Source organism: Erpetoichthys calabaricus, chromosome 1 (assembly GCF_900747795.2).
Source record: "Erpetoichthys calabaricus chromosome 1, fErpCal1.3, whole genome shotgun sequence".
Classification (NCBI taxonomy): domain Eukaryota; kingdom Metazoa; phylum Chordata; class Cladistia; order Polypteriformes; family Polypteridae; genus Erpetoichthys; species Erpetoichthys calabaricus.
In genome coordinates, this window is record NC_041394.2 from 315,845,075 (window position 1) to 315,989,253 (window position 144,179).

At 39.1% G+C, this 144,179-nt stretch overlaps 2 protein-coding genes and 1 long non-coding RNA gene across 5 annotated transcripts in view; 1 reads left to right on the forward strand and 2 right to left on the reverse strand.

The window, feature by feature from the left end:
* Positions 1-204: 204 nt before the first annotated feature.
* sult4a1 (sulfotransferase family 4A, member 1) lies at positions 205-79,271 on the reverse strand. Of its 2 annotated transcripts, XR_007935312.1 has the most exons (8): positions 78,841-79,271; positions 38,982-39,112; positions 30,866-30,946; positions 26,177-26,303; positions 25,568-25,662; positions 21,215-21,353; positions 16,618-16,717; positions 2,341-2,426 (listed from the first exon to the last, which is right to left on the reverse strand). XR_007935312.1 is itself a non-coding variant. In XM_028817730.2 (7 exons), the coding sequence occupies exons 1-7, from the start codon at positions 79,007-79,009 to the stop codon at positions 2,314-2,316; spliced, it is 855 nt and encodes a 284-aa protein (XP_028673563.2). In that variant the 5' UTR covers positions 79,010-79,270; the 3' UTR covers positions 205-2,313. The 2 variants fall into 2 exon arrangements, 1 of the variants encoding a protein (XP_028673563.2); XM_028817730.2 differs by lacking the exon at positions 16,618-16,717 and having other exon boundaries at positions 205-2,426; positions 78,841-79,270.
* A 39,326-nt stretch (positions 79,272-118,597) lies between these two features.
* The window catches only part of LOC114663838 (uncharacterized), a 76,770-nt gene continuing 51,188 nt past the window's right edge, over positions 118,598-144,179 (reverse strand). The window contains exons 2-4 of the long non-coding RNA XR_007935334.1: positions 141,729-141,875; positions 120,791-120,860; positions 118,598-118,871 (exon numbers count right to left, since the gene is read on the reverse strand). This is a non-coding gene — a long non-coding RNA (uncharacterized LOC114663838). The remainder of the gene's footprint in view (positions 118,872-120,790; positions 120,861-141,728; positions 141,876-144,179) is intronic.
* The window catches only part of pnpla3 (patatin-like phospholipase domain containing 3), a 50,948-nt gene continuing 31,511 nt past the window's right edge, over positions 124,743-144,179 (forward strand). The window contains exons 1-3 of one of the 2 annotated variants that reach the window (XM_028817749.2): positions 124,745-125,194; positions 132,898-133,130; positions 138,200-138,265. In XM_028817749.2, the coding sequence (XP_028673582.1) occupies positions 125,008-125,194; positions 132,898-133,130; positions 138,200-138,265 (486 nt within the window). In that variant the 5' untranslated portion in view covers positions 124,745-125,007. Of the gene's footprint in view, positions 125,195-132,897; positions 133,131-138,199; positions 138,266-144,179 lie in introns of both variants that reach the window. The other variant, XM_051929073.1, reaches the window with a different exon arrangement.

Here is a 144,179-nt window from a genome sequence, read left to right on the forward strand (position 1 = left end):
CCTATATGGGCATCAAATGGGTCAAAATATGGTAGCCCATATGGGACAAATCAAATTATACACCCAAAGATCACAGGAGGCCTATATGGGTTAGAACAATGTTACAGCCTGCCTGGTACAGATGCGCTCAGAGCAAGCAACAACTTGGACAGTTTGGCGGTCCCTGGTGACTGCCTACGGGAGACCCATTGTTTGCATCAGTGGTTCTAAATGTTCAGTCCTCAGGGCACCCTGTGGTTGCAGGTTTTTGTTCCAACCAATTTCTCAATCAGTTGTCATTTTTACTTTTAATTAATCGCAATGTTTAAATAGTTGGTCAGTGTTTTTTTCCTTTTATTTGCATTTAGAAAAGTCCAGTAGTGTGTCAGATTTACACTTACAGCACATTAAAACAGTAAGGTTGGGACAAAAACCTGCAGCCATAGGGGGCCACCAGGACTGAACGTTGAGAACCACTGGTCTGGATAACATGCCCCTAAGCCTGAAGCAATCATTTAAAAAATGAAAGATTTATTAAATTACATATTATTAATCTGATGCATTTATCTAAGGCAACTTACAGTATTTGAGACATGCAGTTGGTTACATTTCATTTTTGGATTTTTCCCAGTTGAACCACAGATAGGTGAAGTGACTTGAAGTCCAAAGCCTAAAGTGTGTGTTCATCTCTGTAATGTGACTTCCTAGCAAAACTTCACTTTGGAGTGGTCTGAGGTGGCTTCAAAGAGAGACATTGCTCTTGATGTTCCATATTTAGTATAAGACCTGTGAATCCTTCAAATTAACAAGTCATTTTACCACCATGTCATGATGCCACACTCTACAGAGATGAGTAACCTATTAAGTGATGCTTTTTAAGTGTCATGAAGACCCAAAGAAGTGTTTGTTAAGGTCTTGTTATATAAGTGTAAATGAGTAATAGATGCATTTTTGCAGTACCTAAACTACAATGTTACCAAATCTTGGTTTCCCTCCTATCTTTGAAATGTGGGCAAACTGTAAAGTGTCCAGAAAAAAAAAACACACAAAGACACAAAGAGAATATGAAAACAACACCCAGACAGTGGCTGGACTTCAGTTTGACCCCAGGAGTCTGGAGGAGTGAGGCCGCAGTGCTGACCACTTCAACCACATACCACCTACAATTAGGTTTAAATTAGTATGAAAAAGTTTAGAATGTCCCATATATATATATATTGTCACAAAGGGTGATTCGAAATGTCTGATGAATAAACTGGCCTTATGGTGATGATGACTTAAATGGTTGTTTTTTATATCAACCCTCTCTGTTATGCAAACGCCATGTCTTGTACAGTAAGCTTCTTTTGCGTATAAATGTCCAATCTTGGCACATTTTGAGCAACATGTAAAACTGTAAAGTTTGTAATGCAGCTACAGAAAGTTTTACACTTTTGGCAAAAAGAAGAAGATCACCATCATGATGCATCTTCCTTTTCACTCTGTTTATTAGTGTGTGATTTCTGGCAACTAATTTAAAATTAAGCACATCATTACAGTCCATGATGACAGATTGTCTGCAGACAATTCTGCTTTAGGAGTGACATAAATGTACTACTGATGGGGATGTTGAAGGAGTTGAGCAGATTTTAATAAAACAGCATATAGTCATAAGCTGTTAACCATCTTGCCACATACTGTAGATAAGAGGTTAGTGGATACAAATAGAAAAAATGTATAATACAAACCTCTGAAAATGAACAGTAATCCTAAGGCATGGTGCAGAATTTCAGAACAACTAACACCCAGAATTTCTGTACCCATCCTAAAATGGTAAGGCTGCTTTCATATTATATAATAGTTTCTCACCTCCATGTTGACATGTGCCAACCACTCAGGTGGGTTTACAAAGAGGAGCACGGACCATCCAGATATACCCCTTTCTACACCAACAAAGGAAGCTTTCATCTCTTTCTGCCACCCGCAATTTTGGGGGCATGGGTGAAAATCAGTGGTCAATTTACGGCAAGTGGCCATAGGCCACTTCCGGAAAACAAGTTGAAAAACTGCATTACCATCTAAAAGGCGCCTTCACAGGAAAGACACATATAAAATACATAAGCTTATTAAGCAGAAACTAATCTGCAGATGGCACGGATGTGAGGCATCATACTGATATACATACAGTACATATATTTTGTATATAAACTGAAACATTATACAGTATAATGAAACAACAACTCGACTCAGAAGTCCTGGTGCTTTTACAGTACATATAATAAAGGCGCCAAAAGATCCAGTAGGTTTACAAAGCTTATGAAAAATTAACAGCCCAAAAATGCATGCAGTAGAATTTTACAGACAAAAATCAAATGTAAGGTCTGACTTTCCCATCTTCTGTTTGTAAATTGCATCAAACTTCTCATTCATCGACACAGTGAAGATGTCCTTCCACAAGCCAACCCGTCCTAAATAGTAAAAGAAAAAGAAAAGAAGGTGTCCTTCATAAATGATGTTTAAGGTGCAGTACCAAAGCGGCTAATGATAAACTATAAAAGAAGAAGTGCTTCAGGGGTAAGGTTTATGAAACAGGTTAATCTGACTCAGAGAAAAGCATAGTGTACCATGATTAGAGGGTTATTACCAAAAGAGATATGCTTTTGCATATTACCCACCCATGTTCTCACTTTCTTTTTCCTATGACAGGTTAATTGGAAGCCACAGCCTATCTTAGCAGCAATGGGACCAGGATGTCAGCTAATCTTTCCTAGGGCACACCGAAACACTCACAATTTAAATAATCAGCATAAGAGTAATTCTATTGACTTTGAGAGGAAATCCATTTAAATATAAACTGCATACTGACGGAACTTCTGAAAATTTTAAACCTGGTTTAGAGTGCTATAAGTTGGTTAAACCACTGTAGTACAAATCAAAATGGCATGTAGAATGGCTCATATGTGCTATAGCCAGCAGTTATGTTTCATTATTAAAGATACATTATGAGAGTAGAGGACTGCTGCATTACATTATTAAAATGGTTATTTTGCAGACATGTACAGTACATTCTTATAGCTTAGGATCAATCTTGGTCACTTGTTTTTTTTGGAAACAATCCTTCAATAAGAGGCAAAAGACTGCCATCAATTACACTTCAAACTTAAATAAGTGAGCAGCATAAGAAAGATACCCTACATTTTAGTGATCAGTAGTCAATTTATTCTCTTCATCATACTTTTAAAAGGATGCAGTCATTTGGGTGCATTAGTGGTTCGGTGTTTTTGGCTGTAAACTGTTTTCTTAAAATTTTTCATATTGGGTTTTTGGCTGGAGGTACGTTATTCCATAAATACAAGATGGTCACTATGCTGTAACATCACAGAGCATGTGATGTCAAAAGGGTTTGGAAATATCTCTTTGGTTTTAAATTTGCATATACTAGAAGATGCCCTAGGCTTTGCAAAGTGGTAACATCATTGGCTCTTCTAGTATTTTTTACAAAAGCCAACTATTTTAGTAGATTTTGCTGTTCTACCTTTGGTTTGTTTTGCACAATACTAAATTCTGCTCATGTGTTTGTTTTTTGTTCTAAGTCCATTTTTCGATTCCCTTTATCAGCTCAATTGTGTTTTGTTTTGCATTTCAGGAGCTAGTTTATTGTTAGTTAAGTACTCACATCTGTCAATATTGGGAAAGGGGAGTAAAGCAAATCCTTGAGTAGTTTTTCAGAATGCTTTCTTAATGCAGTTCCTTTATTCAGACTAGTGATAGGATCAATTTTTTTTTGTTTGTCTGCCTATGGCTGCTATAAACCCTTTGTGACACAGTGTCACATTTCCTTTTTTATGTCACTGTTGAGACACTTTGGGATCCCTCTTTCTTTCTTTCACAATTTATGCATATCTTACAAACTCTTGACTTCATCATAACCATAGACTACCCTATTACATACCTCTTAGAAAAGAGCCAATTTAATTTCAAACCATTACGTGAAAATTTAGCCTCTTGCATTTTTGTGTAAATGAAAGATCAAACATGAAGACAGAAAGAAGAAATCAGGAAACAGGAGATAAGGTGAAGGAGTAGAGGTGATCCCTTTCTGTTTGACATCCCCAGAGCCCATGATAAACATGTTAAGCAGAATGAACTGAGGTTAGCTTTATACTGAACATCTGGATATATCAAGAAACATTCGGACTAAGAAAGATATCCATACATCACCTGTCATGTCCATACGAATCAATCTATTGGTCAAGGTTAACGAGACCAAAATCCACCTTCAAAGCTGACTCTGCTTATGAATGTTAGTACATCCACCCATTTTCCAACCCGCTGAATCCGAACACAGGGTCACGGGGGTCTGCTGGGACCAATCCCAGCCAACACAGGGCACAAGGCAGGAAACAATCCTGGGCAGGGTGCCAACCCACCGCAGGATGAATGTTAGTACAGTATATGTTAATTTATTTAGTAATGATTTTCTAATACTAACCTGTACTATATTGAAGAACAACAAAAAATCTTGCATTTCCTCCCAGCTGCCATCTGTGACATTGACATACTATGTATGCTGGAGGGGGCATTACCTCACCTTATCCATAATTCCACCTATCCATATACAGTACATAAGCAGCCAAAAAACTATGTCATACATATCACCAAAATAACATGTTTTGTTAGGGGTAGTCATACGAGACTACATGGTGAATATTTATTGTCACCTCCATTACCAGTACTAATTTTGATGTGTGCATACTAGGTGGTGTGACGTTTTGATCGCATGACCTCACCAAAAGTTAATATGTAATGATATTAATCTTGCAAGTTCAAATAATAAAACAGCTACACTACAGAAGTCTCTTTTTGCTGGAATCGTTACCTACTTCTTCTGTTTTTGTGAATTTTTAATTGTCTACATTTTGTGGTGCCCGGCGGGTGTCCATGCCCGGCCGGGACGCCTAGGAGGAGTGGAGGAGGGCTTGTGCATCCTCCAGGACACGAGAGGGCGTCCTCCCTGGTGGCTTTGGGGACCACGGGTACGGAGCTTAGAAGCTCAACCCTGTAGGGGCCCGTGGTCACCACCAGGGGGCGCCCCGATGCCTTAGGAACATTGGCCCTCAGTACTTCCGCCACACCGGGAAGTGCTGGGGGGAAGAGACTTGAGGGCACCTGGTGGACTTCCGGCTTCTCCTTGGGAGCTTCCGCCACACAGGGGTGTGGCTACGGAGGTCCTGAGGATGCACCTGGAGCCCATCCGGGGCACATAAAAGGGGCCGCCTCCCTCCAGTCAGGAGCGAGAGTCGGGAGGAAGAAGACGAAGCGTGTTGGAGAGGAGTGGAGGCGGACCAGAGACTGTGAAAGGCATTATTGTGGCCAGGACTTGTGAAAGGGTGATTGGTGCTTTGTGCACTGGGTTTGTGCACTTTATTGGATTTATAATGTTTAATAAACGTGTGGTGGACTATAATATGGTGTCCGTCTGTCTGTGTCCGGGCAGCTTATCACAGTGGCGTAGTCGGCAGGAGGCTGCACCTGGTACAAGGTGCGGACCTGTATTTAACAAACATTCTGTGAGCAGCCCGGCTCAGCAGCGGCACCCCCACACGCGCCGCGGGAGCGACGCATGCACAACCCCGCATGAGCGATTCACCTCACGGTTCGCTACCGGTTCCTTAAATGGCCATGTTCTCCTGGTGCGGGGAGAAGAACAAGGACGTTGCCGGAGTGCAGCGGGCTCCAGCAGGCACACTGTCACCGAAGACGTCCGGTTCGGCAGCGCAGCGAGGACGTTGATACAAGAAGGCGAGTCCCAGGAGGTGAGTGCCCTGCCCAATGGTGACAGGCCCCGAGGGGGCAAGTTTACCTTTTCTGTTGCAGGCAGGGACTACCTGGGACTGCGTCAGTGGCAACGGGAAGCCGTGCCTCAGGCTGTCGACGGCGCCGAGGTGGCAGTAAGCAGTGCCACGAGAGAGGAGCCGCTGCAGCTCGATAAGCAGCAACCGCTGCTGGAAACCAGGAAGGCACGTCGCCGCATCAGGAGACAAGGAAACAGAGCCAAAATGACCGCGGACCGGAAGCCGCTCCCAGAGATTGGCTCGGGATTGGGCGGTGTGTCTGACGTGTCCGCCGCTAATTGGATGGAGGCGGGCACAAGGAATGTCAATCCCGGGCTGAAAAAGGACCCGACGGGGCCGGTTGGAAGGACCCCCAGAGAGCAGTCGGCGGATTTGCCTGAAAAAAAGGTAAGGCAACCGCCGACTGGCAATCTGTCTTTGCTCGCGGCGCTGTGTGAGTTGGAGGAATGCCTCCAGCCCGCGGCGTCGTTATTCCAGGTGTTACGCGTCCTCCGAGGCCAATTGCAGGGGCTGGAGATGAAGGCGGCCGCGACCCTGATGTCGCTGCGACAGTGGACGGATCGGCACGGCGCTGGAGGCTTCAGCCGGAGGGACGCTGCGGGAACGGTAAGCCAGACCGCCCCCGTACAAAGAAAGGGAGATTCTACCGATGGGGACCGTGATATTAGTGATCGGGACTGTGTCGGTAGGTCTCCGACAGTGGATGCCGCGGGGCAGGCTGCGCGCGTGGTGAGGGGAGTAACAGTGAGAGAACAGGGCGGACAGGGGCTGACAAGTGCCCTGGGTCCTAGTGCCCAACGCTCCGAGCCCGCGGCAGTCTCCCGTCGCTCTGCATGGACGCAGACGGGAACGAGGCTGCATGTTTGTCATGCGCAGACTCAAACCGTCAGGGCGTCCAAGAGGGAAAGGAGGGATAGAGGGCTGAGTGCCGATTCCTCCAACAGGAAAGGATGTGCTGCTGGGTGCGCACGTCCTGTGAAGAGCCACTCCCCTGAGCCATTGGAAGGGAGAGAAAAGCAGGCAGTCCCGTCAGCCAGAGGGACACGCAACCCGCGGAAAAGGTTCCGAACAGGCAAGTTCCGGGGTCCTTGTAAAAGGGGGGAGCGCTGCCAGTGCGTGGCACAGAGGGACACCAGGGAAGGGTGTCCAGGCAGTGGCTCTGCCCCTGTGTTTCTGTGTGTTGCAGGATTGGGCCTGGGACGAGCAGTAGGACCTGCTTCGTGGGAAGCCGTCCCTCATCAGATGGACCGTCTGGCCAGACGACACTTCGCTGGCAATGGGGCAGCCTCTCAACCAGCGGAGGCTGCGAAGGCACGAGCGGCACTGAGCAGAGGGGCGAGGAGATCTCGGAGGGGGTGCCGAAAAAGAGAGTTCTAGGGTGCCGGATGGGATCCTGGACAGAGAGTAGGACCCACTTCGGGGTTGAGCCGCCCTAACGGGGTGTGTCGCTCGAACCAACGGGTCTTCGCTGGCGATGGGGCGCTGTGGTGCCTGGCGGGCGTCCATGCCGGGACGCCTAGGAGGAGTGGAGGAGGGCTTGTGCCTCCTCGAGGACACGAGAGGGCGTCCTCCCTGGTGGCTTTGGGGACCACGGGTACGGAGCTTAGAAGCTCAACCCTGTAGGGGCCCGTGGTCACCGCGAGGGGGCGCCCCGATGCCTTGGGAACATTGGCCCTCAGCACTTCCGCCACACCGGGAAGTGCTGGGGGGAAGAGACTTGAGGGCACCTGGTGGACTTCCGGCTTCTCCTTGGGAGCTTCCACCACACAGGGGTGTGGCTACGGAGGTCCTGAGGATGCAGCTGGAGCCCATCCGGGGCACATAAAAGGGGCCGCCTCCCTCCAGTCAGGAGCGAGAGTCGGGAGGAAGAAGACGAAGCGTGTTGGAGAGGAGTGGAGGCGGACCAGAGACTGTGAAAGGCATTATCGTGGCCAGGACTTGTGAAAGGGTGATTGGTGCTTTGTGCACTTTATTGGATTTATAATGTTTAATCAACGTGTGGTGGACTATAATATGGTGTCCGTCTGTCTGTGTCCGGGCAGCTTATCACAATTTAATATATATTTGTTTAACAGCCAAATGAAACACAGGTAATGTTTCTAAGTTATCATTTAACCAATAACAACCTTTGAAGAAAATTGGGTACATTTCTTGAATTACATCATCCTGCCCATCCATATTCTGAAACAACTATTTTCCGATTCATTGTTTGAAGAGCCATATTCCAGATTCTGGCAGCATTGGGCACAGAAGAGAACAGCCAGCATGTGAAACAAAGAATTATAAGAAACTGTAATGAAACCAAGCAAAAGCAGATCACATTTATAACTATTACCTAATATTACAATAAAATATATGAAATTAGATATTAGAACAGAATAAATGTTGATGAAATCAGAACAATAATAATAAAAATAGATTACAATGTTTTGAATAAAGTAAATGTATGGTTTTGCTACAAAAAAACATGCCTTGGACAAAGATATATATAATAAATTGGCAGGATATAAATACATCATATGACTTGATGATATTAAACCAGTGCGTTGTTGTCAGAATATGAAATTACAAATCATACACAGTGCAAGTAAGCTGAAAATATAAATAAATTTAGAAGAAATATGGCTTCTAATGAATGTGGCCTCCTAAAACTAAAGAGGGCAAGTCCGCCACCATAACTTATACCACGTGGTAAGAACATCTATAATCACAACACATGACAAACTGAGGGTACACCAAACTGTTTTGATGTTGCAATTTTAATTTTTGCTGGTGTATACTGGTATGCAATTTCACCCATTTTGTGCACAGTTTCAAATCTGAATAGCTTCTGCTTGATGTAGCATTTGGCAGAAGAACTCTGAATGGACACATTAACATAACGATCCACATTCACAAATACCAGTCAAATTTACAGACCCCAAACAACCAAACCTGCAAGTCTTTGGAATGCGGTAGGAAACCAAAGTACTTTTGAAAAGCCAAAACAGGCACAAGGACAAACACACAGATCAAACCCAGTGTACAGAAACTGTAAGGCAACCATTGTGCAGCCCAGCCATGTATTACATATCATAACAGTCCATTTAATTCAATTCAGAGTTGATACTTCTTGCAGCATTGAGTGTAAGGCAGGAACCTGCCCTGGAGAGGATTCCAATCTATCGCAAGGCCAGTCTGCATGTTGTCATGTGCATGTGCTTGGGAGGCAGGTGAAGGGCTCTAGCAATAGTAATTACCCACCGAACCAAGGGTTGGCTCTATGCGCTAATGCCTTCTCTTTTCCTCCTTCTGCAGAACGGAACATTGATGGCCGTTCCACCTTTGACGTCACTTCCATTGTCCACCATCCTGGACTCACGCCTTCCTGCTTGGAATGCATATGACCAGCAGTTTGGCCATCTTTGGGTCCGTTCACTATCGGACTCCCATCTCAAAAGAAAACTACTTTATCTTTGTAAAAACAGATTCATGTTTGACTTATGTTCATTATTCAGGGTCACAGACGTGCCCCAAAACTTTTTCTGTGTCTGCTTTTTGTTTTACAATGCACACACTCATACTGCGCCAGCTTGTAATCATCAATTAAACTACTACACATCTTAGGGGTCATAGGTGGAAAATGAAAGTATCCAGTGAAAATCACCCACAGATAACAGCCACATTTGAGATTGGAACTCACCATGCTGGATCCATGAGACCATAATGCTAAACACTATGACACTGCTTAATTTAAATGTTAAACACAAATTTAATTTTCTAAGCACCATTCTTTTGTGTGCATAATGTAGGAAAATTTCCTCAAAACTTATTTTTTCCTAACTTTTGTTATATTTTATAGTAGGTTTAGTTATAAATGGATATACAGATATATTTTAGGCATACTATTGACTGGTATAATCTTAAATTAAAACTGCATAAACCTACAGGCTAGTTTCTAGAAATTTCTTAATTTTTTCTCTCCACCTCCCTCCCATTTTTAGCTAGTATCTAATTATCAGGCATAGCAGCAAATAACAAGGCAAGCAACAACGGAGCAGTACTTCATTGAGTGCCATTTGTACAAGGACATGTTAATCATCAAGCACCTGGATTAAAAAATGTTTTAAAAATGACAAGGCCACAGTCAGATGAACAAATGACTTTGAGATGCACTCTATGCATCATAATTATTGAATATTTTTAATATAGAAATTTTATCAATTGCACAAATTTTTATGTTGCATCTTGCCTTGTACCAACCATCATATTGTATTCAATCCCCTTCAACCTTTAGTATTGCCTATTCCTCCTCTGAGTTTCATAGTGTACATACGATCAGTATGTATTCAACACTCTCATTGTTCAAATGTATCTTCCAATAGACAGTGAGTTCTTGTTATTTACCCAGAGATTTACTTCTCTTGGCCAGTTCTTTATTATTCACATTATTCCCTGTGGCTGTCAACTTGCTGAGCTCAAAATCCAAGCACCAGGCCACCTTTTTCACATCACCTTAAAATCACCCTAGGGTACTCTGTAACAATCTCAGGTCTATCATGTTTATAATGTTTGTACTATTGTTACCTCAGGACTACTAGGGCTCTGCTGTACAACTATGCAACTGTCTGCATGCTATTGTTTCTATTATTTGAACTGTTTATCTTATTTACTGTACTTGTTCAATCTATGCATACTGCACTTTCTGTATTCTTCTTTTTTTTCTTTCGGCTGTTCCTGTTTGGGGTTATCACAGCAGATCATCTTGTTCCATATCTTTCTGTCCTCTGCATCTTGCTCTGTTACACAGATCACCTGCATGTCCTCTCTCACCACATCCATAAACCTCCTCTTAGGCCTTCCTCTTTTCCTCTTCCCTGGCAGCTCTATCCTTAGCATCCTTCTCCCAATATACTCAGCATCTCTCCTCTGCACATGTCCAAACCAACGCAATCTCGCCTCTCTGACTTTGTCTCCCAATCATCCAACCTGAGCTGACCCTCTAACGTACTCGTTTCTAATCCAATCCATCCTCGTCATACCCGATGCAAATCTTAACATCTTTAACTCTGCTACCTCCAGCTCTGTCTCTTGTTCTTTGGTCAGTGCCATCGCCTCCAACCCGTATAACATAGCTGATCTCACTACTGTCCTGTAGACCTTCCCTTTCACTCTTGCTGGTTACCCGTCTGTCACAAATCATTCCTGACACTCTTTTCCATCCACTCCACCCTGCCTGCACTCTCTTCTTCACCTCTCTTCCACACTCCCCATTACTCTTTACTGTTGATCCCAGGTATTTAAACTCATCCGCCTTCACCAACTCTACTCCCTGCATCCTCATCATTCCTCTGACCTTCCCCTCATTCATGCACATGTATTCCATCTTCTTCCTACTGACCTTCATTCCTTTCCTCTCTACAGCATATCTCCATTTCTCCAGGCCCTATTCTCGCTACAGATCACAATATCATCCGAAAACATCATAGTCCACGGGGACTCCTGTCTAGTCTCGTCTGTCAACCTGTCCATCACCATTGCAAATAAGAAAGGGCTCAGAGCTGATCCCTGATGCAATCTCACCTCTACCTTGAATTCATCCATCACTCTTACCACAGACCTCACCCCTGTAACACTTTCCTCATACATATCCTGTACCACTCTTACATACTTCTCTGCCACTCCCCACTCCCTCATACAATTTCACAACTCCTTTCTGGACACTCTGTAGTATGCTTCTGTAGGTCCACAAAGACACAGTGCAACTCCTTTTGGCCTTCTCTATACTTCTCCATCAACACCCTCAGAGAAAACATTGCATCTGTAGTGCTCTTTCCTGACATGAAACCATACTGCTGCTCACTAATCACATTTCTTCTTAACCTAGCTTCTACTACTCTTTCCCATAACTTCATGCTGTGGTTGATTGATTTTATTCCTATGTAGTTACTAAAGTTCTGCACATCCCCCCTTATTCTTAAAAATCTGTACCAGTACACTCCTTAGGCAACCTCCCACTTTCCAAGATTGCATTAAATCTGGTTAACAATTCCACTGCCATCTCTCCTAAATACATCCATACTTCCACAGGTATGTCATCTTGACCAACAGTCTTCCCATTCTTCATCCTCTTCATAGCTGTCCTTACTTCATCCTTGCTAATCCGTTTCACTTCCTGATTCACTATCTCCACATCATCCAACCTTCACTCTCTCTCATTCTTTTCATTCATCGGCACCTCAAAGTACCCTTTCCATCTGCTCAACACACTCTCCTCGCTTGTGAATACATTTCCATCTTTATCCTTGATCACCCTAACCTGTTTCACATCTTTCCCAGCTCTGTTCCTCTGTCTAGCCAATTGGTACAGGTCATTTTCTCCCTCCTTAATGTCTAACCTTTCATACAATTCAACATATGCCTTTTCTTTAGCCTTTGCCACCCTTCTCTTTACCTTATGCTTTATTCCCTTGTACTGCTGTTTTCTTTCTGTATCTCTCTGACTATCCCACTTCTTCTTCGCCAACCTCTTCCTCTATCCAGATATCACACCAAGCATCCTTCTAGCTGTTTCCCTTACCACTTCTGCTGTAGTTGCTCAGCTATCTGGTAACTCTTCACTGCCACCCATTGCCTGTCTTATCGACTTCCTTCTCCCTGAACTCCACCTTATAATCTTTCTTTTTCAACTTCCACCATTTGATCCTAGGCTCTGCTCTCACTCTCCTCCTCTTCTTGACATCTAACATCATCCTATGCTGCCTAATAAAGATTTCCCCTGCCATCACTTTGCAATCTGCAATCTCCTTCAGACTAACACTCCTGCATAGAATATAATCTACCTGTGTGCATCATCTTCCACTCTTGTACAGTATGTCACCTTGTGTTCCTCTCCCTCTTCTTAAAATACGTATTCTTCACAGCCATGATCATCCATTTCACAAAATCCACTATCATCTGATTTTCTTCATTCCTCTCCATGAAACCATATCTAACAATCACCTCCTCATTCCATCTGTTCCCTTCACCAACATGTCCATTGAAATCCAATCCATATACCACTCTCTCTCTCTTAGATACACTCTCCACGACTTCATCCAGCTCACTCCAGAAATCTTCTTTCTAACAACACTAACATGAACTAATAACATTTATCATCACACCTTCAATTTCCAGCTTCACAATCATCACTCTGTGCAACACTTTTTCACCTCCAAAAAACTCTTACTGTTACTTCAGGACAGTGGTGGGCCATCAGGGCCTGCAAGGCCTTCTCTCCTGGCCTAAAAAATATATCTGAATCACAAACTGATGTTAATTATATTTTGTCCATGAATACTTATTAAATAATTCCAAATAGTCTGTCCGCTTCCTTTCATAGCTTTTCCGATGGTTGTGCTGCTTCCAGACATGTTTTTTCATATTAAAGCATTTAACCAATCACATTTCAGCCATCATTTGTTGCCAGGCAGGGTCAAAGTCAAAGAAATCTGCCAGGAGGCCTTCACAATCCATTCTGCAGGCCCTCTAACACAAAATAAATGTCGATTAAACTGTTGCTTCAACCAATGAGATTTTGAGTTGGTGTCACTAGGGCCCTTTAGCAGGCGTACGGCAACGTCACCGTATTCAGACCCGTTGATTGGATAGGATGGTGTAATAGAAAAATCTGAATGAGAGCATGGGGCAGCCGTACACATTGGTATGTTTGGCGGTGACCATTCCTGTTTCCACTGCTTCTGTCGAGCAGACATTTTCAGCCCTAAAGCGAATTAAAATTTATGCCAGAAATATGACAGGGCAGGTTCGACTTTCAGCATTAGCTTCGATGGCGATAGAAAGGGACTTCGTGATGGAACTGAAGCGCACGGATAATCTGTACGACAGAGTAATTGAACTGTTTTTGAGGAAAGAGAGGAAGATGGATTTTGTTTACAAATAATCCAAATTTTTGGTGAGTAAAATGTTGCGATTTTCCGAAATAATATTGCAAGTTTATGAGTTATTATTGATGTTTTTTATGTGTGTCGCGGCTGTAGCTGCAGTAGAAAGGAACTTGTTCACCCCTGGTTTGTCTATTCAATAAAGGCATTTATTGTGGCTACAGGAGTTATCTATCTGCGATGCAACGGCTCTTTATACTGTATTTCTGTATATTAAGATGGTTTTTATAACCATAAATTAGTTTTTGAGGGGCGGGTTGATTCAGACGGAGCACTACTGAAGGCCTAGGTCTGAAATGCACGGTCCGCCACTGCTTCAGGATAACACCTACCCCATTTCTCCTCTGATCCACACCATGGTAGAACAATTTGAACCTGCCTCCGATACACCTGGCCTTACTCCCCTTCCATTTGGCACACACAATATATCAACCTTCCCTCTTTTCATCATATCAGCTAACTTTCTCCCTTTACCAGTCCTACTGCCAACATTCAAATTTGCTATCCTCAGTTAAACTCTCTTTACCTTCTTCTTTTCCCCCTGTCTCCGGACAGCCCCCCTTCTTCTTCGGCCAACATTAGCCAAATTGCTACCAGCACCAGTGCTGGTGGTGGGCATTATTAACCCAGCCCTCGACCGATCTGGTGTGGAAATCTGTATTGTTGTCCATATATTGATCTGCTAAAATTTTACACCAGATGCCCTTCTGATGTCATCCTGTACTTACTGTATACACTGTCCATATTGTATCTCAACTCTCACTGGTCATTCTGTATATATTCTTCACTTAATATTGTCTGTACAATCCATCATTGCTGTATAAATTTATATTAATCTGATTACTTACAATTAACTATTTGCCCTTCTGGTTAGCTGGAAAACTGCATTCTACTCTTATTGCAACTGGCAATAAAGTTGAATCTAATGTAATCTAATCTAAAGAAATTAGCACATGTACACACAAACATGCATACAATCAACTGTTCCTTCATTTTGACAATTACAGCTTGCAAAATTACATAGTAAAAATCATAAAAAATGTAATGAAAATTAAAGTAATAAAATGATATTTGGAGAAATTATAAAGGAAGGCAGAAGTGTCACACTGTCTAAAGTTATGTTCATGTTCTCTTGAAATTTTTACTTACCACGCATGACATTACACTTGCTCACTTTGTTCTGCTAATGTGTGTTTCAGGTCGGAGTTTTGGGGAAGATGTGAATTCAGTGTATATTTGCTGCTCAAGCCAAACCAAAAACAATTAAAGATCAGCTGTATTTTTAAAATATGGGTAGATCCCACATCTCTGCAAATACAGTACAACAGCAAAATGATATTTCCAGCTATGCTGATTGTTATTTTAGTGTTGCAACTCAATGAATTTGGGTAATAAAGTAACCTCAAAATTGTCCTATTTGAGCTACAACTTGGAAAGGCACTTTTATGAAATCTCCTGCTGTCAAAATTGCATGTCCTGTACTTGTCATAGCAAGTGAATGCAGTCTTAGAACATGAAGTAAAGTCAGTTATGACCTTGCCCATTCCTCTTTAAGTAAGAAGAGATTTTGTAAGAAAGGAAAGATCAAACAAGGCAGAACATGAAAAATCTAGCTGTAGCCTTTACAACCATCTTCTCTGAGCATCCATCACTCCACTGTTTCAATGTGTCTGGTTGGTTTATACTCTGTAGTGCAGGTATGATACAGCAAATTATAAAGTACATATATGATCTATTTGTTTTTCACATTTGATTTGTTGCATGTAAGGCTTTCTTTCAAATTACCAGTTGTCTTAATTTGTACAGGAAGGTACCAAACTACCCATAGGGTATCCAGTGAAAACACATAAAGAAAACAGGAAGCAGAGAGAAGTATCTGGCACAATGGTCTACACCAGGGGTAGGCAACGTCGGTCCTGGAGTGCCACAGTATGTGCAGGTTTTTGTTCCAACCCAGTTCCTTAACGAGAACTCAATTATTGCTGATGAAGCACATATTGCTTAAGTGACATTTTAATGCTTCATTTTAGTGGTCTCGCTTGTTAAGGTTCTCCAACCTTAATTGCTTATTTCAATCTTAAACTGCTGCATTCAGTGTTTTAATTGCTCCTTATTAGCAATAAGATGTAAAAGACAAAGCAGCCAGCAGTTCTCCAGCTAGCTTTTTTCCAATTACATCTGTGTGTGTTCATCATGCACAGTTTGATTTAATAAAACACTTAATAGAAAAATGTGACAGACTGAAAATGGTCTGTTTTAGGCTTCAAATCATTTGGATGATATCCTTGGAAAGGAAAAAAATCTACGATATAAAAGCCTTACATTGCACAGACTAACAAGCCATAAAATTAAATAAGGTCTGAGATTGGCAATGATTGGTTTCTAATTAAGCAATTGGGTTGAATGAAAACCTGTAGCCACTGCGGCTCACCAGGACCGACATTGCCTACCCCTGTTTTACATCTTATTGCTAATAAGGAGCAATTAAAACACTGAATGCAGCAGTTTAAGATTGAAATAAGCAATTAAGGTTGGAGAACCTTAACAAGCGAGACCACTAAAATGAAGCATTAAAATGTCACTTAAGCAATATGTGCTTCATCAGCAATAATTGAGTTCTCGTTAAGGAACTGGGTTGGAACAAAAACCTGCACATACTGTGGCACTCCAGGACCGACGTTGCCTACCCCTGGTCTACACACTTAACAGTGATAAATCAATCACTCTTTAGATTATGACAACCCTATCTAATCTCATTCATTCCATTGATTCAGACCTCACTGAACAGAATTCCGTTCCAAAATGTTTAATAAAAGTTGGATCTTATTGCTCCAACTTTGATTTCTACGAAGTCTTGGCTGCAGTATACAATTTCAACTCACCTTGTAAAAATATTTGGTCATGGCATTGAACGTACCGGAGACATACTGTACATTAATGTTCCTAATGATTATCACAGCAACATATCTTCAAGTCCGTGTACTATAAGAAAAACAAAATTGAGAAAGAAACAAAGCAAACGAAACAAAAAACAAATTGGTATCTATATATAAATCTATAAAATGAAAATGGTGATAAAAAAAGCAAAAAAAAAAAAAAAAAAAAGCTGGAAAATTGAGATGATTAACTTTTACTTCAAGCAGATCTTCCTTGACATTTTAAGGCATCCATACATACATCCATCTATGTATTTCTATCAGTGAACAGGAGCCTGTCCCAAACCACACTGTACACCTACACTGGATAGCATGCCAGTCCATTGTAGAGCTCACTCATGCACACTGTACGAATGTAGACTTGTGACCAGTTCAACACTCTTTAACAGTTGTGTAACCACCATGTGGTTACTTCCATGAAGCCTAGACTCCACAGTGATGACTTGTTGCATGTTGGTCGGACATTCAAGTAAGAATTTCTCAGGACTTTGTACATTTGACAATGCTACTACTAGTACAAAGGCAGGTTGTAGGGGGATTATGCACAGCAGAACACTCAAAAAAACAAATCTGTCCCTTTCTATTGTCAATATGATGTGGCTGCACAAATGAGTAAATTAAACTGTCTTCCATCCATCCATCTGTTCATTGAAGCTACTTATTTCAATTTTAGGGTTGTGAAGAGACTTAACATCTTCTAGCAACACCGAACACAAGGCAGGAATATGTTCATTCCTGGCAGTCACTATCATACCAGGCCAATTAAACCAATTAAACAAAGAAGTCATGTCATTTGGAATGTGAAATGAAGGAAAAAGCCAAAACTGACCAAGGACGAACATCCAAACTCTTCTCACACTGGGATTCAAATTTGATTTCTAGGAACACTGACGCAGCACTGCTTAAATTTTATAGAAATACAAAATGTTTTTGGGTCGTGGAGTCAAACTGACATTTGTAACATTTGAATTTTTTCAGCTTGAGGGTGGAGATTTCACCAATGGCCTAGGGAACTAATCATGCTTACCTTGTTTGCAAACTTTGTTGTCCTAGAACACCAACTACTGCCATCATTATATACTTTCATAGGTCACTACTTCAGTGTTCACAAAACCTTAACCTGTTAGTTTAACAGTTCAACAGCTGTGAAAGTGTGGAATGGTCTGCCTGCTACTATAAGATGTGTCCTTCCAGTTTTGAAATCCTGGCTGAAGATTTACTACTTCAATGTAGCATACCCTGAGTAGAGCTGCTGAATAGATGTATATACTGCATCTTTTTGGTTAGTCATTAGTACTACAAAATAATTAATATAATATTTACCAGTAACCCTGCGATTCTCGAAAGAATCACAAATCCAAGAATGGCAATCACTTTCTGTTCCCTCCGATATTTGGAGGGATGAAATATCATGGAGGGTGGGTGCATCCTGGGAAATGTTCATTTAATTAAATAAACATATTTGTAGTAAAGCGGTTTCTTTTTGGAGCTGTGACTCATCTGGTTCTGGTGTTTCAGAAGCGCGTTGTAGGCGCCTTCGTTTATTGTTTTTATCCATGCAGTCTCCTTTTTGTTTTTCTATGGCTGTGTCTTCAGCTAGAAGTCATTTGCTGACGGAGGCGGATTCGCGTGCTGAAGTGACCATGGTGGCAGATCCGAGCATGGAGGGCTACATTACAATTACCGTTATGTGATTCACATATGCCACACTGACTGCTGGCACAGTGGATTAGAACAAGTGTAGTTTACACGTTGTGTTGTTTGTGCACCACGTCCTGACTCTGGGAAGTATGGGCTCGGTGTTGTATTACTAATCATTGAGCTCTTTCCATTTGGAGCCATGACTCCTTTACCTCTGCTGTGTCAGTCCGTTAGTTGAGCTCTTTCATTGTGGAGCCGTGACGTCTTTGTCTCTGGTGTTTCTGAAGCGCATTGTAGGAGCCTCCGTGTATTGTTTTTATCCATGCGGTCTCGTGTTTGTTTTTCTATGACTGTGTCGTTAGCTAGACGTTGTTTGCTGACGGCGGCGGATTCGCGTGCTGAAGTGACGATGGCGGCGGACCCAGGCCTGGAGGTGGTATATGTGGTGGTGTGGGCAGTTGCGTTCGGGCAGCGGTGGTGGTGTGTACGGCTTGCCTGTTGCCTCTGGCATCTGTGCATATATACTGTACAACCTGGCGTGCACACTTTATCTGAGGTTTAGTTTACAGTTCGTATCCATACTGTTTCAGAAGCGCGTTGTGGGCGCCTTCGTTCATTGTTTTTATCCAAACGGGCTTGTTCTTGTATTTCCGTTAGTTGAGCTCTTTCTTTTTGGAGCCGTGACTTCTTTGCATCTGGTGTTCCTGAAGCACGTTGTAGGGGCCTTTGTTTATTGTTTTTATCCATGCTGTCTCGTATTTGTTTTTCTGTGTTGTTAGGTAGACGTCGTTTACTGTTACCATTATGTGATTCAAATATGCCACACAGACTGCTGGCACAGTGGATTAGAGCAAGTTTAGTTTACAGGTTGTGTTGTTTGGGCGCCACCTACCGACTCTGGGAAGCCGCTGGGTTTGACTCTGGGGCGCTTCGGTGCAGTGCGCATGCACTTCGGTGCGTCCGCTGTCCGTTCATAAATTAAACTGTCATTTAGTAATATAGATAAACTGTCACTAACCCTCCCCTCTTCTTGGTATCATCATGTGGCACGTGGTGCCACTGCTCTACTGCCAAGTTGTTTGCCTACCTAAGGAAAAGTCATCTCTGATAAAGGAGCACTGGAATCATCAGGTAGAAGGGTCCTTTCATCATTGGCCAGCCCAGCACTGATTCAGCTCTGGAATAGTCAGTAGTGGGGAGGTGGCTTGTTGGCCGAGATATCCAGGACTCTAACAGTGTCTGGCTTGTCTGACTCCTTTTCTACAATCTGGCTGTGGTTCTACAATTAACTGATTGACAGATATTGTTTTTCATTTCTGTTAATTAGTTTCGACTTTGTTTTGATGTATTTTAACAAATCTGTACCCTCATATGTGATAGTTCTGTATTAAGTGAATGGTATAATCTGTTCTTGCATTTTGCAGTGAGAGATGTCGGGGTGCACTGTGCATGCACTTGGTGAGGGGTGCAGAGCAAAAACAATGAAGTTTCTACCATTTTATTTCTGAAATGGCAATAATAGATTGGTTATCTAGTTCTGTGAAGAGGATTATTTATCCTCTGTTTTGTATGTTGTATTTACCCCATTTTGCCTCTAAACAACCTTTCCCAAGATTTCTTTCATTTTATTTTTCCTACAAGTTTTTTGGGGTGTTTTTTCTTGCCTTCTTAGAGGGTCAAAGCTGGGGGGCTGTCAAAAAACTGGCCTTGTTAAAACACAATGAGACATTCTCTTGCTGTTGTTGTGTTAACTTATCCGAAATGTTAATACATGTCCTCATATACCCTAGAAGGAATGCAGGGAAAACATCATTCATTGGAGAGTTAGAGCCAGGACAGAAACCAACCAAAGGACAAGACACCAGTCTAAAACACACATTGAGCCACACTCACTCCTATTGGGCCAATTTAGAGTTGAGAATCAAGCTAACCTGCCTGTCTTTGGGAAGTGGGAGGAAAACAGAAGTACTCTGAGAAAAACCACATGGCACAAGGAGAACTTGCACACTGAATACATTGAGTACCTGATATAGAATTTATACGCAAGACACAACATCTGTGAAGAAGCCACGCCAAGACAGTGCTGCCATGCTGCCTCTAACAAGGTGTGAATACCATTGCAAGAAATCAAAGCACTTATATTCCTATTTTGAGCAGACCTACAATGTCCAATACTGCAGTACTTCAGGCAGGTGAATGATCTGTTTACAGAAGCACTCTGTGCTTAGCTCTGACCTTCAGCTCTCCTTTCCCATTCTGGGTATTGTTCTAAAATGCAACCTTTGTGAAAAGTACCCTCTCCACTTTTTTCCCTCCCCTTTACTGGTAATAAACTACTTAGCAGTGGTAGTGCTGCTGCTTTGCAGTAAGGAGACTGTGGAAGATTGTGGGTTCGCTTCCCGGTTCCTCCCTGTGTGGATAGCGCTTTGAGAACTGAGAAAAGCGCTATATAAATGTAATGAATTATTATTATTGTTATTAGTGTTGGGAAATACATCTGACAGCCTGAGGCTGCTATACAGTGAATTCCATCAGACAGCCCCACCTTACACTGCAGCCTGACAACTCAATCATACAGCAAGTGGGCAGCTATTTAAAATTTTAATGTGTCTATCCATTTATCGTCAATCTAATTCTTTCTGCTAGCAGCATCTTAGAGCATCAGTGTCTTTGCTACATGGTTCTTCTTGCATCCAAACCAATCCCATTGCCTTCATGTCTTGATCACAAGACCAACTGTCTTGATAAAATGGATGGTAATGTATTTTTCATTATCCAGGCAGAAACAGGGGATATCTGGCTTTAAAGATATCACTTCTACAAAAGCAGGTGCCAAGCCCGATAAGGCACTCCTGAAAAATGATTTAGTTCTGTGTCCCTCAAGTGGACGTACTGTACATACCCCTGCAAATGGAGAGCGCTTCTGAATTGCAGCACTGCTCAATGAGTTGGTGGCAGTTCTCAATCATGGTTTCTAGCTGGACCTTGTCACATGCTACTTCAAAAAACCGGGCTAGCTGCTCCACCAAAGTGGCAAGATCCTGAAAGAAAAAGAACAACATTAGGAACAATAAGAAAATAATAAATTATAAATTAAGGGTCAGGCTCATGAGTATATCAGTATGATAACAGAAAGAACAATGGATGTAATATCAAAGTAATATCAATTGTTAATATTTTGATGGGGTTTGGTGAATGGAAACAGAATGTCTAGCAGAAAACATCCAGAGGACAGTAGAACATTAGAAAATTAGAATAAGCTAGACGAGAACAGGCCATTCAGCCCAACAAAGCTCGCCAGTACCATCCACTTATTTCTTCCAAAAAAACATCGTCAAGTTTTGAAAGTCCCTAACGTCTTACTGTCAACTACACTACTTGGTTGCTTATTCCAAGTGTCTATCGTTCTTTGTGTAAAGCAAAATTTCCTAATGTTTGTGCAAAATTTATCCTTAACAAGTTTCCAACTGTGTCCCCGTGTTCTTGATGAACTCATTTTAAAATAACAGTCTCGATCCACTGTATTAATCCCCTTCATAATTTTAAACACCTTCAATGTTGTTTTAATCTTTCCTCATAATTTAACCCCTGTAGCCCTGGAATCAGCCTCGTCACTCTTCTCTGGACGTTTCTAGTGCTGTTATGTCATTTTTGTAGCCTGGAGACCAAAATTGCACACAGTAGCAGATGATGCCTCACCAATGCATTATAAAGGTTGAGCAGAACCTCCTTGGACTTGTACTTCACATATTGTGCTATATAACCTAATATTCTGCCTTCTTAATGGCTTCTGAACACTGTCAGGAAGTCGATAGCTTAGAGTTCACTGTGACTCCTAAATCCTTCTCGTAAGGGTGTACTCTCGATTTTCCAACTGCCCATTATGTATTCAAACCTAACATTTTTACTTCCTACATAGAGGACTACACTAGGCTGCCATCATAAGACAACAATGGTAATAGTAGCAGCCCAAGAGCTGAAACCTCCCAGAGAGACACTTTGAGAATAAGAGGGTTAAAATGCTTGAGAGGAGCCTGAGCCTGGCACTGTGCTACCTCATTGCAGTAATAGATGGCACACATGTTGACTTTAAAGCTCAGATGTTCTGGAACACTAGGGACTGTTAGTTCAAGCTTTTGGAAGGGGCACTAAAAAGCTTAATAGATACCACCTCACCAAGGATTAACAAGTCGCAAATCAGAGCTTTGATAGGAAATGCACAGGAGAAAGGAAGATGGGACTGGGTTGTAAGGAAAAAAGGCAGGAGATGAGAGGAGAGGCTCCTTTAATGGAACTGGAGAGGCCTGTTGTGAGCAGTAAATATAATAAATAATCAATATGTTACTGTGTCATATGCTTTAATAGTACTAGAATTGTCACATGTATAGTACAGTGAAATTGTTCTTTGCTTGTACAAATAACACTCAATATACTGTGACATGTTGCCACTTACCATGATAAACCAGAATATTAAAATACAGAACTTCATGTTGTTTTAATCAGCTTAACTGATTTGCTCCTTACAACTGTTTTGATCCCACTTGTTCATTTAAGGCCCAGTTCCCAAAACAGCTTGTCGGGTGCAATGAAGTAGAATAGCAGAGCGGTAGTTAGCACTACTGCCTCATGGAACCAACGACCTATGTTCTAACCCCACAACTCACTGCTTTCTCAAAGACCTACCTATTAGATTAACTGGCCACACTGACTAACTAGCACCCCATCCACCACACAGCACTGTCTGGAGAGACTCTGGCTCCCCAAGACCCTGACCTGGACTAAGGGAGTTTGGCAATGTTATGTTTTATGTTATGTCATTATAAATTACTATAAAAGTTCAAGAAAAATGTAAGAGATCACAGGACGTTGGAGTGATACACACTGAGAGATTTGTTTCGAGCACAAGGCTTGAATTTGTAATGTGCAGGACATATATTTTCAGAAAGTATGTAGGGTGTGCTTTGTTCCTGTCATGCCTATTATTAGAATTTGAAATAACCTCAGCATTTTACAAACTCTTTGTATATTTATGTAACACATCTGGAAAGAAATTAAACATGCATTATTTATGTCATTCACATATGGCAATTTTCCCTAAATTATTTATTTAATTCATTTCCTAACCTGCCTGTTCAGTTCACAGTCACACTGAGCTGGTGTCTGTCTATCCTAAAAGTGACAGATGGAAAACAGGCAACAACCCTGAAAGGGATGGCACTCCATGGCAGAGTAATGATATACTCATTAAATAAAAAAAGAAGGATAAAAGAGCCCTGGTAGCTTACTAAAGCAAGTATTATTTTTCTATTAAAATCACTTCAGTGTGGGGCTATTGAGCTATGCAGGAGGAGTAGAGGCGGCCCCATCATGCAGCGTCTCCCAGGTATATGCTGAAGGACTGGCTAAGGAAGATGTGAGTGGGGCTCAGGGGCTGTCCTACAGATGCCAAGGGAGTGGCAGTTGGAAAACAAACCAAGGAAACATGGATGACTGCACTGGAGACAGAAGATTTTAGAAAGGAAATTGGGGCTCATGACTGTTTTAAAAGAAGAATCTGCCCGGGATTTTAACCATAATTAATTTTTATTGGATTATTTATCGATTTTAACCTCCACCTTGCACATCATTTTATTAAATTATTTATTTCATTATTTGGAATGCACTGCACTTTGGAATACTGTTTGTTTGTTGATTTAAACTAAAGGCACTTAACCACATTGCAGCAACCCTTTGCTGACTGTGTGTGTGTCCTCATTTGCCCAGCTCATCCTCAGGTACGTTATCAACAGTTCTGGGTTCAAGAAGCTCCCGGACGTAACCAGGGAGCGTGGAGCTAACCTGGAGTGTCACTGGTGCCAGTCCTTCACAGACTACATACACACACTCTAGGGGCATCACAAGTTAACCTAACATGCATGACCTTTTGGAAGTGGAAGGAAACCTGGAGTATCCTCACCAAAATTCAAAAAGTCACGTTGAGAAAGTGCAAACTGCAAACAAGCAACAGTAAGGTGTGCAATACAAACCCATGGTGCTAGTTCAAGTGTACCAGTGACACTAACCACTGTGCCACACTGCCACCCAAAATTATTATTGTTATTAAATATTAAGTTGAAGCCTTTATCCAAGATTAGGACATGATAGATAGATAGATAGATAGATAGATAGATAGATAGATAGATAGATAGATAGATAGATAGATAGATAGATAGATAGATAGATAGATACTTTATTAATCCCAAGGGGAAATTCACATTACAATATAATTGTTTACTGATACTTTTCATAATTAGATCATAGAGAGGTTAAGTGGCTTGCTCAGGGTCATACAATGTGACAGAGGAGGGAATTTAAGTGTGGTTTTATAACTCATAACCTTGGACTTGTATAGCATATATTAATAGAGGAGATAAAAATTCTTTTGTTACTTTCAAACTTAAATAATAACTAGGAGAGAAAAGACCTGAAGCCATAATTAATATTTCCTTTAACTTGGTGATGATGGTAATGATTCAGCAAACTTAGGTCTTTCCTGGGAACCTCTGACTACCAAGAGGGGTATAAAAGGCCACCTCAACAAAGGAAAGGCAAGTTTAAAAATCCGTTAGGAGATGAAGGCCCATTGTCACAGATGAATGGTGGCAAGACAATCAATAAGCTGTGAGATAAAAGAATACGAAGCTGTAGGCAGAGATGTTAAATAGTGATGGGATGGTATCATATTCTCATTCATTTCAATACATTGTGATGGACAGCACGCATGTGTGGGCATCCCAGTCAGGATGAGTTCTGATCCTTGAGCCAGCCTGGAGGCCAGTAGGATGGAAGAACAAGGGGAGACAACCTGGCAAGGCTACTGGCTCCCCTGAAACGATTGATTGCAGCCTCCCTGGGAGACAATACCAGTGCATACACCCACTGGGCACCCACAGTGTCCTGTGGGTGACACCAGGGGATGCTACAGGAATATGTGATCCCTACTCTTTGGAACTTCTGTTTGACTTGGAAGTGCTTCCTATGGGACACAGGAAGTTATTCCAGGTCGAAGATAAAAGGAACTGCTCTGCCACATCCAGGCGGGTTAGAGTTGGGAGGTAAGGTAATTATTAATAATAAATCACTTATTTGAACTTGGGACTTTTGTTTGTGGGGTGGTGTCTGAAGTTGGCCATGCTGCAATGCCCCTTATTGGTCACAATAAGCTGTTACCACTCTTGAAATAAACAAATTATATTTGAATGGGTCGTTAACATACCTTGAACATGTCCTCATACTTCAGGAAAAGGACATTGGAATCCATACGGTGCTCCCAGAATTCTTGCACATGCTCAAACCAGGAACCATATCCCACTGAAAGAATAATCCATAACAGATAAGTTGCTTACTGACCTCTCCATCTACAGCTACACCATTGCTGTTCTTCTCCATCAGACGCCCCCTGGCTCCAATTCTTCCAGTTCTTCCCCAAAAGTAAAAAATATAGTGTTGTTCCCCTGAAAATCTCCCATACATGCAGGACACCATGTTCCTAGTCTTATGGTGTCCCCTGCAGGAGTTACTAAATTTGGAAAATTTCTAATTTGGGAAAAGACATTCATATATTGTCCTAACTTGTTCCTTTCAGTATAGGACTACAGGGAGCCATAATCATGTCCTAACAGAAGTGAGTACAACCTTGGACTGAATGCCAGTCCATCATAAGTCAAACTCATGCATGTCCATGAAGGAGCCTTTACTCTACCCACATGAACTCGACATAGAAGACCATCCATCCAGGGACTGAACTGTGATATTGGGGTCATGTAAACAATTAGTTACAAATGTAATACATACCTAGTAATAAAAGGTGTATAATCTTACTTACACTTGTCATTCATAAACCTCCTGCAGAATTCCTGAAACGTTCCTCTATAACTCATTGTCCGCAAAGAGCGATGAAACTGGTAATACGATACCACAAGGTCTTTGGGATTCCTAGCCATATATATCACCTGTATAAAAAAAGAAGAAAAAATAACTGGAAAACAAATTGGGAAAGTATTTGTGGTTATTTTGTATGTTCTTTTAGAGTCAGTATATTGGTTAGGAATTAAACTTTCCTATTTTTTCAAGTATTTTTTTTGTATCTAATCTTCTTTCCACTTGTCAGTTTGCTTGTTTGTTTGCTCTTTATGCTCAGCTTTGTTTTTAAAGGCAAAGAGCTGAAATTTATAGCATGATCTATAGACAAGAGAAAGAGCACCATATGTGCTGTGATGGTTAGCATGCTTGCCTTTTAACCAATAAATCAGAGATTCCCACCCACTGCATTTCATTATTTTTCTGTAATCAAAGATTTCTCTCACTACATTTGTCATTACACCAAGATGCTCAGGGCAGAGCCATGTTGATTCCTGAGATATGTATTGCAATTTGGGGTCACAAGTTTAATCTCCCACCACTTCACCATTGATCCACCATTACAACTTGCCTGGCACTGTTTCTCTGATTTATCTGTGGTTGTTGTACTGCTGTATATCACTGTCAGTAGACTGTGGGAGACATGTAAGCATGAAATACCGTGATGTACATTGTACTTTAATAATAATAATACATTTTATTTATATGCACCTTTCTTAATGCTCATGGCACTTATCTATAATAATAAAAGGCAAAGCCCTCACTGACTGACTGACTGACTGACTCACTCACTCACTGACTGACTGACTCACTCATCACTAATTCTCCAACTTCCCGTGTAGGTGGAAGGCTGAAATTTGGCAGGCTCATTCCTTACAGCTTACTTACAAAAGTTAGGCAGTTTTCATTTCAAAATTATACGCGTAATGGTCATAACTGGAACCTCTTTTTTGTCCATACTCTGTAATGGTAGGCAGCAAGATGGCCGTAGGAGACTGAGTTGCGTGTCGCGTCATCACGCCTCCCACGTAATCACGTGAACTGACTGTGAACTCAGTACGTGGAAAAGAAGGAGGAGCCCCAAAGAGCGCAGAAGAAAACATTCATTACACAATTGACAAGGCAGCGAAACAATAAGAAGCAAGTGAGTGACGCATACAAGCATCTTCATAAGACACGAGGTATAAAAAAGCACGGTGTAAACCGTAACCTTAACTTTATAGAAACGCTCCCGCTGCCGTTTGCAATGCCATATTCGCGAGATACAAGTTTAATGAGAAGACACGAGGTATAAACGAGAGTTTGCATCACTTTGTAACAGAGTTAAAATTGCTGTAGCGAGAAACTTTTAACTGCCGGGTCTTAGCTAACATTAAATAAACCCGTGGACATCGCAACATCACACAAGACAGTGGCTCACGTGAAGTGACTGAACGCAGCAGGAGTGATCACTTCCATGAATCAAACCTCTTCAAAAAACACATTACACAATTGATAAGGTAGGAAAAGAATATGAAACAAGGCACGGTATAAACCGTAACTTTAAGTTTATAGAAACGCTGCCGTTTGCAATACCATATTCGCCCCTGCGAAGCGCGGTGATTTTGCTATATATATTAAACTATTTCAACCATTGTATGATCTGCTTCTCGCAACTGAAAGAGGGCACCGTGGCAGAAGTTAGCCGACTTGCTCACCAACCACAAGCGTTACCTGGTAGGTAACCACCCATACAATCAGATTGTGAATCAGACTACGAATGCCTGCAATGTAATTACCCCGATCTACATGCTGTCAAATGAACGAACCTCACGCCGTGGCACAACGTTAGGGGCTTCGCCTCTACGTCCGAGGATCGATTCCCGTAAGGGAGTGCAGTGACTGTGTACTCCTAATGAGCCCACAATTACGGCGAAACACGTGTCGCATACTATGCATCTTCAAAGCACGGTGTAAACAGTAAGTTTAAATTGAGTTTATAGAAACGCTCCCGCTGCCGTTTGCAATACCATATTAGATGACTTTGTAACACAGTTAAAATTGCTGGAGCGATACATTTTTAACTGCCGGGTCATGTCGCGTGTTCTTGGGTAGGTACACCAAAAAATGTATACATTTATGCATGTAATGGGCAAACAAAAAATGTACTATACCCGAAAGCACTACAGTAGTACTCAATGTATCTTTACTTCTTAAATGTTAATGTTTTACTGTTTAATGATTTATACGCTTCTTATATGTTATTCAGATTCTTTTATCAAAATACCAGTAACAGCGCACTGCACGATAACGTGGAGTGAATACACTTGACATGACCATTCATAGTATTTATCCTCTTTCTCTGTACGTTTACCATTCGTTTGCTCAGAGGTTGGTGCGCTTGCTGCTTAATGAGCAGCTCTTGACCCTAGCGTCCCGCTGCTTCTCTTCTTTCGTCGGCATCTTTTCCCGTTAAAACTCATTTTTTTTAAAACTTAGTATGTTTTCTTTAATTTTTCAGTTAAGCTGGCACTTAAGTCTTCAATCTGCCTCAAGAATGATTAGCGAAGGTGGTAGACAATGAAAACGTCAGCCGTACGCATCCGCCATGCACGCACTGGTGCGCGCAGCTGTGAGTTGATTCTACAATAAAATAAAATAAAGATAAAAAGAGTAATAACTTGCAGCACCGCTATTCAATTACACTTGCCTAACGCCTCTCCTAAGGGGAAATACTGTGGGATCTGGGCATCCGTCAAAGCAGCAATCACAAGCCCGATTAGAAAGCAGGAAGCTGTGATTTGTCGTCTCCCTCTCATGTAACAATCACAGCCCGTGTTGCAACGCACTATGTATGCATATGTATATATGTGTATGTGTGTGTATATGTATGTGTGTATATATATATATATATATATATGTGTTCATATGTGTGGGAAAGCGAATAGTAGACGTGACGTAGTATCTGTGTACCAAATTTCAAGTCAATAGGTGAAACGGTTTGCGAGCTACAGCTGATTTAAAATCCTGGACAGACAAGCGAATAGCCACGGTAGTGTTTTATAGAAGAACATTTTAATGTTTAATAATTTATATTTATATGCAATGTGCTTCTTATATATTACTTCATATTCTCAAATGATAATGATGTTAATGTTGTTTATATTGATTTCTATGTTATTGTAAGTGCTCTTTATTTGTGGAAAAATAAATTTGGCAATTAAACTTATTTTATACATACATTTTATTTTTTTCTCTTGCACTCAGTGAGTGAATCCACTGGGTAATCAGCTATATATATATATATATATATATATATATATATGTGTGTATGTATGTAGATATACAAATATGTATATATATATATGTATATATGTTTATATATATGTAGATATACAAATATGTATATGTATATATATGTATATATGTGTATATATATGTAGATATACAAATATGTATATGTATATATATGTATATGTGTCTGCATGTGTGTGTATATATATATATATATATATATATATATATATGTATGTGTATATATATGTTGATATATGTATATATATGTGGATGTGTATATGTATATATTTATGTATATACAGTATGTTTATGTATATATATGTTTACATAACCTCTTTAACACAGTACTTCTCCGCTGCGAAGCGCGGGTATTTTGCTAGTATAACAATAAATTGGATCTTCAGCTTAACAAAGTTACACAACACAGCAAATACAAAACACTAAAAAGTCTGAATTAGCGTAAGTCACTCCAAGTCAGAGTGTTCATAAGAAATACTGTATAATGATTTACTTCATATGTAGAAGTACAAAATAAATAAGAATAGCTTTGTCAGATATTTCAAATATTAAAACATATGCTTCAATTTAAATGTTTAAAGTCTAAATATTATTGATTATAATAGAAATTTGTCATTTTCAACCTCTGACAGAGGTCAATAGAGGGCTAGATCCCTAGTAAAGGAAAAAAAACATATATTTGTTTATCAATATTGAAATAGTCTAAAATGCTTATGTTTGAAATTGATCATTTTAACCTTTTGATAGTGTGTCTATGAGGGGTAGGACAACCAGTAAAAAATCAAATATCAAAAATATTGTGTTCAACAACCTCAAAACAGCATAAAATGACACTCCGCATGCCCCTATTAGTGACCCCCATTTTCTTGTTTGGTGAAAAGGAGTAACTTTGACTGCTTGTGTCCCATTAGCAGGTGAACCTCTGGGATCAGTTAATGTGGCATGCACAACTTCCTTCTCATTTTTGCTGAAGGCACCTATTGTTTTACTATTTATCATAATGGTGTAATTTCCTGCACAAAATATGGTCCAAACATGCTCTAGCATGAGATGAGGGTTTTTGGGAGGGAACCCCCAAGAAGCTGCTGTCTTGCTTAACTAGACATCAAGACGAGTCAAATGGTATGTAAATGTGGGGGTTTTCTCATACAGGTAAGTCAGGATGCACCAGAAATTTAAAAAACTGAAGTGATAACAAAGCATTCATAAGTAATTCTTATAACACAATGATAATGGGGGTTTAGAAAAGATTAACAGGAAGAGGAATAAGAAGACAAAGTAAGAAATGTATTCTTGCTGATGGCTTCCCTTCCCTATGACCTGCCCAGGACAAAGCATGTTTAAAAGTGGACAGACTTACCTTGGATTCCCCATTGTGCATGGCTGTTGGTAGAAACCGATATGGCAAGTGGCTCTTTATTAAACGAGGTGAAGTCAGCTCCTGGAAAGTTAAAAGGAAATAAACAGATAAATAAATAAATAGCTTGCAGAATTTTATCCACTATTTATTACTGCCATTTTTATGGTTAAGTACACTCTTATCACTGGGCTGTCTCAGCTGCTTTTGTGTCACAGCCAGGCCGCTTTAAGGAAGATTTTGAATAGCGTCTAGAGTTGGCATAAAGCAGTCAGTCAGGAACAGGTTTTTCATGTATTTATTTCGCTTTGCATTTGCTTTTGTCAAATTAATATTTATTTTTATTATTTTCATATTCTACCATTATTTTAGTGACATCACTGCAATTCTGTTTCATGTGTTTCCAGCAATGGGGGCCACCATTTTGGAACCACCTTCACATCGCACTGTTGTGTGTGGTATGTGACATCTTGATGCCATCACTATAAAAGATGATCATGTTCTGAACAACACCCAAATGTTAAGCTTATTTTAAAAGCCAAATCTCTTAAGTTAATGTTAATGGTAAATTTACCAAATTTAAATAGAATGTAGGTTTCACATAGATAATGGAAGATTCTGTTCTGTTCTTAATGTTCTGCTATATTTCTGTATATAGACAATAGTATGAGCTCAGGTGGAAGTAAGACAACTAGAAAGAAACATGAACTGTTAGACAGATAGGCATTAAGGGCACATAGTCTTCTGACGGTCATGTATGTTATGTACATAGGTCAAACATAAGTCATGGTGTATGCAATAACAGATAGAAGCTTTAGGAAATGTAACCTGGACACTTAAGCCTTATGCGCTGTATTGTATACAGGAACTTTATTTATTTTTGTGTATTAAAAACTTTCTTCATTTTTTGTGTGAGCTGTTTGCTTTGAAGACACTGTGCAGTTTTTTTTTTGTATAATGAGTCATACTAACTGCTGAAATGAGTTTCTGGTAGATGCATTAGAAATATTTTGAACTATATGAAAAACCCTTGACAAGTGCAGCTACTCTTAGAAAGAGGAATGACTTAATAGAAAAACAAGCTTGGCACAAAAACATTTAATGAAAAATGTCCTGTCTTGGTATTGGCTTTTTTTAGTTCTCTGATGATTGAGTCTCTCTAAGTTCCAACCCTTGGTTGTTAATACAACTACATAGGGTTCAGATTTACAACATAAAAGTCAATCTGTTCTATTCAATGTTTACTTAATTTGGTAGGATTTCAATCCTATCAGCACAATGCCATCAAAGAGACACAGGGCAGAATACATCAAAACAGGGATTTTCTGACTGAGGGAGAAACCCAGACTGGTGCACTGCAGGCCCTTTCATTCCCAGAAATGAAGAGAGAGATAGAGAGAGATTATGGTTGATGATAACTGGTGCTCAACTATATCTCTTTGGCGACAGTAGGTGGCAGTGTGTAGTTTGCTGGAGTGCCCTGCTAAGAAAGCAGAGAAGCTCAGATGCTGCCATGGAGATATGGTCTTTTGAAGGCTCAGATTAATAGGGAGTTACATGGCCATTTAGCTCTTGCAGGAGTTACCCTGGCCCTGGAAGTGATTTCTGAGCTCAGACCACAGATAGCGCTGGGATATAATTTAAACGCCCTCTCCTCTCAATGAATACATTTAGTCTAATGCCTGAAGATGATTCTGGCAAGGGCTCACAAATTAAAAGAATAGTCAGAGGTCAGAGTCTAGAACTGAGTGGCTATTGTGTGGTATCAAAATATGAAAGTGGAGGAACTTAAAACAGTCTCTGAAGCCCAGGGGTCGAGTGAAGTCACAAGTAAACTTTAGGGTTAATATTGAAGTTGTAGTTCATTTTTTTATTGCCTGAACTTACTAAGGTCTAGTTGGTTTCTACAATTTATGAGGTGGCAGAGGTAGATTGATGGAGTAAAGGAGTAAGAGCCTTCAACTTATGACAAGTCATTCTCTCATTGTTCTCCATGGGCATTGTCACCACTATTTTACTGGTAACTCATTTTACTGGCTTATCTCAGCTCATTTTCATTTTTCTATGCTTGTGAATATAGGACACCACACAAGGGTAACAGAATTTGGCTTCAGACAACCACCTACTGCAATTCACTGCCTATGCAGTAATTTAGAAATTGGAATTCAAAGCATTTATGTAATGTGAAAAGCTGTTCTAAGCTGTTTTCTGGCAAGGTGTTCCTAAAGAGTGAAATTACAAGAATGCAAGACAGAAAAACTAATGTTTTCAAAAATATACAGATGATGGAGCAGACTTTAAATAAGCCGGAATCTGAAATACTGGGAAGATAAAAAAGCTAAACCAAAACTAAAAATTGTTGGTACTGGGCCAACAAGCATTCAAAAACAACTTTCACTGCATCATACAGACGAACTATACCTCATTTGAAAGCCTACTGCACACTCATGGTGATCACACTGTCACAGTATATACAGTTGACTTTTAATCTGGCATGAAATCATATATGGGCTGTGTCATATACCATCACCCAAAAAAATGAAAACAAGCCTAGTGATTTTTATGTGCAATGATTACCCAAGTGATATACATCAGTCAACAAATTTCAACCAGCAGATTTTAACCTTGAACCCTTCCTCTAACCGAGCAAACAGCAACCATGTACGAAATACAGGAAAAACCGTCACCCAACATGTCTGAATTTATGTCTGCTCTCACATATAGCTCCACAAAGCAACAGCAAAAAATATACAAGTAATATATCAGCACTTCCAGCAGATTCTCCTGATCAAAACAATCCTAAACACATGTAGGTGTGATGAAGCAGCCTCAAGAAATCCAACATAATCCATCAACACAGCATTTGCAAGTTATTCACTGTAAAAAAGAGATGGGCACCAAAGTCTGGCACCAAGCAGCTGGTATTTTCGGGTTGGTGGCGCAACTTTATACAATTTTATAGCTGCAAATGAGACATTTCCAATGATATATAATGTGCCCATATTTGAAAAAAGGAGAGTGTGGCAAAATAAACAATGATGTGTTTTTTTTGTGTGTGTGTGTGTGTGTGTGTGCATATACAATAAACGTGTGTGTGTGTATATGTGATAAATGATTTAAATTTTATATAAATATTTTAAATCTCTCGATTGTAAAAGAAAATCTTGAGACGAAACAAGACTATTGCCAAGAGATGTTTTCATGTACCGCAGGACAAGACTATTGTCAAGAGATATTTTCAAGTCTCGCCCTCCTCTCAACCATTTACGGTTAACAGCCCACGCCCACAGTCCTCTCACCTCTCATTCGTGTGAATGCTTTTGTCAGACACAGTTTCTGCACCCTCAGCATTTATGATTTTTTATGTTTTCCTCTCTTTAAGTTCCCAATAAAAGAAGACTTATTATGTCCAAATCTTATTGAAGAATTTCATCCCAAAGGGTTATCAAGAGAAGAAATAAGTACAAGGGCAATCCTAGCACCGAGAAATGATGAAGTCAAGCGAATTAATGTGAAAATTGTCGATTGGTTACACTGCAAATTGGTTAAATGCATATCAATAGACTATGCTGAAACTGTTGGTGGTCATTGTGCGGAAGATAAAAACATCAACTTACAATATCCCGTAGAATATCTATAATCATTAAGATCGTCCAGTCTTCCACTGGCAGAATTACTGTTGAAAGAAGGATGTGTCATAATGTTATTGCGTAATTTATGTATGAATTATGGGCTATGCAATAGGACAAGATTAGTTGTATTCAAAATTGGTCGAACAATTCTGACGTGTAAAATTTTGACAGGCGACAAGAAAGGTAATGTAGTACATATTCTGCGGATAACATTAGACACCAAAGGAGATCTTGATATGCCATTCATATTAAAATGTTCACAGTTTCCCATTAGAAAAGATTTTGCTATGACAATTAACAAATCACGGGAACAAACGTTCGAAAAAGTCAGTTTATTTATTAGGGAGAAAGAAACGATATTCACTCACGGGCAGTTATACGTTGTGTTGTTACGATGTAACTCCAAACACAGAATCAAAATTCAATGCAACATTGACGAAAAGTTAATTGCAAATACTAATTGTTTGAAAGTTTTACGGCAAAAGTGTAAGCTTAAAAAATATTTGCATGTTCATTTCAAAGCCAAACAGAACAAAAACGTATAATGCAATGAATACCTCTAACACAACATGAAACATAATCTTCTTTCAAATTATTACGTTTTACTATTTTTTAATATGGTTAATTAATCACTGTAATGTAAAATAGTTCTATTATGCATATGTAACAATCTGTTTAAATGGTACATCCGCTTCCCCATACACAAGCGTCAGAGCCGCAAAGTGACTAGCACGTAGCACCCACAAGGGGGTTGGTGAGTGAAGCGAGCAGGGACAGAGCCCCTAGTTACTTATATTTATATTGTGGGCATCCCTGCCTGGAAAGGTTGTGAAGGTGGGAGGGAAGTCCATGGTGCCAAATGCTGTAACTATTTATTTCTTTGTATTATCAACATGAAACTTTTCACAGGAACAATTGACATGTGTGGGAACACCTCAAAGGAAAAGAAACTGACCTGGCATTGCTTGAACTTGAAATATACTGTATATTATAACAAAAATGTGGAAAAATCAGTGTCCGACAATTTTTTTTGCTATTTTGGCATCAGTTTTTGAGTAAAGGAATGTTTAAATTTAGCACAAACACAAATTCTATTACACTTGAGAAGTTATAAGTCAAGTTTTAATTAAAAAATTACTATCTTTCCTTAATTTATTTGATAATAAGGCTTTATTATGATATTCTCCCCTCAGGTGGTACGAGGTTCAGTTGTAAAACATCCTTTAATTAATCGTAAGTAATTTCTTCTGACGCTAAGCTTTGCTTCAAAGGTTCATTGATTCATTTTTTTAGTCCATCCAATGCACAGATAATAAGCATTCCAGAAGCGTTCTTCTAAGTATGTTTTCAGTGATGACATCATGGCTAATGCCACCTGATCACATGCCCAGGAACAAATGTCATAGCTAACAATAATACTGGCAACAATATTGATAAAAACCATTCATAATGTGACAGCACAACAGTATCACCATCTAAATAAAAATATGAAAACTGAAAAATGAATGCCTAAAGTGACATGACCAAAGTTCATAACATAAGCAAATATTCATTCAGACTAAAATACTCCATCCTGCAGCCTGAATGGATCATTATCTTTTCCTTGCAAAAGCATAAACATTAATTCAGCCTGGATTACTACTGTACACATGAGAACTGCTACACAAGAAACTCCTAGTGTGTTAAAGTACATTGGTTGTGGTAAGCAGTCAAGGCTCAATCCTGGATGCCTGCCTTTGAATTAAGTGTCAAATTTCTTTCTATTTATCAGGAGCCCCACACTCCTACAGTAACTCTGCAGCTGCTTGGAAATCTTAGTTAACCTAAAGGCCACATCACATTAGATGATTTTTCAATTGATTTTCACTCATAGACTGTATTTCTATAATCTTAGAGAGTTGGGGGCAGCAACTAGTCTGCGATTCGCCCGGACAGAATCAGACAGGCTTGATTTTATGTTAAGCCATAGTGGCGGGCTCTGTGTGTGTAAGAACTGACAACCAATGAGTGCTCAGCCAGAAGTGCAATTCATATAATGCAGCTATGAGGAATAAGGAGAGGTTCATCTGTCTGATGTCACATGTTTTACATACCAGGACAGAATAAAAAAAAAACCTACAAAAGTCAAGATTTGATGTACATGTAAAACATTGCATGGGAACTGTCTATGTCAGGCAGCATGTTACTGGCTATCACATAAAGGGATGAGTTCCTGATACTTTGGTATTATGAAACTGTGCTGGAAAGTCATTATGCAGTCATCTAATATGACATACCCTACAAATATTAATCATGTAATATGACATGCTCTGGAGACAAAATCAGCAACTGCAGTCATCAAGTCTGAGATCCCCTCTGAACTGCTGCAAGTACATATGTCCACATCAATGACAGGTTGGACTGGTCTCGTAAAAGAGAGGAACTATATAAGAAAGGGCCGAGCAAGAATTTTAATATGGGAAGTAACATTCTCCAGGTTTTCGACAATTCTGAGATGGCCAGTGTGACTTTCTACTCTGTAGTGTGCTGGGCTGGTAGCATCACTTCAAGAGAAGCCCACTGGATCAACAAGCTAATTAAATGGGCAAGCTCTGTTATGAGATGCACTGTGGACCCCCTGGATGTAGTAGCGGAGAAGAGAATGAACACAAATCTGAGTGCCATTATGAATAATGCTGTACAACCTCTCTCTGACACACCATCACTGAGGACTTTGAGCCAATGAATCATTCAGCAGACATATGTCAAGAAATGCTACTGGGGTTCCTTTATACCAACAGCAAATCATTTGCATAATGCTTCACTGGGACTGTGACTGTCAAGTCAGGAGGTTTCTTTCTTTTTTAGTCATTCTGGTGAGTGTTCAAACCATAGTCAAGTCAAGTCAAGTCAAGTTGGGGAACATGCACCGGTACAGTGTGTTGCCACACCCACTACACAACAAAACAACTCGGGATCCCAGTTTGCAACCCCCCAGTCAGACATGCGGTCCAGTCCCATCCTCTGATCCAGCCACTCGGGTCCTGAACAATGAGGATCTTACGAGCTGGATCACCCTCGGGGAAACGCACCACATAGCCGTAGTGCCGTGGCCAAACCATAGTGTGTGTGTATTATTTATTTATTGATTAGTTGATTGATTGAGCTTCTGTGAAATGCCAAATTTCCACCTATGGACAAACAGAGTTCTATATATGAATGCAAGTTGTTTAATGTGTCATCAGCTTAAATGTGGTGACCAGAATGGTCTCCTCTTGTTTGTTAAACTTGTGTTTTAATGCTTAGAAAACAGCCTCCCAGAGAGATACGAATGCATGACCAATTGGTGGATAACAGAGGACCACATGCTGTAATGATGAAATAGAGAGAGACAGCTAGAGAGACAGAAAGACCACCATCATCTTTACAACTCCTGCTCCAAAATGTGCAAGAAGACAGGATAAATGCATATTATTTACAGAAAGTAGTACTAAGATGAAGATAAAATTACATCACTGTGTGTGTGTTTTTAGGACTTTCTGTTTTAGTCTCTCAATTTTTATGGTAATTTTTAATTAAGATTGAAAGGTTTTATGTTTATATTCTGCCAGGAATATAATGGCAGATCACAAAAATACAGGAGTGGGAGATGAGTGGAGAACTAAATATATAGTAAAACCCAATTAACTAACCAAAACAAGGTGCTCTTGAGGCCAGCAGAGGTTGCTTACCCAATGGTCTGAATGTGGACCCCAATGTCCAAGTGCCCAAGTGCAGTGAATGGGACACTGTGCAGTAAAAATGGCGAGACATAAAACCAAGGTCTTTACTCTCTGTGGCCATTAAAGATCCCTGGGCATTCTTTGTAAAGAGTAGAATGTATTCCAATGTCTAGGCTAAATTGCCCTCCACAGCTTTGTCATTCTGGGCCCCTAATCACCCTCTTTGTCTGTCCCCTGTTTCACCCCTTCACCACCTAACAGCTAATGTGTAGTAAGCATACTGGTGAAAAATGGCTGCCGTCACATCATCCAAGTGGATGCTGCACATTAGTGGTGGTTAAAGTGGCACCCCTTTCACTATGTAAAGCAGTTTGAGCAGTGCAAAAAGTGCTATATAAGTGTAAAGAATTATTATTATTATTATTATTAAAACTCAAAGTTGAAATAATACAAAAAAGTCAAAATCCACAATAATATGAAAATGAATCACACACTAGTCTTTATAAAATTATCTATTATTATTATTTATTGTCACATGTTTGACACAAGGACATCACACTTATGGGAATCATTTGATAGTTGCTGGGCACAAAATGGCAGTTCCCATGGTCAGAAAAGATTAGTGATGACAAAGTAAATCAAATGATTTCAAAATGCAATACTATTATAATAAAAAGTAATTTAAAAAGGTATAAAAGTGGGTTCTACAGTTAACAAAGCCCATAATGATAACATTTTCCATCTAAATGACATTGGCCCTCTCTAACAGTCCCTGATAAGGAATACCTGAATAATGTCCAGTCCAGGTGAGGGATACTCCAGGACGGGAAGCTGCTCGTCGATGTTCATCAGACCAATCTCATCTGGATCGGCACCTTGGCTTACCAGATATACTACTTCTTGTAACAGACTTGTACCTGAAGAAAGACAAGAAATGGAGAAAGTGAAAGACTTACCATCTGTAGCTCCCATGATAAAACTGCTTCAGCTTGTTTAGATAGATAGATAGATAGATAGATAGATAGATAGATAGATAGATAGATAGATAGATAGATAGATAGATAGATAGATAGATAGATAGATAGATAGATAGATAGATAGATAGATAGATAGATAGATAGATAGATAGATAGATACTTTTTTAATCCCAAGGGGAAATTAAGGAATGAAAGTATTTGGCAAATTGCTTGATAAAAGAAATTTTAAAGTCTGACATTGGAGCTCCTGTGCACCACTTTGACTAGAATCAGAGTTAAATTCCTGTCTGGATTATACTTGACTCTGAAGTTGTTTCTTTTGATTCTAAAAGACAAAGGGGAATAAACATCACTAGCTAAACCTTGGATTGGGTAGGGGATATTAAAGCCTCAAATATTGCCTTTTAAAGGGATGCACCAGGCCTTATTTAGTCTAGATAATAAATAGGTAATATATACATAATTAGATAATTAATTAACCATAATTGATTTGTGTGCATCTCTTAATATGTACATCTATACCTCATGTGATGGGCACAGAAGAGGTTTATAAATTATGCTGGCAGTTCAATGTTGTCCTGTTGTTACTTGTTCTGCCTGATGCATTTTGTATGTTTTCATCAGATATTTGTTTATATATTTATTTTCAGTTTAACATTACTTATTTATGTATATATGTTTTTTGTCTTTACTTGGTAGTGTCTGCGGTGTCACTCTGTTTTCTGCTGTATTGTCACTGGACATTTCTGCATCAGCTACATTAGCAGCAGATTTTTTTCATTGTACTGTAAGGTACACTATATTGCCAAATGTTTGTGGACACCTAACCATCACACTTACACAAGCTTGTTGGGCATCCCATTCCATAACTATGGGCATTAGTACAGAGTTGTCTCTCCTTTGTCGCTATAACTGCCTCCACTCTTCTGGGAAAGCTTTCCACATGATTTTGGAGTCTGTATGTGGGGATCTGTTCCCATTTAGCCAAAAGAGTATTTTTGAGATCAGGTACTGATATTGGATGGGAAAACCTGGCTTGCAGTCAGCATTCCAATTCATCTCAAAGGTGTTCATAGGGGCTGAGGTCAGGGCTCTTGGCAGGCCACTCGAGTTCTTCCACACCATATTCTCCAAACGTCTCCTCTTGGACTTTGGTTTGTGTACTGGGGCACAGTCATGTGGGAACAGAAAAGGGCCTTCTCCAAATGGTTTACACAAAGTTGGTAGTTCACAATTATCTAAAATATCTTTGTATACTGCAGCATTAACAAAATCATGTACAAAGTGAAATACACGCATCATAAACTTCTTGATAGCAAAACTCTGAATCTGTAGTTTCAACATGGATATGCCCAGAAGAAACAAACAAATCATTGAAGTAACAATAAAAAATGTAAAGTAAAATTTAAAAGCAAGATGAAAACAAGAACAAATACTAAAAATAAAACAATACATTTTACCCCACACCCCTGCTTCTCCTTAATTTATATGTTTAGTATTTATTGTAATTTTGCCCGTCTTTTTCCCCATAATTATGTGTTTAGGTGTTACCTGAAGGCCCTATTCAACCCATTGTCTTGGCTCTTTTCTCAGACATTATCAATTACTGGTTGTTGTTCAGCTGCCTTTGTTCTCTTCTGTTTGTTCTGTAGGTGTGTTGGTCGTTTTTCATTTTGGCTCTTTTGTTTTTTTTAATTTGTTTCTTTTTTCTAGCTTAGAATTTCTGGGTTAAGTGGACTTAGATTTGTTTATTTGTCAATAATACAAGAAATACAACAAAAGGCTAAACAATATGAAGAACCAAAATTCCAAAAATACAATAATATAGATAAGGCCATTTAATACAAAGATTCATAACACCAAAAATAATAAAATTAAGGCCAAAATGCTTAATACAAAAAACTACCATTAAGGAAGAAAGGTTGACCATTACAAAATGTCCAAATTACATAAAAGATAAGCAGCACTAAAGGCAATGATTCAAGAGCTAATCAAACAGACAAAGAGAATAACTCAGAGTCCCATCAGTTGGCTTAGGGCCTGATATCCTCTTAAACATGGCAGTCTCAAGTAGCAGCCCTGACAGCTGAACTCCTACATCATAAGAAAGCCATGCCCCTAGGCTCCTCATTAAGAGAGTGGGGTAAATAAATTGTGTCACCCGGGAGCTTTTGTCACAGGCTCCCACTCCTGGATGGGCATCTTGTTGTTCGTCGCTGAGGATGGACTAGGGCATCAGTTACTGGGTTCAATACTTTTTTCCTGCGTCATTCTACTTTATTGCATTTAACTTTTTCTGGATTAGAATGTTACGGTTCCTTGGCCCTTTAATTTTTGAGTTAATAACGATAGAGCTGCTAGGCAAGAGGATAAGAGGAAGGCCTAAGAAAAGAGGTTTATGGATGTGGTGAGAGAAGGACATGCAGAAGATGGGTGTAAAAGAGCAAGATGCAGAGGACAGGAAGATATGGAACAAGATGATCTGCTGTGGAACCCCTAATGGGAGCAGCCAAAAGAAGAAGAATAACGATGCCTGGTCTAAATTTCATGTGCATAGCTGCATTGGAAATATCTTTAATAAGAAAAAAGATAAAATGTTGAATACTTATTCCCCTCACTATGTATAATGGAGAATAGTTAAATAATAAAAAAGTAATATAAAAACACAAGTATTTCAACTAAGTAATATACAAAGAAAAATAAACAAAAAGCAATAAATGAAACAAAAGCCAGAGAGAGAGCCTCATCAAAACCAATGCAGGTAGAACAACTATTCATAAAACTAGTCAACCTAACATGCATATTGTTGGACTATGGAGAGAAATTGATGTATCCACAGAAAGCACATGTAGACAAAGGTAGAATATGTAAATTGTACACAGCAACCGCAGGGTGATTTGGTCAAGTCTTGAACCCTAGTCATCGGAACTATAATATGTCTGGTCTGCTAACAATGACTTCTCTGTGATGTCTCACTGTTCTCACTTTAATTTGTGTATACATTCATATTTTATTCTGATAATGTCTGTGGGCTCTTCATAAAGTATGAAAATGTGCTTATCATATAATGTACCAGGCCACACATGTGTATTGTGGTCTGTTTGTACAGTTAGCATTTATTTCACAGCACATTTCTTTTAACTACATTCATGGATCTATGATGATCAGAGTCAGCATTAAATTTTAACCATGGTTAGTTTGTTGTGGAATCAAATCAAACAATCAAATATATGTTACTGTTGTGCCATCTTACAATCAACCCTTGAAAATAATTCTATAATGTCTGAAAGCTGCCAAAACCAAATCTCCAGCCAAGTTTGTGTATCAAAGTCAAACCAAAAAAGCTGTCCCTAAAGAGTTTTTAATTTGCTCAAGCACTAGTCTATTGCAATGTTTTCCCTAAGTTTTCACAAAGCATGAATGGTTAGTCAATTCAAGCAACCTTCATATATAGTGATGAGTGAAACGATTTGTTTGAAATTGAATTTGCCAGGAAAGCAAGTGTTTCCCTTTTTCACAAATATTTACAAAACAAATGCCATATCAATTCTATTCAAACTTGGGCCACTGGCACAACAAGAACAGTGTTTATTCTCTATCTGGAAGCATTTTCAATTGTTAAATCTACATTTGCCTTACATTTGTGATTTAGACTTTAAATACTGATCTCTTGTAAAAAAAAAAAAAAAAAAGTCACCTGACTTATGTCCTGTCTTGTGTAGACATTTTGTTGTGCTAGCAGGCATGTGTTGTGTTTGTACTGATAAGAGGAATCCCACTTTGCCAATTATGTTGACAGCCTTGGTGATCACAATCTTAAAGATGCATCAGAGACAGAAATGAAAGTGAACGTTCCACGGTGCAGGCTTCATGTGAGCCATTATCAGCAGGAATGAAGAAACAGAAAAGTGCAGTTGCTAGGAAATGGGAGGGTGATTTCTGTAGTAGTGAATTTTCTTTTGGAAAAAACACAGTAATGTGTATGATAGATAGATAGATAGATAGATAGATAGATAGATAGATAGATAGATAGATAGATAGATAGATAGATAGATAGATAGATAGATAGATAGATAGATAGATAGATAGATAGATAGATAGATAGATAGATAGATAGATAGATAGATGATGGCCTATATTGTGTATCTATGTGTGGGGAAAAATGTTTCCATTTATTTCTATAGTATGTAACCCTTATTATAGTTAAATTATTTTCTTCATTCTCCTTCTTATTCTATATGGTTGTTAATCCTAAATAAATAATGATTATTTAAAAAAACAAAACTTTGGATACCTAAATGCTATTCATAATTCTAAATGAAGTTACAAAAAGTAACCTTGAACAATTAAATTAAATTAAAGTCAAAAGAAGAATAATAACTGCACCTTTCTTTAATAAAACTATAAATTAAAAAACTAGCAGGCCAGAATTAAGACTTTAACCCGAAAAAGAACCCAGAATGAAACTAGAAACTATTGTCACTTTAGTTCAACTCAATTCAATGCAGGTGTAGAGCGGTGTTTCAAGTTCTCAGGTAAAATTTAATTGCAGCCTTTACAAATGACTAATTACATAAATAAGGACACAGATTCGCTTAACACATAGACTGGGATACACAATAGTTTGAAGCTGATTAAGACAAATGAAACCCAGCAATTTCTGTCCAGTAATTAATCTGCTGAATTATGGCCAGTTGATAATGGATGAGAGGGAAAGAAAAGCTACAGTCAGCGGCATACCTGGAAAAAATAAATCTCTGAAGGGGGTCAACGGTCAGTTGAAACACAAAGTTAGACAGACACTGTTAATGATAAGAAGGGATCAAACCTGAAAAAAAATTATTCTGAATTCAAAAAAGAGAAACCCAAAGCAAGGAGGATATCAGAGTCACTGTATGCTTTAGGAAAGAAGGGAGGCATATACAAGTCCTTATATAAGACACCTTCAGGTGGCTACTGCAATCAGCAATGTATGTGAGCAACTGGTAATCAATGGAAGCCCTGTCCCTTTGTCTCTGTTTTGGAAAGAAAAAAAAATTAAAACAGTCATTAATGGGAAACAACCAACTACACTTGAGACAGGGACAGTGCACCAGTAAGACCCTGACCAGCTGTCTCTAAAAATGGCACTCAGAATCGGAGCAAAATGGTTCAATAAGAAAATTTTTTTTTATTTTCAATACAAGAAAGGATACAGACCTTCTTAAACATGTGAGATGGTTTGTCCACTAATCATCCACAAAATATTCTATTTTCCACATGCATTTATCTTATTTCTTGGCCTTTCTACCTCCTTGTCTGTGTGCCCTTGACCTATCTCAGTGGCACTAGTACGAAGCGAGCATTTATCACAGAAATATCCTATAATGTTCTGAAGACATTATTCTGTACAGCACACTACATATTGTACCTGCTGAAAAACAGGCGTCATCCTGAAAACACAGGAAGACAAAGGTTGAGGGCAAAAGATAACAAGTGTACTCATAGAACTAGCAGGTGACATTATAAAAGCCAAAAAATGTCAAAAAAGGACAAAACACAAGACAAAATCATAGTGACAAATTATAAAAGTGTTGGCTACCTGTTTCTTTTATTTCACTTTAGAATGCAATTTCATATGGCAAATGAATATATACCTTGATGATGAAGAAATAACTTGTTCTTGAAAAATACCAAACTTATCCTTTAAGCTTGTATGGACAGCTAATAGCTAAGTTGTCCCAATATTTCAAAAGAAGCAATTCAATTAAAAACAAATAATAGAAGTAACATAATATAAAATAATCTGAAAAAAATCCAAAATAAACTGATGAATCACAACACTACAGGCTACTGCAAAAATTGCTGCTTTTCTTTTTCATGTGAAGAGTAAGAAACGTATTTGATTTGCACTGATTGGGTTTTTCATGGCCGGTTCCAATTGCTTATTTTTTTAAATGAAAATCAGCTCGTCCAGATCCAGTTGTCCGTTCTGTGTGGGGCCATTCCTTGTGTCACATGGTCTGTTCAAATGTAACTCGTGAGGTTGAGGGCAGTATGATTCAGTATATGAAGCAACTACTGAAACAGCTTTGAATAATCCTTAAAGGGGAAGAGACACAATGTTGCAAAATTCAATAACAGTGAAAAATATTGCAATGAATTTCTTGATGTGGCTGATAAATTGATTGATTTTTAAAAAATTATTAATCTATCCCACCTCTGCCACCAGTGTAATAACCGGAATTGCCAACAGGCGCAGATGTTCACTGTCTCACAGTAATATTCGCAGCCACCACCTTTTTTCTCATCGGTTGGGTCTGGTTTGAGTCTGAACAATTTGTGCACCTTAATAAATACGATAAATGCCTTTAAAATACCCTTTTTATTAATAAGAACTGGGGTGCCTTATACCAACAGAATTCTCTAAAAATATATAAAAAACACACACAAATCATTAACTACTTAGTGAACACACAATAATTCACTTCTAATTTATTAATAAGAATATATTGTTACAGTCAAATCATCACGTCTACAATTATTAATAAATAAAATATCAACTGTGAATTTCAAATGCACAAAACACCCACCCCTCCTCCCAGACACGCCAGATTTACTTAAAGCCACCCAACCTTCTAATCAACACCTCCTAAAGATAAAATACACCTCACTCTCTCATACACACCAATTAAAACCAAACAGTCCTTCTTAAATGAAAGCTGGGATTCTCCTCTGTAGAATCTTGCTGTCCATCCTTAAGGGTTCAGCGTGACTTTACGACATATTGTCTTATCTGTGACCAGCTTAGTTCAATTCAATCCAAAAAAATTAGCCTAGTCCCAAAATTTCCAACCATTTCCAAGACTCAATTCAGCCCACTCACTTTTGAACGTCTTCCTCTGCTTCAGATTCACACAGTGAGTCCCACCCCTCAGCATTTGCAACACCCGACTCAAATATTCACCTTCAGCATGGGGCATCATCTGCAATGTGATTACTCCAAGTAGTCAATCAATTTATCAGCCACATCAAAACGTTCTTTACAATACTTTTTCAGGAAGTGTATGTAGTGTCAACAGTCTTACTTAATGAAACGTTAAAAGTATACAAATTAAAAGTCTTACCTAATAAAAAAACTCATATGCATAGTACTTAATAAAAAAATTCCCTTACAAATTAAATTTGTTATCCAGACTGTTGTGAAGTGATTAGTATCGCTGTAGGTATCAATGTACAAACTCCCAGCTTGGTTTGTTTATGAGGTCAGTATGTTTTAATAGCGTTGATCATTTACAGTAGATCATTTTGATTGTGTGTTTCCATTATTTTAAATGTGGACAAATGTTATTTCACACTATTGATGCAGATATTGCTGCACCAGCAAAAAAACCTTCGTGATTTTCTTTTTATATCTTTTTAATTTAGTGAACCATGGACTCATTTATGCCATATTAATGACCCACTGACATGAAAGAATGGCCTGATTTTATTGCATTCAGAAGTAACACTTTCTCTTTTTATAGGCAGGCTCACTCACACTAGAACTCTGATCATGATTAAAGTTCTTCCACACTGCAGACATTGTTTAATTTGCTTTACTGGTGGAATTAGACCCATAGAAGTGCAGTGCGCAAGCACACAAACACATCTTACTCTTTTGTTGAGTGGATCACATGACTAGCTAGAAAGTGGTAAAATATACACCGATTTGGAGAGCGTACATGTTGAACAAAACTAGGTTGCCAGTAAACCAGTTCATCATTATAACCTACATACTCCCAGGCCTTATATAACAGAAAGCAGGACCTCAGAACTCCATTGTAATTCATATGCTGTAGACATCCCACTCTTGCAGAACCGGTTTCATGTAAGGAGCATGCGCACAGTAAAGAGACCATGTGGCTGTGCACGGGGCAGTTTTAGGAATTGCTTGTATCAGATTCATTGCCCCTCTTGCGGTTTCTAGTTTCAATGGCCATTTTTTCAGGGAGGGGTCCCTCTTGGGGTTTCCAGTCCGATGGCCATTTTTCTGGGGAGGGTATTCCCTTTGGGGTTTCCAGAAGGGATTTCCAGGAGATTGGGAATCTCTTACAGGAGTCTAGGAGAAGACGTTGATTTCTGGGAGACTTGGGATGTCTGTATTGTGCATCCTAGCAGGAAGAGGGACAAATGATGGCATGTTGCAAAATATCATTCCCTTTGTCTGGTGCCCACAGTAAAACTACTGCAGTTTAAAACATTGACTCCATATACAGTAGTTATCCTAGAGCCCCGTGTTGCCCATAGTCTTCAAGAGAGGTTCTGTTTAAGTACGTTCATTACTGAGTCATTTCTTAAGCCCATGGACACTCGGAGAACTGCTACATGTGGTCCTTAAACATGAATTGCAATTTTACCCACAACACAAGGGTGGGCCATCTCAAGTTTTCATTTAACACAGACACACACACACACACAATCTTTGAATAAGGAGATGGAAAAGTACCAGTTACAACCCCCTTGGCACTGTCACCATTTTAAGTAGGCTTACAAGAAAGCACCTCTTCTCTCTGTATATTAGCAAAACAGAAAACCACACTGAGAGCCAAACTTATAGTACCAAGATATCTCATGAAGCATTTTGTGCCCCATAACATAATAGTTTCTACATAACAACTTGGCCAGAGTAGGCACACAAAAATCATAGTGCTATTGTCTGAGTGCATTTTGTCAAGTTAATCGGTAAAGTCGTCTCCCGTTATATCATGAGTGGGCTAATTAAGCTCTGAGGTGCCTCGTGGCACAGTATGAGTGACAGCTAGAGAGATGCTGCTCTAAGAAAATACATTTTATAGAGTTTAACTTAAATTGTACCAGAAAAAAAAGTATAAAAAAGAGAAAACAAATAACAGAGAACCCTTTTCCAATTTACAGGCATGTTCTTGTTTTGCCAAACGGGCTTTATCTGAAAAGTAAAATAAATTAGAATAATGTACCAAAAGTTATGGTACATGTGACTGTTGGATTTTAAACAATAAACAGTAACCCCAATGTCTTCCCACCTAACTAGTAGGCCAGAAGAAATGCTTAAATGTGTGGAGTACTTGGCTATTTGACTGACAACTTTATCTTGGATTACTTACAAGATCGAGATTCAGAATATTTGTCTATATATATTTTGGTAAATAGTGAGATTTGTGACTCAAGGGACACACTGTGATTCAAAGGAGAGAATTGAACAATTGAACTTATGGCTTAAAGTCATTACCTTAGCTGCTACACCATACAGCCATCCATTCAGATACAGTTAGGTGCGTAAATATTTGGACAGAGACAAATTTTTTCTAATTTTGTTTCTGTACATTACCACAATGAATTTTAAATGAAACAACTCAGATGCAGTTAAGTGCAGACTTTCAGCTTTAATTCAGTGGGGTGAACAAAACGATTGCATAAAAATGTGAGGCAACTAAAGAATTTTTTGAACACAATCCCTTCATTTCAGGGGCTCAAAAGTAATTGGACAAAATAAATAACTGGAAATAAAATGTTCATTTCTAATACTTGGTTGAAAACCCTTTGCTGGCAATGACAGCCTGAAGTCTTGAACTCATGGACATCACCAGATGCTGGGTTTCCTCCTTTTTAATTCTGTGCCAGGCCTTTACTGCAGCGGCTTTCAGTTGCTGTTTGTTTGTGGGCCTTTCTGTCTGAAGTTTAGTCTTCAACATGTGAAATGCATGCTCAATTGGGTTAAGATCAGGTGACTGACTTGGCCATTCAAGAATTTTCCACTTCTTTGCTTTAATAAACTCCTGGGTTGCTTTGGCTGTATGTTTTAGGTCATTGGGTGGCGTTTCATGATACAGATGGACAATCAATTTGACTGCATTTAGCTGGATTTGAGCAGACAGTATGTCTCTGAACACCTCAGAATTCATTCGGCTGCTTCTGTCCTGTGTCACATCATCAATAAACACTTGTGTCCCAGTGCCACTGGCAGCCATGCACGCCCAAGCCATCACCCTGCCTCCACCGTGTTTTCCAGATGAGGTCTTATGCTTTGGATAATGAGCTGTTCCACGCCTTCTCCATACTTTTTTCTTGCCATCATTCTGGTAGAGGTTGATCTTGGTTTCATCTGTCCAAGGAATGTTTTTCTAGAACTGTGCTGGCTTTTTTAGATGTTCTTTTGCAAAGTCCAATCTAGCCTTTCTATTCTTGAGGCTTATGAGTGGCTTGCACCTTGCAGTGCACCCTCTGTATTTACTTTCATGCAGTCTTCTCTTTATGGTAGACTTGGATATCGATACACCTACCCCCTGGAGAGTGTTGTTCACTTGGTTGGCTGTTGTGAAGGGGTTTCTCTTCACCATGGAGATGATTCTGCGATCATCCACCACTGTTGTCTTCTGTGGACGTCCAGGTCTTTTTGCGTTGCTGAGTTCACCAGTGCTTGGTTTCTTTCTCAGGATGTACCAAACTGTATATTTTGCCACTCGTAATATTATAGCAATTTCTCAGATGGGTTTTTTCTGTTTTCGCAACTTAAAGATGGCTTCTTTCACCTGCATGGAGAGCTCCTTTGACCGCATGTTGTCTGTTCACAGCAAAATCTTCCACATGCAAGCACCACACCTCAAATCAACTCCAGGCCTTTTATCTGCTTAGTTGATAATGACATAATGACGGACTTGCCCACACCTGCCCTTGAAATAGTCTTTGAGTCAATTGTCCAATTACTTTTGAGCTCCTGAAATGAAGGGATTGTGTTAAACAAATGCTTTAGTTGCCTCACATTTTTATGCAATCGTTTTGTTCACCCCACTGAATTAAAGCTGAAAGTCTGCACTTCAACTGCATCTGAGTTGTTTCATTTAAAATTCATTGTGGTAATGTACAGAACCAAAATTAGAAAAAAGTTGTCTCTGTCCAAATATTTATGGACTTAACTGTATCTTCTTCTACTAGGATATCCTGTGCGTGAAGACCTCAAGTATCGCCGGTGTTATTGATGGTGAAATACTACATTTCATTTATAAAGTGCTTCTTCTGTGCTCAAAGCGCTCAACAAGCAAGTGTATATACTGTTGGCTGCTTGTATTTATAACTGAAGCACAATAAGTCTTACAGGAAGTTTGAGTTGGAAATTGTACCAGGAGCCTTGTGGGTTACAGTCCAGTGCCAAAACCTGATTAGAAACTTCTTATTCCAGCTGAGAATGTGAGGCATTTCCTCTCCTTTATCACTGCTGTACCTTATAAGGTGCAAATGCTGAAAAGACAGGAAAGTCATCTCTCAAGGAATCTTGTTTATGAATTTTCTGAAAATGTCTTTAGAGCACTGCTCACTGAGAAAAGCAGCATCCACAATCAAATTAAGTTGTGCAATAATCAATGTCTTTATTTAATATACTGTATTGTCTTTAGCAGCAGGCATCTTAAAATAAAGTAGCTGGCTGGCAAGCCTGGCATACTCTGAAGCAGAAAAAATAAAACTGTAACACAAGGAGGACAAGAAAGCAACATTTACAGGAAGAGCCCACAGAAGATCTGACACTTAGAACAGAGGGCAATGCACTGTGGGAACAGAGAAATCAATTGAAACTCTAACAGCTGTGTCACATTAGAGCTGGGAAGTAAAGCCAGATGAACAGTTCTAGAAAGCACACAATAAGGAAATGTATTATTTTTTTTTATAATAAACAGATTGTCTTTTATGTTCTGAATGCCTGAATGGATGAAGTTGGACTATTTGATAGAAGGGTGGACAGGTGCTTGGTGGCTTGAAACCTGTCTGTTTGTCTGTACATACATGGAAGAATCGATAAATGGACTGGAGCTAGTGACTAGGCTACCTAAAGGGATAGTTGCTTGGCTGTACTGTATGATGGATGAATCAAAGATGGCATGCCAACTAAATCCCTAAATGGACAGGCCTCAGCTAGAAGATAAAAGGATGGAAAGCTGACTGGTTGGCTAGATGCCTGATTGGATGGTCAGCTGACTGGCTGGCTGAATTGATGGATGGATGGATGGATGGAACTGAAATGCTTGACAGCCAGCAAAGCGGACAGATGATTGGATGAATAGGAAAGATGGCTGTATGAACAGCAAGACAGCTGAATGCTAAACTGGAAAGGTTTTTCACTTCAGACTAGATGGATGAGGAGCTGGTTAACTTGCTAAATGGTTTGGTGGACAGAAAGCTGTCTGCCTCCCTGGCTGGCGGACTGACTGGAGCCAATAACTGAATTGATTCACAGCTAGAGAAGTGAATAGATGCTTGAATGTGGAAAAAGATGGATGGAAGGTGTTAGAGCTGAATGCTTCACTTGAAAACTTAAGCAAAGATGGATGGAGAACTGATTAACTGGTAATATTCCACCATACAGCCTACTGCTTGACTGCATATATTGACTGGTATTTAGATATACAGTGTGTTACATTTAAGGTATCATATTCGTTGCCTTTTTGTCTGCTGTTGGTATGTGCTGCTGTCACTAATCAGTGGAAAACATGCAAGTAAGAATTTAATTTAACACATTATAATAAACCTGAATCTGAACTTGAATGTGAACCTGAAATGCTTGGATGAACAGAAACATTATTAGGAGATGGAATGAAAGCGATATGACTAAATACCTGACTAAAGAGGCATCGGCTAGAGGAATGGACAGTTGACTATTTTGTGGACAGAACACTATCTCATCTAGTAAGCCAACTGAATGCTTGAATGAATGGGCTTGGGCTGGTTGATGAACAGATGGAGAGCTGACTTGGTAACAAGTTGTTTGGGTTAAAAGACAGCTGGATAGTTGGATAAATAAATGAAGAGCTAAATAAATGGATGGATGGGGTCAGTTGCAGGATGGATTCACAGTTAACTGAGCAGAGAGATGCTGAGAAGAGTAGTTGGTTTGGTTGTAATTAAACAAAGGGTTTAGTTTACACTGGACCTGTGTCTTCACAGCCCTATAAAAGCAGAAGCTGAATGAGGCTGCAGCATGAACTCTTTAATATTATCTTCTCATGCCCAACATACACAATGCTGTGTTCTACTTGCAGTCTTTTGTGTTGCCATCTTTGCCTTCCAGATGGTAAAGATTCCCCTTTGTTGTTCCTTCGATAACATTTATATCTCTAGTGATTACTGAATGGAGTGATAAAAATTATAAATACTGCGTTACCATCTTCCATTTACAAGCGACCTCAGAGATTTTCTCTTTTTTATCTTTCTGTTTAATCCTTTGAGTTATATTAATTTTCCTTATTGTCATTTTTTATCTTTCATTCATTCATTTTCCACAGCTCATCTGAGACCAGGTTGTGAGGGCAACAGTCTTAGCAATGAGGCCCAAATGTCTCTTTCCCCAGCCAGACTTGCCAACTTATACTGTGGAATCCCATGGCATCTCCAGGCTATCTGTGAGGTATAACATTTCCAGAGAGCCCCAGGTCTTCCCTGGTGTCTCTTCCCAGCTGGTTGTGCATGTAAAACCTCCACAGGAAGGCGTTCAGGAGGCATTTGTATTAGATGCCCGAACACCGTGTCTCTAAGGTAGAGCCCAGTTACCCTGCAGATGAAGCACACTTTGGCCACTTGTACCCGTGATTTCATTGTTTCGGTCATTACCTAAGATGAGGGTAGGGACATAGATAGACTGGTAAATTGAGAGTTTTGTCTTCTGGCTCAGCTCCTTCTTCACCACTACAGATTGGTATAGCTACTGCATAACTGCGCTCGCCACCCCAATCCATCTGTCAATCTCACCATTCCCTTTCCCCCTCTTGAACAAAACATCAAGATACTTAAACTCTTCCACTTGAGTTTTTGTATCTGTGCTGTATCACTTCCTGGTTGAAGTTTAGGATCTCATCTACAAAAAAGACATGGGTAACATGTCCATCCTGACGTTTACCTATGGAAAAGGGTAACAGACCTAGGTGTCAGGCACTTATCACCAGAAACTGACACCTAAATGTCAGACAGAGAAAAATACACGGTGTGGTGCATTTAGAAGATGGATAGTCACTCCTGATTTCTGATAGATTTTTTAAAATCCTGTGTGCTCAGGGCCAAGCTTTATGAAGAATTGTTTGTTTTTGTATTTTTCATGGAGCATTTCTTAATCTGTGTTCTGGCATCAGCTGTCTAACATTTTCAAATTTTCTGGCTTAAATTAGTGTTGCTTGTAAAAAAAAGCTCACAATAGACATGTGTGAGTGCAAAAATTAATGCAAGAATAAATTAAATTAACATAGAAAGGCATGTGACATTGGACAATCATCCATTTTCTGTTGTGCTTAATTAGTGACCACATATTTTAAAGGCAGATGCAAACTCTTCATAGATGCACATATACTTTTAGTCCTAGGCTGTAGGCCTGCTCTGACGAGACATGTGCCATCTACTGTAGGGAAAACATAAACTGTCTGCGAGTTCTGCAGTATCATTCATTTTGATTTGGGGAACTTTCCTAATAGTATCCATTAAAATTATTACAAGAAAAGACATGCTCAAAACCCAACAGCTACTATCTTAGACCAGCATGCAGAAATCATTGTTGCAACAATGCGTTCAATGAAAACATGAAAAAACACAATTTGTTATTTGTTATCTATTTTAGGACTAGGATGAGAGATAAAATTACAGAATGTTCTGAACAGTTTACTTAATTATGTACATCGTATTTATATATAAAAGAAACACTGCTGCTGTCATGTCTCTGCCAGAGTTCCTCCCCTTGCAGGGCTTCAGATTCATGTTTTATGTCTCTTTTGTTCATTTTTGATTCTTTCGTTTATGTTGATTATGTGCATCATTCTTTATTTTTGGTTTTATATATTTATATAAGTTGCTTGTGTTATGTTCTGTGTGTTTTATAGGTCGCCCTCCAAAAGCCAGGGACTACCCTCCTCCCTATAAATCTGGAGGGTCTTCCATAGTATTTGATGGTTCGTTGTGAAGACGTTAGGGAGTTGGTGACTGTACTTGTGTTTAATGTGATTTTTGTGAATTGTTTTTTGGCCTCCTGCTCTGTTTTCTTGACCGTGCTTTTGGAATCTGTTTTGGGATTTGATTCCATAATTATACTCATAATTTGCATTATATTCATGTTACAGGAAATTCCATTGGGCTTTTGTATCCCAAAGAGTTTCATTGTGATTGGAATACTTTTTTGTGAAGAATAAATCTTTTATTTTATTAAGATTCGGTGCTTGCACCAGTACTAGCTGGGGTTTGACAGCGATATCCCCCTCCACTGGGAACTATTGGGACTCCTAGTTCACGACAGCTGCCTCGCATCTCCAGAATTCTAGATTTGAATGTTGGCCCAGTAATAATAAAATAATAATAATAATAAAAACAAATGATGCTGGTGTACTGGAAAGGTGGAAATTGGCAAGCCAATTGTCAAGAAAGAAAGACGGACCAGGGGCCTCATGCATAACGCCATGCGTAGAATTCGCACTATAAAATGACATAAGCACAAAGGAGGAAATGTACTTACGCACAAAAAAATTCAGATGCATAAATCTGTGCATTCGCCAACTTTCTTGTTCTTCCGCTACATTATTCCCAGTCAGCGTGGAAATTAACACACGCGCACGCACCTGCTGCCCCACCCCAACTCCTCCCAGAATTATGCCTCTTTGAATATGCAAATCAATATAAATAGCCCTTAAGCTCAGTGTTCTGTGACAAGGCAATGGTAAAAGTACAAGGAAAAATAGAAGAATTTCAGCGAATACCCAGTGGAGGCAAAGAAAAACGTACTATTTGTTGGTTTAAACAGTGGTATAAACAACAAAAGGAAGTTGATCAAGTTACATAGCGTGTCGGAGAAACTCGAAAGTTGAAGTTCACAAAGTCGCACAGTGCCGAAATAAAAAAGAAGTTGTCAGATATCAAAGTCGCCGTGAAAAGGCGAGTCATAGCCCACCGTCTGAGTGTCATATGAAAGCTTATTAGGGTACAGAGAAAAAAAAAGGCACCCAGTGTGAAAAAAGCACGAAATGTCAACTTTAATCTCGAAATTTCCACTTTAATCACGTAGTTAATTTTGTCATTAAAGTAGAACATCATAAACTTCATCTTAAAATCGTTTAATTTACTAGTTTCTCAAATCCCATCACAACTAAAGTAGCACGTTAAATGCTTTGTTTTGTATTTGATCTTCTATGTGCTCTATGTGTATGAATCACTATGTGCTTCTGGGATTTTTGTCTTCCTCCGACAGGACACATAATCCATTACATTCGTAATATTACAGCTCTCTGAATAATTAAAATACTGAGAAGTATACATGATATCATTTTCATGATGATAGGAGTTAAAGCATGTTATTAAACATGGGAACACGGTGGCGCAGTGCTTGTTCATGTCTTACAGCAAGATGCTTGCTGCGCCATGCGCGACCTTTGATGAAATGCTTTATTACAGAAGTACTGTCTTTTTCAAACGTACTAACCCCTAATTCCTGTCCTTACTTTTCTTTCTCCAAATACCCAATTGCACACACAATCAGCTCTGTAATAGACGTTAAGTCATCTGTAAGCTAAGAACGCCGATTCTTCAAAACTTTTAAGAAACATTGAAATATATTTGTAATGTTTCATTATTCTATCCATCTATTCTTCCAGTGTCGCGCCAGGCACAGCAAGAATACAGCGTGAGGCAGGAACAAACCGTGAACGAAGCTCAAGCTCGCTAGCGCTGTGGCACCGTGTAGTTAAAGTTAAAGATTTATCTGTATAATATAATAAGTATATTTTGCTGCATTTCATCTTAAAAATGATATCGTCATCATATGTAAATACACGCTTTATAAAGTGGCTCAGGTTGTGCAATTTTATAACTATAATAAGTACAATTACCTCACTGTAAACTTGCAGGTACAAACAGTTCTACAAGGAGCACTTAATGGACTGATTGAGTGCATGTCTAGTTCTTGGGATGAAACTGTTTGTGAACTGCAAGGTCCGAACAGGAAAGGCTCTGAAGCGTTGGTCGGATGAGAGCAGTTCAAATAGCGAATGGCTGAGGCAGCTGAGGCAGTGTGTGCTTGATGGTGTATATCGATAATTCTCGATAATAACGATCAGCTGCTGTACAGCTGTGATTCACACTCAGATACAGTGATATAAATACTCCGAGTGGTGCAGTGAGAGGAATATGGAAAAAGATGATCCGATGTGGCAATCCCTAACAGGAGCAGCTGAAAGAAGAAGAAGAAGGTGCAGTGAGAGTAACAACACTAAAGCAGCTATTGTATTTAGAATAGTTTGACCATTCTGTGGACCATTATATTGTTACAGGTTAATTACAATCAGATACCTTAAACTAATAAACAATATGCGGTTAATTTCAGTGTATTTATAAAGCCGCATCAGGGATGTGGATCTGAAAAAGAAAAGGAAACCACACAGGAACAGTAGCACTGCTTTGATGCTGGGTGCCGCCAGTCTGCAAAACCAAGCGCAGAACTTGCGTACAACAGGGTATGAGCTGCCGTGGAAATGTGCGTGGCTTTACGCCAAGTTTAGGTTTTATATATCGTGATTTGAACGTGGAAACGTTCTTACACCAACATTTCTGTGTGTACGCACCGTTTATACATGAGGCCCCAGGAGATGTGAGAGAAAATAGCTGTCAACAAACAGACAGTGGTCAAAAGCCAAATAGCCTAAATGTACTGAACAAGCAAAGCAAAATAAATACCAAAAATCTAATTAAAAATAACATGCAAGAATCCTATCTATAAAAACAACTATTCACAAATGTTTTTTGCCACAAATCCAACAGTTCGAACATTGCCATCTGATCTCCTTGTCAGTGAACAAGCATAGTGACCATATAAAACAACCACAATGATCATATAAAACAACCACAAAATAGTTGTAACAGAGAGGACAAAAATGACATTACAAGAGTAACAATACAAATAATGCAAAATATTAATGCATAAAGTATGTACTAAATGCAATCTGCACTTTCCAAAACCTTAGACTCACAACTGTTGGTAGTGTTAACTGAGTGCCTTGCCAGATATATTTAAGCCCATTGCCGTTTTAATTGCTGCATTGGGTGTATTTTCTAATTTTTGAAAATGAATAGACCCACCTCTGCCAGATAAAAGTACAGGGGGATGACAGGTGGGTTCTCTTTTATTTTTACAGTATGGCCACTAGGGGCCATTGCAGCACTTCAAACCCCAGACTCAACCCCAATGACATAATTTCTGGATTCAAATAAATTAAATTACCTTAACAAAGGCTTCTTATGAAATTATAATTACAAGACACAAGCACAATCATAATTCTTTCTCTTTCTCTTCTTTCCTCCTCCACTCCTCCCAGGTGGCCTTTGTCCTTCTTCCACCTGACTCATCTGGGTGAGGCACAGCAGCTCCTTTTATGGCGCTTCCAGTGCCAGGGCATTGCCAGTAGGCAACACATGTGGTTCAGGAGGAAGTCCCACAAAGTAGGGATCATAGATCTCTGCAGAACCACCTGGCAACACCCATGGAACCCAACAGGTTCCCAGCATGCCCCCTCAGGCATCCATATGGTTATGGAAGCCCAAAGATGCTACCATCTAGCATATTGTGAGACACTGTAGCCACGTCCAGTTGTCTCTCCCTGTCTTTTCATTGTATTGGCCTCCCGGCTGGATAAAAGTTCTTGGCCCACCTCAGCTGGAATGCCAGCACACTCCTCATATTGTTGGCATCTTCTGCCAACTCTCTGGCAAAAACAGGGATTGTTCTGTCCTTTTCTCATCTTGGCCTTCCCGCTTGGTAATGGATGAGTACCCATTCCGGATGGGATGTCGGCCCATAGGCACTGTCCATCACAACAGATAACTTTTTCCAGAGAAAGGCCTACTGCAGCCCAGAGTAAAAGTGTTTTTGAAACATAATATACCATAAGAAAGTGAGTATCTTGAATCTGGAAGTACCTGAGCATAAAATCTTGAAACCAGTAACCAAAAGCCCCACAAGGAGAAGATATAAAGGGAAGACAAAAACAGGCAATCCAGTAGCAAAGACGTCTCAATATGCAAATCCAGAGAAAGGTTAAATAAAATAGAGCAAAGAGGTCAAACATCCTGACAATCCACAAAACACAAGAATAATAATCACAAGAACTCATCAATGCCAGCAAATACAATGTAGCACAAGGGACTGAGGGTAGGGCTGAGAGCAGTCCCTTGATGGTGATGGGCAGATTTGCCCCTTTGGCATTTTTCAAAAACAGTAAGATGTTTCCTAATGTCCTGGTTAAGGTGCCCATCACAACCTTGTCTATACTGTCCCCTCGTCATCTCCTGTCCCTGATTGGCTAACTATCTTAGTCACCCCTTCACCACCTAATAGCTCTTGTGTGGTCAATGTACTGGTGCATAAATGGCTGCTGTTGCATCATCCAGGTGGATGCTGCACATTGGTGGTGGTCAAAATGGCACCCCATGCTCTACTTAAAGCCCTTTGAGTAGCAAGAAAAGCACTATATAAATGTAATAAATTATTACTGTTATTTTATTAATAGCATTATTTGGAGCAATGCTAGATATAATAAAATGATTAAATGTAAACCCACACAGGTCTCTACACCATCATATTACACTGAAATCATTAATGCTGTTCTAAAATTGCCTGTCTTGCCTTAGGAATTTTTCTAAGTTTTAATATCCTCTACATGGATTTTTGGTCTATGTGGCTGTCTGAGCTGGGAAAGGTTAGGATGTTAAGAGTCTTTCTAATGAATGTTCATTTTCTGGAATGTTGTATTTAGTCATTTTTGAATGAATTTGTTTTTTGCTCAGTGTGGTGTGATTTTAAGCTTAACTAAGTCAATGAAAAAAAACCTGGAGATTTGATGATTATGATGAAGGGTTTTTTGCCCCAGAAAAATTAAGAAAAAAGCGAAATGTTCATTACTGAGATACTGACACGTGTCAAACCATAAACTGATGATGTCACACACTCCTTTAGCCACTTTTGATGTCAAAAAAATTGATGTGTGGGTACTTAAAATTTGACTGTATTTTCTGTTCATTACGATTACGTATTTTTATTACTTTTTATTATTTTTAATTGTAGACATTCCAACCACTGGAGAATCATAACAAGCACGCAATGTTTGTGTTTTTTTCTGTTGTGCACACATTCATTTGCAACTGATACCCTCATACCATGGTGATCATTTTGTTTATAACTATAATTGCTGCAGATTGTTGTTGGCTGAAACTTGTTAACTGACAGGAAAGGTGATTTTGATCTGTGAGGAAAGAACATGTGAATCCAAGGAAAATCATTGGTTGAAGGCTACTAAACTGACATGCAATCAAAAGTGATCATTGAGAATTCACTGGCAAGTGACTCGTGTTAACAGAGTGAATTATGTGACCGAGGAAGAAAAGGATTTCAAAGGATCAAGTAAAACAGGAAAAGGTTTGTACACAAGGAGGCTAACTCTATGGTATTTACAGGAACACTCCGCCCAAAAAATATACCTTTTTTATTTTACTTACCCTACGTATTTCATAGTCTTCTTCTTCCTCTTCATCTTTTCCCACTTCTATGTGGGGTCGATGTGCTTAATCAGCCTTCTCCATACAGCTTGGTCCTGCACCTCCTCAACACTCAAGCATTTATTTTATCCATCCACCTCTGCTTTGGTCCTCCTTGCTTTCTCTTCCCCTGTCCTTCCACTCCTATCACTCTTTTGCCTATGTATTCTTTGTATCTCCTCATCACATGTCCATACCACTTCAACATACTTTCCTGTACTTTCTTAGATATCTCTCCCACTTTTGTTGTACATCTGATTGTCTCCTTTCTTATTCTGCACTCTTTTTGTAACTCCACACATCCATCTCGACATTCTTACTTCTGCCACATCTACTGTATTTCTCCAACACTCCTGCTACTGTTTGAAGTGATGGGCAAAAACATATTAGCTTCATGTTTTCACGTAGTAAGGAGACAATAAAGGTTCTGATAGAATAAGTGTCAAAAACAGTATGAAAAGAATCTCCATTTTTTGAGATCTCATTTTGAGGCAACTTCTTGTGTTTGCCTTTTTCTAAATAATAAGTTTAAAGAGATTTTTTTTTCTTGAGTCAAAGAGTTTTTTGCTGCCCCCTCCCTTTTTGAGATTAATAGGCTTGGTCTTTTGTTCAAGTGTACAGACCACAAAAGCTTCTTTTGTATTTTGAGGCCTGCTTTACATTTTCATGACTGTTTAGCAGAATCATGCTGGTTTTTGAATACCCTACACTTATTATCAACTAGCTGAAATACTCACTTTTTAAAAAAAATTTAAAAATGTTTAAAAACACAGCTTTAAAAATAAAAATAAATTAACAATGAAGACTCGCTAATGTGCTTGTCTTGCGTTCTTGTATGTACTGTATGTTATCATCCAGTTGACACTCTGAACTGGCCAACTCTATTTAATTTCAAAAGCAACAGGGGCGCGGTGCTGCTCAAACATAAAGAATGCTGGCAGTCACTTCCAGTTCGCCCTCTGGTGGTTGTTCCGAATGTCATCTGGATGATAACATGCATACAAGACCACAAGATCACCCCCCACCCTACCCAGAAGGGGGTGGGTTAGGGTTGATTTCACCCTACAGTATTTTTAGTTGACCAATGAGAAACATCTGTACCAAGTTTCATGAAAATTGCTCCAGTCGTTCGGAAGTGATGCTGTAACTTACATACATAAACATATTGACTTTTATATATATAGATCACAGAAATAAACAGTTTTCCACAATTCATATCTCCTGTAATAGGACAAATAATGCACATGATGACATTGCAACGATGCAACAATCCACAGAAAGCATGAATAACCTGAATTAAAAAAAAAATAAATAAAAGGTGCAAAAAAAAAAAGTAATTCTGCCATTGAACTGAACTTCTAGACATTCACGATCTACAGTACATTGGCATCCAGGCAGCCCAATTGTTTAATTTTATTTGACATAACAGCAGAGGCATAGTATTGGGTGCAATCTTTCAAAAATATAATGGTTTGCATTGAACCAAGATTTAATTTTATTTTTCTCTAAATATTATCATGTACCTTTAAGTATATCCATCCATTTTCTTAACTCACTTATCCAGGGGACAGGGTTATGGGACAGCCAGAGCCTATCTCAACAATCATTGGATGCAAGGCAGGAATAACTCAAGGACTGGCGGCCAGTCCATCACAGAGCTAACGCACACACTCACGCCTAACCTGCAGGTCTGTGGACAGTCAAGGAAATTGAAGACTACCCACTCAGACATGGAGAGAGCATGCAAACTCCACATTGGACACCTGGGGCACAAACCCTGCTCTCCTTGTTGCAATTCAGCAGTGCTACCCCTGTGCCACCCCCTTTAAGTATATTTTTGCTTAAATGATATAGTGATATTCACAGTCTTTTAGCACAGTAGTGTTTGGCAGTCTAGGTATTTGCTATTTAACAAGTGTGAATGTGTGTGAATGTGAAAGACAGAAGGAGTTACAGTATGAAGCAGGGCTTAATTTAACAATGTGAGACTGTGGGAAATACACTTATTATTTAAAAGTCCTACATGGTTCAACCTAGTAACATGGGAAAATCCTGCTGCTCTTTCAAGGCTAAAAAGAACTTTAGTTACGATACGTTTTATCTCATCATGGAATTAGTTCAGAAATAAAAAGAACATGATTTGTTCATACTTGGATTGCACAATGACACATCAACTGTGTTATCTTGTACTGTCAGTTGCAAATGACACTAAGATTAATCACTGCTGTCTTCAGGATGTTCTTTTTTTAAAGTACTACAGTTACACTCTGCCTCTTATTTGTTTATTTTGCTAATTCTTTTCTAAACATTGGTTTTGTTTGCATAATGCTGATTATGTGAGGAACATAGTGAAAGCACATGTAATGCATGTTTGAAAAGTTTTGGAAGCTGCTGTCTTCAGTTATGAGTAGCCACTGCAGGAAGGGTCTGTCCAGTTCAAAGGCCAATTCTGCATCTTTAGAACGTGGGCATGAGAATCCATAAAGTCTGGCAGAACAAAGGCTGTTCAGAAATAACAAATTAATCATCAACTGACAGGTGGGTAGCCTTAAAGTTGGGGTAAATGTAAGAAAAAGGAGGGAGGGTTTTGAATAATAAAAACATTAGGAATTTATGACTTTTGAAAGCTAATTTTGATTTCCATTAAATATTAATCTCCAGTAGGTGTCCCTAACCAACTCTCTTTTTCTCCACATACTGATGCAAACATAAGTCATGCAACAACAAGTGTCACAAATCTGACAAGACATTTTTTGACAAACCTGACTTTATCAGGGTGTTTTCATAAAAGCAGCTCTAAACAGTTTATATAAATAAAAAATATCATGGAGAATCTTGGTATTTACTAGTTCATGTTTGATTTTTTAACATTAACTTTAAGTAGTATTTACGAAAATATGGATACATTTAGTACTTATAAGATGTTACTATTATAGCTATTGTTGTCAAATGATTTGTGTGGTTTTATTATGATTTGATATCCCGAGTCCCTGTATTTTTGGTGATTTACTTTGTTTTTGAATAACCTTGTAACGTAGCAGAGTGGAACTGTTGTGTGGTGTTACTGGTGTTTCTTGACAACTCCATGTATTTGTATTCCTTGATGACTCAGAGAACTGGAAAGTTGTGGAGGACTCCATTCTGTGATTTAAGGACAGTAACCTGCAACTCAACATCAGCAAGACAAAATAGTTCTGGCATACCCAGAAACCTCTGAGACCAGTCACCATTAAGGGAGAGGACATAGAAGGGGTATAGAACTACAAGTCCCTGGGGATCCACATAAATAGGTTAGGTAGAGTTTCCCCAAGGGATTAATAAAGTTTATCTAATCTAATGTAATCTATTCAATACCGGTAGTCTTTATGTGTGAATTTTGCACACTCTGCTCATGTCCACTAGGATATTCTCTGGTTATTCTGATTTCCTTCCTTAACCCAGATATGTGTATCTGTATGCATGTGCTCTGTATTTGACTACCTCCATTCCCACTTTGACGCAATGCTCACTGCAAATCACTGGTGCAATAATTTGTTTGAAAAAACAAAAGCATGCATAGACATAATTTCTCTAGTTACTCTGTGGCACATTGCTCCGTAATCTCAGGTATTTTTTAAATATCTTGTTGTACAGTCTGCTATAAATTATATTATACTGTATATAATAAAGATTACTTGAGTAATCAAAAAAGTTAAATATATATATTTGACAATATACCTATAAACCAAGCATCACAGTATATGCTTAACATTACTGCAATGATACAAATTTTTAAATAACAAAAGAAAATGTGTATATAAAAAAATGTAACATTCTAAAAAATATATAAATTTAGTAGGTAGATATAGTAAAATACACAAACGAGTCTATGATGATCATATCACTTGCAATGCACACGCACATAGGAGGCAGCTTAAGGGCTCTAGCGAATGTAGTTACCTGCCGAGCCAGGGGTTGGCACTTTTTTCTGATCCATATTACTAACCGAGAATGCTAAACCGGATGGACGCAGGGACATCCGGCCATGGGCCGTAGCCGCAAAAAGACGTACTGCGCAGGCGCCCCAAGAAATGCGGGGCCGCGAGAAGCGGATGAGGGGCCGCGAGAGGCGGACAAGACCACAGAAAAAAGGAGTCAAAGAAATGAGGCGGCGCGAGCACAGAAAAAAGGAAAAGGCACAGAAAAAAGTACTCAAATAAAGGCGCCGCACGAAACCCATTGCACACGAAACTAGCACACAAAAAAAAAGAAGACGCTCGCGCACAACAGCAATGCACCCCCCCCCCCCCCTACAGGCACCGGACGGGACACACACCAAGAGGGGGATTTAACAAGCCCCTGGAACACAAAAAGAAAGAAGACGCTCGCGCAACAACAATCCTCACCCACCCCCACCCCCCCCACACACATCAATAAGAAGTGACACCCAAAGCCACATATCTAAAGGAAACGTCCATATTAAACATACGTCATCTCAACACCTTCACACTAGGCAGCATAGGTGTATCTCCTTACAATAAAGCACTATTAACCGTTCAACTGCAGAAAAGGCTCCATATTAACAGTGAGTGCGATCCTCCTTATTACTTATCCATATTTCGCACGCTGAGGAACAAACAAGTCATGAATACACGGTCACGGGTACAAAACGATTCGGATCGGATAACGGGACCAAACACACGAACACGAATGAAACAACAAAATACACGGGGGCGCATACAACGCGCTTCTGAAACTCCGGGTCTCGGATCAAAAAACGCAAAGCTCAAGTGACCCCGTTACAGAGACGTGCCCAAATGGACAGACACAATGAACGTAGACGCATACAGCGCGAGTCTCAAAGTACTGCATCAAAACAAGCACGATTTCAAAAGAAAGAGCTCGCATCTCAGACATACAAAAAACGGAGCGAAGAGACAGAATAAATGAAGGCAGACGTGTACAGCGCGCATATGACCTGCCAGAAAAAAAGCAAGCAAGACTCCAAAAGCAGAAAGCTCAACTGACCGACATACAAAAACGGACAAGGCTCGATACAAACAATGCACGACGTAGACTGAAACGGACTTTTTGCAAAGCGGAGGCGAATCAATTAAAAATCCAAAATAGCGCGTCACAAATAATGGACATGCAACAACGCGGCACTCAAACGCCACAAGCAAAACATGCCCGTCGCAGACATCAACGCCAGACACCTGCTAAACGCTTACGCCAGTTGGCTGACAACGCCTTCAATAATGAGTCCACTATTGAGGAAAATTCATTGGGATTAATGAATGTCATTTGCAATCATTGTCATTCACTTAACTTCCCTGAAGAAACAACTGGCAATACAAATAATGAATTTACACGTTGTTGTCAAAAGGGGCAGATTAGACTGCCTCCTTTACATTCATATCCTGAATATCTACAGAAGCTTCTAACTAACGATGTGCCTGAAAATAAAAACTTTATGAACTGCATTAGATCCTACAATAGTTCATTTGCTTTGCATCTACCGGAGTACATATCAGGCCACCAAAAGGCAATGGCCCATACTGCTTTCGCATATGTGGTTAACAAAACGCACTATATTATGTCCAAAAAATATTAATGTTAATCACATTATTAACCAGGTCATTTCATTACTTCATGGAGAGACACGGCTCTTTCTAAGCTCTGACAAAGTTGACTCTGATGACGACAATGAACATCTGAATTTCCCCTTAGAATATTTGAACACTATTAACCCAGACGCCTTCAATAATGAGTCCACTATTGAGGAAAATTCATTGGGATTAATGAATGTCATTTGCAATCATTGTCATTCACTTAACTTCCCAGAAGAAACAACTGGCAATACAAATAATGAATTTACACGTTGTTGACAAAAGGGGCAGATTAGACTGCCTCCTTTACATTCATATCCTGAATTAACCCAGACGGATGACCACAACACAACCTTACCCTTAAAAACGGTATTATTCAAGCAACAGTTCTTACAGAATCACATGCTAACAATACTGTTCTCATTCCTAGAATTGACCTTACGAGTTCTGACCTGGATTTACCTTTTACATTGAAACGCCGACAGTTCCCCATTAAACCTGCATTTGCCATGACCATCAACAAATCACAAGGACAAGCCATGGACAAGGTTGGCATCTACCTCTCTGAACCCGTTTTTGGACATGGACAACTTTATGTTGCCTTCTCACGTGTTCGACGTTCATCTGACGTTAAAGTTAAAGTTATAAATGATCCATGCCAAGGAAGACTCATTCAAAGACAAGACACCATCTTTACTACTAATGTTGTATACAAAGAAATATTCCAATAAAACATTACTCTATGCCAAACACTCTATTTTTGATTTATATAGGCATCATCCAAACCTGCACACTATTCTATATTTAATTCATACATCTCACTCTTTGTCATGCCCCAACGCCAGGGGTGGGCGAGCGAAGCGAGCAGGGGGCGGAGCCCCCTAGTCCTTTCTCTATTTCTCCCTCTGCAGACCTGGTGATTAATGGCCCTTCTGTCACTGACATCATCTCTGGTGTCTGTCCTTCTGGACTTGCCCCATCCTACCATACAGACTCGTGTCTGTAAAGACATCTCTGCAACTAACTTTGTGTTTATTTACACACACAAAAAAAAAACTGTCAAATTATACAGGGTTAACAAGGTGGTACCTCAACTCTTTATCTGTGTTCTTTGCATCACTTTACACACTCTTTATAAACCCTATGCAAAAATCCCCACTCTGAAGGCCTTTAAATCCCCAAAAAGCGTACCATTCATTGTGACAGTGGAGCATCCCCAACAGCATCCTATTAAATTAAGGCTCTAAAGTTCCCCTAATTTTGCTCTTTTATTACACTGAAAGAAAACTAAACTGTATATTGTTGGAGGGCAGTTCTTATGCTGATATTAGAGCTCAGGCCTCCCACTGTTACACATGACAACCCAAAACCTAATTTTTAGCTTTGGCCACATATAAAAGCCATCCAGTCCTGTATCCCTCATTAAATTAGAATCAGGTTCAGTAGTACATTAGATTTGCAGCCAAGTTGGTAAAACAAAGGAGAGACTGTTCAAGCTATGTGATTGTCTTTTTGAAACATTACAGAACTACTAGTAACCAACAAAAAGCAACAGCTAAATCAAGGCCTTCACAATAATTTTAAAGATATGGTTCAAGACTACTACTAAAATTAAGCGTTCCTCATTTATTTCCCTATTCCTGTTGCCAAGGTCATGGCATAAGAAAGAATGTTGTCAAATAGTGTAAGATGGATAGGGCAGAAGAAATGCAGAACAAAAAGAGCAGGATCCAAGGCTGAGCACAGGCTGAGGCTGAGTACAGCAGATGGCCTTGCATGACCCCAACAGATGACGCATGCAAACATTTTGTTTTTTTGGAGTGAATGTGAAATGCCAGGCACACAGATCCCCTACAACATATTAAGCAATGCACTCAGGCTTAACAGATCGCTCCATACACGTCCATTGCTGAGCATGCAAGCCAATGCAGTAAACATTTCAATAATAAAAGATGACACAAGTGCATGTGTAAACTGCCAGCTATAATAGGTACTTTATGTCTAATGGTGGGCACAACATAAACACAACACTGATGGCACACATGACTGTGACAGGTAGTGGAACTCTACAAGACAAGCCTCCTATAATATAAGAGTTGATTAGTAGTAGTGCTGACATTGCAAAGAATCCACAATCAGTCCCAGCATTCAGTATCTGAATAGAAATAAAATATAGTAAAATGATTTTATTACTTTAGTTAGAAATGCACTAAAAAGCAAAAAAAAAATGTTTTCGTTATCCACAATTTTCATGGTTATATGTGATTAAGTAAAATCGTGGGCCGCACATAAATTAATTGATTCAAAGAATTTTTGAAACTTGTTTAGCATGGTGGAAAATGACAATGTTGTTTTTTTATATACTTTATGATGAAACTAGCTATTCTATTAATTGATTGAATTAATGAAAATTGTGGTTAAAGAAAAAATATTTTTTGCATTTTAAAGTAAATAATATTGTTTTACTTAAAATTTTGTTTAAATATTTTACTTTTTACTTTTTAGTTTTTGAGTATTTTGCAAAAGATTTTTCTTTAATCATTTTTCATGAACGGGAAGCTTCTTTAAAAGTATTACATAATATATCTTCTTTGCAGAATTATTTGAATACTATAAAGAATTTGATATTTTGTCTCTATTTTTCTGTTCAGGCTCTTATGGGATTAGCGCTCGGTTGATGCGGAAATAAAAAATATTGACGACAGAGTGGCAAGCTTCCTCACTGTGATCATCAAGGCTACTCCTTTGCAAGAATAAACAAGTAAAGTCGGCACGTATATTTACCCAATCCACTCACTGGAAGAGGAAAGTGGGGGAAATTTGATGTATCTCTCACTTGTAAGCTCCTATATCTCACTATATTCTCTCTACATTATTGTTGTGTGTGCATTCAAGAGCAGCGTTTGGAGGTGGCAAGTGGGGCCCCGTACCTAAGGGGGCCCCGCTTTTGAGGTCCACATGTCAAGTTATTTTCTCCTATATACTGTGTGTATATATATATATATATATATATATATACATATACTACTTTATTACCCAGTGGCTTCGCTCACTGAGAGCAAGGGAAAAAAATAAAATGTAGTCTATAAGTTATTAAACAGTAAAACATTAACATTTTAAGAAGTAAGGATACATTGAGCACTACTGGAGTGGTGTTGGGTAAACTACATTTTAAAGGTGGTATAACACAACAGGTACGTATTACTAACAGCAGCTAAAATGTATTTGGATCATCTGTCGGTAGCAGATCCGTTTTGAAAGGCACTACACGACCGCTGTGGTATAGAAATTACATTTTCTATGTGATCATCCAAATTTCTCTCTGACAACCTTGCACTATATGCCTGTGATTTAAGAGAAAAATAATTCTGATAAATGTGGACACTGCCCTTCCGTGCTTAACGGGCAGAAGGGGCAGAAGGTCCAAACAATTCCCAGGCCTAACACTTTACATGAAGAGATCTGTACATCTTATTAGATGTAAACTCTCCATCTTCTTAAAATAATTGATCACAACAGCCACCTTGAATGTTGCAGGGTTTTAGTGACCCGAACTCACCTTAAGGGACAAACAGAGTCCTGCTTCGATGGCGCCGATTACACTCATTCGCAAAGATTTCCACTCTCACAGGAGCCGACGGGGCACTTGAAGTGTCACAAACAGTGCAAGAAGAGAGGACGCTGCCCGACCCGTTGTTTACACCTTGACGCAGTCAGAGGAGTCAGGTTGTTTTCCTCATCTCTTCTACTATCAAGTACTGCCAACTAAAAAAAAGTTAGAATGTGCCAGTTTCCGCGACAGTCACATGGACGAAAAATAAAACTTCTCGGCGTGTTTGTGTTTACTTCTTTTTAATATCAGTAAAATAACTCTCACACAAATAATAACAATTCGTAAAGATGATATAAAAATGCCGTCCACAAACGAAGTGATTAGTTCCTGTATTATAATATATTCTGTGGTCATACGTAATTTCCGTTTTATAAGTAATTTCCATATCGCGTGGTCGTACATAATTTCCGTTTCAAACGCGAAAAGAATTTTATAAATATATATATATATACTGTATATATATATATATATATATACATATATATTTGAGATGCTAATAAGAAGAACCCTTTTAAAATCCCTCTTCAAGGTCAAATTCCATACATGTACGTCTTTGAAAACATTCCATAGTCCACCTTCATCGCCCGAAAAGGGTCGCCAGTATTCCTTCCTAAAATAAGTATAGCCCATTAGTCGCTAGGTTGGCTTCTCCTATCTATAGAAAAAGAAATTGCATCCAGATTAGACTACGAAGATGTCATCAACTACTTTTCCAATAAGAAGGCAAGAAAAGTAGATTTTCATCTCTGAACCTGAAAACCGGTAAGAAATTTCATGATGATACCTCTACGTTAATTTCACACTTCCTGTAGAAACACTGAAACTCATATTTTATTTGTAAAAGTCCGTATGTTGTCTTGCAAAAATTTAGCTGAATACTGTAATGAGAAAATTTGGTGTATGTTAACATTATTTTTATTAAATTTGCGTGCAAGTTTATACAGTCCACACATACCAGTAACAGTGTTTCACATAACCGGCCCCTGTGTGGAATTGGTTAGCCCTAGGCCACACAAACCACTAAGGCCACCTCTGTATGCGTTAATTAATTAATTGCAGCAAAATTTGTTACGTAATTGCATCAATTTTGATGGATTATTGATTTGTCATTGATACTGAACATGAATGCAAAATTTGAAGAAATTTGCTTTGCCAAAAGAGGGTTTAAAATCGGTTGCAAGATTTGACACAGACAAACATTCAAAGGAGTCAAGTTAAATAAAATTGTTTAATAAAAACAGAATACAGTATCAGCATGTAGAAAGCAAGAAACAAGACAGCTTTGTTTGTTTTATCATTTTTGGCTAAGTCCACTGCCTATATACTTGAGTTACAAAGGGGAGATAGATAGAAACACGAAGCAAACTTAAAAAGGATTATAATTATTTTGCTGAGTGCTTTACCTTTAAACTTGCATAAAAATTAACGGGACCTAAAGAAGGTTTGATGCAGTTAAAATCTTAATTATTGGTTATAAAAATCCTTTAGGGCCTCTAAAGCTGTAATATGTAAACCATCGTTCCATCCATTATCAAATCCACTTAACCAAGTTCAAGATAGTGGGTGTCTGATCTTGTCAGCATCGCGCATTAAGTAAAAACCAAGACTCAATGGAAGACCAGTACGTTACAGGACATGATCATGTATCCACACATACTCACTTATGCAGTTAATCAAACTTGCACAACTTTGGAATGAGGAGGAAAAACTGGATAACTCAGAGAAAAACTTACTCACACACAGGGTGATTGTGCAAACTCCGCAGTGAAAGTAGCAGCAAGTATTGTATTATATTATATAAAGGACGGCACATTTGGGCGGGCCTTCCATGCTGGGATAGGACAAGGTTCCTTACCTGGAGTGAGGCCAGCCCATCGGAAGGTCAAGAAGAAAGACAGGATGTTCCTTGCCTTAGCATTGCTAAACTGGCTCTGTGTGTGTGTGGGCTGGCACCTTGGCTGGGTGTTGTTCTTGCCCTGCACTTGATGATTCCAGTTTGGAACTGGGTATCTTGGCATCTGAGCAGGGTCAGATCGAGGAACAATATCTGCTCAGGAGATCAGGATGATAGAAGGACCTGGGGAGACAACTGGTCAGGGCTACATGCTCCCCTGATATATTAGGTGGCAGCATTCATGTGTGGCACTATCTGTATGGACACCCACAAGGCATGCTGGGAACTGTATCCCATGGGACAGCCTTATTGGGTTCTGGGGGTACTGCCAGAGGGTGTCATGATAGTTAGTGATCCCTACTCTTAGGGACTTCCATTCAACCAGATGATGAACAAGCACCAGAAGTACTCCCAAGTCTAAGATAAAGGAAGCCACTGAACCTCATCCAGGCAAGTTGAAGTTGGGAGAGGAGCTGGACAACACTCGCCTGGAGGAGTGGAGGAATTGAGAGAAAGAGAGAGGAGTGAGAATACTGTATTTGTGGAGACCCAATGTGTAAGAATCTTGTTGTAAGATACTTTGATTAATAAACCTGTTTTATTTGAACCCGGGACTGTGTTTTGTGGTTCTGTTTGGGATTGGGTGTGCTACAACACCCCCTACTGATCACAAATACTAAAATCATTGACGAAAGCAAGTTTGTTTATTTTCCTTGATCTGATTCCTTGCTCTGGTTTTGTGACAGAAACCAAACAACTATATATAGGGTTTGCCATCTCTGATCTGTATGCTGCTTTTAGATATACAGATTTTTGTGGTGAGACAGACAGAGATTCCTTTAGAGCAGGGGTGGGCAAAGTCATTCCTGGAGGGCTGCAGTGGCTGCGGGTTTTTGTTCTAACCCAGTTGCTTAATAACAAGCATTTGTTGCTCAAGTAACACTTCTGCTTCATTTTCGTTGTCTCGCTCATTAAGATTTTGAACCCTTATTGTCTATTTTAGTCTTAAACAGCTGTAGTCTTGGTTTATTATTACTAATAAATAATATAATAATACTAATTACTATTAGCAATAAGATATAAATTACAAAAGAAACCAGCAGTTCTCCATTTAACTTGTTTCCATTTACACCTGTGTGTGTTTATTGTGCACTATTTGGTTTAATTAAATACTTACAGTAGAAGACAAGTGAAGACAAAAGGACTGAGAATTACTCATCCGTTTTAGACTTCAAATCATTTGGATAGGAAATCCAGAATATGAGACCTGAGCTGACATGGCAGAATTAAAGCACTAACAAGCCATGAAATTAAATTATTAGCAACAATTGTTTTCTAATTAAGCAATTAGGTTGGAACAAGATCTGCAGCCACTGCGACCCTCCAGGAACGACTTTGCCCACCCCTGTTTCAGATGCAGAGCAAAACGTATGGTCAGGACGTAACCAATATTACACACTAAGGTACAAACATCAGGACTGCAGTTCTGCTTTTCTATATGTAATTTTTAAGAGTCTTTGCATATAATGTGAAAAGTATCAACCTTCGTCACCTTGTCTACCTGTCTGTATGCACGAAACAACTCAGCTTTTCACTTTGACTTTGAGCTCAGAGTAAGCAGATTTTGTTGATATTTGATATACTTATTACTGAAGAAAATGTGTTTGGAAAGTTCATATTTTGTTGAGATATCTTACATAGAGCATGATGTACAAATTTTTGTAATTTCAAAACTCCCAGTATGGGTACATTTTGGAAACCATCAGTCTTTTAATGCAGAGAAACATTCTTTGTGACTTCAGTCACAGATTAGTTTACTGTTTCCAACTTACTTTAAGTGAGGTGATTTCAACTTGTATATTTTCATCTTTTACTCATCCACAAGCAGCTCGAGGTGACAAATAAATCCATGAAATGACGGGAGAGTCACACATGCACCAGTATGTTTTTGCCATTCTCTGGGCCTGCACTTAGCGAGGAAGCACTGTGAAAGAACAATGTAGTTTGTACTATTGTATTGTATTTCTGAGCTGCCAATATTAGATTAGCTCTGTGAAGAGGATTTATTGTATTCTGTTTTGTGTGTTGTATTTACCCCATTTCTTGACATCCATTGCACACCCAACCTACCTGGAAGGGGGTCTCTCTCTGAATTACCTTTTTCCAAGATTTCTTCCATTTTTTTCCCTACAAGTTTTATTTTTTAATGTCTTCCTAGAGAATCAAGGCTAGGGGGAATGCGAAAAAACAGGACCTTTTAAAGCCCATTGAGGCATTCCTTGTGTGATTTGGGGCTATACAAGAAATAAATTGTTCTCGATGGTGTTCCTAATTCTAGCTATACAAGCAGCTTCCACAAACCTCTGTCACACCAGATAATTTTTCTGCTACAGGAGGTAAAATTAAAACAGTCAGAAAATGTATGTATGGCATAGCATTGGGTGGCACAATGACAGCACTGATGCCAAACAACAGGTGCTTCCTGCATTGAGTTTGCATGTCCTCCCCATCTCCAGGAGTTTCTCCAGGTGCTCTGGCTTCCTCCCAAAGTGCAAAGACAAGCAGGTTAGGTGAACTAGCATTGTAAAACTGGCCCCAGTATATGTGTATGGGCTGGTGACTTGTCTGGATGTTGGTTCTGCCTTGCACCCGATGGTTGATGCGATAGACTCCAGCTGCTCTGAGACCACGCTCTGGATAAGCAGGTAAATTAGGTTCATTCAAGGACTTATTAACTGATATGAAAATTTAAACATTTTTAGTTACTTCATCAAAATATTAAATATGTTTGTAACAACAATGAATCATCCAAAAATATCACTGACAACAGAATGCAATTACATGTGTGAGTAGACAGCACGTTACAATGTCATGTAGCACACAACAGATTCCGACTCAAAGGATGTAAGACCGCCATTGATTGATGTGCTGCTGTTAGTTGTTGGCTGTGGACAGTCTATAACTAACTTTAGTTCATATTCTTGAATTTCTTTTGAAAGAAGTACCAAACAGAAAATTATCATCTCTGTTGAAGTCTCATATACAGTAGTTGGCTGCTTTGGACTAAGGTAGAGAGCAGGTCTGGAGCTTTGCCGATAAATTATAGTGTTACAGAAATTAATCATTATAATGTGCAGATAATGCGGCCATGAGGTTGTTTTTAGTGTAACTGAGTACAACCTTGTTTAGCTTTATTTTTACAGAGTGCTGATTAAAAAATTCCATTCCTCTTACATTTATTGCTAGATAAGTTAAAGTTAACTAAAAGAAAGAAAAAGAGGTAAGTAGAAGGTGGTCTCTGTGTGGTGAATAAGCTGCCATCACTACACAAAATTGATACCCAACACCTGGCTGTTTTGTGTTTTACACGTCTGGCATTATGTCATTCTGTGTTAATGAGGGACATCTAGGTGCAACATTTTATATTATACAGATGTTCACATAATAAATATGTCTACCATTGTACAGTATGCGTAAATGTGCATGCACACAAATGTTCAGAAAATCTGTTGAAATTGACTTCCTTCTTGGAAAAATCAGGGATTGGTGAAAACCTAGTGTTTTGTCTGTGAAGGATACATTGGGTACAGTAAGCTCCAAATTGTTAAACTGCGAATGTTAATGAGAATTGTGGAAAACAGGGAAAAGGACAAAAAGGTGTCCCATTTAATAACCTTAACCGGTTTTCAAGGTCAGATTTCTTCCCTTTATTTGGCTTTTTGTTTTGCTCCTGGATGCAGTACACAGTATGTATATAATATGGGGTACAGCACAATGATGATGACAAAGGACAAAGGTATGTCCCTTAAGAGGCATTTTTTGTCAAAATAAAGCTTAAGCATTCTTAAATGTCAATGTATGCTAAACAGTTCATAAGAACATGACATATTTTAGAGACAAAACCACAGCTGTCAGTCAGGCATGGTCAAGGAATCTGTGTGTCTCATCCAGGCATTTGTCATGACTTCTGCGTCATCTACATGACTCAGTAGATTGTTCCCTTTTGTTTGAAGAAGTGTATTTAAAGCATGTTCCCCTAATTTCTACTAATGTCATTGAGTTTCTAATTTATAATTTAACTGAAAGAAGGATCATCCTTACTGGTGCCACTGAAAATTCTGAACCTGCTTAAGGTCCCCATACAGCCTTCTCTGCTGAAGATTAAAGACGTTTAATTCCCTAAGCCTGTCAGAATAAAACATGCATTTTAGTACCAGGATACCCTTGGTTGCTCTTCTCTGTCCATCTTCTAGTGCTGCTATGTCTTTTTTGTAACATGGTGTCCAGAACTGCACACAATATTCTAGGCACAGTCTAACCGACACACTGTCTGAGCATAATGTCCCTTCATTTAAATTTAAATTTCTAAAATACAACCTAAAATTTTTAAGTGAATGTGCACTAGAGGATAGAAATGTTATGCCAACATAACCTGTCCAATTCTGTACATTATTCTTCTCCCATCTTGAATTTATATTTAATGCTCTTTTTGTTGGCATGTTGTTCTTATCTAAATTAAAGGTAACTTTAACAGTTTCCCCAATTCTGAAGGAAGTGCAGGTCTTTCAGAATTGTTTTTGCCTAATATTCCTCCATTTGTTGTTTCACAAACTTGCCCATACTATGTCATTAGCATCAATTTGATAAAGTAAAGTTCGGGCACAAATCATTAAGTAACCTAACCCAGGAGTTTTAGTCTTGTCTTGTTTGTATGCATGACCTATTAAGCAGTTCAATCCAGTTCATATTTAACAAGTCACCTCTGTTGGGCCATCTTAATGTACAGGCACACTGGGCACTGGCCGGGGGACCCAGGAGCATAGGGGCCCAGGATGTTTCAGAGGCCTATATATGTTTCTCTTTTGCTATCAAAACAGGGACCCCAGCATGTTACTTTGCCCAGGGTCCTATGATGCTGGTAAGATGGACCTGTACCTCTGATGTCAACGATATCCAGTTACAAGATTAATCTTTGATGAGGAGCCACATTGCTTTGCTATCTTAACTAAGCTATGTCATATAGTATGTCTTCCTTTTCTTTACCACTCTCTAAAGATGTCTTCTTGGACAGTTTTCATACAGGGAGACTTTCATTTTATTTGTACCTAATTTTTTCATTATATGACACAGGATACTTTTATTTGAGTCACATTAGTAATTTCAGCCATCAAAAAGCTAATGGTCGCATAGTGGTGGGCACTGCTGCCTCACCAATTCAGTGTCCTGGGTCCTAATCCTATGCCAGATTGTTGTCCATATGGATTTTGCTTGCTTTCCCTGTTGCCCATATTTTAAGTACTCTGTTTCTTTTCTCTCTCAATTCCTTAAAATGTCCATGCTACATTCATTGGCAATCCCAAAATGTGCCTAATCACACACTCTAAGGTTGATTTCCTCCCATGTGCCTGGCACTGCCATGATAGGTTCTGGACCTCTATTAGTTAGAACTGGATTATGGTTTGAGGATATTATGTTATTGGATAGTTTCCGCTCTGACATGATTTTGGGAATAAAATTACACAACAAAATTGCTGGTGCTAAGTTAACCATTAAAAGAATATACAGGAAAAACTTTAGAATAATTTAACACTGAAAGTTCTGCTGTGCAGTAATAGTTGTCTGAATTCTGAATTAGTTTTTCAATATAACATAGGATTATTGGGTCATTATTGTCCTGTACAGATAGTATGGTAGAATTCTTATATGCATGTGTTAACATGCAATGTTGCCACTTTCCAGCATCATTACTTATTATTAGGAAGTAAAAATGTTAGTTTTGAATACACAATTAGAGGTCTGAAAATCGAGAGTACACCTTATGAGAAGGATTTAGGAGTCATAATGGACTCTATGTTATCAACTGCTAGTCAGTGTTCAGAAGCCATTAAGAAGGCAAACAGAATGTTAGGTTATATAACATGATGTGTGGAGTACAAGTCCAAGGAGGTTATGCTCAACTCTTATAATGCTCTAGTGAGGTCTCATCTGGAATACTGAGTGCAGTTTTGGTCTCCAGACTACAAAAAGGACAAAAGCACTAGAAAATGTCCAGAGAAGATTGACTAGGGTGATTCCAGGGCTACAGGGGTTGAATTACGAGGAAAGATTAAAAGAGCTGAGCCTTTACAGTTTAAGCAAAATAAGATTAAGAGGAGACATGACTGAACTGTTTAAAATTATAAAAGAAATTAGTACTGTGGATCACGACTGTTATTTTAAAATGAGTTCATCGAGAACATGAGGACACAGTTGGAAATTTGTTAAGGGTAAATTCTGCACAAACATTATGATGTTTTTCATTACACAGAAAACCACAGACACAGGGAATAAGCTACCAAGTAGTGTGGTAGACAGTAGGACTTTAAGAACTTTAAAAACTTAACTTGATGTTATTTTGCAAGGATTAAGTGAATAGGACTGGAGAGTATTTGAGATAAAATTGGTTACATTTGTTTTTTTCTGATTGGGGCACAGGCAGTTGAAGTGACTTGCTCATGGTCACACCGTGTCAGTAGTGCAAATTGAGCCTACAGCTTCTGGGGTTGAGGTCTAAATCCTTAACCACTACTCCACTCTGCCTGCTGTGATGAGTGATACAACTATTAGCATCACTAGACTTCAGTGATATTTTAAAGCCTGAATACCGAAACCCTAATAATAAGAGCAACACATTCACTGCCACACACTGTAATATACAATAACTCCTGTACATAATGTAGCAGAAAATTATATATATTGGTAATTTTGATTAGCCTTACAAGATCATTTACTCTGTGCAGACTTATAAAAATACCCTGCAGTTTTTGAACCCACAGGAAGGTAGCAGCAAATTGGGCTTTTTATAAGTAATTATGTACCTGTAACATTTTTTCTTTATGGTAATGGGATAAGTGAAGCAGCAGATTACAGCATTTGTGCCCTCGTGGAAGTGGCCTTTTGTGTAGGGCTTGCATGTTCTCCCTATAATAGCACATGCTTCCTCTGAATGACATGCAGTTAGGCAGGTCTGCAAAACTAAACTGTCCCCCGATGAGTAAATGAGGATGTGTGGGTGAGTTCATCTTTTCACAAGCGGGCATCCCTTCCAGGGTTGGTTCCAGTTCTGAAGTCCATTGCTGCAGGAATAACATTTTATCCAACTCCCTGTGCTACTTGTCTACGAAGGGTTGTACTACTGGAATGTATTTTGTAACATGTCGTAATAAAATGCGTTACTAGAAATGTCTGAGATGTACCATCTGTTGGAATGACAAATGTAATGCTGATGTCTCTATTATATGCCACTCTGCACTGTATTCATAAAAGCAGTTTTAATGATTGTGATGTACCATTTGTTGGAATGACAAGTGCAATGCATTTTATTACTACAACTGTTTGTGATGTGCCATCTGTTGGAATAACTGAGAGATAGCAACCAGAAGGAAGCACAGATACACAGACACACACTTATATTTTTTTAATGTGGATACTGAATTTAAAAAGTGCCCAGAATGGATGGATGGTCAGAAGGATGATTTTCTATCGGAACTGGCATCCACTCCAATTCAGGATTGATTGCTGTTGGGGTTATCCAGTTTTTTGCAATCATCATTATAACCATCATCATCATCAAACACTGCATCTGCTCTGTGATTGTAAAATTGAAAATACAAAATATAATTTTTCATTCATTTGGTGAACCTACATATTCAGCAGGGAATCGTTACAAGTGGAACCCTGTCCAAACATAAATCAGTCCAAGACGGGACGCCAGGTTTTCCTAGGTCATAAAGAAAAAATAAATAAATAAAAACATCCAATAAATAAGAAAGCACACACCGCACCACGCAACGGCCTAACTGACGCACTGCCCGATGCGGACACCACGGATTTGGAAGCGGATTTAACTCAACTTGTTTCTGCGGGCGCAGGTTGCGAAACTTCTCGGCGGCGGCAGCAGCAGTAAGCCTTGGTCCCAAGTCAACACCTTTATTTCTGGGAGCCGTGGGCGCAGTGGCCCACTTCAAATCCGCCGCGTAGTGGCCGGTGACCGTACCTGATTTGGGGTAGGTGACGATCCATATGTCACTGCTCCTGAGCGAGAAGTCAGCGATCTCCTCCATCTTCCCTCTGCAGAACGGGGGGAGCCTCACTCCATTGTATTCAAAGTACTTGCTTTCAAACTCCCCTGGGGTGCTGGGTGTTTCGGCCTCACTCTCTGCCATTCTGCGGTCCCCGCTGGCAAAGCCTCTTGTTTTTATGTGCCGCTATTTCTAGTCAGTATAAAAATAATGAAGAATGTACGCCCGAATCAGACGCACTTCAAGTCGGAGAATCCCGTGGCGGAATGGAAAGAAACCTGTGACCTTCAGCAAATCAGCTCCGCTCGAAGTGATGTAATGGAGCTCCTGACGATGCCTCAGCATCAGCACCATCAGCGCTTAAAGGCGAAGGCGACTCTCGAGCTTGAAAGCAGTTTCTAATGTGGAGCTCGCAAACGACAGCTAGCTTCGCTCTGAAATGCATCAGAGAAGTTCCGGGACGGCGGCCTCAGCGATCGACGTCGGGCAATGACATAGGTTTAGCCTTTCAACACATAAACAGCGGGTGATTCGGCATGCGTGCAAGGAAAACGGTGTGTGTCTGGGGGTGTTTGCAGTATATGGGAATTACCTAACTTCACAAAGGAATTTAAATTCTGGGGCGCATAGTTGTACTGCCCCATAGCACTCACGGTTCAGATTCTGACTGAATTTTCTCCTCTGGATTTCAGTTTCCTCTCACACTAAATTAGACTGACTGAAAACTCTAAAATGAGCCGCCAAAACTAGACTGTAATTTACTGTTATCCTACAACAATGTACTAGGCACAATGGTTCAGGAAAAGAAAGGGTTGCCTGGTTTGTGTGTGTTTCAGAGAGCAACAGATTGAGAGCACATCAGCTGGACAGCATATGTCCACCCACACAAAGCAGATGCCTGGCTATGCCCGTCCAAATGTATTATTACAGATGAATATTGTATGACCATCTTCCAAGAGGTGCTTGATGAAAACATCTGCTACCTGTATACACCATGTAATGAAGTTCACTCCCAAGCTGACTTCAATGTAGGTATGCTCAAGTCAGTCTTACCTTGTCAAGTCTGATTTATGCCCCCCGACTGGAACCTTTCTTTTAGAATGTTGGTCACCAGAGGTTTGTTTTTTCTTGATCTTTTCCTTTCCTCCATTACCACCAGGCCTAACACATACCTAGGCAGGCAGTGTGGAGTAGTGGTTAAGGCATGGACTTTCACTCCTGAGGTTGAGAGTTGAAATACTGACACTGTGAGACCATTGGCACGTCACTTGACCTGCCTGTGCTCCAATTGGAAAACCAAAAGAAATGTAACCAATTGTACCATAAATGTAAGTCACCAAAGAAGTAAATCCAAATTCAAACATATCAACCATATGAGATTTGTCATTATATAAAAAGTCTGAATTAGCATAAGCCACCCAAATTCTGGGTAGTCATAAGAAATGTAATTATTTACAATTTACTGTAGAAGTACATAATAATAATAATCATTTTTCATTCATTTGGAGAACTTACATATTCAGTAAGGAATCGTTACAAGTAGAACCCTGTCCAAACATAAATCAGTCCTGGATGGGACTGAAATATTTAAATGTGTGTTTCAATTTAAATGTTTAAACTCCATTGTAATAAAAATTTGTCATTTGTTTTACCTCCCCCCCAGTAAAGAATCAAAAATAACATCATATTCTAATCAATGACCTTGAAACAGTCTAAAATGATAACCTGCATGATTATGTTTGAAATTTCTCATTTTTACCCTTCTTGGAGTGGCTCTTAGATGGCTAGGACCACCGGTAAAGGATGATATTTGTGATCAGCAAACCTCAAAATAGTATAAAGTGACATTTCACATGAATAAATTCCATCCATCCATCCATTTTCCAACCCGCTGAATCCGAACAGGGTCACGGGGGTTTGCCGGAGCCAATCCCAGCCAACACAGGGCACAAGGCAGGAACCAATCCCGGGCAGGGTGCCAACCCACCGCAGGACACACACAAACACACCCACACACCAAGCACACACTAGGGCCAATTTAGAATCGCCAATCCACCTAACCTGCATGTCTTTGGACTGTGGGAGGAAACCGGAGCGCCCGGAGGAAACCCATGCAGACACGGGGAGAACATGCAAACTCCACGCAGGGAGGACCCGGGAATCGAACCCAGGTCCCCAGATCTCCCAACTGCGAGGCAGCAGCACTACCCACTGCGCCACCGTGCCGCCCCATGAATAAATGAACAATCCTAATTTTAAATTTTTTTTTAGAAGGAGAAATTCTGACCCTTCATATCCCATTAACAGGTGAACTCCAGGACCATTTGATGTGGCATGCACAACTTAAGTCCTTCTGATCATTTTTCCTGAAGACACCTATTGGTTTGCAATTTGTCATAAAGGTGCAATTTCCTATGTATATGGTCTCAAATGTGGCTTTTTCGGGTCTAGAGGGCTAAATGTATGGGCATCCCAAAATACTTACATAACTAGATATCAAGATGAATTGTACAGCTATTCATAAGTGGGGTTTTTCCCATAACAGGGAGTAAGGAAGCAACAAAGAGAAAAAAAACTTAAGTAATTTCTAAGTGTTCGTAAGTAATTCTTAAGAACATCATTTAAACTGTGACTTCTCTTCTTTCTGTTGTTGAAAATGTCTTGTGCTGTGATATAATTGACCAAGCTAACTTCAACTGAATTAAGTTTGGCAAGGTAGAATTTCATAGGTTCAGGGACCTGGGTTTGTCTCCATCTGAGTCTACATGGTCCCCCTTTGACCACATAGTCCAATTCTGTAATTCAACTTCCAAAGACCTGAGTTCATCATTTGGACATATCAAAGCTGTTTTTCAATCCTTCCTATGCCAATGTGTGTTTTCCCTGTGCTTGCTGGACTCCTCCTACCACCCGAAGACAAGCAGGTCATACAGCAAAGGTGGGCCTATTGTGACATACTCTCTTTTGGACAAACCTCATATTACTGGTTGGTTTCTTGCTTCATCCCAATGCTGCTGTCATAAGCCCCAACTCCCCATGATTCCATACTCGAAGAAATTAGTTCAGCAAATGTGTGGATGAACCTAACTGAAAGTTATACCTTAAAGGGACAGTGCTAAAATTCACTGTCTAATGCTTGTCTTAACACGTTTCATTAGTCCTGAATTTCAGCTTCAGGCAGATAAGAAGCCCTTCTTCTGAAGTTTATTTCCTTTTGCCTCTGCAGCACTTTTCTGGAATCTCATTCCAAAGCTCCACTTTGCCTAAAGTCAAACTCCCAGACACAATACCCATCACTAGGCATCTCTCCCAAAATGATTGTCGCTCATGTATGAAGCAGGCTTTTAGAGTTAAATGTATGTACTGACAGATGTTTGAAATCACAACAAAAATGGCAGGGTTATTATTTAGTTCAATTTAATTTTATTCAATAGTGGGTATAAGATGGAATCAGATGTAGATGAGGTGCCTGTCTTTGAACATCATGCACAAAGAAGGAACCAGCCTGAATGGGACACCAGCTCAGCTCAGAAATCTAAAACAGTAAATGTTAATTTATACATTTAATGTACTAAAATGTAAAAGAGAAGGATATGTTAATTAAGCTGTCAATGATCGATAAGTCAGTTTAATTTCATGTTGTGCCTTTCACAGTGCACATCATTACAAGGCATAACAGCACATAAGCAGAACTCAAATAAACCCTTAAAATGATGCTCTGCCCTTTGGGTAATGCTGCATGCTTGCAAAGTCCGTGTGCCAGGTTGGGCGCTATATCAGTACCTTTCAGCCTACTAATAAGGAAGAAGGAAAAATAAAAAAAAGTATTAACACTCAAAGAGGCCAGTGGGCATGTTGGCCCACTTTTCCATTTCACCAAATTAGAATCACCCCTTTGCCACCAGCCCCAACCTTGAGCTCTGGGTTACTTTCTCCATGATGGTAAAATGACATCTTTGTACTGAACCACAAGTGTGTCCTGTACAGCAGTTAGAACAGAACGTCCGAGGCCAAAGGCCAAGCAGTTCAGCTAATTCACATAGAAGCTGAAATACCAAGTTTAAAACATTGTCACCATTAATGTATCCAAACATTCTCAACCTGAAAAATAAATGTGTGAGTGGCGCTGCAAGCAGTGAACCGTTCCAAGCGTGTCATCTGGTTTGCCAGGCTGTCAGCACATGTAGCTGTCAATGGAAGGCCTCAGCGGTGCTGTCAGATTCAAGGGCCTGCTGGATATTACAGAGAGGCTTGGCAGAGTTTCAAATGTGACTGGCACTGCCCTGGTTTCAGAGAAGACAAGTGAGAGCATTTCAGGTCTCCACATTTGCCTTATTATGAGTAGCTTCTTCTTTCTCCAAGTTTAAGGGGCTTTGTGACCTCAGAGCAGTCAGTCAAAAAAGCCATAAAGTGTGCTCTGGCACATACAGTGCCTAGCAATCAACCACATGTCTGTTCAATCTTTGAACCTGACTTTAAGAAACTGAAGAAAATTCTGCACAGACAAGGAGACAATGAAAAAACACCCTGTAAACAGTGACCAAATCAGCATTTAAAGCTAAGTCTGATATTAGATTTAGCATACACAAAGGTTGCTGAAGGGTCTCTTCTTTCACTCTTAGCCATAACCATTCTGAATCCCTCAGACGTACCCTCATTACTTCAAAATTGAATTATGTAGGATAAAGTGGGCAATGCTTCATTGTAGGAGGCATTCAGTGGCATACATGTCTTATTAAGATAGCAGACATAGCAAGAATGGAGATAGGCACTGGCACGCTCCCTCCTACATTCCCAAAGAAATGATTCTGCAGCTCTACCTGTGATGATCCTGCCACTCAAAAAATATTGAAAAGGGGTTCAGAAACAAAGCCCGAAGCACAGAAATAGTCTAGCCCAAACTCAAAAGGCAGGTTTAAGACCTGCACAGACTACAAAATGGAACAAATGTTTTTAAATATAAAATATATCAAAAGTGGGCGGCACGGTGGCGCAGTGGGTAGCGCTGCTGCCTCGCAGTTGGGAGACCTGGGGACCCGGGTTCGCTTCCCGGGTCCTCCCTGCGTGGAGTTTGCATGTTCTCCCCGTGTCTGCGTGGGTTTCCTCCGGGCGCTCCGGTTTCCTCCCACAGTCCAAAGACATGCTGGTTAGGTGGATTGGCGATTCTAAATTGGCCCTAGTGTATGCATGGTGTGTGGGTGTGTTTGTGTGTGTCCTGCGGTGGGTTGGCACCCTGCCCGGGATTGGTTCGTGCCCTGTGTTGGCTGGGATTGGCTCCAGCAGACCCCCGTGACCCTGTGTTCGGATTCAGCGGGTTGGAAAATGGATGGATGGATATATCAAAAGTGACCACAAAAGAAAGAAAAAAAAATAATGTTCCAAGATTAAACAGATTCCATATTATTCAAAAGGTATACAAGAAAAGCAAGGCAGGAACAGCAAGGAGCATAACAGGTTTTTGCTGAAAAGGTGGAACCAAAATCCAGCAAAATCCAATTATACAAAAGCCATTAAGAGTAAAATGATATTGATATATTGGACTGCTTATTTGCATTTTTTTCTGCCTTTCACTTACTCAGATTTAGACATCTGGCACTCTATTTTGTGTTTTTTTTTTGTTGCTGTAGATTATGAATCTACTGTTTCATTTTAATTTTTTCCAGTATTGCCGCCATTTAGTGCCATCATGCTCACTGGTTGTTGGAGCAACTTGTGTGTTTCTATGGGCATGCCTCTGACTAATCACCCAATAGGGTTAAAAGTCGCTCCGAAAAAGTCCTATCTTTATCTGAGTTTGTGGATTCAGAAAATTTTTTTGTCACTCATGCTTTTGCTAAAAATATCCTCTACTGCTAAGAATCTCTGGGATTGACTTGTACAGTCTTTTTTGACTTTGGTTTTATTCTTGTATTTTGGCTTTGGTTACATTGCCATTCCTTGCGGGTTTTTTACCCTTTTTTGGCCTTTTTGACTATGTATCTTCTCCCGGTTACTTAATAAATTCCTTTATTAGTATTTTCAGCATTACAGATAGTAGGGGTCAAAGCCAGGATATCCAAACATCAAAATGACTTAAAGACCAAAAGACAAGAATCAAAAGCAAAGCCAAAGCAGCAGTGTAACTGTAGCATTCCCTTATACAGCATACTACTGGGGGCATGTCCTCAGTTGCATCATTAGGTGGACGTAGCCCTCAAAGCTCAACAAATGGGACATAAGGTAGATAGCTAAAACGTACATTAATAATAATATATTGAATTGCAGCAATTGTACAATACAGTGTTAAATAGGTAAAACACAGAACACAAACAAAAACAGAATTAATATGCAAAATATCACAAAGACAAAAAAAAATCAAAGAAATGAAAAACACACTTAAACCAAGAAAGAGATCCTGGCTGAAAGAGATCCTGTGCTGATCCAGTTAATCAGAGGTTTGCTGACATGTCTACATTTGTTTCTAAATCGGTAATGCCAAGATGAATCTTCTTCAATCTGATGGACCCAATAATACACCTATAAGCATGTACTGAATATGCAACAGGAAGGGACCTGGAAGGGATCTAAAACAAGATGCATGTGTCTCTTCTGTCTCTTTCGAGTAGGATACTGTTGCTCTTTTATTTTGTGACTAGCTTTTATCTTTCTTTAAGTCTGTCTGTTGCTTTTGATTTGGTTGATGAACTTTTTTGTGCTGTAGAGTTTTGATCTCAGCTGTCTCCAGGTTACTGTATTCCCCCTGATGTACCTCCACTTCACTGAATTGTTTTTAACTTTTCTGATTTGACCTTTATGGAAATATCAAAAAGGTTACTTTATGATACCCACATGTACATTTTTAGAATGTCACTTACCCACCCATACTTGGCTAACTTAAACGATACATTGTGAAAGCACAGTCAAAGTAGCCAAAGAAAATTCAGCACCTTTCACATACATAGAGGCCAGACGTGAGAGTCAAATCCAGTATTTGGGCCTATGTGTCAGCAGTGCATTCCTCTGTGCCACCAGGCCATCAAACTACAGTATAATATGCTAAAAATTTGCTTGCTGGAAGGCATGTTGGGTGTCAGAACAATGCTGTGCATTAAACTCCAGCACTTTAGCCACCTGAAAGCCACAGTTCTGTACGGTTGAACCCAAATGGATAAGTGCCATTTCTTGTTTTCTTTTCATAATCATGTCCTAATAAACTTTAAATTTAGAATCCTGAACAGAATATGTACACTTTCAACACACTTCAGTTTAATTGATTTTGATATACTGTATAGCTCTTTGTTGAGACAGGCTGAGAGTCCCTGTACGGTTTTACAGATAAAAAACAGTAACTGAGATATACATAGCCATGCACAACATATTCTGGTCAATTATTCATCCATCTGTCTAGTTTCAGCAATTAACAGAGGATGCAAGGAAGCAACCATCCCTAGGTGGGATTGCATGTCAGAGCTCACTCCAGAATCAAATGTAGCAGGGAACTGAAGATGAAAATGGGGAGCTTATACAGACTCCACACAGAAGGCTTAAGCAGTCATGTCCTGAGCTGAAGTCTAAATGTAATGAGGCAGCCACGCTATCTGCTGTGTCACTGTGTTGTCTATAAGATACGCATTTGCATTATAAAGTGATTTCCCTGGATGTGCTATCACAAAATACTCAACAAAGAAAATCACAAAGTTAAAGATCAGTGAAGCAGTGAATTGAGTGGTGTGCAAACATCAGAATGAAAGATGGACATGCAGGACACTAAAGGCATAAGGGCAAATCAAGGAGACAGAAGTCCAATATAGGGTTGAATCTATGAAAGGGTAAAAAGGAACAGAAAACCTGTGGCAGAACAGAACACAGCAAAGCAGACTTCATTGTCACTGGTGAAGTACAAGATTATAAAAGAAGCCTGTTAGGTGAGTACTTTTCAATGGTAATGATAAGAAACAACTTAAGCCACATGTCAGGTGTCATATGATGGTCATGGCATATCACCCCAAAGCTATCTGGAACCGATTCATCAATGAAGGGAGTCACTGAAAAAAAAAGCATGATCAAATAAGGCTCCTTACGTTTTCTTGTACATTCATAAAAAGCTGACCCCTTCTATCCTGGATTGAAACAATTTTGTAATTTTATCTTGGCTGGTAAAACATCTGAAAATGTGTTGACTAATGCTACATTAATTCCTGGCCTGCTTTCTGCTTTCAGCCTGACGTTGGCTAGGTAAAACTCCAGCTCCCCAAAACTCTGTAGGTTCAGAAAATGGATGGGTGGATGAATTATTGATTGATTGATTTTAAAAACAGATAGTTGGCATTCATTCTCCTAATACCTGTAGGCCGTGGGAGGGGCTACCTTTGAGAGACATTATGTATACACCTAAGCATGCTACATCACAGAGGCAGTGGCCAAAAAAGATGGAAACCACTGAGTGAATGAGAAATGCACAATCAATTTTGGTTTCTGATCCAGTTCAGAGCTAACATCCTAAGAACATATTCCAATGTAAGGTGGTTCCACATAAGTGCTAATCAGATATGGTTTTCTATTCTAATCCCAGGTGCAACAGAGATCACTTACGACTATATCAATAGGCTTACTACTTCTCCAAAAAAATGACTTTCTAAACTGCTCATTCTGTCGGATGGTGCTCACTTCCTGACCAAAAAATGTTGACCACAAAAATTGCTAATGCAACCATCTAATTCAGCATTTGAATATCCTTGCCATTAAGAAGCATTACAGACAGTGATGAGCAAAACAGGCAAGTATTGATTTGCATACAGTTTCACAAAACTGAGAACAAAATTTGCTTAGCCGGTGTCACACACATATGAGTAGGAAGGAGCTGTATGGACCAAGGGAAGGCAATTCCACGCCAGGACAGGGGGTGGCTGGGTGTACTAAACCTTCTTCTGTTGCCTCTGCAGTCCAAACACGGGAAAACCTGCCTGATTCACCCTTGATGAAGAACGTCACTGTGTTTACTTGTGCTCTTTTCTGCAGCCATGTAATTCATGTAATCTGTTGCATGTTGTATTTCACAAATCTGTTACCATCTAGTCATATTTATTCAGTGTATGGAGCCTGTTACATATCTAAATAAATAAATAGATCTTTCTGGAACCTTCAGGTGGATGTGTCTTTTGGGAACCTAAAATGGCTTCCCTCCAGCATTGTTCTGAAGAACCACTCTGGCACCTTTATTTTTATTAGTGTATGAGAATGGGTTAAATACTGGCTTACACACTATCTGTGTAAACTTTGTACATTCTTACCACATCAAAGTATATTTTATGTGTGTGTTCCAGTTTTCCTCCCCTGAATCCAAAGACCTATATGTTACAGTATGTTCTGTAACAACTTTGTATTGGTCTGTTGAGCATGGTAATGCAATGTGTTAGGCTGGCTCCTGCTCCAGAGACTGATTTCTGTCTTGTCCCTAATCCTGCAAGCATAGTCTCTGACCTGTAGTGACCAGGTGTTGAAAAATAAATCTGAAGAAAATTATTAGATAGATGGAATAGTGGGTTGAATCCTGAAGCAGTATACAATATATAGGCGGAGTGGTGGCTCTGAGGCTAAGGATCTGCGCTGGTATCCCGAAGGTTGCCTGTTCGAGTCACTGCCAAAAAGGCCACTGCTCTGCTGGGCCCTTGAGCAAGGCCCTTAACCTGTAATTGCTCCAGGGGCTCTGTACAATGGCTGACCCTGCGCTCTGACCCCAAGGGGTATGCGAAAACTACCAAATTCCTAATACAAGAAATTGTATAAGGCGAAATAAAGAAGAAAAACAAAAAAAAAAAACTATATGAAATAAAATTTCACTTTCAAAATAAAAACTCCAAAAGGATTAGGGACCACTGCTTCTAAGTCTCAGGGGCTGTTTCTGATAAAGATGTAAGTAACACTAGAGCATCACCAGGAACAGTCCTGTCTCCTTTTCTCTTCACTCTGTACTACTCTGACTATAAATATAATACCAAGTCAATTAATTTGCAGACATTCTCATATTATTCTGCATTTATTGGGTGTATTGGTAAGGGGGATGAGGCAGAGTATAGGAGTCAGGTGGAGAAGTTGGCTTCTTTGTGCAAAGAGAATTGTCTGCAACTTAACATCGACAAAACCAAGGAACTGGTTATTGACTTTTGCTGCACAAAAGAGCCTCTATGGTGGTGCACTGCTGCAGATACTTGGGAGTCCACATCAATGACAGTTTGGTCTGGTCTTGTAGCACAGAGGACAGAGTAGTCTCTTTTTCCTTAAGAGACTTGTGTTTCTTTAATGAGGGCAGTGACTTCACACACATCTACAACTCTGTGATGGTCACAGCAATTTTATACACTGTGGTGTGCTGAGCTGGTAGCATCAATTCAAGAGAGGCACACTGAATCAACAAGCTAATTAAAAGGGCAAGCTTAGTTATGGGACACACTCTGGAGCCCCTGGAGGTAACAAAAATGAGTGCCATTATGAACAATGCTGCACATCCTCTCTCTGACACACTAACAATAATGACATTCAGCCAATTAATTATTCATGTCAAGAAACATAACTGAGGCTTCTTTATACCAACAGCAACAGGTCAGGGAAAGAAGAAGAGATACCATTATTGCACAATGCCCTCAAGTGGCCCAGGGTAGTATTGTCATCAGTTAAGCTCGTAACTTGTTCCTGTGCACATGTGTGACGATAGATAGATAGATAGATAGATAGATAGATAGATAGATAGATAGATAGATAGATAGATAGATAGATAGATAGATAGATAGATAGATAGATAGATAGATAGATAGATAGATAGATAGAACATGTTTAACACCATTTCAGCTGTAGTCTATTTTCTGTTGTGTCATTATCAATGAAACCTGACTGTTGCAGGCTACAGTACTTAATTTATTTCTCAAAAGATCACAACCATAAAAGCCTTATAAGAAAGAATAGCCTCTGGTTATCCATTATCCTTCTGCAATGTCATGAGAGGATACATCAGTATTCAGCAGAGTTACTGAAATCAGTGTCACCACTATACTTCATTTTACAAAATGCAATACAAATAAGAGCAATATAAATTTCTGAAGCAATAAACTAGAACAAAGCAGATCCGCAAAGTGTTTTCAGTGCTTTATACTGCTAGGTGTCATATAACATTACTGTATTATAGGGAGGATCTGAGGCCAACCTTAAGCACAACATTCGCCATCCTTAAGTGTTTACAGCAAATGTTATTTCATTTGAATGTTTGTTTATTGAACAAATTAACAAGAAAAGAGCTGTTCATTTACTTACTTCTTTGAAAAAAAATCAATGCATTTCTTTCCTTATAGCCCTTTCTCAAATGTCATTAATTCTGAACATGCTTAATTCTGACACAGCTTTATTATATAACATTATATAAGATGAAAAACTGCTTGGACTTTGCAATATGGCACCTAAAGGACTCTCAGACGGTGATAAACAAAATAATCTGGTCTGATGAAACCAAGATGTAACCGTTTGGCCTCGGTTCTAGGCTTCAAGTTTGGAGGAATCCAGGAACCGCACATCACCTGTGCAAAACCATTTCAACAGGGTTATGGCAGCGTCATGCTATGAGATTGCCTTTCAAGGGCAAAGACTGGTAATCTAGATAAAGTCGAAGGAAAGCTGAACAAAGCAAAGAACAAAATTATTCTTAATGACTACCCTGCTCCAGAGTGCTCTGGATCCCAGACTGGGCAGAAGGTTCACCTTCCTAAACAACAATGACCTAAGCACTGAGCAAAGACAACACAGAAGAGTCTTGGGTCAACTCTGTGAATGTGAGTCCGGACTTGAATCCAATCAAACATCTCTAGAGGGACCAGAAAATATTCAACCTCACAGAGCTCAAGAAGACCTGCATAAAACAACGGCAGAAAAAATCTCCAAATGTGTGAAAGTCCAGGAGACACCAGGCTGGAATTGCTGCTTCAACCAAGTATTGAATAAAGGGTCTGAATACTTGTGCAATTGTGAGATTTCAGCATTTTATTTTTAATAAATTTGCAAACACCTGTTGGCAGGGCTAATACTTTTGGGGCTGAATTTAGTTAATTGTAATTGAGGTGGATCTACCTTCAGGACGTTCTGGGTGCACACACGGGCCCATGATGGCAAGCAGCCTTTTGCCCAATCCCCACCCCAATGATCAGTGAAACAATCAAATATCCATGCATCAACATCTGCAAGGAGGACGCTCAATGAAATGATCAAAATCAAAAAAGGGGGAAACTGCCCTTCCTGTTCTTCCATCTAACATCCACGTACGATTCATGGGAAATCTCTATGACCTGCAATTATGTGTATAGCAATTGCCTTCAAGGCTCAATTTTTTGGGTGAAACTTTTTTTTTTATTTCTAGGGTAGCAAAAAACTAGACTTGGCCCAGTTTGTGGAAAAAAGAAAATTGAAACAATTTAGCAAACGGCTGCAACATAATAAAATGTGACTGCTTTTTTAATGCACTTATATGTAAATCTTTAAGGTTTAGTACTGTATCTTTACGTATTATAGTTTTAAATATATGGAATTACTTTTAGTTTTTACTCAGTGATGAGAACTATTAAATAATAAGCTGAACTGAATGGAACGTGTCAAATTAATTCTAAATATTCAACCCCATTACCAAACAATATCTCAGTGCCCTCATGTCAGTTTCTACTTTGGTTCAAACCAAGCTCTTAGGCAAAGGATAATTCCTATCTTATAGGAATAGGAATATTTCTCTGTTTCTTTAGTTCATACTTTTTATTTAAAGTGGTTCTCTTATTATACATTTTCCATGCAATACACTTTATCAGTAACTGGATCAATGTGTGGTTAAAGGTCCTTAGTCACACAAGGATATACAGACAAATCGAGTTTATTTTATATACTTGGTGACTCTAAACCTGACTGGCATAAATGATTATGGGTATTTGTCCAACATGCAATATACTGGCATGCTCCTCAGGGTTGTTTCCTACTATGCATCTGATGCTGGTCAAATAACTCTGGACTTTGAAACATAAGACTTAATAGGGCTGTCTAAAAATGAAGGGATGGATGGACTTTTCTTTGGCATACAACAATTATTACAAGGACATTTAACATCAGATTAGATATGGGTATGTTGGTTAGGTTAGGTCATCACTTTCAGTTAGATTCTCTGTTAGCTGTTTGCAAAAGTTTAGTGTGAGACAAGTAAGCAGTATAATCTGGTCAATTCTAGCACCCACAAAGTTCTACATTACCTAAACAGAGCAGCTGATTTTGAAAATTAATGAATAATTTACACTGGATTGTGGACTTCAAACTAGGTTTAGTAGCATCAGACTAGGTTTTTCAGGTGAACAAGATAAATTGATGTTTTATTCTAATTCTTTTATTCTAATTCATCTAAAATATTCATCTGTTGGTCTGATCTATAATAAACCCTAACCCTAAGCCTACCCCTAACCCCAAGCCTAACCCTAACCCTAATTTCGTAAATATTTTACTATTATATATTTGGCCAAACTCTTTAACTGTTGTGACTTACAAGATCAGTACTCATTTTAATCATTTGCATACTATATGCGTCTTTTCACAATTAGTGCATAATAATAATAATAATGATTCCTTACATTTCTTTGGTGCTTTTCTTACTACTGAAAGCACTGTATATAATGAGTGGGGAGCCACTTCAACCACACTAATGTGCAACATCCACCTGGATGATGTGACAGCAGCCATTTTGTGCCAGTACACACAATACACATTAGCTGTGTCCCCATCACTGCACTGGGGCATTGGTATCCACATTCAGACCTTAGGGTAAACAACTCCTTAGGGTAAACAACACCTCTTCCAGCAGCAACCCAAGCTTTTCTCCCGTTGGTCTCCCATCTAAGTACTGGCCAGGCCCAAACATGCTTAACTTCAGGTGGATTACCTGTTCTGCAGTGCATGTGGTATGGCAGGTTAAGTGAATCACTTAGGGTTAAACAGTGTGTAGAGGGTAGGATTTGAATCAGCAGCATTGTACTTGTAGTTTTAGTCCAGTTATTTAGCCATTAGATGACATATACTGTATGCTACCGAAGGATGGGCAGCTGTTAGTTCCATAATGGCTGTAAGTAAGGGATTTTTATTAATCAGAGAGCATAATTCACTGGTAAGACAAGAAGCTGCACCAGACATTGAAGACTGTGAAGAACCTAATTGGTAGTATAAGTAAATGCATGACTTGTCATGTGCACAATTGTTGTTCTTAGTCACAGTATGTTCATGATGAATCAATGCACATTTTAGATTATAAGTATTCTCTGCAAACACCAGTGTCAAAAATCAAATAGCCTAGACACACATTTAGGTCCAATATTTACTGTCAGAATGAGTCATGCTCATTAAATTATGAACAAAGCTAAATATAAGTTTGAGAATAAACAGGTGTTTCTTTCTCATGCAAGAAGGACAGGATCAGAATCAAAGAGTCATTGTTTGAAAAGTATAGCCATTCGGGCAAGGCTAACACAATTAGAGTAGAACTGCATTAAAAATCTAACTAAAAAGCAACAAAAAGTACTTCAAACCAATCAAACAAAGAGAAACAGTAATGCCACAAAGCGAGTATACAAACTGAAAACAATTCAAATTGTTTTTTCTGATATTGTGGCCTTTATTGAATTTTTAAAGGGGAGATTATGATGTTTACTTGCATAACTGAGAGTATAGAAGCCATCAGAGGACAAAGGCAGCCCTGGAAATGGCAAAGAAAAAACTGTTATATGATTTTCTAAAGGAACCACAAAACCTCCAACAAGATAGAGGCTTTTGACCAGGTGACTGACAGCTATAGAGTTACAAGAAATGCATTTGAAAATGTTGGGTGTCATTCAGCTTACAGATAATGCAGTACAAGAACTGTTTATGACTTGAATTATCTATAAAAATACGATTCATGCATCATTTCTTATTATGCATTATAAAAAACAGTCTAGGAATTTAACCTTATAATAAGGTAATAGTGCACATAATTAAGATAAAACTGAATGTAGGACCAAGGTTAGCATTCCCATATACAGAGTAACTGAAAACTAACAGAGAGGCACATATAGATAAAGAAGAGTAATTTATTAAAGAACACAGGTAGTGGAGGAATGACAGATATATTAGAAAATAACAAAGCTAGAGTCTCTTTGGGTTTAACTATTTGAGATGGTTCCTGCTGCAGACCTCCGCAGCACCATAATTCAGTAGCTCTGCTGGACAGCCAATTGGATTGCAGGATTTTGTGAATTGGTTTACTTGACTTGAGTCTGATAACACTCCTCAAACCTTAATGTTAACCATAGTGCAACCAGGTGTTATCACTAAAATATAATATAAAGCGACAATCTGCTAAATGGAGTGGAGCTCTAGAGCTCCACAGCTAGAGTATATTGAACAATTTGGCAGTATCTCTATGTGTCTCCATGTTTTGTTTGGACCTTTCTCACACAATACAGTTGCTAAAACTACTTTATCTCTATATCCCTTCTCTAAAACCACACTGGACCGCTCCCCACAGCCAGATGGACCCTTGCCCAGACCTCTTCTTCCAACTCCAAGCTCCACTTACTCATTTCCAGAAGGTGGTTTTAAACTTCAGCCCTAACGCACTTATGGGGCAACCTAGGAATCACATCTGTAGCAAGGATTATTCCTGTAAAACTCTTGAGGTCATCCTTCCAGAGATCCCACTGAAAGCTTCAGGTGTCCCTGCAACTCAACTGACCAATTTAAAAGAAAACATCCAGGCAACCCGACAGACTTGAATAATGCAGGCAAGTGTACCCTACTGTCTACTTTGGATGTCTACCATTCTGTTACTGCCCCCGTTAAGCCAGCTAATATAGAGATAGATAAACAGGGATAGTTGACCAACAGGGGACATTCTGTGAACAATCTTAAACCAGGAAGTCCTAAGGTTTTCTCCATGCATGCAACTACTCTTATTACAGTTAAGCGCTAATGTATAGCACAGATTTGACATTTTCAAACTCAAATATAATGTACTGTAGGTTATACTAAAACACAAAATAACACAGTACAGCACAAAACACTACACTTAACATAAAAATAAAGTGTTTTATTATTTTCCATTCATTAGTATCCTCCAAAGGGTTGGCTCCTGCCTTGCACTTAATGTTGCTATGGAGTGCCCCAGCCCGCATACTACTATTTTTGGATTAAGTGAGCTGATGGATGGATGGACAGTTGCAAGACCTGCCTCACAATCTGACAGTGACCAATATGCAGGACTGATCACAACTAAAACATGTGCCATTAGTTTCTGTTAGAGCAGGGGTCCTCAATCACAGTCCTGGAGGGCTGCAATGGCTGCAGGTTTTTGTTCTAACCCGGTTGCTTAATTAGAAAGCAATTCTTGCCAATAATTTAATTTCATGGCTTGTTAGTGCTTTAGCTCTGCTATATCAAGTCATTCTCATATCCTAGATTTTCTTCCCCTTTCTAAGGATATCATCCAAATGATTTGAAGGCTAAAATGGATGAGTAATTCTCAGTCCTTTACTTTTTTCTCTTCACTTTCCTTCCAAGTATTTAATTAAACCAACTTGTATACGATAAATACACACAGGTGTAAATGGTAACATGCTAAATGGAGAAATGCTGGTTTCTTTTGTCATTTGCATGTTATTACTGATTAGGAGCAATTAAAAACCAAGAATACAGCTGTTTAAGCCTAAAATAAGCAATATGGGTTCAAAATCTTAACAAGCGAAACAACTAAAGTGAAGCAGAAGTGTTACTTGAGCAATAAGTGCTTCTTATTAAGCAAATGGCTTGGAGCAAAAACCTGCAGCCACTGCGACCCTCCAGGATCATGATTGAGGACCCCAGTGTTAGAGGATGTTAGAGGTGAACCGACTTAATCAGTAACCCATAAACAGACAGAGATCAATTAATCTTACAAACTTTCTAAAAGTGCAAAACTAATTTGTAGTTGTGAATGAGCTCTAAAGTTGTAAATTTCAAACTCCTTATAAATTCCATCTTATGTGAAAATGAGTCATCACTTCATTTAATTCAAACTTCAGACAGTTGAATATTCAAAACCCCTGACTGCTGTGTCACCAATTAGTGGCACCACTACAAATGTCTACAAATCAGCACACTGCAAATGCAGATGAAGCCTCACAATAAAAAATAAAATAAAACATGAAAAAAAATAAATTACTAAGACTTATAAACATGAGAAAAGTAATCAAAACATATTAAAATGGATTAAACATCTACAGATCCTGAAACTGACCAGATTGAGTTGGGCCTGCTGGTCTACGTAGGTTTCTTTTATGTTAGAAAAGAATGCAGCTGGTGCTTCATTAAATGTACACATGTGTATTTGTCTAAAGCTTTTATTTGTCTTCCGTTACAATATCATAGTATCCTCAACAGTCTTCTTTGACCTGCAAAGCAGTTAATTCCAACGTCCCAGACTAATAGCTATCATTGCTTGCCATATATATTGCAAAATCGCATGGACATCAGGGACAGTGCCTCTGGATTGGCAGACCGGGGTGGTGGTCCCCCTCTTTAAGAAGGGGGACCGGAAGGGTGTGTTCCAACTACAGAGGGATCACACTCCTCAGCCTCCCTGGAAAAGTCTATTCAGGGGTTCTGGAGAGGAGGGTCCGTCGGATAGTCGAGCCTCGGATTCAGGAGGAACAGTGTGGTTTTCGTCCTGGTCGCGGAACAGTGGACCAGCTCTACACCCTTAGCAGGGTCCTGGAGGGTGCATGGGAGTTTGCCCAACCAGTCTACATGTGTTTTGTGGACTTGGAAAAGGCATTCGACCGTGTCCCTTGGGGAATCCTGTGGGGGGTACTCCGAGAGTATGGGGTACCGGACCCCCTGATAAGGGCTGTTTGGTCCCTGTATGATCGGTGCCAGAGCTTGGTCCACATTGCCGGCAGTAAGTCGAATCCGTTTCCAGTGAGAGTTGGACTCCGCCAGGGCTGCCTTTTGTCACTAATTCTGTTCATAACTTTTATGGACACAATTTCTGGGTGCAGCCAGGGTGTTGAGGGGGTCCAGTTTGGTGGACTCAGGATTGGGTCACTGCTTTTCGCAGATGATGTTGTCCTGTTTGCTTCATCAGACCGTGATCTTCAGCTCTCTCTGGATCGGTTCACAGCTGATTGTGAAGTGGCTGGGCTGGGAATCAGCACCTCCAAATCTGAAACCATGGTCCTCAGCCGGAAAAGGGTGGAGTGCCCTCTTAGGGTTGGGAGCGAGATCCTGCCCCAAGTGGAGGAGTTCAAGAATCTCGGGATCTTGTTCACGAGTGAGGGAAGAATGGAGCATGAGATTGACAGGCGGATCGGTGTGGCATCCGCAGTAATGCAGGCTCTGCATCGGTCTGTCGTGGTGAAAAAGGAGCTGAGCCTCAATTTACCAGTCGATCTATGTTCCTACCCTCACCTATGGTCATGAGCTATGGGTTGTGACCGAAAGAACGAGATTGCGAATACAAGCGGCTGAAATGAGTTTCCTCCTTAGGGTGTCTAGGCTTTCCCTTAAAGATAGGGTGAGAAGCTCAGTCATCCGGGAGGGGCTCAGAGTAGAGCCGCTGCATCGAGAGGAGTCAGATGAGGTGGCTCGGGCATCTGATCAGGATGCCTCCTTGACGCCTCCCTGGTGAGGTGTTCCGGGCACGTCTAACCGGGAGGAAGCCCAGGGGAAGACCCAGGACACGCTGGAGGGACTATGTCTCTTGGCTGGCCTGGGAACGCCTTGGGATTCCCCCGAAAGAGCTAGAAGAAGTGGCTGGGGAAAGGGAATTCTGGGCATCTCTGCTCAAGCTGCTGCCCCCCGCGACCCGACCTCAGATAAGCGGAAGAGAATGGATGGATGGATGGATGGATGGATGCTTGCCATATACCAAGGATTATCAACATCAGTCCTGGAGAGCCGCAGTGGGTGCAGGTTTTTGTTCCAATCCAGATGCTTAATTAAAAAACAATCTTTGCTAACAACATATATTATTTAATATCATGACTTGTTAGTGTTTTAACTCTGCAATGTCAGGTCATTCTTAAATCATAGATGTTTTTCCTTTCTAATGATATCATTCAAATAATTATTTGAAGCCTAAAATGGATGAGTAACTCTCAGTACTTCACTTTTTCTCTTCAGTTTCTTTTTAACTATTTTATTAAACCAAAAAGTGCATGATGAATACCCACAGGTGTAAATGCAAACAAGATACTGTAGATGGAGAATTGCTAGTTCCTTTGTCATTTACGTCTCATTACTAATAAGGAGCAATTAAAAACAACAAAAGCAGCTGTTTATTACTAAAATAAGCAATTAAGGGTTTAAACTCCTAACAAGCGAGACAACGATAATGATGCAGAAAAATGTCATTTAGCAATAAATGCTTCATCAGCAATAAATTACTTCTCATGGAGCAATTGGGCTGGAACAAAAACCTGCAACCACTGTGGTCCTCTGGGACCAATGTTGCTCACTCCTGATTTAAAGGGGTTGAGTCCTAAATTGCAAATCAAGTAAGTGAAGTTAATTAGCATAAAAACACTCTCTAATTATGAAAATAGTTAGAATGAAAACTTGTAACCATTGTGGATCTCTGTGATTGGAGTTGGGAACCCCTGCTAAATGAAGAGCCACCAGATCCTTAAACTCCACATGGCCTTCATACTATTTCAAATATTTGTAATGCATCAGTTAGCCAATGCAAATTTACTTATGTGGCTCCTACCATCTTGTGCCCGCTCACTTAATGATTGCCTTCAGATCATGCCTAAAATAGCATCCTTTCTTTTATGTTGTAACTTCATTCTTTGTCTCTTCTGTACCAACTTTATTGTGAGTTACAATTCACAAATACAGTGCAGTTGTCTCTACACCTCTGAACACTGGCATGTGAAGTGACACTCTCAGGAACACTCTGTAAATCAGAGGGAAGTACTGAATCACAGCCTTACTGCCTTACAACTTGACTACGAGGATGAATGCCATTTCATTTTACGGACACAGTGCGACTAATAAAGCTGCAGGCAAAAACTGTGATCTAATTTGCATGTAAACTAGTAGATCACCATTGAAATAATAATTATTAGGTTTCCATTTAAAATGAGCTCATCACTACGCTGGAAGGTTATGCTTTAAGCTGACCAAAGTCAGATCTGAGACACTTTAGCACACTGGTATTGCTCCAATTACACATGATGATTCCCATAAAAATGTATCTGATGATTGCTAGAATAATACTTATTCTTCTTCTTCATTTGGCTGCTCCTGTTAGGGGTTGCAACAGCAGATCATCTTTTTTCATATCTTCCTGTCCTCTACATCTTGCTCTGTGACACCCAGCACCTGCATGTCCTCTCTCACCACATCCATAAATCTCCTCTTAGGCCTTCCTCTTTTCCTCTTACCTGGCAGTTCTATCCTTAAAATCCTTCTCCCAATATACTCAGCATCTCTCCTGTGCACATGTCCAAACTAACACAATCTTGCCTCTCAGACTTTGTCTCCCAACCGTCCAACTTGAGCTGACCCTCTAATGTACTCATTCCTAATCCAATCCATCCTCATCACACCCAGTGCAAATCTTAGCATCTTTAACTCTACTACCTCCAGCTCTGTCTCCTGCTTTCTGGTCAGTGCCAACATCTCCAACCCATATAACATAGCTGGTCTCACTACCATCCTGTAGACCTTCCCTTTCACTCTTGCTGATAACCATCTGTCACAAACTACTCCTGACACTCTTCTCCACCCATTCCACCCTGCCTACACTCTCTTTTTCACCTCTCTTCCACAATCCCCATTACTCCGTACTGTTGATCCCAAGTATTTAAACTCATCCACCTTCACCAACTCAACTCCTTGCATCCGCAGCATTCCACTGACCTCCCTCTCAGTTACACACATGTATTCTGTCTTGTTCCTACTGACTTTCATTCCTCTCCTCTCCAGAGCATATCTTCACCTTTCCAAGGTCTTCTCAACCTGCTCCCTACTCTCACTACAGATCACAAAGTCATCAGAAAATATCCTAGTCCACGGGGACTCCTGTCTAATCTCGTTTGTCAACCTGTCCATCACCATTGCAAATAAGAAAGGGCTCAGAGCTGATCCCTGATGTAATTCCACCTCTGCCTTGAATGCATCTGTCACTCCTACTGCAGACCTCACCGTTGTCACACTTCCCTCATACATATTCTGTACAATTCTTACTTACTTCTCTGCCACTCCCGACCTCCTCATACAATACCACAGCTCCTCTCAAGGCACCCTGTCATATGCTTTCTCCAGGTCCACAAAGACGCAATGTAACTCCTTCTGGTCTTCTCTATACTTCTCCATCAACATCATCAGAGCAAACATCACATCTGTGGTGCTCTTTCTTGGCATGAAACCACACTGCTGCTCACTAATCATCACCTCACTTCTTAACCTATCTTCCACTCCTCTTTGCCATAACTTCATGCTGTAGCACATCAATTTTATCCCCCTGTAGTTACTACAGTTCTGCACATCCCCCTTATTCTTAAATATTGGCACCAGTACACTTCTTCTCCATTCCTCAGGCATCCTCTCACTTTCCAAGATTCCATTAAACAATCTGGTTAAAAACTCCACAGCCATCTATCCTAAACACCTCCATGCTTCCACAGGTATGTCATCTGGACCAACGGCCTTTCCATTTTTCATCCTCTTCATAGCTGTCCTTACTTCCTCCTTGCTAATCCATTGCACTCCCTGATTCACTATCTCTACATCACCCAACCTTCTCTCTCGTTCTCTTCATTCATCAGCCTCTCAAAGTACTCTTTCCATCTGCTCAACACACTCTCCTCGCTTATGAGTATGTTTCCATCATTATCCTTTATCACCCTAACCTGCTGCACATCTTTCCCAGCTCGGTCCCTCTGTCTAGCCAATCGGTACAGGTCCTTTTCTCCCTCCTTAGTGTCCAACCTCTCATACAACTCATCATACGCCTTTTCTTTAGCATTTGCCACCTATCTCTTCACCTTGTGCCTTATCTCCTTGTACTCTTGTCTACTTTCTGCATCTCTCTGACTATCCCACTTCTTCTTTGCCATCCTCTTCCTCTGTATACTCTCCTGTATTTCCTCATTCCACCACCAGGTTTCCTTTTCCTCCTTCCTCTTTCCAGATGTCACGCCAAGCACTCTTCTTGCTGTCACCCTTACTATATCTGCTGTAGTTTCCCAGCTGTCTGGTAACTGTTGACTGCCACCCAGTGCCTGTCTCACCTCCTCCCTAAACTCAACCTTGCAGTCTTCCTTTTTCAACTTCCACCATTTGATCCTTGGCTCTGCCCTCACTCTCTTCCTCTTCTTGATCTCCAACGTCATTCTACAGACTACCATCCTATGCTGCTTAAGCACAGTTTCCCCTTCCACCACTTTGCAGTCTTCAATCTCCTTCAGATTGACTCTTCTGCATAGGATGTAATCCATCTGTGTGCATCTTCCTCCACTCTTGTTACATCACCATATGTTTCTCCCTCTTCTTAAAATACGTATTCACCAAAGCCATATCCATCCTATTGGCAAAATTCACTATCATCTGATCTTCTTCGTTCCTCTCCTTGACACCATACCTACCCATCACCTCCTCGTCTCCTCTGTTCCCTTCACCAACATGTCCATTGAAAGCCACTTGTTTTGTCTTGGTAGAGTAATATATATTACTCTAATTTTCCTCTATTGTATTATTAATAAGTATCCTTTGTCAGAATGCCTAATCTCCCAGACTTACTACTGTTTATAAGGTACTAGCAAAATACCCGCGCTTCACAGTGAAGAAGTAGTGTGTTAAAGAGGTTATGAAAAAAAAAAAAGGAAACATTTTAAAAATAACGTAACATGATTGTCAATGTAATTGTGTTGTCATTGTTATGAGTGTTGCTGTCTTTTATATATATAATATACACACACACACACACACACACACACACATAAACATATATATACATATACATATATATATACATATCTACATATACACATATCTACATATACATACGTATATACACATATACACATCCACATAAACATATATATACATATACAAATTTACATATCTACATATATATATATATAGACATACATATATACATACATACATTCACACACACATATATATATATATATATATATATATAATATATATATATATATATATATATATATATATATATATACTGTATATATATATATATATATATATATATATATATATATATATATATATATATATATATATATATACTGTATATATACATATGTACTTATTGGCTCCTGTATTTAGGATATGGCAGGTTGGATAATGGACGGATGGACATCTGTATGCATAGCCGTATTTGCCCGTTTTCGTTTTTTTTCTTTGTTCAGTAATATTTCAGCAAACCCGGAGCTTGTCAGTTCAAATCCTGGTACTGACACCACTGTGTGACCCTGAGGAAGTCACTTCACCTGCCTGTGCTGCAAAAAACAAAAGTAATGTAACAAATTGTACCTCAGATGTTGTAAGTTGGTGGAATAAAGGCATAAGTAAAATAGATAAATATGTATTATACACATAGGAACTATTCATTTATTTTCAGTTAAGTCATCTGCAGCAAACTTTTATAAATGAGGGTTTCTGATTTTTAGATAGTGCAAACTGTTTCTTCTTCATTGACGTTTTCTCTTGGAGAGCTTTTTTCATTTCATTGAAAATGAAAGCAGCAGCTGCCAAAATATGTAGCTTTCTTATTAATTTTTCAACATTGTGTAAAATAAATGTATAAAGTAACATAAAAGGTTTAAATACTGGTTATTCTTTTACACTAAAATATTACTAAAGAGATACAAAAAAAGTAAAATGGATATGTTCTTTTTCTTTAAAGAGATTAAATATTACTGAAGAAAGAAAAAAAAAAAAATTAAACAGCCAAATGGGGCTATGCATACGAACTTAAAAGGTTTAAATAAAACAGAAATATATATTTTATTTTTACTTGCTTAACTTGTGGAGGGTGTATCCTGTAGCAAAGCCCTAACTTTTTTCGTGAAAGCCTGTTTCAGTCAATAAGTCTTAAAAAAACGTGTAAAGATATTGACAATAAGCTAAGTCATCTGCAGCAAAGTTTTATAAATGAGGGTTTCTCCTTTTTAGATAGTGCAAACTGTTTCTTCTTCATTGACGTTTTGTCTTGGAGAGCTTTTTTCATTTCATTGAAAATGAAAGCAGCAGCTGCCAAAATATGTAGCTTTCTTATTAATTTTTCAACATTGTGTAAAATAAATGTATAAAGTAACATAAAAGGTTTAAATACTGGTTATCCTTTTACACTAAAATATTACTAATGAGATACAAAAAAAGTAAAATGGATATGTTCTTTTCCTTTAAGGAGATTAAATATCACTGAAGAAAGAAAAAAAAAAATTAAACAGCCAAATGGGGCTATGCATACGAACTTAAAAGGTTTAAATAAAACAGAAATATATATTTTATTTTTACTTGCTTAACTTGTGGAGGGTGTATCCTGTAGCAAAGCCCTAACTTTTTTTGTGAAAGCCCGTTTCAGTAAATAAGTGTTAAAAACAGGTGTAAAGATATTGACAATAAGCTACGCAAACCCAGGAAGACATGGAATCGTTTAAATCAAGTATCATTACATCTTCCTTTCTTAAAGAGAAGTAAGGCAGTACTTATAAGCTTACATATTTATATATAGACATACATATATATATATATATATATATCTATATCCGAAGCCGTGCAAGCATACTCTTGAGAATGCAACGTATAGTTGTACAGAAGAAAAGCAATCTTGCCTCAAATGAATGGCAACCTTTTGTAGGTCTATGAACTTAATTTAAACTTTAGGTTTACACGGTGCTTTCTTTCCGAAGTACCTGCACTCATGAATATGTCTGTATGTGTCAGTTGGTCAAATCCACGCACTTCGCACCGGCGAAGTACCGCTTTTAAATTTTTATTAAGAAGAAAATAAAACGTTTTTAAATTGAGGGAAAATATACTAATAACAGTTTGTTAAGGATCTGTTTTTTTGTGAAGCTGCCTTTACTCGAGTGATCACTTCGACCTGACTTGGTGGCCAAGTATAAGCGTTACCTGGTAGGTAACCACCCATACAATCAGATTGTGAATCAGACTACGAATGCCGTGAATGTAATTACACACTCACTGCACTTGCTTACGGTAATCGAACCTGAGACGTCAGCGCTAGAGGGGCTTAGCAGCGGTGAAGTATTGCTTTTAAATTTTAATTAAGAACAAAAGAAAACCTCAGAGGTTCGATTCCCGAAAGGGAGTGAAGAGAGTGTCCGGTTACCTACTAGTTAACGCTTATGGTTGGACAGCAAGTGACGTAACATCAGCCACGGTGCCTTCAGTTGTGAGAAGCAGATCATAGAATGATTGAAAATAGTTTTGCATTTACCTTTTTAGTAAAAGGCGAGCTTTTAAGCCTGAGAAATCACCCCGTAAATGCACACGTTTAATTGCACATGTGTTAATATGTATGGTTACACAGTATTAAAAGACAGTGAACAACGTCAGTTACCTTTGTTCTCGCGTTTGATAAAAGGCGAGCTTTTAAGCCTGAGAAATCACCCCGTAATTGCACACGTTTAATTGCACATGTGTTAATATGTATGCTTACACAGTATTAAAAGATACTCAAAAATTAACGTCATTTACCTTCGTTCCCGCGTTTGACTCGTGCTGTAAATCTCTTCCTTGTTTTTAGTTCACGTGATTACGTAGGAGGCGTGATGACGCGATACGTGACTGTGCCTCCTCCATTAGAGTATATGGACAAAAAATATGTTCCAGTTATGACCATTACGCGTAGAATTTCGAAATGAAACCTGCCTAACTTTTGTAAGTAAGCTGTAAGGAATGAGCCTGCCAAATTTCAGCCTTCCACCTACACGGGAAGTTCGAGAATTAGTGATGAGTGAGTCAGTCAGTCAGTCAGTCAGTCAGTGAGTCAGTGAGGGCTTTGCCTTTTATTAATATGTATAGATTATGGTATATAACTTATACCCACCTTCCCTTCTATATCTATAGGCAATTAGGTGTAGTAAAAAGACAAGCAGGAGTTAAGTTACACATAAAATAATGTATCACTGATAATATTCATAAATAATAACAATATGCAAAGTACATTTGAATATTGGTAACCATACAACCTGATTAAATGGTGATGTGTAGTGTAGTTTCAGGCGGCACACAGACACAGTTAGTTACTTAAAATGTCTCTAGTTAAGGCATCAATGAGCTCAGCTTTCTTCAGAACAGCACGCAAGCCTGTTCAATATGGCTGCCGAGCTGTGCTCTCCATTGTGTTGTCTTCTTCAGTTCATGGTGTGATGGTCTTCATCAGTTTGGCAAGAGAGATATCCTTCTTCATGATCAGAAGTTAGTAAGAGAGAGAGAATGTGGTTGAACAAGCAGACTTATAGAATCTCTGTCCAACCCCTATAGCCAATAAGACACCATGGTACTTAAAAGCTTCTGATAGAAGCCAATTCCAAACAGCCATGCTTCAGACCAATGGGGCAAAGACAATCTTAACACCTGCCATCCCCCAAAACCATATGGCAGCTCAGCTTCCTTGCAGGGGTTGAAAGACTTTAGCAGAGAAACACTCGCCAAACTGGTTTAACACACATCCTCCCCCAACTCATTCCTAAGGTGTGGGTAAACACCCACTAATGTAACACTAAATTACATTGCTTTGCCTAAATTACAAATAAAGACATACAAAATATTTATCAAGTTATATGCAAAATCTTACATCACAACACCATTCCAATCACCACTTTCTGTCCCTTGGGTACACTGTTCATCACTTCATCCAACTCACTCCAAAAATCTTCTTTCTCATCCATCGCATACCCACCTTTTGGGGCATATACACTAACAACATTCATCATCACATCTCCAATTTCCAGCTTCATAATCATTGATCTCTGTCAGACACTCTTTTCACCTCCAAAACACTCTTCACATACTGTTCCTTCAGAACAACCCCTACCCCATTTCTCCTCCCATCCACACCATGATAGAACAGTTTGAATCCACCTCCGATCCACCTGGCCTTACTCCTATTCCATTTAGTCTCTTGCACGCACAATATATCAACCTTCCTTCTCTCCATCATATCTACTAACTCTCTCCCCTTACCAGTCATACTGCCAGTATTCAAAGTTCCTACCCTTAGTTCCACTCTCTTTACCTTCCTCCTCTCCTCCTGCAACGTCACGTCTCCACCCTCTTCTTCTCCTTCTTCGGCCAATAGTAGCCTAATTTCCGCCAGCACCCTGTTCGCTAACAGTACTGGTGGCGGTTGTTGTTAACCAGGGGCTCGACCGATCCAGTATGAAAATTTGTATTGTTGTTCGCATATTGATTTGGCGGGCGGCACGGTGGCACAGTGGGTAGCGCTGCTGCCTCGCAGTTGGGAGACCTGGGTTCAATTCCCGGGTCCTCCCTGTGTGGAGTTTGCATGTTCTCCCCGTGTCTGCGTGGGTTTCCTCCGGGCGCTCCGGTTTCCTCCCACAATCCAAAGACATGCAGGTTAGGTGGATTGGCGATTCTAAATTGGCCCTAGTGTGTGCTTGGTGTGTGGGTGTGTTTGTGTGTGTCCTGCGGTGGGTTGGCACCCTGCCCGGGATTGGTTCCCTGCCTTGTGCCCTGTGTTGGCTGGGATTGGCTCCAGCAGGCCCCAGTGACCCTGTTTGGATTCAGCGGGTTGGAAAATGGATGGATGGATGGATATTGATTTGGCAATATTGTACACCAGATGCCTTCCTGAAGCAACCCTCCCCATTATTATTATTATTATTATCCAGGCTTGGGACCGGCACAAAGAAACACACTGGTTTGTGCATCCACTGTGGCTGAGCTAGAATAATTAAGTCAGTTTATTTGGGGATAAGTCATTGGTTTTCATAAAGTGAGGTTTTCAGTGTGACATGTGATGCCACATGATGGTTTTAAAACTGTGAAAATGGAATGAAGATAGGCACAAAGTTGGATCTTTCATGAAGGTTTTGGAGGCATGGGAGACCTGTTGGGTCATCAAAAAGATCATCATACCATCTATGTCAATGCTGTACACTTTCCACATACGAGGTGAGACACAAAAATACCCAAACTGGGCTTTTGGCTTTCCTGGAAAACCGTCTGGAGATAAGCCGGATGTCAATCATAACTATATCCTCTCCTACACGCCCTCTCAAACAGCCGACCGGGTTGGTATATCCTGTGAATAGCCCAGTCAGTATTTGCACAACAATTGCTCCACGAGTTGCCGCGATAATGTCAGGTGAAAAGATCGAACAGCAAATCAACATCAAATTTCTCATGAATTTTCTCTTTTTCAGTAAAGCAGTTTTTGACTCACAAAAACATTCCTGTCCTCGATCATCCTCCCTATTCACCCAATTTAGCTCCCTGTGATTTTTACTTGCTACCAAAAATCAAAAGTGACCTGGAGGAAACACATTTTTCTTCAATGGATGAAGTGAAGACAAAAACAGCAAGCCTGTTAAAGAGCCTCAAGGAAGAAGACTTCCAGCACTGTTTCAATTGATGGAAGATACATATGGAGTGGTGTAGAGATTGGGAGGAGGATATAAAGAAGGTGGCAATGTTTAGAATGCTGTAATTCATAAATAAATATTTTTTTTACCAATCTGGTTATTTTTGTGTCTCACCTTGTAAATGTGGCACCTTTTGTACATTGTTAAGAAAGGCTTTGAATCACAGCCAGGGGATTTGCAGAGGTCAAACTCCAATAATGACATTGACTGCATTGTCTATCACTGACTGCTTACGGTCACAGAGTACATTTGGTTTGGTGCCAGGGTTCTGCAGTCTGATGTTCTGTGAACACAGAATTTTAAATATAGAATCAGGTAATGAGGCAAAGTCAATTAATAATTCACCAAGTTAGAGATGTAAAACAAAAATCGAAGTCGTAAATCAGAAACTAGACAGGACGCCATTAAAGAGATCAGTAACTTAAGAGCGCACCAAAACGTTAAATGAATCCAAACACAAATAAGCACCCAGCGACTAACTATGACTTTTTTAGGGTCATGCTATGATGACACATGCTGTGCACTCCCAGAGTATTCTAGGATGGAAACCATAGCAATCACTAACACTAACATCTCACAATAATAATGCCTATCAATATACAAAATGCCATTATGATAAGGCAATAAAAGTGTATACTTTTTCAGAAAGCAAATAAGTGCAAATTAAAACTAGAATTAAATTATCTGAGTTCCAAAACCCCAGAGTTTTTGCTAAGAAAACTGCAAAATGCCCAAGAAAAGCCACAAAAAATATATAACATTGGCTAATCATAACACCTGAGTTCCATGGGTCCCACTTGTTCCTTGGAAGCAATATAGGTAATGGTGCAGAATGGCTAAAACAATGGGCATCAAGTATTGGATATGAACCCAATACTTTCTGCAGCATGTGAGGATCAGAATAACTGCACAGTGATACAGGAGATTATGGCACCTATGGTACAATCTTAGTGCCAGTCCCAGCAGGGCAACACCTAACCACACTTGGATGCCATCTCTATGGTATACCTAAGTAATGCCAGTGCTCTTCCCTAGGTTACATTCTCTTCATCTCCAAGGAGACAACAGTAGGCCTTCTGGAAAAAAGGAGCAGACAGGTTTAAGTGGCTAACTGGGAAGAGAAGTAAAAAGGCAGGCAAGAATCGAACTAGGAAGACAAGGGAAAGGCAAACTCATAATTCGAGAAAGAAAACAAAGCAGTGTCAGAAACAAAAATTAAACACAATTATACACAAATCTGGATGGCGAAAGTTTCCCCCGGATGCTATTTGTGTCATTGTGGAATTGACACAGGGGCGCAACCTTTACAAGAGCGTGATTCTGGTTACTTCCTAGCAACAAGGTACCAAAATGACAATGTTAGAATAAAAAAAATTGCGTGGGGTATCTTTAAATAAAACAGAAAAATAAATAACTTTCATAAGGCATCGCATACAAATGAAATGCTTAAACAAAAAGCTTCCTGATTATAAACAACATTATTACAAGGTAAATCTTTTTCTCAGAAAAAAAATAAAATAAAAGTTGTTCATGGCAACAACTCACAGAATACTCAGTGAAACATAACACACAACCCACTTTGTCGTCTGTGTAACTTTGACACACTGCATAGCAGCTTGTACAAACAACCACTGGAGTTTAATTCCATGTGCAGCCACTTTCTGAACCAATATATAATTCCTTTGCTTCTTATCAATGTCTTCTTATTTTCATTTAAATTGAAGTACTGCTTTAGGGGTCAAATATTTTTTTGTTATTTGTATATACACAGTATACCGGTTACACTACCACCTTGTGCATTGCAGTTTGGTGCAGACTGTTTCCCATGATGGTAGACCCACACAAGAAAAATTGAAATTCCAACAGTGGTAGCTGTGTTAAAGTTTTTCTGGCTTTTTCAGAACACAATATTCTCTTAGAGCAAATGGTCATAAAACAATAGATAGATAGATAGATAGATAGATAGATAGATAGATAGATAGATAGATAGATAGATAGATAGATAGATAGATAGATAGATAGATAGATAGATAGATACTTTATTAATCCCAGGGGGAAATTCACATACTCCAGCAGCAAAAAATATTAAATTAAAGAGTAATAAAAAAATGCAGGTAAAAAACAGACAATAACTTGAATAATGTTCAACGTTTACCCCCTCTGGTGGAATTGAAGAGTCGAATACGCCAGTGTTTCCCAGTCTTTTTTCCATGGTGGCACACTTTCTGTAACCAAAAACATCCCAAGGCACATCACTATTTTATTAACCAAAAACTCATATCTCATGCAATGCTCAACTGTCAGAAGGGGCAGGACTAGTAGAGAAGGGTGGAGTGGTGGCTCTGAGGCTAAGGATCTGCGCTGGTATCCTGAAGGTTGCCGGTTCGAATCCCCGTCACTGCCAAAAAGAGATCCTACTCTGCTGGGCCCTTGAGCAAGACCCTTAACCTGTAATTGCTCCAGGGGCGCTGTACAATAGCTGACCCTGCGCTCTGACCCCAAGGGGTATGCGAAAACTAACAAATTTCTAATACGAGAAATCGTATAAGACGAAATAAAGAACACAAGGACAAAAAACAAAAAAAAAAGAAGCCTGTACAAACGCGGCTCCAAGATCACAAACCAAGGCAGATGGATTCCAGCAGCCAGGAGACACATCCGAAATGTGTCTGCAACATAGTGGTTACAGAGCTGCTTTCATGCCTGCTCCTCCAGGTAGCCCTGTCCTCTTCAGACTGGTCCCTCTCAGGTTCAAACCCAGGTGTGCTAAACTATTATATCCAGGGAAAACTTGGTTAGCTCTCACAGTGCACCACGCATACGCCTAAGCCCATTCCAGGCATGCTTAAGTTGGTTAAAGTTACTAGGGGGCAGTGGGTTGTACAATTACCTGCCAGCATACCACCTACAAATTACTTCCTCGAACTCCTGGCTCTCTCTGGTTCTCTCTCTCTCTGTCTGGTCTGGCATCTTCTCCTCCCTGACATGTGTGTTTCCCATCAGGATAGAGAGCTGCTTAAAGGTTCCTGTCGTTCATGCACCACTGAGCCACTCAGGGGTTTTAAAAGGTCAGGGGCCTCATGTATAACGCCATGCGTAGAACTCACACTATAACATGGCGTAAGCACAAAAGCAGGAATGTACGTACGCACAGAAAAATCCAGATGCAGGAATCTGTACATACGCAAACTTTCACGTTCTTCCACTACATAAATCCTGATCAGCGTGAAAAGTAACGCACGTGCACGCGCCTTCTGTCCCGCCCCAACTCCTCCCAGAATTATGCCTCTTTGAATATGCAAATTGATATAAATAGCCTTCTGTGAAAAGACAATAGGAAAAGCACGGGAGGAAATATAAGAATTTCAGCGAATACCAAGTGGAGGCAAAGGAAAAACGTACTATTTGTTGGTTTAAACAGTTATATAAACAACAAAAGAAAGTTGATCGAGTGACATAGTTTTGGAGAAATTCGAAAGCTCAAGTTCACAAAGTCGCACAGTGCCCGAAATAAAAAAGAAGCTGTCACATATCAAAGTCGGCGTGAAAAAGCGACTCGTAGCGGACCGTCTGAGTGTCATATGAAAGCTTATTAGGGTATAGAGAAAAAAAATAGGCACACCGTGGGAAAAAAGCACGAAATGTCAACTTTAATCTCGAAATTTCCACTTTAATCACGTAGTTTATTTTATCATTAAAGTAGAACATCATAAACTTCATCTTAAAATCGTTCATTTTACTAGTTTCTCAAATCCCATTGTAACTAAAGTAGGACGTTAAATGCTTTGTTCTGTGTTTGATCTTCTATGTGCTCTATGTGTGTGAATCACTACGTGCTTCCGTTCTTTCTCTTTCTCCGACAGGACACAGAATCCATTACATTCGTGATATTACAGCTCTCTGAATAATTAAAATACTGAGATGTATACGTGATATCTTTTTCATGATGATAGGAATGAAAGCATGTTATTAAACATGGGAACATGGTGGCGCAGTGATTGTTCATATCTCACGCAAGAGGCTTGCTGCGCCATGCGCTACCTTCGATGAAATAATTTATTACAGAAGTACTGTCTTTTTCAAACATACTAACCTGCAATTCCTGTCCTTACTTTTCTTTCTCCAAATACCCAATCGCTACACAATCAGCTCTGTAATAGACGTTAAGCCATCTGTAAGCTTAGAACGTCGATTCTTCAAAACTTATAAGGAACATTGAAATATCTTCGTAGTACATGTTTAATTATTCTATCCGTCTATCCTTCCAGTGTCACGTCAGCCACAGCAATAATACAGCGCAAGGCAGGAGCTATCCGTGAACTAGCTAGCGCTGCAGCACCGTGTCCTCACACGTTTAATTATTAACAATACTGATTATTTAAATGAAGTCAAAGTTTTATCTGTATACTATAAGCAACATATTTTGCTGCATTTCATCTTAAAAATGAGATCGTCATCATACGCGCTTTATAAAGTGGCGCAGGTTGTGCAATATTATAACTGTAGTGCAAGTTTACAGTGGGGTAATTGTACTTGTAAGTACAAACAGTTCTACAAGGAGCACTTGATGGACTGATTGAGTGCGTTTATAGTTCTTGGGATGAAACTGTTTCTGAAACGCGAGGTCCGTACAGGAAAGACTTTGACGCGTTTTGCCGTGGCTGAGGTAGTGTGTGCTTGAAACTATATACCGATAATTCTCTTTCCGATCAGCTGCTGCTGTGATTCCCCACTCAGATACAGTGATTTAAATACTCCGAGTGGTGCAGTGAGAGTAATATGGAAAAAGATGATCCGCTGTGGCAACCCTTAACGGGAGCAGCTGAAAGAAGAACAAGATGCAGTGAGAGTAACAACGCTAAAGCAGTTATGGTATTTGGAATACTATGGCTATTCCCTGGACCATTATATTGCTGCAGGTTAATTACAATCAGATGCATTACACTAATAAACAATATGCAGTTAATTTCAGTGTATTTATAAAGACGCGTCAGGAATGTGGGTCTAAGAAAGGGTAACCACACAGGAACAGTAGCACTGCTTTGACGCTGGGTGCCGCCAGTCTGCAAAACCGAGCGTAGAAATTGCGTACGCCAAGGTATGAGGTACCGTGGAAATGTGTGTGGCTTTACGCCAAGTTTAGGTTTTATACATCGCGATTTGAGCGTGGAAACGTTTGTACGCAACATTTCTGTGTGTACGCACCGTTTATACATGAGGCCCCAGGTGTCCATGAAAACATCCTTGTTGTTAAAAAGGGCAACTTGGTCCTCGCACTCTCCATTTGGGAACCACTTTCAACCTTCATTTTACAAACTAGGAGGCAAACATCCAATGGTGCTTTCCTTCTTTTTCTGAAATGAGTACCTCACAGTCAATGCCAGATCCTCCTTCATGCCTGAGGGTCTTGTGTTTTATCCCTTCTGGGTTCACTACCTCCACTTGCAAAACCATCCTTCACAATAGATATTGTGAATTCATAGCATTTTCTAACCCACTTGATCCAGACCAGGTTCGCAGTGGCTGCTGGAGCTATCCCAGCAAGTACAGAGTGCAAGGCAAGAACAAATCCTGGTCTGGGTGCCAGTCCATCACAGTGAAAATGCACACACACCAAGTACACATTAGGGTTAATTTAGCATCACCAATTCACCTAACCTGTATTTCTTTGGACAGTGGGAGGAAACTGGAGCACCTGGAAGAAACCCATGCAGATACAAGGTGAACATGCAAACTCCAGGAAGGGCAACCTGAGACATGAACCCTGGACTCCTTACTGAGAGGTGGCGGTACTACCACTGTGCCACCATGCTGCCTCCATAGACAGTGTTTGGCTTGGAAATATATTTGGTTTTACAAGAGCTTCTTTTTTTGGAAAAGTCTATTTTGTGCCTTTTCATTAGTGTACTCTTCTGGTACTGTGGCCCCTAAAGATCAAACCACTACTAGTTACATATTTGGTAAGTTGAATTGCAAACAGTAGATTTTAAAGTAATAAAAGAAAAGGTCTAGGAAGACATTTTTTTCTGTTCCCTTGTTTCTCCTTCTCTCCGTTTAAACATTTTCAAACCATTTGTTAAGTTTGTCTTTAGTCTTTCTCATCAGAAACTCTGGTTCTTTAATTAAACTAGGGGGCTTTGCCCCCTGCTAGCTTTGCTCGTCAACCTACCCGGCCTATGCTATGCGCCAGCCACTTCGTGTCTCTGCCACTCGCGTATGTGGATTTCACCAAACAACAAATCTTTTAATTCTCGTGGATACGCCTCTTCATTGGGAAGAAACACTACTTTACTTCAAATGTAAACTTAAAACCCATCTGTTTAAAATGGCTTTTTCTCTATGATTACAGTGGCTTTGTTTGGTTTTAATTTTTATATTTTCTGTGTTTTCTGATGTTTTAAGTTGTTTATAATGTGTTTTTTATTTATTTATTGTTTGTTCGGTGTCCTTGAGTTCTTAGAAAGGCACCTTGTATAAATAAAATGTATTATTATTATTATTTTTCCCTGATGGCAACACAAATTAGACAGTCTACAAGTCTCTGACTTCCGTTATTTCACCGAGTAATAAGTTCTGTTTGTTTGCACTAATGCGATCTTTACTATAATTTTTTTGAGACTTTCAAATTTTAGTACTTTCATTATCTCTAACCTGCTCTGCATGTGTATCGTGTCTATTTTTTGAATTCTTTACGAAGTTCTACTTTGTCATCTACTCTTTGTCTTTTATTTCCGGCCCTGGGCATGTTTAAATCTCTTGGCACAAAGTCTTGTCTCACAGTATGTGAAAGTATCTCTCTGAAAAAGTCACATATCGTCCCAGGCTAAAAAGTTTTGTCTTGTCCCAGGATTTTTTTATTATAATAGAGAGAAAAACACAGGCTGCTTTTTAGCTGCTTATATCTTCTTTTGTCAGCCTCAGACCACTGTTGGTCTTCAGTAATATTTCCAGACTCAAGCACTACTCAAGGAGGACAAGATGTGGTGGGAGAAATCAATTTCTCAACTTCCCATGTGAATAAGAGTCGCTACATGAAACATGTCTCTTTGTGATTAAAGCCTTAAAAGGCTTTCCCCTGCCTCATTGCATGACTGAACATTGAACAGCTGATGGCATCACGGTACATGAACTTTGTGATCTTCCTGATATAAAATCAGTCGTGTCATAGCATGATCAAATATTGCAGTGAAGTCTGCCTCACTTCGTTCTTTTGGCCTGCTACTTGTCCTAGTGATTCATTCTCTTTCTCTGCCAATTTTCCCTGAGGTCCTATTACTGTGGGTGAATTTCAAATGCCAAAATAATTCATGATAACTATGAGATAACAAGGTTAGTATAGCTGATCTGTTCCAAATCACCTAATTACTGTGTGTTTCATACAATACTGAGGCAACTTAGAGTCAGCAGTTGAACCAAACTGCAAGAACTTAGGATTTGGTGCCTGATTTAATATCTTGAATCAGAGCAAACACAGCTTGGGTATCTTGCTTGGTGTTACATTAACAAGCCTGGGTGAAGAATCAAAATTGGAACCATGTATTCTCAGGTCTGTCCTTATAGAGCAAAAGTATTTTGACAAATGAGAGGAAATCATTCAGTCCATCAGGCTTACATGTTTAGCTAATAGCTAAGCTGTCCCAATTACTCTTTGCTTCCTGGCTTCACTGATGAATTTTCACTAATGTCCTCAAGTATGTGAATGAAGGTTAAGTTGAAAGAATTTGGCTGGATCTGCTTTACTCATGCATTTCAGAATTTTGAAAACCCGTATTAGGTCCTCACAAAGTTTCCTCTGCTTGAGACTGAATAGGTTTAATTCTTGGAGACTGTCAGAGTACAACATGTTCTTAAGTCCTGGGATGCACTTGGCTGCTCTCCTCTGCACAGCTTTAAGTGCTGCTATGCCTTTTTTGTAGCACACACAGTACTCCAGATTTGGTCTTACTAGTGTTTTACATAGTCTGAACGTCCATTGATTTATTTTCAACAGTTGTAATGATATTACCTTACATTAAATTTGCTTTTTTAGTAGTTTCTGTGCCTTGCCTAGATGATGAAAATGTTGTGTCAACATAAACCCCTAAATCATTTTCATAAGTTGATTCTTGTATGACAGTGTCTCCCATCTTGTATTTATAATTGATAACCCTTTTGGCCATGTGTGTAGCACTTTGCCCTTTTCTAGATTAAACTGCATTTTCCAAGTGTTCACCCTGTTCTGAAGCTTGTCCCGTGGCCTCATGTATAAACGGTGCATATGCACAAAAATGATGCTCACGCCCGTTTCCACATTTCCATCACGATGTATAAAAACAAAACTTGGCCTATGCACATTTCTTTTTGGTTTGCAAACTGGTGGCACCCAGCACCAACAGTGCTACTGTTTCTGTGTGGTCTCCCTTTTTTCAGATTTGCATCAGTGACACAGGATTTCTCAAATATATTAATATTAACTGCATTATCTTTTATAAATTAAATTCACTTGAATGTAATCATTCTGTAACAATATAATGGTGCACGGAATTAACCAAATATCATAGCTGTACCACTCAGAATATTTAACCCATTGTATGTATGTGTGGAATCATAGCTGTACAGCAGTTGATTGGAAAACTCTATGGTGGGTTGTGTCGAGAGCGCAGAGAATTATTGGGATACAGCTTCCAGCCCTGGAGGACATTTATAACACACACTGCCTTAAGAAAGCCACCAGCATCTGCATGGGTTCCACTCAGCCATGTCGCAGACTATTTGAACTTCTCCTTGCCTTGTCTATTTGAACTTGTTCCTACCTTGCGCTTGAAGTTTGCTGGGACTGGCGTGACCCTGGATGGATGGAATAATTAAACATTTAAATGAAGATTTTTCAATGTTTCATAAAAGTTTTGAAGAATCGGCATTTTAAGCTTACAGCTGGCTTTACATTGATTACAGAGCTCATTGCGTGGCAATTCGTTACATGGAGAAGGTAAATGGAAGAACAGGAATTGTGGTTGGTATGTTTGACAGAGACAGTACTGCTGCATTAAATTATTCCTTCAGGAACAATCCCTGGATGGGGAGGCAAGAACAATCCCTGAACGGGGTGTCAGCTCATTGCTACCGCTGTGCCACCGTGCCCTGACATGTTTAATACAAGCTTTAATAATATCAAATATACATCTTACTATTCTAAAATGTTCAGAGACCTTAACATCATTAATGTGATGTACAGTATTCTGAGTGGCAATCAGTGCTTGCGCGGTCAAGTCTACAAAAGAGAAAACCCATTTCAGAAGCACAAAGTGATTAATGACTGGGTTGGGGTACACATGCTACTTTAGTTATGATGGGATTTGAGAAACTCTGGTAAATTAAACATCGATTTTAAGATGAGGTTTATGATGTTCTACTTTAATCACAAAATAAACTATGAGATTAAAGGGGAAATTTCGAGATTAAAGTCTACATTTCAACCTTTTTTTTAAATGTGTCCCTAATTTTTTTTTCTTTTCTCTGTGCCCTAATACGCTTCTGTATGACACTCTGATATTGGGCTGCACCTCGACTTTGACATCTGACCACTTCTTTTTTATTTTGGGCACCGTATGACTTTCTGAACTTGAATTTTCAAGAATCTCCACCACGCTATATCACTCCATCACTTTTTTTTTTTGTTATTTATAACACTACTTAAGTACTTATACTTAATAGTATGGTTTTTCCTTGCCTCCACTTCTCATATGCTGTTTTTTTTTTTCACAAAATGCTGAACATTAACAGGCTATATATATTGATTTGCATATTCAAAGAGGCATAATTCTAGGAGGAGACGGGGTGGGGCGGCAGATGCATGCACGTGCGTTACTTTTTATGCTGGATTTATGGAGCTGAAGTGTGTGGAAATTGGCTTACGCATGGTTTTATGCATCTCAGTTTTTTTGTGCATATGCAGATTTCCACGTTTGTCCGTACGGCATGTTTTTGTATGAATTCTACACACGCAGTTATACATGAGGCTCCTGGTCTTTTGAATTGTTTTTGTTGCCTGCTCAGTGTCTGTCATTGCTCCAATTTTAGTGTTATTTTCGGCATTACACAAACTCCTGGGGCCTCATGTATAATGGCATGCATATAACTCACAGTAAAACATTATGTACGGACAAAAGTGGAAATATGCGTATGCACAAAAAAATCTAGATGCATAAATCTATGTGTATGCGAAGTTTCATGCACTTCCCCTTTACAAATCCCAATGAACGTGAAATTTAATGAACATGCATGTGCCTATAGCTCCACACCAACTCCTCCCAGAATTCTGCATATTTTAATTTGTAAATCAATATAAATAGCACCTTCCATTCAATGTTTGGTTAAAAAACAATGGAAATGCATGTGGGAAAAAGAAGAATTTCAGTGACTGCGAAGTGAAGGCAAGGAAAAATGTACTATTTGTTGGCTTACGCAGTGGTATAAGCAACAAAAGCATGGTGAAAACACTTGAAAGTTGAAGTTCATAAGGTCGCACAGTGTCCGAAAGAAAGAGGAAGTGGTCATATATCACAGTCGACGTGAAAAGGCATGTCTCAGTCCACCATCTGTTTATTCTAATTTTAGACAATATTACAAAAGCTGACCCCCAGGCGATGGTCAGGCAGTGATGATACTGCTGTGCTGAACACGTCTTCGGGCACTGGTTGCACACACACCTCTTCCCCAGAAACCACTGAGAGGTCATCTGGTTGTGTGCTGATGGATTGCACTTTTACATTTGCCAGTTCAACCAATGTGTAAGGAAATCTTATCTATCTGGATGATAAGCAGATAATACCATCCTATACAGCTGACACGGCGTGACTCAATGACGTTTGTGAAATACCGGAGCGTCAGCAAGTTCACGTTGAAAAGCTCCTGTGGCTAAAAACCTGAGAATGGGCAGAACATGCTGTAATAGAATGAAACCACTCTGAAACTCCAAGAAGAGTTAGGGATTTACCCCGTATAATGTCTGTCAAACTAAATGAAAAGCGATGGAAATGTCGATCAAAAAACCAAAGCATTTGACAAAATTGTAGTCATTACATGAGGTTTATATATGCAAAATGGTGGCAGGAAATTATTTAACACAGGAAATGACACCAAAGCAGACAGACAGAAGTGATGCCATCAGGGCGGAACTGGATTGAGATCATCCATAGTAGCCAGAAGTGACGTCATTACAGAGGGCCGAAAATGACGTAATTGTTAGTAGCCAGAAGTGACGTCATCAATGGTATTAGGAGACGGGATTGCGGTGCAGTGGCCATTTTGGGAAACCGGAAGTATTGTAGGTAAGTGGATGTTATGATTATTTTTCTTCTTTGGTTCTGTTGAAGGAGAGAGAAAGGCATTAGTACACACAATCAAACCTTTATCTTGTGGAATATCACTCACCTTAGGGCTTGTTGGCTGCCTCCTAAGTGCACGTGTGTGACATTGCAAATGAGGTACAGTACAATTCCTCAAAGTCTGCCTTTGTAAAGCTGGCACCAGTACAGCACATGGCTCCAAGAGGTTAACTCTTGGAAATCAAAATCGACTTAGAAGCCAGTCATCATCATCTGTAAATATGCGCTCTCTTCTAATTCTTCTTCTAAAAACACCACACAGCCATGGTAGTTGGAACAGTTTGGCTATTCCATGCACCATTATATTGTTACAGAATGATTACAATCAAGTGAATTAAATTTGCAAAGGATATGCAGTTAATTTCATTAGGTTTGATAAAACCTGCATCATAGAAGTGAATCTAAAAAAGCAGACCACAGAAACAGTAGCACTGCTTTCATGCTGTGTGCTGTCAGTTTGCCAAACGGAACAGAAAAGTGCATACACAAGGGGGAACCCCCTGCCGTGCAAATGTGCGTGGCTTTACGCCAAGATTAGTTTTTATACATCTCAAAGTGAGCGTGAAAACGGGCGTATGCAACATTTTTGTGCGTACGCACCATTTATATATGAGGCCCCTGGTGCAAAGATAAAGATATTGTGCTGGGACATCAGTCTATTGGCTTATAAAATTTCAGAGGTCATTCCCGCTTGTTGATCAAGATTCAAGTATAAGCTTAGATCCTTATTTGGGCCAACCAGTCATCATCACCATCTACTACCCATCTACACATTATCAAATGTTCAAGTTATTGGTGAATCTGATTTCAAGGCTGGAGCCAAACTCTGGTATCACGAGCTTCCAAATGTTACATACTGAAGTAAAACTTGATGTGACCACAAGACCTTTGCCATCTCTTAATCAGCATTTTTAAAAGGAAGCTGAAAATTGCAGAATCTAGGAAGATTTGGTTTCTGATGTTTGTATTTTTAATGAAAGTCTAGCCCTATAGACAAAAATTGGCAGCTTCATTGATGTGTCATGATAGAACACTGTATCCTTTATGACCCAATTAGATGCAGAAAACACATTGCCAAGGTGGGTGTAAGGTTTAGCTCCTGAACACCATAAAGAGAATGGTATGATCCACACAACACCTCAGCAAACAAATGTGCCCCAAACATACTTGTTTAAATGGTGTATAATGTAATTAGTTTTACAACATGTTAGTTTCACTTTTTTAAAACTTTGCTGCAAATATAGTCTAGTAAATTTTGCTGATCATGGAACCAGAAAGCGACATCATGTGCATTTCACCATACTGTACTCTGTACATGTGACAATAAATTAACTTCAGATTATACTTAACTTGTATTGATTCTAGCATTATATTCTATCATGTGCTTGTTATGTTGGCTCCACAACCGTGCCAGGGATAAGGTAGTTATAAATGTGTAAATATTCATTGATACATACAGTATGCTTTAAGAATGTTGCTGTCATAATAAACACCATCTCAAATGGCAATATAAAGCAGGTCAATTAAAGATTCACTTCTACTAAGTATTATCTAATATATGTAAGACCAAACTTTCCCTTCCACACAATCATAACTGTTTCTCTTGGAGAATCTACAAGTATTCCCAGTCATATTTAAATATGTGATGGTTGACTCTCTAAAACAGTAGTCAGTTTGTGTCTCATTCCAGTGTCATAAGTCTAGAATATCTCATCTGGCATTTTTCCATTTCTTAGGATCAATCCTTGATTGCGTATTTGTTCACAGCTGTGGAAATACCTAATTTTTGCAGCATGTTTCTCTTGGTCATTGGCATATACAATGACATAAATTGAAAAACATTGGTAAAATGCAGTATTCTCAATTTCTCAATAGTGAACAATGTGTACTTCCCTCACCTGCCCACTGTGTTCTGGAAGAGAATTGAGTCCCCACATATACATGTGCCATCTCTCTTCTGGACAACTCCTGAAAAGAAAGATAACATCAGGCACATACAACAGAGATGTCATGCCCAACTTATTAAAATGAACTTTGTGTGTTGTAAACCTGAGCTGCCCATTGATATCCAGTATGTGAAAAACACAAGCAATACAACTGAGACAACATGCATACTGATCAGGTGACATAACAAATTTTATATCACTGTTCTGGACAGAAAAAAATCATCCAGTAGTCCAAGAGGTGAAACAGATTTAGACTTGGCAATGGACTACTGGACCAATTCTGTGTAATGCATACAGGTTGTACATATTTGGAGGTGGGGTTGTGACCATAGAGTAAACTGGACCAAGTGTAAGTATAAGGTTCCAGGGTGTTTGATCCAAGCCATTCCACCATAATATCTGCATTCTAGGTGTAAAGTTCATTCAAGGGGTACATTGTATACCGTGGCCCAATTAGCAACCCTAATGTTTCAGCATATTTTAAGTTTTCAGGTTTCCAACCTGAATGACAGCTCAGAGGTTTTCTTTCCTGACAGCTGACTTTTACTTTAGTGAACTATTCCGTTGTACACTTCAATGTCATCATGTCTCTGTGAGGAAGAATTCATTAAATTAGATGTCCAAAAGATTCTGCTACAGAACTCAAGAAAGTAACATGATATTTCCTAAAACCTGCTTTAAGAGTGACATCAAATGATACATTAGAGCCACCATTTTGTAAGTAAAAGTAGTATTTACAGTCCTCAATGTCTTTACTTAGCTTGGTGCCCTTTGGTAATTATTTCAACAACAACAACAATGTATTTCTAGTATACACCAAAATCACACAAGAAATGCCTCAATGGGCTTTACCAGGTCCTGTTTTTTGACTGCCCCATAGCCCTGACTCCCTAAGAGGACAAGAAAAAAACTCCCAAAAAAAACATTACAGGGAAAAAAATGGAATAAATCTTGGGAAAGGCAATTCAGAGAGAGACACCCTTCCAGGTAGGCTGGGAGTGCAAAGGGTGCCATCTTTGAAGTCTCCTTCTTTATTATATTCTCCTTACACAATAGAGACATAATAATACAAACAAGAACTTCCCTAATCTAATTTTGATGACACTAATGTCATTAGGAAAATGTTGTTGTATATTGACTGCTGACTGCTTAAGGAGTGCGTGAACATCATGAAAAGCTTGGCTCAGAAATGCCACTGGCCTAGTCCAAGGGCCAAACTAATGTTCTATCCAGGCCATTACTAGGTTTAACCCTGGAGGTGATTAAGAAAATGTGAAGACCCATGATACCCCAGAACAGTAGGAGTTAACTAAGATAAAGTTTACTAATTACTTTACATATAATAGAGAGAAGTGCTTAGGACAAAACAGAACCAGACCTTTGTGAGATTGGAGGCAATTTGAGGGATGAATTGAAATCATCAATCTGCTTTAAATATTAAATATATTAAAAAAATATTTTGCTCCCAGGAACTATGTGTGTTTTGAAAGGTGACACTTATGACTATATGCACGATCACAATCAGGGACATTTTCACTGTAAAATACTGACTCACCTTATCAAACACCACCAGCATGTTGTTTTTATATGAAATGCAATTTTCTTTCCTTTTTGCTGCTGAACAGTGTGTTTTAAAGGATGCTAGCCACTAGCCATATCAGTTTTAACACACCACAGCACATATTCATTCTGATATACTGTACAATTACCAGTCAACTTGATAGCATGATCATGAACTGTAAAAGGAAATCAAACTGTTATCTACCCATTTTGATGCTATAGTGCTTTCTGCATCATTGTTGTCCATCGAGCAATCAATTAATCAGCTTTATATAGTTTTTCTTCTTCCTTGCCACTGTGCTTTTGGTAGAGTGTCAGCTAAGTCTGTCTCCACCATCTTTGCCTGTCCTCTACATCCTCCTCATGCAACTCTTCTGCCTAAATGTCCCTGCCCATGCACCTGAGCTTTCTGTTTCCCTCTTGACCTTCTACCTGCAACATGCCATTCTTCATGCTCTCTCAATTACCTCTCCCTTTTTTCTACTAACCACATAACTATAACACAACATTAAATTTTTCCTATTTTTCTCATTAATCTTTAACTTTTCTCCTAACCTTTTCATTTTAAAAGAAATTACTACTGCCATAGGCTGGTATGTTACGCTGTAATTGCTGGTAAAGGATTCCAAAGATACTGTTTTCCATCAAAACCTAGACGATTATCACAGAATTGCCTGCAGAAATGCTCGATCATTGATTCAGCTCTGGCAGTAAATCCTGCTACCACATTCTCATCTGTGTGTTCCTTGGTTTTTGCAAATGGTAGAGGGTGCTTGAAAACCAGAACATCTCAGTTACAGGACAAAAATCACTATAGAAAACCAGCCACATCCATGTAAACCCAATGTGATGTAAAAGGCAACTAAAAGGGAAGCTGCTGCCTTCTAACTTAGACTCTTCAGTTGAAAAAAGCTTGCCCCACTGCTAAACACTGTGGGAGGGCAGAGTGGTTACTCTGAGGCTAAGGATCCGTGGCTGTATCGGGAATGTTGCTGGTTTAAATCCCTGTTACTACCAAAGGAGATCCTACTCTGCTGGGCACTTGAGCATGGCCCTTAACCTGCAATTGCTCCAGGGGTGTTGTACAATGGCTAACCCTGTGCTCTGACCCCAAGGGGTATGTGAAAACTAACAAATTCCTAATAAAAGAAATTGTATAAGGTGAAATAAAGAGCAAAAAAAGCTACATCCTTACAGTTAGACCATTTAGTCAAAGCCTATGCCCACCACTGGAAATTGTGGGTAATGTCCGCAAAGGCTTACATTTTGATGCTAAACAATAAACCATGCCTGATGAGTTTATGAATAGTTGAAGTGCTACAGCACTCGCAATATGTGTGCCAGGATCCACAGAGGGTAAAGAGGCAGGCAGTAAAGTACTATATTAGGGATTGTATTTGGGATTAAGGATCCATCAAAGTTAGGGCAGGTGAAATTGTGGATGTGTTAGGGGGGTGGGAAATAAATGTATTTACTACTATGCAGGAAACAAGGCAGAAGGGAAGAAGCATTAAGAAGACAGGGAGTGGATTTAAATCAGCTTTACATACTCACCACCTTGTCTCAAAGTGTTTTCACAAGTGTTTGTGTTAAGTAGTTAATCATACAGTATAACTGGTTTTAGGGAATATCATGTTACTTTACTGAGTTCTGCAGGAGAATCCTTTGGACATCTAATTTGTTGAATTATTTCTGATAGAGAAGTGTACAAAATGAAGGTTCATTAAATTAAATGCCACTGTCATGGGAAGAAAGCCTCCGAGTTGTCATTCAGTTTGGATAAACTGAGATTTAAAAAAATGCTGAAATATTACAGTTGATAACTGTGCTAAGGTATCCCATGCCAGTCAAGCATTCATATTAGAAAGCAGCCAGTGAGTAAAATCACCGATAAAAAGGATTATACTCGCAACAACAGATTGACCACGCATCAAACAGATGTACCATCAAGTCAAGTCAAAATACGGTGCACAACACTTGTGAAAAAAAACCAAACATTTAGTGTACCTCTGAAAATATAAAAATGTAATCCAAGTATCCTAAACGGCGTATCGTGTCCTAAATGTATACTGTCTTGGGGCAAATCCCACATTAATCTGCTTAATATATGCATTAATATTTAAAATTACATTTGGAACAAACTTAAAAGACCACAAGTAAGTTTTTAAACGTCAGCGAATTTGGAAAATACTAAATATAAACTAACGTAAATCAGCACTATCTACTAAGCCGTCTCGCAAGTTACACCCCGTCTCGCACAATGAAGGCGTGGCTTGAATAGGGACGGACTTATATCACGTTCCCTAATCGTATGCCGCGTCTCTTGAATATTCAGCAGGCGTGCAGTGGGTCGATGCCTTTCCTCGCTTGCTATTGGCTCATCCGGCCCGACCTGTTCCAGACGGAAGCTGCTTCAGTGTATTACTATTTAAGCCAAGTTCCCTGGCGTCTTTCGCTTGCACAGATTTTCTCTATGTTTATTAAATTTGTATTTCATTAGTTGTGGCTGGGGAGCAGAACATTATGGCGTATTAGTACTACGGTTTAAGTTTTCTTTTCTGACTTTTTAAATTTGCTTTGGACGAGCTTTATACTCAAAGGAGACAGGCATGTTCGAGCTGGACTGTGGCTGGAATATCTCTTTCGCCGGGTGCGGATTCCTAGGCGTCTATCATATCGGCGTTGCCAGCTGTTTGCAGGAGCAGGCGCCGTACCTGATTAAGGATACCAACAAGATCTACGGGGCATCTGCAGGAGCCTTGACTGCTGCCGCCTTGGTTTGCAAAGCCTGCCTAGGTAAGTGCCCAGCTCGCATCCTTTGTCAAGCGCTGGTCACGTTGATGGGTACAGGGGAGGGCAGCTCTCTGCGCGACTAGTACTTGTAGATTTGTCATCGACCGCTGGAAGCGCACGGTATTTAGTGGAACTGGAAAACACAAGCTGGTAAGTTTAGATCATTTACCATTTTCTGTTTACAAGCTTCACATTGTGTCGTTGGTGTTAACTATTAATGGACATGCGTGTATCTTTTATAATAACTCAAAGCGAGAACACCATCGCCATAGATATTACTGGACCAAGATCAAGTGCCATGCAGGTTAAAAAAGCAAAAATTATGTAAAAGATTTACGGAAAGAGTTTATAATCCAAACAGTGGAGAAGACAACGTGGTTAGAAACATATTTTCCGAGCTTCGCTCCTTCAGAAGCTATCGATTAGTTCGTCTTATATGTCAGAATTAAAGTTGGATCTAATACAAAAAAAAAATCGAGGCAATAGTGATATAACAATTTTTCAGCTGTCTGTGGATTGGCAACTATTTGCTGTCCACATACGATTCAAAACCCTGGTTTTGGTACACAGTGCTACAAGACCACTTCTCCGCCCTGGCCCCAGCAGTGATGGCACTGCCTCTCTTGCGAAAACAGAACTGCTAGTTCCAGTTTTAATATGTATTTGAGAGACACGTCATTAGACATCAACTTCTGATGCCTGATACCCCAGCTTTTCCAGTACTGGCTCTTGTAACCACTCTTATACTGTACATTTTAATGCAGTGTTTTATTCATGTATTTAATTGTGGCATGTCTAATCGACTACTTTTAACAGAATGCTTTGCCGCTCAGCTTATTTTTGCTAAGCACCTTTCAGAAGCTATAGGCAAAGCATGCTTATACAGCTCTAATGCATTAAACATAATTTATTAAATCATGCAGCATTTTTATACATAAATGTAATGTGTATATTTACTGCACATTAACAATGTTAAAAGGCACACTTTGAAGTGTTCTCATTGTCAAAATAATAATCTAATCTTAATTCACATTATAACTGAGAAGTTTTCTGTACTTGTTTGATGTTTTTTTTTTTTTAGTTTTAGCACAGCCATAATTTTTAAATTGCATCTGACAAAAGAATCCGTTTTCTGAACCACCTTCATCCAGTCAGGGTCCAAGTGGAACTGGAGCCTATTCCTGTAGTACAAGCCACAATTCCATACTCGGCCTAGTGTGTGGTGCCCAGGGTATTGTAGGTCTTATTTGCCCACACACCCACACTTGTTCATATAGTGAAAATGTAGAATTTCCAATTAACCTGCTAAAGTTATATACGTAAGATTCAAATTAGGATGATCCTGGAGTTGGCCTGGCATCAAATAAGAATAGCAAGATCAATCCACTCAGGAGTAGAGTGCCTTTAACTTTGCTGAGGTCACAGAGTTGGCTTTCAGATGTTGGATTCAATAGTAATTTTTTTTAAATAAGAATTGAGAGGAAGGGGCGGTATAAATATATTAATCTTCAGGATCGGTGTTTTTTGTTCAGAAATATTTTTAACTAGCCATTTCATTGACATTGTACATTTAATTTTGAGTTGAGGCAAAACCTCAGGGGACACACTAACACGTGTGTACTGAATTCACATTGTATTTGAGTATTTGTTAAAGTTATTGTATATAAATTGGCCTGATGCATGTAAATGTGCTGTGAATGGCCTGCAAAGAACTGTGTTTCTAACAATTGTTAGTATTGCTTTCCTCCGGATGTTACAGGGCTAGGTACTAAAACCAATGTGTAATCCACCCAGGAGCTAAGCTCGACCCTAACATTGAGGCAAAGAATTTCAGAATATGGATGGATGTAAAACTAACATAAATCCTCTGTCATAATATACAGAGGAAATCTGCAAAAAAAAAAAAAAAAGTGTGTACTGGGTTAAGTAAATTGTATGTAGAAAGTCCAGTTTTGACTACAGTCCAGTGGTATTAGTCATGATCTTGGCCATCAAATAAAGGGTACTTCTAAAAATGTACAAAGTATTTTTGAAAGCTTTCTGTAGGGTTTGTAGTACTAGGGTGTTGTACCGTGTTAGCCATTATGAATGTAGAGAAAAGCCAAGCAAAATGACACCTTTTATTGGCTAACTAAAAAGATTACAATATGCAAGCTTTCGAGGCAACTCAGGCCCCTTCTTCAGGCAAGATGTAATCAAGGGTAGGGTTTGTAACATTTTATGTCTGCTTAACACAAATATTCAGGGGGGATGTTTTCAAGGAATGTTCACATTTTTGTACCACTTTTTGACAATACTGTTTTGCTTGGAATTGAGTGGGAGGAAATGCATACTTATCAAACCCACTGCCGTTCTTTCTTATATTCTATGAGTGCCTTGAGCATGGGAAAGGCGCTGTATAAATAATGTATTATTATTATTAGTGCTATACACTAGAATTTCTAAAAAAATTTCTAGAGCTTCAGTTATTTTTGACAGCAAATGCTTTTTTAATCCAACAATCTGAAGGCATTGTTAACAGGTCATGTATCTATCTATCTATCTATCTATCTATCTATTCTAAATTCTGTTAGGAATTAGGTCTTGCAATAGACTTGCACTCCATCCAAGGTTGGTTTAGTGTTCAGAAAATGGAGCAAGAGCCGAACTTTTTAAATGACAGTGAAAATGTACTGTGATTACTTTTTTCAAGATTATCATTTATTTGCTAATTGTTTTTCCTGTTTGCTGTTTGTAAAACACACTAAAACTGCTGTACAAGTTACTGCAGTCTGGATTTTACAGTAGTAAATCCGAAATTGTGCTGTGATGCCTCTTGCCTCTATAAACTGAGTTTGCATTTCCTAGAAAGCTGGGCACTTTGTCCAAAGTATGACCGTGATTTCCTCATTGACTGATTGGCCAAAGCATCAAAAAAAAAAAAAAGAAAAAAAAATCAGCTGATAAATGTAGCTTTAATGTGTGCAACAGCTGTTTGACACCAAGCCAGTAAAGGGCGTTCTGTGCTTCCACATTGTACCAGTAAAATCTGAGCAAAGGAGAGCATATGATTATTGCTGCATTGATATAGTATCTGGCCACATGCATTTGTTTGCAGATTTGTTTATATATGTTAGTATGTCTACTGACTTTTATTCAGTCTTCACTATAATTTCAGTATGGTTATTATATAATTAAAGCAAGTATATTTCTAAATGCTTCTTGGATCTGTATATACATTGCTTTTCATAGAATTTTAGTTTTACTGATCCTGTATTGTTGGCTAGACTGTAATCCACAATTTTGTGACCCTGAGTTAATTACTTCATATGGTAGTGCTTCAAATAATACAAAAAAATTCCAACATTTTCGGACCTCCTTAAGCCACTTCCAGATCTGGTGGGTGGGCTGGACACCAGGCCTTGGCAGGGCCCCCAGAGTCTGCCAATTTACAATTGCCAATTACCCAAATTTACATGTATTTGGGGGTCTTGGCAGAAGATTGGCGTGCTTGAAGGAAAATGTGTGTGTGTGTGTGTGTTAGTGTTAGTAGTACTATATATAAATGTTTCCAAAATTTATAAAATTAAAGTGCCTTCTGTAAATTCACTGGCAGCTATTCTTCCCACATTTCCTGATTTATAAAATTACTGATCTATTTTTTCCATTGAGCAATTAATTTAAAAAAAATGTGTGTCCCTTTTGAAGGTGAAACAATTGATTTCTGCTTTTGCTGGGCGGTCTCCAGTGCAAGGACTCCTCCTACTCCTTCTTTAGTTGTTCAGCACTTTTTTTCCCCCTAAGCTTTGCTTGATTGGATGGCTGTGTGAGCTGATTTCTGTGCACACTGTGATGATAATGAGCTGAAGCCTGGGGTTACTGTAGGTTATTGACCTGACTATAGGACAGGCAGTGCTGCTGTCTTTTTTTTTTTTTTTCCTTGTTCTTTTCAAGCTTTACAGAATTTCATTCTTGAAGTTAAAGCAGATGTAAACTGACACTTGAACAAGAAAGGCCATTAGTTCAGATTACATTTTATATGCAGAGTTCCAACTCTAGGCCTCTCAGCTGGAATTATGCTTCAGAACCTGGATTTTCTGGTCGTCAGATCTTTGTAAAATTCGTTAATTTTACAAGTTAATATTGTACTTACCCCATCGTTGGTCTTTATTTGTGGTAGTTCCTGTCTTTTTTTACAAACTCTTTCATGCTTTTTAGTTCTCACAGTGAGTGGTAGTATATAAAATAATACTTTCATTCCTTTTTTTTTAATACAAAAAAAAAAAATAACCTCAATTTGTATATTACTTAAGAGGCTGAAACCAACTGGGTCAAGGTAAAAAGTAATCACTAGTGATTCCAATCCATTGTAAGGCACAGTCATGCATAAAACCACACCGTACCAATGTAGATTTGTCAGTCAATCCAACATTCATAATTTTGGTGTACTTGGAAAAAATCCAAATGGGAAAAATGAATGCACTTAAAAGGCAATCATCTGGCTGGGAGCTTCGCCCATATGTGAAACAGCAACACCCAAAAAAAAAAGCCACCCAAAAGAAATGTTTGGATTAATAATTCTTTGCATTTATATAGCGCTTTTCTCACTACTCAAAGCGCTTGGCAGTTGCAGGTTAAGGGCCTTGCTCAAGGGCCTAACAGAGCAGAGTCCCTATTGGCATTTACGGGATCCAAACCAGCAACCTTCCGATTGCCAGTGCACATCCCTAGCCTCAGAGACACCACTTCGTGTCCACTGGTTCTAATGAACTTTTTTTAAAAAGATGTTCATAAGTTATCAGCAAGTATCTGTGGTTTTCTGTGAATTTATTTTTAAATGGTTACAAACCCAATATTTTGTTTACTGTTGTTACTCTAAATAAAGTTTCCACCTCCCCTAAATATATGTTTTTTTTTTTTTTTTTGCACTTTACCAAAAAATAAGATTTGTAAATTAAATGAGTGGATATTCCACCTGGATATCATTGAAAGGGACTGTATATTTTAGCAATTGTTTTTTAATTGTGTGTTTATTGTTTTTTTGTGTTAATATGTTAGTTTAGAGACATTAGGTTGTGCAATAACGATAATTTTTGTCTCTTCTCCTGTTTCAGGGAATTTTTTTTTTTCATTTTACTTTTCTTTTTTTATATATTTCAATCCTTTTGGGGGGGCTTAGGTGGATGGGGGTGTGGAGCTTCACTGGGGGAGATGGCAATGAGAAGAGAGTTGATAAGAACGGATTGATGTGGAGGTGATCAATTGCTTGCTAAGGTGGTTTCAGCATATGTAGTGAAAGCTGAAGAATGACTAGGTATATGGGTGCATTATGATGGAGGTGGAAGTGCATTATGATGGAGGTGGAAGAGAGGAAAATAAGACCACAATGAATGTGATGGTAGGTGACATGGAGAGCTCTGTAAATTAATCACATTCTTCTCATGACCATGTTAAAAAAGGAATTGTTTTTTGTTTTTTCAATTTTAACATTCTGATTAGAGTGTCATGTAATCCATCTTTAGTTTTTTTATTTGTGCTATATTTGTTGCATATTTTATTTTGAAAGATTTAACATGTCTTAATTGCAATTAAGAACCAGCATTAAGAAACGGCACTAAACAACTTAAGAACATTACTTCATTATGCTTCATTAATTCATTAGCAATTGTGCAGAAATTATTTCATAAATGAAGTAATAGATATGATTTAATATTCCCTGAAATGTTTAAAATGTGTAACTAGGGGAACCTGATGAAAGCACCCTAAATAACAGTGTGGAACTATTAACCAAATAATTTCAGTGAGGTAAAAGATAAAAGGAATACCAGTTGTGTTTATATATATATATATATATATATAATAAATAAAAATGTCACGAGTGAAGCCCAGGTAAGAGGGAAAACTGAAAAAAGAAAAACACAAGTACCGTATTTTTTGCACCATTAGATACACCTAGGTTTAGAGGAGGAAAACAAGAAAAAAAATATTCTGAACCAAATGGTGTACTAATATGTTTAATAAAATTATAGCAGAATAATATTTCAACCATGTAAATTCAACAGCGGTATTAAGAAACATCATCACTGTCATTAACAAATAAGGAGAGACTTTAAGGTTCAAGCACTCTTGTAGTTTTATGGAAACCCCAAGAACTCCTCATCACTAGTGTCAGAATTTTTGAAGCTCAGTTGCTCACAATCACTTTGCAGGAGCACGTACCTATCATCACGCGGCATAACCTGTCCAAAGCCACCAGGGGACAAAGCACGTTTGGACCAATGCTCCCTGAAGTTATAATCGCCAGTCTAGTCCCATCTAGATTTGTAATGCCACAAAGCCCTTCATCTCGTGTTTTGTTGTGGGTTTCCAGTTTGAAAAACGAGAATGCGGTGCAAGCATAGCCCTCGATTCAAAAAATTGCTCTGTATACCTGTTTGTCTTGTCTGACAGTAGCTGAAAGGCAGCTTCAGGAAAGAACAGCCTGAAGTAGTCCAGCGGCTGGTATTCTGTTGAGTCCAACAGCAAGCCATACTGTTTTGTGTAGTCCAGTAGCCAGTTTGGCTCCCACGGATCAATGTCTAGGTATTTCACCCACACGAACCTTGGCATAGGTGCATCGGCTGCACGAATTTGCTCAGCTGGGGCGTCATTGGCTGGTGTCCCGATCAGCTGATGCCAGTTCCTCACTTTCTTGTTCGATCTCCCGATCACTCTCAACAAAATCAGATTCCGACTCGGTGATAATGTGCAAAACATCGTCTGCTGAGTATTTTGTTTTCTGCACTCGCTTCGCTCCCTCGTGAGATGTTGATGCCATCTTGCCTTTGATTACATTTGTTTACATTTCGCAACTCACGCACATGCAAGGATTAGATACCGAGTCAATGAGTCTAACATTCCTCAAAGCACAGAGGGAATGCCTATAACGTAACAGTGAGTTTTGTCGCCCTCTACCCCTGGATGTCGACTTTTGTCAGGTAATACACATCATGGTCTGTGACGCAATATTTGCTCCATAAGATGCACAGACATTTCCAACCTTCTTTTTGGGGAAAAAAAGTGTGTCTAATGGTGCGAAAAATACAGTAGCTCTAATTTTTGTATTATATATCTCGTTTTGAGCTGGTGATATTTCAAGTCTGTTTCCCGTGAGTGCTGCAGTTGCAGAAATATGGAAACAATTCTACATTGGACTTTTTTTGATAATAAAATTGGCCAGTTCAAAGTATATGTAACATGAAATGCGAAAGATTGGATATAGGGAAATTTAAGAATCTTGCTACCTCTACCATTCAAATGAAAGGATTTTACTATAATATTAAACTAAACTAATTCTGACAGGAACGGACCATTCAGGCCAACAAAGCTTATAAATCCTAACTTCAACATCAAGTTGAGATTTGAAGGTCCCTAAAGTCCTACTGCCTATCATGCTACTTGGGTAATTTATTCATTAAGTATATAGCTCTGTGCAGAAATCATAAAATCAATAAATTAAGCTGAAGACTTTGCATTTGATATTCGGAATGATTTCTGATTTTTATGTTTCCAAGAGAAAGTTTTGTGTGTTAATTTCAGCTTTCTTTTAGACCTGGGTTTTGAGTGACTGAAGTTTGGTCATTTGCTTCAAAAGGCCATATAAGAGGATGCAGATCATATAAGAGGTTGCAAGATTGATGTATAATTTACTACATTACATGTAATTTTTATTTTTTCGCATTCTCTAGGTGAGTGTTGTGCCGATGTAATGGAAGTTGCTAAAGAAGCAAGGAAAAGGAACCTTGGCCCTCTTCATCCTACATTTAATTTGGTAAAGATTCTGCGGAATGGTCTTTACCGCAACCTACCTGATGATGCTCATGTATTGGCTACGGGACGTCTCTGCATTTCTCTTACAAGAGTATCTGATGGTGAGAATGTACTTGTGTCAGAATTCAACTCCAAAGAGGAACTCATTCAGGTGTGTGATAAGAATATCATTTAGAACTGTTTATGACTTGTTTGCTCCATGCAGTGTCACAGTGGTTACAATCTCCTAATTGGAGGCTTATTTGTGTCTTTTATATAGCATTGTGCTATGCCAACCAATAACCTGAAGAGTGGTATAACATGTCTTTAGTTCCACAAGGTTAATGGCTTCGTTATTATGTATTTATATCTGCACAAAGGGTAGGTCTGTGACATAAATTAAGTGTTACACAGGTAAAAACAAAATTAAAGTAGGCAGAAGGTGAGTAAGTCAATAATGGATCATAGTTCAGTATTTAAGTATTTAGAATTGTGTAAATGATAGTAGGAAACCTATCATATGATGGTGGTTTTGCTCCCTGTAACAATTTAGTAACGCTAAACTCCTAGGTAAAATGCATTTTGGTAAAGCAATTATGACAGGTACAGTAGTTCACCTGACAATGTGCAGTGACAAGCAGCAATAATGATTACCATAGCACACTTTTGATAGCTTTATATGAGGAAGGGAACTTTTGGCAGAGAGTGCATTTTTGAATTGCACGTACTCTGAATGCAACTTTGTAGTAGAAAACTATCTCAGACAAATTTGCCCATTCATTTTCGACCCCACTTGATCTTGATCAGTGTCACAAAGGTCTGAGTCTTTCCAAGCAAGATCAGGTGCAAAAGCAGCAACCAACCTGACAGGAAGCCAGAATGAAATACATATATAAAATACAGAAAGCTATTTACCTTAGAAATTTCTATTTTGAAACTCAATTTTTGGCATTTTAACAGTATGTGAAGTCTCCACCCTTGTCTTGGTTATAACCGGGCTTGACAAAGCCATGTGGTGTTGGAGTTTGTGACAGTTTTGCTAAACCAATTGATACTGAGAAATAATAAAATATCCAGACAAGTTCTGTCTACATGCTAATAGTACAGTTTGGCAAAGTATCTGGGTGGGGGTTTGGGGAAGAATTATTTCCTATTCCTGAATGGTTTTATAGTTTATATTGATTAAACCTGACCTCAGCTTTAAGAATTATAGTTTTTTGTTATGTCTGTGTTTGATGGTACTACTATATTAAGAACCGATTTCATTATTGCTAAAATCTAAAGATACCTATTGCAAAGCACTTAGGACGGTGGTGAAGTTAGCTCGGAATACTAGTAGTGCACAGCTCCCTGTGGGACCAAGGCATATTGTATAAAACCCATACTGCCGTAGAAAGGCTAACAACATTATTAAAGACCTTGAACAGCCTTTTCTCAATCCTCCTTTCTGGCAAGGAGAATAGGACCATGAGCACTCATACCACCCTTTTTTATCTTCTTATTATAAAGATGCTCAGAAACCACTAACGCAGATAAATGTGTTAACATTTTTTATATCTGCTGCCTACTGTATTTAATGTATGGTTATATTTGATTGATGTTTTCATGCTGCATCCAATAGCCTGTGGGTGATACACAGGTAAAAATTGCATTGGACCATGCACACAAGTCAAATTGTGAACATTAAGTTATTTTGAAACCAAATATCTGTAAAATGCCAAATATTCAATAGCAAGGGAATGCATAGCTGTGGTCCATTGTGTTGCATCATTAACAACTGGCATTCTTTGCAACAGACCTTTAACTGTAGAAACTTTGTTTTAGAATTTTTTTTTTTTTTTTTTTGAAAGCCTTAGCCATTCTTCCCTGCACAAGGGAAATGGTTATTGTTTAGCCTTTATCAACAGGTTATTGGAAAGTGGGGGAAAAAAGGTAAAGGGGAAGATTCCTGTATCCATTTACTGAATCTACTTAATCCAGTTTTTAGGGTTTTGGGGAACTGAAAATGTTAGCTTAAATTGTACCATATGCACTTTGGTCCTGTGTGAATTGCGGCAAGTTTGGAGTTTAGAAAGATTTTGTGTTATAGTCGTGGGAGGCTGTGATAAAGAAACTGGATACATTTTGGTGAAGGGATTTTACATTTTCCACAAAACCATAGCTAGCCAAAAGCTGCTAGTCTGGACCTATAGCAGTGAGTTTTCTGAGTTGATCAGAGTAAATATTATCCAATCATAGAAAAATATGAATGTACAAGTTGTCGCTAATGATCTGCTGGTCTGTTATCAATTAATTATTGTAGTAAGATACTGAAGTATCAGATGTTGGATTTTTTTGTTAATTTTCATTATTGTGTTGATTTCAGATTTTTATTTCTTTTTAATTGCCTTATGCTGATATTTGCTTTGTAAGGCACTCTACAAATTACAGAAAAACACTATTCATAAAACGGTAATTATAGACCCCTTAAGCTTCACTTAGCAGTTCCAAGTCTAACACCTTTTTAATGGTGCCTTAAAATGTTTTGTTAAGGTTGAAATCCCTGTATTTCTAATCCCTATCTCTGCTTTACCCTTCAATGAAACATCTTGGTTGACACCACCACCAGCAGCACTATCCTAAACTTTTGAAACTAGAAAGACTTTGAACTAGATTAGTGTTAAAACATGTTTATCATATTGATTTAAGTACACCGCAAAATACATTACAATAAAATGTTATATAAAAGTACAGCATTAATAAAATACAGTAGGCTAATTTCCATCATATCTGATAGTGTATAAAGCCTCTATAGTACAGTATCAGTTAATTCTTTTCCCCTATAGTACAGTATCAGTTAATTCTTTTCCCCTTTACTGTGCGATTTATTTAATTTCAGGAACTTGCCTACACAATTTTTCTCCCCATTGCAATTTGCATACTTTTGTGAAATTAGACATATTTTTTTTCATTCTGGTTAACCTGAGAATTTGTAATTTCTTCTAAGACAGATGGCTTGATGCCATAGTGCAATTTGATCACCTTTAAAATTTACATTGTTATTCTCTTGCTTATTCTGGAATGACTGTTTAATAAATAGAATACTGAGTACAATTAAAGTTAAGTCCACAAATAAGGTCTTGGTTCACACAGAAGTCCAAAGTTGAGAGTTCTGCAAAGTGATGAATTGTGGAGTGAGCTTTTCTAATCTCAGCAGAGAACTCATAAACAAAAAAAATCTAAAAGTTAATATCTGGGTGGACTTTGTAACAGCTGAGTACTACAATTTTGTAAATGATGTTTTTCAGACTGAATTAAAACTGAAAGAATATGAGTTACACATAGGTTTTTCCAGTGACTATTAAGGGTGCAGAAGCGAACTCTGTTGACCTATCTGGAAATATTTTTCTACCATGTAAGTCCTAAGGAAATTAGTGATTCCATGCAAGTGTGGTTTTGAAAAATAGGTGACTAGCATGGTAGAGATCCTTTTTAGTAGTGAAGGATTGAGCTCCGCTTATTCTGGTCAGGTTTTCATTTAACTCCCTTCCTGGATTTATACATCATGGTTTTTATACTAAAAAAATAATTTCACTTATAAAATGAAGCGTCAGTTGGTAAGTAAAATGTGGCATTGTATTTGTAAGTCCAGCTGTCTGTTGTTGTGCCTTCTAGACAATCTTTTATTGTTTCATGTATGGGTTTATAGTAGTTTTTGCTTGGTATGTGCTATGTGACTGAATATTGGGTAGTATACTATACTGTGTTGCCTCCCAGGATATTTTAATGCTAGCATAAAGGAAAAGAATAAACTGTCAATTTGGTTTTGGACAGCAATCTCTCATGAAATGCAGAATCTGGTCAACATTCAACCTTGTTTGCCAGCTTCTCCATTTGTAAACTGACAGCAAAAACTGACTTTACCAGCTTTTTACAGAGCTGTTGCTTCTAGTGGCTAATGCATTATACTGTAAAACACAAAGGCTGAATTTTAATTTCTCACCAGACTCCATAAGTAACCCTGAGCAAATTGTTTCACCGAACAGTGTGCCTTAAGGTGGAAATGTTGAATCTTTTCATTTCTGCACTTAATAAATTTCTTACAGGCAGTGTTCATTAATGAAATTTTCCGGAATAAAACAATTGCAGTTTTAATATGTGTATTAATTCATTTTCAAAAATTATTTTATTATTAATAAGTACTTTTTGTTAACTTCACATGAATTGCAACATATCTCTTCATATCATTACTTCATAATGTGAGCACTGCACCGGAAACTGCAAAATAAATGATCTTATATGAAATATGTTTTTGTGCAGATTTGTATGCATTTCTTGGATATATGGGTTGCAGTTACGGGTAACCCTCCTATACCTTATGTACCATAGCCACCCTTCAGTCTTCCTAACCCACATATCCAGTGCATGGTTAGAAGCAGCTGGAGCCTATCCCAGCAGTCCTAAGGTACAAGGCAGGAACAATCACTGAACATGGAGCCAGTCAATCATAGTTATGTACAGTGTAAAGTTCTTAATTACTGAAAAATTGCTTGAACTTAAATTTAAAATTAATCATAGTCAAAGTATATTTTTTGCATGTATTCATTAGAGGCAGTTGCTGCAATCACAATTCTTTTATGAACTGAGTGTCATTGGAGTCTTTGTAATAAACTGAGAACATGCTAGTTAGGATAGGATTGTGTGTAGGACAACAAACTGTTTTACAAAAAAATAATCAAACTGGATGGCTAATGTCCCTATTTTTTTTTCTGGACCCCAGCTGTCCTCTGGTAGTATTGTGTTTGAGAGAGACAAATTAAAACTAACATCCCATATAATCTACATAAAGATAATTAAACTGTGTATTCCATCTTTGATCCCTAGCCTTCGTGGAAGAGCAGTTTATCTTAATGGTTGGTCTTTAATTAGAGACTTTTGATTTCTGTACAAAAATGTAAATTCACAGTCCATGACATCATCTGTATGGCATTAAATTGGGTAAAACCCTAGTGTTGAATCAATAAGAAAAAATAGAACACTCTACACAAAGGAGTACACTTTTATTATCTCCCTTTATGTAGCTATTTAGTGAATTTGTTCAAATGGGAGGGGGTACCTTGTTATGCTATGAGGAAGTTGTGTTAGTTAGTGTATATTGTACATTAAAATAGCTGTTCCGGTGCATTTTAAAGTAGAATTCTTGGTGTTGGTGCATTTAATTCTCAGGCATATGTATGATCTAAATATGTTTTCTCTTTATAGGCACTAATCTGCAGTTCATTTGTCCCAATATACTGTGGACTAATTCCTCCATCATTTCGTGGTGTGGTAAGTGTGACCTAAAAAAATCTACAAAGGAATTTATTGTTGAATTGAATTAGGACTTCCAAGAATAATTCCCTTGGTTTTTATCGGCTTGTGGTCCCTCCTGCTGAGCAAGGCAATGACTATCTCAAAGCTGTTCTCGGTGGTGGTCACTTGGGGTCTGGTCCTGTGGAGAAAGTCTTAACTATTTAAAACCTGCCTGGTGATTATCAAGCCAACTGAGGATTTACTACTTTCTTCCTAGCACTACTTATACTATATTCCAAGAGCAAACAAATGTAAGCTTCAGTATACAGTAATCCCTCCTCCATCGCGGGGGTTGCGTTCCAGAGCCACCCGCGAAATAAGAAAATCCGCGAAGTAGAAACCATATGTTTATATGGTTATTTTTATATTGTCATGCTTGGGTCACAGATTTGCGCAGAAACACAGGAGGTTGTAGAGAGACAGGAACGTTATTCAAACACTGCAAACAAACATTTGTCTCTTTTTCAAAAGTTTAAACTGTGCTCCATGACAAGACAGAGATGACAGTTCCGTCTCACAATTAAAAGAATGCAAACATATCTTCCTCTTCAAAGGAGTGCGTGTCAGGAGCACAGAATGTCACATAGAGAAAACAATCTCTAGCAAACAAATCAATAGGGCTGTTTGGCTTTTAAGTATGCGAAGCACCGCGGCACAAAGCTGTTGAAGGCGGCAGCTCACACCCCCTCCGTCAGGAGCAGGGAGAGAGAGAGATAGAGAGAGACAGAGTTTGTTTTTCAGTCAAAAATCAATACGTGCCCTTCGAGCTTTTAAGTATGCGAAGCACCGTGCAGCATGTCGTTTCAGGAAGCAGCTGCACAAAAGATAGCAACGTGAAGATAATCTTTCAGGATTTTAAGGCGAGCGTCTGTATCGTCTAGGTGTGCGAACAGCCCCCCTGCTCAATCCCCATACGTCAGGATCAGAGAAAGTCAGCGCAAGAGAGAGAAAGAGAAAAGTAAGCAATCTAGCTTCTGAGCCATCTGCCAATAGCGTCCCTTGTATGAAATCAACTGGGCAAACCAACTGAGGAAGCATGTACCAGAAATTAAAAGACCCATTGTCCACAGAAATCCGCGAACCAGCAAAAAATCCGCGATATATATTTAAATATGCTTACATGTAAAATCCGCGATGGAGTGAAGCCGCGAAAGGCGAAGCGCGATATAGCGAGTGATCACTGTATATATAATTTGGGGGGCGTGGGGGGGGGGGACTTCTGTATAATGCATGCAAGTTTACATTGCTAATTTAATCTAATTTCTGCTGTACAGCAGTAAAGAAATAAAAAACATAAAATGCTGGATTAGAAAAGATGATAGGTTAAATAAAAAACTAAATTTCTGTGGTTGTCAGTTATTCACAGATAAAATCAGCCACATATTCTCATTATTTTCAGCAAAGCACATACACGTACTGTAAATGGAGAATAATTTAGTGCAGATTCAAATGACCCTTGGGTTTCTACCAGGCTTTTTACGTGTATTTCCTTTACTTTGTAGCACATGTGTTCTTGTCCTCTATTCACTGCTGCCCATTTAGGAAACTGACATATTGCATGACAGTATTTACCCACATATGGGAAACATGAATACAGAGTTCTTATTTAACGTGCACTACTCTGTCCCTAAAGATGTCTTAAACCGCAATGACTTTTTATAACACAATTTTTCTGATAGGTTTTGCAGTGGCCCCAGTTCCCTCAGAACTAGGTTTTTTTGTCTCATAGCCTAATGTGAACCAACACACACATCCTGTTTTAAATTGCGCACAACTTCCTCTAGCTTGGATCTACACTTTTTAAAATAGGCATCAGAAGGTAAACTGCTCAAGTGTAAGAATAACAATTGGGTTGCCTTTTAGTGTATATCATACAGTACATCTTGAAACAAATGGCTAAAAGGAAAGCACATCAGTATTTTGAAAAATTGTCAGGTACACAATGAACATGAGAGGTTCTTGACTCTTCATCTGTGTACTGGTAGCTTGGTTCAGTGAAAATGTCCAAAGACTGGATGGCTTGATGAATTCCATCAAGACCATACTCTGATGTTAAACCATTTTGATAGTTATACAACCAGCTAGAGATTCAATAGCAGCACTTTAACATCTTTTGTTTTCTTTTAAATATTGTTTACAAGTCCAATAAATGATACAATGGCTTTAAGTTCCAATACATCCCTGGCTATATAAGATTTTTTGCTCAACCTTCAATTCTTATCTTGTTTTGTAGCACATCACACCTGCCTAGTGTCTGGCTCCCATCTGCTGTCTGGGAGCCCTTGATCCCGTCACTGTCGGTAATGTTACCGATGAGCTAAGCAGTGAGGCAGCAACATAGCAAGGGGATGGTACAATAGTGCAAAAGTGCTTTTATTTAAAATCCAACAAAACAAAAACGGTGTTCAAAATAAAGTGCAGTGCATTCAAAAATCTTCTTTAAATAAATAATCCATAAAACACACGTGAAGGTTTAAAAATCAATTAAATAGAACAAAATAATAATCCTTTAAAAGACGATGAGGTTGAAACGTTGGAAGCAATCTCTACTAAACACAAAGCCCGGTGTGTTCGTCTTACTAGTGACTCTCCTGCTTCTCCCTATTCAGGCTTTGCAGCATGGGGAGCCACTCTACCTGCAGCTGACCTTCTTTCCACTTCAAAACAAGTCTGGAGGCCTCCCGATCCTGGCTTTGGTCGTGCACTCATCCCAGACCGGGACTTAGCTTCTCTCCAACGGCCAGGACTCTCACGCTGGAGATTATCTGCCCAAGTCTCTCGACTTTGTCACCCCCCTCGCTAGTCACTCCCACTCCTCTCAAAATGCTCAGCGGGAGCGACTACAATCAACTGCCCTAGGTGTTAGATAAACACCTCGCTAGGGCCCACAGTCCAGCTGCACTCAAGCCTGCTCTTGCTCGTTCGCTCAATCTCCTTCGCTCTCTCTTTCTCTGACACTGGCTTTCTCCTCACTTCCTTCCAGCACCCTCCATCTTTCTCTTTCCATTAATTTTTTTCCCATTCATCTCCCCCTCTAGCTGACTCGTGCTTCTATATATCGAGAGGGCATGGCAGCTGTGGCAAATTAGCAGCCCCAGGAACAATCACGGATGTGGGCAGTCTCTCACCTGTGCACTTAGGTGAGAAACGCCCACATCGCAAATCGCCCCGAGAACTGCTGCAGCCACAACCACCACGCCCCCTCGCTAAGCCGCGAGTGCAGTGATTATTTATTTAAAACTGGGCTTTGCTGAGAGCTGTGGACCCACCATACCACAGACTGGGACATTGTTATTAGAGTGGTTCTACACTGCTATTGATATGATAAAAAGATACAATTTTAGTGTAGACTTTCAGCATAAAATTGAGGGTATTTATACATTAAAAAAATAGATGAATAGTGCACATCAATTTCAGCGCTTGAAAACTGGCTGCTTACCTGCTATTTGGCTGGATATGTATTATTAAAAATTCCAACAGATGATTCGAAGTGTGGTATTTTCATTTGAAACCTGTTGGTAATGTCATTTAAAATGAGGACCAAAGAGGGTTGTCAATGTACCAAGAAAAGCAGGCCATCTGGAAGCTGAAAAAAATATGAATAACAAACTTTTTACGTTTGTTAAAATCAACTATATGGTATAGTATTGTAAAGAAAACACATTGTTAAGCTCCAGAATACCAAATGACCATGTAGTCCAAGGAAGACTACTGCAGTGGATGAGAGAATCCTTTTACCTGTACAGAAAAAAAATCTTTCAACTATCAGGATGTAGGTGTAGGTGTAGTTGTATCCAAGATGCACGAGAAGACTGCACAAGCATAAATTCAGTGGGTTCACCACAAGATCCAGACCATTTATGTAAACCTTAAGAACAGAAATTCCAGGTTACAGTTTTCTAAGACACCAAATAACTTTTGCAGGTTTATAAAAATGTCTTATAGACAGAGGAGATGAAGATTGATGGAAGAAGAAAGAAGAGGATGGTTCTAGGAATTCCACTTCCTTTATGAAACCGGGTAGATGCAGTGCTAAAAGCAACCAGATTTCTGAGATGTAGAGAGAGACATTTTATCTGCTAGGATTCAACAGATCATGTCAAAACTCATTGGACAACACTTTACACGGCAGCAGGATAATGAAACAACAAACCATATTTCTAAGACAAGCAAAGAGTTCTTCAAAGCCTAAATGGCTGAGTCAATCAACTCACCATAATCTGATACAGCATGCATTTCACTTGCTGTAGACAAGACAACTAGCAACAAACCCCCCAAACAGGCAGGAACTGAAGATGGCAGTACAGACCTGACAGATCACAATGGAAGTGACCCAACGCCTGGTGAGGTCTATGGGAGCAGGACTTAAAGCAGTCACTGACTGCAAAGGATTTGCAACCAAGTGTTAAATATGACAATTTTATTTAAGGTAATTTTAATTTGTTCAGTTACTTCCGGTTCCTTAAAGGGGGGTTGAGGAGCAAATACATACAAGGTGTGATCAAAAAGTACAGTGAATGTTGATGCAGAGCACCATCCAAGAGCAATGCAAAACAATTCAATGCAGGTTCTGACATGTCCATCCTAGAGCCTAGTTTGTGTCAAGTTTCAACTTGTTTGATACTGTCATTCGTTTGTGAGCCACTGTTGAGTTCAATTGTGTTTTTCAAGTTTGTTGTTAATGCGTTGTTCAATATCCATTATTAACATGAAATGTTGTTTCAAATTGCAAAAAGCTCAGGAAACCCATCAGATGTTAAAATCGGTTTATGGTGACACTGCACCGACAATTAAGATTGTTTACAACTGGTTTGATCGATTTCGTAATGGATCTGACTTGGTAGAAGACGAGAAAAGATCATGACGTCCTTCAACATCAATAACCGAGGAAAATATTGAAATGGTTTCATTCTTCATCATGACAACGCGACTTTTCACACATCCCTTCTAGTACGACAATTTATGTCGAATAGAAACATTATGCTGTGTCCGCATCCACCTCGTTCGCCGGATCTGCCACCGTGTGACTTCTGGCTGTTCCCTAAATTGAAAAGGACCATGAAAGGCAAACGATTTCAATCCATTGATGACATCCAGGCAGCCACAACAGCCCAACTAAAGACACTCTCGAAAGAAAACTTCCAGAACTGCTTCGCAAAGTGGCAGGAGTGTTGGGATAAGTGCATTCGAAGTGGAGGAGATTATTTTGAGAGTGACTAGTAAGTTGTTAGTCTTTTACTGCAATAAACATGTTTTTTTTTTTTTTTTTTTTTAAAACCTTCACTGTATTTTTTGATCACACCTTGTATAAGAAGGGCTGCAGTTCTTGAACCATTCAACAGTTTATGTAAATACCCTTGACGGGCAACACTAAAATCCCTTATCCTTTGTTTTATTTCAATACCAGTATATTTGAGTAGCGAGTCACACTAAGTTGTTTCCCAGTCCACATACTTGACTACTGCCCTATATATTAATAGAATTTTTAACTGTTTGAATACTCAAAGTAACTTCATAAATAATTTATGCAAATGCATCAATGTTAATCAGACAAATACGGTTACTGACCTGCTGCCTCTGTTCATAACACAGGTTCTTTAAAGGTTTTGCAGTATTATTTAAAGAAATCCACTTGATATTTGAGTTCTTTTCCACTTTCTTCTAATAATTAAAGACTTTTTCAACACTAGACTGAGAATTACTGATTGTGACGAGATTGTATTTTAGACTAAGTTGTTTAAGTTGTGGAATACACAGTGTTGCCAGCTCTTGTTAAAGTAAAGCATGCTGATTTCCTAAATTAAGTATTGCCCGCTCTGTTACCTTTTGCTAGGTAAAGATGGTTTGAAATGCATACATGTTTTTTGTAGACTATACATTGGAAATTGAT

Coding starts and splice junctions, on each gene's coding strand:
- sult4a1 (XM_028817730.2), bottom strand. CDS start 79,009: ATGGCAGAGAGTGAGGCCGAAACACCCAGCACCCCAGGGGAGTTTGAA. Junction 39,113..78,840: donor CGTCACCTACCCCAAATCAG/GTACGGTCACCG, acceptor GTCTTTCTTCAG/GTACAAGTCTGTTACAAGAA. Junction 21,354..25,567: donor AGTATGAGGACATGTTCAAG/GTATGTTAACGA, acceptor TTTTTCTTTCAG/GATCTTGCCACTTTGGTGGA.